Source organism: Thalassophryne amazonica, chromosome 15 (assembly GCF_902500255.1).
Source record: "Thalassophryne amazonica chromosome 15, fThaAma1.1, whole genome shotgun sequence".
In the NCBI taxonomy this organism is placed as follows: Eukaryota; Metazoa; Chordata; class Actinopteri; order Batrachoidiformes; family Batrachoididae; genus Thalassophryne; species Thalassophryne amazonica.
The window spans coordinates 29,740,184-29,884,362 of record NC_047117.1 but is presented as its reverse complement, the minus strand read 5'-3'; the positions used below and the strand labels follow the sequence as shown (position 1 = coordinate 29,884,362).

The 144,179-nt window shown below is 41.0% G+C and overlaps 3 protein-coding genes and 1 long non-coding RNA gene across 4 annotated transcripts in view; 1 reads left to right on the top strand and 3 right to left on the bottom strand.

The window, feature by feature from the left end:
* glb1 (galactosidase, beta 1) overlaps positions 1 to 2,075 on the bottom strand; it is a 19,194-nt gene extending 17,119 nt beyond the window's left edge. The window contains exon 1 of the mRNA XM_034188814.1: positions 1,888 to 2,075. Coding sequence (XP_034044705.1) covers positions 1,888 to 1,935 — 48 coding nt within the window. The 5' untranslated portion in view covers positions 1,936 to 2,075. The remainder of the gene's footprint in view (positions 1 to 1,887) is intronic.
* Positions 2,076 to 13,923: 11,848 nt separating this feature from the next.
* ccdc86 (coiled-coil domain containing 86) lies at positions 13,924 to 21,065 on the top strand. The gene is made up of 4 exons (XM_034188815.1): positions 13,924 to 14,474; positions 18,873 to 19,002; positions 20,509 to 20,583; positions 20,866 to 21,065. Exons 1-4 carry the CDS (start codon positions 14,026 to 14,028, stop codon positions 20,995 to 20,997), a joined length of 786 nt encoding a protein of 261 aa, XP_034044706.1. The 5' UTR covers positions 13,924 to 14,025; the 3' UTR covers positions 20,998 to 21,065.
* A 5,679-nt stretch (positions 21,066 to 26,744) lies between these two features.
* Positions 26,745 to 31,189, bottom strand: LOC117526750. Its single transcript, XR_004565342.1, has 2 exons — positions 29,891 to 31,189; positions 26,745 to 29,355 (listed from the first exon to the last, which is right to left on the bottom strand). It is a non-coding gene; the product is annotated as an uncharacterized LOC117526750 (long non-coding RNA).
* Positions 31,190 to 33,708: 2,519 nt separating this feature from the next.
* rnf24 (ring finger protein 24) lies at positions 33,709 to 132,186 on the bottom strand. Its single transcript, XM_034188819.1, has 6 exons — positions 131,797 to 132,186; positions 82,605 to 82,754; positions 73,422 to 73,464; positions 67,977 to 68,018; positions 46,874 to 46,953; positions 33,709 to 34,233 (listed from the first exon to the last, which is right to left on the bottom strand). Exons 2-6 carry the CDS (start codon positions 82,745 to 82,747, stop codon positions 34,092 to 34,094), a joined length of 450 nt encoding a protein of 149 aa, XP_034044710.1. The 5' UTR covers positions 82,748 to 82,754; positions 131,797 to 132,186; the 3' UTR covers positions 33,709 to 34,091.
* Positions 132,187 to 144,179: the final 11,993 nt, after the last annotated feature.

Genomic DNA, 144,179 nt, shown 5'->3' with positions numbered 1-144,179 from the left:
CACAGTTGTTTGAATGTGATCAGATCACATATTTTATATCATTTAGAAACCTCAAAACAAAGAAAACTAAGCAACATTGCATAAAATCACAAAAGTGACTGTACATCTTTTTACTAATAGGTTATACAGTGTCCTCCAAAACTATTGGCATACTTGGTATTTCACACATCCAGAATGATGGTCCAACTGATCATGATAAATTCCTGATCTTGGTTTGACATTGTGATGTATCTTTCTGCTGCAGAACCTACATATTGATCCAGATTATCCCCAACAAATCCTGAGCCAGAAACCAGATCCGGATCACCTCAAAATTTCAGTGGAGTCTTCCATACCCTAATATCTATCTGTGTTGCAAATCTGGTGAAAATCCATGAAGTAGTTTTGGCATAATCCTTCAAAGCCTATATAAAGTGACCTCTTGATCCAGAATCCAGATAACCTCCAAAATTTAACAGAGTCTTCCATGGGCTAATATCTATCTGTTGTGAAAACTCCATCAGTTTCCTTGAGACAAGTCAGGGAGTGGATACATGAACATTTCCAAGTCACTGAATATGTCTTGGACTTTATTTACCGTACATCAGTTATGAAGAAATACAAACAGTATGGCAGTCTATGGTAAATCTGTGTGAAACAGACAATTCTCTGCTTTTTGGTACTTTTTTGCTTTTTTGTATTTGAAATGGCATAAATAAATTAAAATGCATGAAATACCAAATGTGCCCATACTTTTGGAGGGCACTGTAAAAACAATGGAGGTTTGCAAATGTATTTGTAAATTTACTTTATTTCAATCTAAGTGTTTTAGTATAACCAGAGGGAGTTCACTGATGTGTGATATGCGTTTGTTTGCACTATAAGCTATAAATAAAAAGTTATTGAAATCTCATTAAAATTTATTACATTAAAAATCTTCAAAACTGTATAATCACACATTTTTCTAATCTAAGTGTTGTAGTCCAACTAGTGGGAGCTCACTGATGTGTGATGTGAGTTTGGTGACACTACAAACCATAAATATGAAGTTATTACATTTTAATAAAAGCATTTCCTTTCACCGTGGCAATTTGTTGACGGTCCCTGAGCTCCGGTCTCTCAGCCAGCTGCACGTCAAGATCGACACAAAGAACTAGAGGTTGGCAATACTGGGAATTTTGGTATTGATCCGATACCAAGTAAATACAGGCCCAGTATCGCCGATAGATACGTTTTCATATTTAAGCTTCATAGATCCAAAGGATCCAAAAGACCTAGGATAGAATTTCGCCAAACATTGTACGTGACAACAAAATACTTTATTATCACAATCAACATTTTTGTTAAAAAAAAAAATCACAACACACTTAAAACAAAATCTCCTGACGTAGAGGGCTGACAAACCACAATACAAGGGTGTACTGCTCCGTGTTGTATGACACAGCGCAGCGCTGCTCTTACAAAGAGTAGACTTTGATGAATCTGCGTGCGCAATAGTCAGTGCGTGCGGGAGAGAAAAAAGCTTGAGTGTCGATCTTTTTACACGAGGATTGTTCAATATCAATACCAGCGTTGGTATCGATGTTATCGATATTAGGATCGATCCGCCCACCTCTACAAAGAACGGAAGACGTCTCATTTTGGTGGAAAAGGCGGTTTTAGTCGGTTTGGAAAGAGGTGTTATTTGATTTAAAACAAAGATTCGCTTTGAAGTTATTAATCTTTGAATAGCTTTCCAACTTTATTTATAGTAATAACGTGCGGACGATGTTTGTACGTAAGATTACGTGTGTATCTGCATATAAAACCAGGAAACAATGAATGTCAAAGCAAGACAGCAGGATCCAATCGGTAATTTGGATTTTATTGGCTTTAAAAAATATTTTTAGAGTGAAAAGCTCTACTTACTGAGTATTCACACAGCAGCAGCAGGAGGAGCGTTCTGAGCACAAACATGTCGACTCTTCACCAAACACCTCTCCCCTTTCAAACACACTGTTAAAATTAAAATAACCTATCGTTCCATTCAGCTTTTACTTCTCGCTGACTACTCTGTCTGAGGAGGTCAGGAGACGCGGAAACAAATTCACGTGGCGTCATTCTTGCGTGACCGAAGAGGAGTTTCACCAGACAACCAAACACGCCATTCACTCGCTGACCACCAGAGGGCGCTGCGGTCTACAGGAGACTAGAGTGCCTTAATTGAGAGAGTGGCGTCAACTCAGAACATGGCGCCATTTTGGGTCCGACTGCGCTGAACTACTGAATGAACCTTTTATGTTTTCAACATTTTGTAAATCATTTAACCACATACAGCAACACATCCAGGTACAGAAGCTATCAAAATAAATATAAATACAATTAAGCTATCAAATTTACAAAAATGTATAATTTATGATGATTTATTTAATGAATTTAAAGCCTGATGTATGCTCCTGCAGCTCTGTAACTCCGTGTCATACATGACAGTTTTAAAGTTCTCCGTCACTGGATTAGGCTTTATTCTGGACTAATTTGACCCTCAACAAGCTTTTCTTTCTACAATAATCACCTCCAAATCAAAGGTAAGCTGTACAATTTCCTCTTTTACCGACTTTGTGCTGTAAATGTGTGGACTTTTCTGATCCATTTATTAGCGTGCGTGCTGTAACAACTATTATAATATGGCAGATGGATTAAAAGCAGAAAAGTGTCAAATCATAGCCTTTTGTGTTTAACAGGTGCACGTCAGGCTGCGGGTCCGAGTCTGAACACCATTTGAAAAACTAAACGGCTGGTCTTTTAATCACAGAAATTATTCCTCTCCCACTTTCCACAAATCAGCGAGTGTCAGAGCTGAACTTTAATTTGTACCTCTGCACGTCCAGACTGCTCAGAGTTTTTAATGGAAATACATTGTGATCAGACGGGACATTTGTCCGATGTGAGGGAAAAATCTGTTATCCAAAATCTGTTATGTGCGGTGTTTATTACATGGAAAATAAAACAAAAACTTTGGGACTTTTTTTGTCCGGTGACTGTGAATATCTGGTTTATATGAAGATGGTTTAGTTGAGTTTTACTGTACATGGGACTGAACAATAAATATACCTGGCAAAGCTTTGATGATGATGTCGGCATCCATCCCACATGGCTGACTTTATTTTACCAAATTTTTCTTCTGTTCAGGTCTGAAGGGAATCTGTACATCTTGAAGCCCTTGTTGTGTCTATTTTTGCATCCAAATGCACAACAACCCGGTATTTTCAGCGAATAAATAAATAACATAGCTGGATTTACATGCAGACACATTAAAAGCCAACGCTATCCAGTTGTTAAGCTCTGATGTTATGCATCACATGATAAATCTGTTTCCGGGTCCAAAGACCTGCAACTTTACAATTAAAGTTACATCTATATGATTGTTTTAAGGATCTACAGTTTACGTTTAGTTTGTGCTTACAGTGTGTGCAGACCTCCGTCCCTCCCTTCTTCGCTTCCGCCTCCGTTAACTGCATTCGTCTGTTTCTAAGGTAAGAACACTTAATAAAACTTTTTTCTTTTACTTTATATATTTTATTATGCACAGGTAAAATATACGTCTGTTTGTTAAAAAAAACATATATATATATATATTCATAATTTAGAGTGATTTACAAGGCTGGAACGGATTAAAATTATTTTAGTTATTTTCAATGGGGAAAATTCATTTGAAATATGAGCTGATTACTCATGAGCTTGGTCACTGAACAAATTAAATTCGTAAATCAAGGTTCCACTGTACTACTAAAATGTAATTTTTTTTAATGTTTTTCATCATGTTAATAAGAGGCTGCATCCATGAGACCCTGAAAACTTGCTAAAACAAATATTAGCAATGATCCATGTCTGCTACGTTTAACCTGCTTGGAATTTAATAAACGCAAACCAAATTTCAGACAACTTATATATATTACTCTGGAACATAGAGGACAAACAGTGTTGTAAAGGACAATAAACAGGACGTTAAAGTGTAAACTTCACTTTCCCCCCAAACGACAAGCTCACAGCAACTTCAAAGAGTTTTATGTTGCGATGTTAATGCTGTTGTCCGTGTGCAACCTGATCAGAGCGTCTGACATGACAGCGTGCCTTTTTTGTTTGGACCCGGAAGTTGAAAATCACATGATGCGTTACATCACACTTAACAACCGGATTAGAGAGTGGCGATATGACGAGTCGAAAAAAAAAAAAAAAAAAATCGGTCACGTGACTCATGGTGCCATCTTGGGGCAAAAATCCGGTTGTTAAGTGTGATGTAACGCATCATGTGATTTTCAACTTCCGGGTCCAAACAAAAAAGGCGCGCTGTCATTAACACTGAGAACTGCACTGAGATGCTCTGATCAGGCTGCACTTAAACCGTTGCACACGGACAACAGCATTAACATCGCAACATAAAACTCTTTGTATATTGTTCCGAAAACTCTCCTGGATATATTAACTGGGTTTTTAGATGTTGTTATTGTGTTTGTTTTATGTAAAAATGCCAGACGCTCAGGTTGTTTCTCCGTTATTTTCAATGGAAGTTGCTGTGAGCTTGTCGTTCGGGGGGAAAGTGAAGTTTGCACTTTAACGTCCTGTTTATTGTCCTTTACAACACTGGTTGTCCTCTATGTTCCAGAGTAATATATATAAGTTGTCTGAAATTGGGTTTGCGTGCATTAAATTCCACGCAGGTTAACCGTAGCAGACATGGATCATTGGTAATATTTCTTTTAGCAAGTTTTCAGGGTTTCATGGATGCAGCCTCTTATTAACGCGATGAAAAACATAAAAAAAAAAATTACAATTTAGTAGTACAGTGGAACCCTGATTTACGAGTTTAATTTGTTCCGTGACCAAGCTCATAAGTGAGCAGGGGTGGTGGCCAAGTGGTTAATGCGCTTGGTTTCAGTTCAGAAGGTTCCGGGTTCAAATCCCACCCCTGCCACATTTCTCCATGTAATGTGGAGTTGCGTCAGGAAGGGCATCCGGCGTAAAACTTGTGCCAATTCAACATGCAGATCCACCTTGGATTTGCTGTGGCGACCCCAAGTGCAAACAAGGGAGCAGCTGAAGGGACTTACTTTACCAAGCTCATAAGTCAATCTGCTCATATTTCAAATGAATTTACCCCATTGAAAATAACTAAAATAATTTTAAGCCGTTCCAGACTTGTCTAACATCCCCAAATCACTCTAAATTATGAAAAAGTAATTTTTTATTAACAAACAGACATGTATATTTTACCTGTGCATAATAAAATATATAAAGTAAAAGAAAAAAGTTTTATTAAGTGTTCTTACCTTAGAAACAGACGAATGCAGTTAACGGAGGCAGAAGCGGAGAAGGGAGGGACGGAGGTCTGCACACATTGTAAGCACAAACTAAACTTAAACTGTCGATCCTTAAAAGGATCATACAGACGTAACTTTAACTGGAAACTTGCAGGTCTTTGGACCCGGAAACAGATTTATCACGTGATGCGTAACGTCAGAGCTTAACAACTGGATAAAGACAGTCTACAGGAGACTAGAGTGCCTTAATGGAGAGAGTGGTCTCAACTCAGAACACGGCGCCATTTTGGGTCCAACTGCGCTGAACTACTGAATGGACCTTTTATGTTTTCAACATTTTTTTTTAATCATTTAACCACATACAGCAACACATCCAGGTACAGGTGCTATCAAAATAAATATAAAAATAAATATAAAAATAGTTAAGCTATCAAATTTACAAAAAATTACAATTTATGATGATTTATTTAATGAATTTAAAGCCTGATTTTATGCTTCTGCGGATCTGTAACTCCGTGTCATACAATGACATGCGTGACAGTTTTAAAGTTCTCCATAGTTGGATTATGCTTTATTCTTAACTAATTTGACCCTCAACAAGCTTTTCTTTCTACAATCATCACCTCCAAATCAAAGGTAAGCTGTACAATTTCATCTTTTTCCACTTGGTGTTGTAAAGTTGTGGACTTTTCTGAACCATTTGTAATCAGTGTATGCAATGCAAAAACTATTAAAATATGAAAGAGTGAAAGCAGAAAAGTGTCAATTCACAGCCTTTTGTGTCTGATTTAACAGGTGCACGTCAGGCTGTGGGTCCAAGTCTGAGTATGGTGTGAAAAAAATTAATGGTCTGGCTTTTAATCACCGAAATGACTCCAGTCCCATTTACCTCAAATCAGCGAGTGTCAGTGCTGAACTTTAATTTGTACCTCTGTAACTGTGCACGTCCAGACTGCTAGGGGTTTTTAATGGAAATACATTGTGATCAGACGGGACATTTTATCCGATGTGAGTGATAATCCGTTATAGAAAATCTGTTATACAGTGTTTATTACATGGAAAACAATACAGAAACTTTTAGACTGTTTTTGTCTGTTGACTGCGAATATCCGGTTTATACAATGACGGTTTAGGTGAGTTTTACTGTACATGGGACTGAACAATAAATTTACCTCGCAAAGCTTTGATGATGAAGTTGCTTCCATCCCACATGGCTGACTTTATTTTCCCAAGTTTTTCTTCTGTTCAGATCTGAAGGGAATCTGTACATGCAGTTTGAATGTGAAACAGTTCAAATATGAACTAGCCTCACAATCTACACATTTTATAGCAATTTTCAGTGAAAGTGAAAAAGCCTGTAAAATCCTTTACACCCACCAAAACCTCCGCATGTGTGGGATTTTTTTTTTTTTCAAATATATAAAAAGCACCATATTTCCTTTTAAAATTCACAAATTACGGCTGAGCAAAAAAATTAAAAATCACAATCCCTATTTTTACCTTTCGGTGGGGGTTCATGTGCTCCAGACAGTGGGGTGGACAAGACTCTAATCTGGTCATAAGGGTCTTCACGATTTTGTTAATTTTTGTTTTATATGTATGCATACAGTAGTTCTTTACTTTCGTTTTTGGGTGGGTTGCCATGTCTGCACTTTACAAACCAGTCTGGAAGCAAGCCGGATTGAGCATTTTCATGGACTGAGGTTACGCCTGTACCAGATTTGTATATTCGCTGTCTGCACATGTGCAAAAAACGGGTAGATTGTTGTGCACTGAGTTTACCCTTTCTGTGTGTACAACCCCAATTCCAATGAAGTTGGGATGTTGTGTAAAATGTAAATAAAAACAGAATACAATGATTTGCAAATCCTCTTCAACCTATATTCAATTGAATACACCACAAAGACAACATATTTAATGTTCGAACTGATAAACTTTATTGTTTTTGTGCAAATATTTTCTCATTTTTAAATGGATGCCTGCAACATGTTTTAAAAACGTTGGGACAGTGGTATGTTTACCACTGTGTTACATCACTTTTCCTTCTAACAACACTCAGTAAGCGTTTGGGAACTGAGGACACTGACTGGGTATAAAAGAAGCATCCCCAAAAGTCTCAGCCATTCACAAGCAAAGATGGGATGAGGATCACCACTTTGTGAACAACTGCATGAAAAAACAGTCCAACAGTTTAAGAACAATGTTTCTCAATGTTCAATTACAAGGAATTTAGGGATCCCATCATCTACAGTGCCGTGTTTAGTGGAACAGCAACCTTATTTATTACTACAGCGATGCATCAACTCCTCAACTAAGACTGAACTTGAAGCTAGACTGCCTGATGTCTTCACTTCACATTTGGCAAATACCCAATCATTAAACAGTCTTGTAGATAGTTTAAACTCAGTGCTCAAAACTACACTCGACATGATTGTGCCACCTGTGTTAAAACTGCGCTCCCCCAAATCAGTCACCTTGGTTCAATGATTACCTGCGTGACCTCAAGCATAAGGCAAGAGGTCTAGAATGGAAATGTCGTCGTTCAAAATTAGATTTATTCCACTTTGCGTGGCATGATGCTATCCTAGACTATAAGCATGCATTATTGGCTACAAAGCGGACCTACTACTCTGATTTGATCAACAAAAACAAGCATAACTCAAAGTTCTTGTTCAACACGGTGGCAACACTTATTCATGGACAACCACCTGCAGTTCCGTCTCCTTTTACAGCACAAGATTTCCTGGATTCCTTTGAGAAGAAAATAGAAGACATCAGGTTAAACATATTCCAGCATGCCTCAACCCAGCCACCACACCCTGCTATTGAGGTGGGTGCCATAACTGAGGTATTACCTAGATTTACAGAATTTGATAGTATCTCACTCGGCATGCTGACAAAACTCGTAACGTCAACAAAAAGCACAACCTGCTTATTTGATCCTATACCAACAAAACTGTTTAAGGACCTGTGGTCCACTCTTGGGTCGACTGTTCTGGAAATTATTAATCTTTCTTTAATTTCTGGATCTGTTCCGAAATTTTTTCAAATCTGCAGTGATTAAACCATTACTTAAGAAACCTAATCTTGACCCTAGTGTATTTAAAAACTATTGGCCAATATCAAATCTATCATTTTGCTCTAAAATTCTGGAAAAAGTGGTGTCACGGCAGCTCGTGGACTATCTTACTGAGAATAAGCTCTTTGAGCCAATGCAGTCTGCATTTACAAAATATCACTCCACAGAGACAGCTCTCACTAAAGTGGTGAATGATCTTCTGCTTACAATGGATTCGGACACCACTACGGTTCTGGTGCTGTTAGATCTCAGTGCTGCATTTGATACCATGGATCATCATATTCTACTTGATAGGCTGGAAATGTTGTGTGGGCCGCTGAAGAGGAGGTACTGCTGGCCCACCACCACCAGAGGGCGCCCTGCTTGGAGTGCGGGCTCCAAGCACGAGAGGGCGCCAGACCCAGAAGAAGTGACAGCTGTCACTCATCCTCTGCACCAGCTGTCACTCGTTATCATCACTACCATAAAAGCCGGACTCTGCAACTCCACCTCCCCGCCGAGAAATCGACTACCAGTACCAAGGTACACTTCTCTGCTGTGATTATTGCGAATAATAATCTGATCTGTTTTGCAGCTGTTTTTCCTGTTGGTATTCCTTATCTGGGATTTTTGGCGTTTGGTGTGACTGCGACGGCTTCGCCTCACACTCCAAAACCGATAAGTGGTTGACCAGGAGCTGCACGAGTGTGTGGGATTTGGAGGTGGAGGTGCTCCCTCCCAACTGTGTTTGGACTGTAAATTACTGAGTGTGTGGACTCACACTCATACATCATCTTTCTGTTTTCTGCCAGCAGTACCAGGGTCGACAGCCGAAGACAGAGGCCACCTGGGGACTCGGGACTTGGCGGCTCCGGTGTTCTTCAGACCGTTGGTGGTGGAGGCCGTGTGGGACGCGGCTTCTCTCTCGTCGGGCGTCTTCTATCTTCGAGCCTGCCCACACGTCACCTGGTGTTTATTGACTGTGAGAATTACGACACATTTCGTTGTGTATTATCACAACATTAAATTGTTACCTTTTGGCTTACTCATTGTCCGTTCATTTGCGCCCCCTGTTGTGGGTCCGTGCTACGACACCTTCACAACAGGAAAATCATTTTGGGATTACTGGGAGTGCCCTTGCATGGCTGCATCATACTTGACCAGTCGTTCTCACTGTGTTTTGTACAGTAACACTACTTCTAACCTTAGTGACATGAAATTTGGGGTTTCACAGGGGTCCATCTTAGGCCCCCTGCTTCTCCCCTTGGGCACATATTACGGCGTTTTGGGATTACCTTTCACTGGTATGCTGATGATACTCAGTTATACATGCCGATAACTGCTGGTAATCTTGTTCACATAAAATCCTTAGAAGACTGCCTTGCATCAATGAGAAGTTGGATGTCTAGAAACTTCCTATTTTTAAACTCTGATAAGACTGAAATGATGGTTCTTGGTCCAGTGAGACATCGGCATCAATTTGACCAGTTAACGCTCAGCCTAGGCTCGTGTGTCATTCATCACACTGACAAAATTGTTCACGGACTGGCACTTCCCTACTTAGCTGACCTAATTAAACCTTGCGTACCGGCCCAGGCTTTGCGTTCTCAGGGTGCAGGACTGCTTTGTGTCCCTAGGGTGAATAAGAGGTCTGCAGGTCATAGAGCTTTCTCTTATCGTGCCCCTGTTCTGTGGAATGATCTCCCTGCGTCAATAAAACAGTCAGATTCTGTGGAGACTTTCAAGTCCAGACTTAAGACACACTTAGTTTCTCTTTCGTATGGCTAGCACACTGCCATAGTATGGTACTATGCATTTTACTCTTTTAATTATATTTTATTAGGAAACTGAGTGGGCCGCGGCCTCAACATTATCTAAATTCTGGGTCAGTTGTTAATTGTGTCAGTACCATGGCCCAAGCAGAGCGTCACCCCTTTGAGTCTGGTCTGCTTGAGGTTTCTTCCGCAAATCATCAGAGGGAGTTTTTCCTTACCACTGTCACCTGTGTGCTTGCTCTGGGGGTTGGTAAGGTTAGACCTTACTTGTGTGAAGCGCCTTGAGGCAACTTTGTTGTGATTTGGCGCTATATGATCAGGGGATTACAGTCTGAGGGGGAAATTTAATTTAAAGCATCAGTGGGCACGAACAACATTAAAAGGTTTCTGTATTTCTGTCTGTGGGGTGAGGATGTGGAACAGATTGGGAGTGGGGCTCAAACAATGTCCAAGCATGAACCAGTTCAAACAGCGGTACAAAAATATGTTTTTTTTCTAGGTATAGGGAGGAGGAAGGGTAATGAGGGTTAGGGTGTTTTTGTTTTTTGCTTCGGCTTGTAAATATATAGTATTTTGTATGTAAGTAGGTATGTGTAGGTGTATATTTATGTTTGTGTATATATATGTGTATATATGTGTATGTATGTTGATGTGTGTGTGTATATATATATATGTGTATGTGTGTGTGTATATATATATATGTGTATGTATGTGTGTATATATATATATATATATATATATATATATATATATATATATATATATATATATTGATATCGGTTTAGGTGTGTAGGAATCTGTGTATATGTGGCAAAGGGTATTACTGGTTGTGGGGAAGAAGGGGTAGGGATAAATAAGCTGATGCTTCACCCTACCCTTTTTCGGACATGTTGGGTACACAGTAGGAACTTTTTTGTTGTCTTTACTGATCTATCTTGTAATTGTTGTTGTATCAAATGTTCGAAATAAACAGTTTTCATTCATTCATTCAAAAATAAGAACAACCCCAGGTTTCTTTTCAGCACTGTAGCCAGGCTGACAGAGTCAGAGCTCTATTGAGCCGAGTATTCCTTTAACTTTAACTAGTAATGACTTCATGACTTTCTTTGCTAATAAAATTTTAACTATTAGAGAAAAAATTACTCATAACCATCCCAAAGACGTATCATTATCTTTGGCTGCTTTCAGTGACGCCAGTATTTGGTTAGACTCTTTCTCTCCGATTGTTCTGTCTGAGTTATTTTCATTAGTTACTTCATCCAAACCATCAACATGTCTATTAGACCCCATTCCTACCAGGCTGCTCAAGGAAGCCCTACCATTATTTAATGCTTCGATCTTAAATATGATCAATCTGTCTTTATTAGTTGGCTATGTACCACAGGCTTTTAAGGTGGCAGTAATTAAACCATTACTTAAAAAGCCATCACTTGACCCAGCTATCTTAGCTAATTATAGGCTAATCTCCAACCTTCCTTTTCTCTCAAAAATTCTTGAAAGGGTAGTTGTAAAACAGCTAACTGATCATCTGCAGAGGAATGGTCTATTTGAAGAGTTTCAGTCATGTTTTAGAATTCATCATAGCATCTTGAATGTGCTAAGAATGGCCTTTTTTTTATGTTTTAAGGTCAAACTGAGGATGTTTATTGGCACAGGTGTTGGAGCTTTCACCAGTCAGAATCCATGAAAGGAGCAGCCTTCCTGTGTCAACTAGTACACAGGAAGGCTGTGTACCACCCTTCCTTTTCTTTCAAAAATTCTTGAAAGGGTAGTTGTAAAACAGCTAACTGATCATCTGCAGAGGAATGGTCTATTTGAAGAGTTTCAGTCAGGGTTTAGAATTCATCATAGTACAGAAACAGCATTAGTGAAGGTTACAAATGATCTTCTTATGGCCTCAGACAGTGGACTCATCTCTGTGCTTGTTCTGTTAGACCTCAGTGCTGCTTTTGATACTGTTGACCATAAAATTTTATTACAGAGATTAGAGCATGCCGTAGGTATTAAAGGCACTGCGCTGCAGTGGTTTGAATCATATTTATCTAATAGATTACAATTTGTTCATGTAAATGGGGAATCTTCCTCACAGACTAAGGTTAATTATGGAGTTCCACAAGGTTCTGTGCTAGGACCAATTTTATTCACTTTATACATGCTTCCTTTAGGCAGTATTATTAGACAGCATTGCTTAAATTTTAATTGTTACGCAGATGATACCCAGCTTTATCTATCCATGAAGCCAGAGGACACACACCAATTAGCTAAACTGCAGGATTGTCTTACAGACAAAGACATGGATGACCTCTAATTTCCTGCTTTTAAACTCAGATAAAACTGAAGTTATTGTACTTGGCCCCGCAAATCTTAGAAACATGGTGTCTGACCAGATCCTTACTCTGGATGGCATTACCCTGACCTCTAGTAATACTGTGAGAAATCTTGGAGTCATTTTTGATCAGGATATGTCATTCAATGCGCATATTAAACAAATATGTAGGACTGCTTTTTTGCATTTATGCAGTATCTCTAAAATTAGAAAGGTCTTGTCTCAGAGTGATGCTGAAAAACTAATTCATGCATTTATTTCCTCTAGGCTGGACTATTGTAATTCATTATTATCAGGTTGTCCTAAAAGTTCCCTGAAAAGCCTTCAGTTAATTCAAAATGCTGCAGCTAGAGTACTAACGGGGACTAGAAGGAGAGAGCATATCTCACCCATATTGGCCTCTCTTCATTGGCTTCCTGTTAATTCTAGAATAGAATTTAAAATTATTCTTCTTACTTATAAGGTTTTGAATAATCAGGTCCCATCTTATCTTAGGGACCTCATAGTACCATATCACCCCAATAGAGCGCTTCGCTCTCAGACTGCAGGCTTACTTGTAGTTCCTAGGGTTTGTAAGAGTAGAATGGGAGGCAGAGCCTTCAGCTTTCAGGCTCCTCTCCTGTGGAACCAGCTCCCAATTCAGATCAGGGAGACAGACACCCTCTCTACTTTTAAGATTAGGCTTAAAACTTTCCTTTTTGCTAAAGCTTATAGTTAGGGCTGGATCAGGTGACCCTGAACCATCCCTTAGTTATGCTGCTATAGACTTAGACTGCTGGGGGGTTCCCATGATGGAGTGAGTGTTTCTTTCTCTTTTTGCTCTGTATGCACCACTCTGCATTTAATCATTAGTGACTGATCTCTGCTCCCCTCCACAGCATGTCTTTTTCCTGGTTCTCTCCCTCAGCCCCAACCAGTCCCAGCAGAAGACTGCCCCTCCCTGAGCCTGGTTCTGCTGGATGTTTCTTCCTGTTAAAAGGGAGTTTTTCCTTCCCACTGTCGCCAAGTGCTTGCTTACAGGGGGTCGTTTTGACCGTTGGGGTTTTTCCGTAATTATTGTATGGCCTTGCCTTACAATATAAAGCGCCTTGGGGCAACTGTTTGTTGTGATTTGGCGCTATATAAATAAAATTGATTGATTGATTGATTGATATAAATGAAATAAATTGAAATTGAAGTTGAGGATTTAGTACAACTGTAATGGACTGATGCAGCAGGTGGCAGCAATGCACCAAAAAAAGGATGCCGGCTGCCGGTAAACGCCAAAGAAGACGATTTCAGAGATTGGGTTAACAACCTTCTCAAATCAGTCTATTTTTTCCTCCGGACAGAATTCGCATTTGACGGATAGAGTTGTTATAAGGTTTCGCTCCACCAACTTCTACGTCAGAACATAAAATATTCTGTATATAAAGTATAAGTTCATGTTGACCGGATGGGGCAGCATTACGCTTGTTTAGCGTATAGCCTGCCGGAAATCATTAAGAAGAAGAAGACGGCGACCAGGAAGAAGGCGGAAGTAAGCCTGTCTACACGTGGGTAAAGAATAAGTGTGTTTTGGAATAATACGGTGCTCGTAATTAATTTGACATGTCGAAGAGGCAGGCAGCTGTATTACAGGCCGACCACGTTGACGAGAACTTACAGGATCCACCGGCGGACAGTAGACGGACTCGTAGCGGTCTTAGGTTAGGAGCTCCGGTAGCAGCTCCACGGAGAACAGCAAGCAGGAGGTCAGTGATCAGCCAAGAGGAGTCTGAGGCCAAACATGGCGCTTCTGCTGAGGAACAGTACGGAGCTTCAGAACCTGCTGCAGACACGGAGAAGCCCAATGGCAGCGGAGACTGTCCTCTGTTTGAGCCCGAACCGACACCAGCTCTGTCCGAAATGACACCGGCTCAGCCCAAGACAACCTCTGCTCAGCTTGGTCCCACACCAAACAAAAAACCGCGTCTGGTGTCACTGGGGAAACCAAATCTAATTATTTCTCTCGGCAAACCTAAATCAGGAAGAGTGTGGAAGAACCGCAACAAACAAAGGTAAAGTTTAACTTCAGGGAGCTTTCAGGATGCATAATGCAACGCGCGTTTGGCATAGTTCGCAGTCTGAACGGTCCCCCTGCCTTCAGTGCGCGTGCGTCATTTCGGAGCATCGGCAGCGATGATAATCGTTTGGCTTCTGCTTAAAACTGCACTCCAGTCATCATCTATCTCAGCGACAGATATCTGAAGCTTTTGTGCAACAATCATTTCCGCATAAATTCAGCATTATTTCATAATAAAAGATGGGGGAGCTATCAGAGCGCCACAGCAGCACGCCTGACTCTGACTCTACACCCAAATCTATGAAGGGGAATCTCACCATGTCATTTAGGTCCTTCAGACTTATTTTTTTTTATATTTTTTTTTTTTAGTAAATGCTTTGGTGGAGCATGAGCATGGCTAAAACCTTTCAGCTATTACGTTAGAAAGATTAAAAAGAAAATATTATAAAATCAAACCTTCACTGTGCCTTGTGATAAAATCACTGATAACCGCTCCAAGATGGTGGCCGTATTTCTTGCACCTCAGCAACCAAGGCAGTGTCTACTGCTCTTTATAATTTCTGTGTTCGTTACTGTCGGTTTGTGGCTTTTTACGACAATGTTGTCTGCCGGTTTGTGGCTTTTTCTCCACCGGGGCTGAATTTTTGTGTCATTTCCGGTTTGTGCTTCCTTCTACCGTAGAGCGAGCTTCGCAGCGCTTCACTCGTATTAACCATCAGATGACAAAGTTAAGCCTCTTACATCATTCTAAAGTCAGTTTTAAGCAGAAACTGATGATCGATGAATCGCTGCTGACGCTCCGAATGACGCATTGCGCAGTGAAGGCAGGGGAGGGCTGTTGAGACTGTCTTTTCAAGTACTGGTCTTCTGACCTTAAATTTTATGTTAAAACTATTAACAACAATTAATAGAAGTCAATGAGACCCATTATTTAAGTCAGAAGACCAGTACTTGAAAAGACATAATGGGGAAAATCACTAGAAAACTATAAGACATCAACAAACTCATCATGAATGAACTCAGTGGTGTGTCTATGCACAAGTGGCAACTTATGGTGGAAGTAAGTTTAATTAAGATTTATTTATTATTACAGTGACACTGTACATAATGTACAGTGATATTCTAATAAATGGATAACAAAGTGCAAGCAGTTATTTTCATTGTGGTCCATAAATTGATAAGGAAGTGGCTGTTTGTACGTAGCCGTATTTATAATCCCAAAATCCATTCGCACATAGCACAACCATGTTATTGTTAGGGGCTATTGTTATGGATAGGATTAGTGGTGGTTAACGTAGTTTAGGAATCAATCAATCAACATTTATTTATAAAGTGCTTTACAGCACCGACTGATGTCCAAAGTGCTTAACATTAAAAACACAAATTTACAAAAATAAAACATATAAAATAAAAGTACGTAGCCTTATGGCCTAGTTCAAAAATAATGAAGCCTAACTGCTGATTTGCATTGCATTTGTCATGAACAAGCAATTTTTTTATTTAGCACCATCCAGATTTATCTGCGAGTTGCCTATAGTCTCTTTGACAGGTAAATTTCATGGAAAAATTCCGCACGGTTCCAGAGATATGCACGAAATTTACCCCAAAAATAGCACTTTTTTCATCAGTATTTAGCATTATCATTTAAAGTTGAATGTTAAAGAAATAATCTTGTATTTTGTCAGTTTGTTTGTTTGGGCTTCATATTAACATACAGTAATACATTTTTGTAAAGGTAGAAATGTCATTTCCTAGAAAAAAAACATCATGTTTCTAAAGCAAGGTAAAGCTGTCGCAAGCGTAACACTGAGAATAAGTCGATTTGTGTTAAAACCTTAGCTATATCCCCTAGTTTGCTTCAATAGAATAATTGTATTACTTGTTCAATAATACCAGGAACTAATGGACAGAATTTCTTTGTTTCAGGCTTCTGCAGACTAAAGAAGATACCGCCAACTGTTGTCGCAAACGTTACGCTCTAGCACATTGTAGTATATATGCACTGATAATCTCTAGCAATGACTGAAATGAGACCAATAGAAATATTGAAACTTTGATATATAACCTTACCTAAAATAACATTTTACAAAAAAGACCACTTTTAAATTTTGATGGTTATGTCACACTTTGGCTTCATTATTTTTAACTAGGCCTTATGATCACGTGACTTATATTAATCAATGGCAGAGATGCTACGTACCAACAGAAGTTCAGTATACCAATTCAGCTACGCATGGATAGCTAAGCCAATAGATATGAGCAACACAGCAATAATAATTAAGATAATCATAGACTCTGGAAACATGTGAACAAAAATAAAATTGCAATTGTATATAACACTGCTGTAAAATATCTGAACAAAAAGCCTATAAAGTGAACTTAAAAGGGCGGAACATTAGTGTGATTTGTGGTTTTATGTATATACACAGTCAGTGGCGATCTTTCAGATGGGAAAACTTACAGTTTTAGAGCTTTAATTTCAGTATTTGTTGGCACTACAATAGACACTTTGGCTGTGTATCATTGGATGCTCTGCTCATGTCATATTTTACAAAATATTCCACATCAAAGCCAGCTGTGGTTTACTTATTAAATAGGTAAAAAAAAATATTCATTCATTGAATCTGTGATGCGAGGAAGTGTGCTACGGACTTGAACATTAGGCTTTCAAGATGAACTCATTGCAGATCAAGTGCTAATATTTGTCCAGATTATGTTTAAAGAATTTGTCCTAAAGGTTTGCGGTCATCTTCTACAAGTCTGTCGCGATACGCAAGGGCTAACCTGTTTCTGTTATAATCAAGCTTTATTAATACAGTACATCTGGAAAGGATTAACAGTGCTTCACTTTTTCCACATTTTATGTTATAGCCTTTTTTAAAAAATGGAGTAAATTAATTTTTTCCCTAAAAATTCTACTCACAACACCCCATAATGACGACATGAAATACATTTTTTTTTTTTTTTTGGAAATATATTGAAAATAGTAATAAATAAAAAAAAAACCTAAGAAATCACACGTACGTAAGTATTCACACCCTTTGCTCAGTATTTTTATTGATGCACCTTTGGCAGCAATTACAGCCTCAAGTCTTCTTGACTATGATGATTAACCTTGGCGCACCTATCTTTGGGCAGTTTTGCCCATTCCTCTTTGCAGCACCTCTCAAGCTCTGTCAGGTTGGATGAGGAGTGTCACTGCTCAGCCATTTTCAGATCTCTCCAGAGATGTTCAATTGGATTCAGGTCTGGGCTCTGGCTGGGCCACTCAAGAACGTTCACAGAGTTGTCCTGAAGACACTCCTTTGATATCTTGGCTGTGTGCTTAGAGTCATTGTCCTGCTGAAAAATTAATCGTCACCCCAGTCTGAGGTCAAGAGTGCTCTGGAGCAGGTTTTCATCCAGGATGTCTCTGCACATTGCTGCATTTATCTTTCACTCAATCCTGACTAGTCTCCCAGTTCCTTCTGCTGGAAAACATCCCCACAGCATGATGCTGTCACCACGATTCACTGTAGGGATGGTGCCTGGTTTCCTCCAAACATGACACCTGGCATTTACACACCAAAGTGTTCAGTCTTTGTCTCATCAGACCAGAGATGGTTGTCCTTCTGGAAGGATCTCCTGACAGAGTGACCATCAGGTTCTTGGTCACCTCCCTGACTAAGGACCTTCTTCCCCGATCACTCAGTTTAGACAGGTGGCCAGCTCTAGGAAAGGTCCTGGTGGATCTGAACTCCTTCCATTTACAGATGATGGATGCCACTGTGCTCATTGGGACCTTCAAAGCAACACAAACATTTCTGTACCCTTCCCCAGATTTGTGCCTCAAGAGAGTCCTGCCTCGGAGGTCTACAGACAATTCCTTTGACTTCATGCTTGGTTTGTGCTCTGACATGCACTGTCAACTGTGGAAAAAGTGAAGCACTGTGAATCCTTTCCAGGTGCACTGTATGTAATTACTGTTCTGTGGCAAACTTAATGTAGTGCATTAACGTTTGCAGATCCCTGAAACTTGTTCAAGTGACAGAATGAACATGATGTTGACAGAACTCAGTTCACCTGAAATGTAGTGAAGCGACCTTCAACTGCACACAGAAAACATTAAACTACAAATGTTTGTGTGAAAAAGAGTGCTTGACTGTGAAGATAAATCTATCCTACTCAAGTGAAGGTTCTCTTCATCCCTTTTGTGCTTTTATATGTCTAATGGCTAAAAAAAGAAAAGACACAAAGAGCAATAGGTTTACATTTTCCCTCCTTCCATTGGTTGATATTATATTTTGACTGCAAAACACCCAACAGCACAGAGCTCAGTGTAGGATACTCTCCAGTAACACCCACTGTTAGAACTTGTCATCTGTTTAGAGGGGGTGTGGTTTTTGTCTTGTAGGTTTTCTGCAGTGGTAAGAGATAAGTCGTTGTGCTCTTCATGGGAAAAAAAGATGGCAGCAAAGCGTGAGAAGGAGCTGGTGAAAAAATATGCACTACAGTTAAAAGAGGAGCAAGCCAGAAAGGAAGAGGTAAGAAAATGCTGTATGTGCTGTACATTTGTTGACCATCAGAAATCATTGTTTCCCAAGCAGTGAGCTTCAGTGGTCTTGGATGAAGCCCACCCCGAAGAAATGGTAAATAAATGGTAAATGGACTGCATTTATATAGCGCTTTTCCATCTGCATCAGACAGTCAAAGCGCTTTCAAAATAATGCCTCACATTCACCCTGATGTCAGGGTGCTGCCATACAAGGTACTCACTACACACCGGGAGCAACTAGGGTATTAAGGATCTTGCCCGAGGACCCTTAGTGATTTTCCGGTCAGGCTGGGATTTGAACCGAGGATCTTCTGGTCTCAAGCCCAACACTTAACCACTAGAGCATCACCTTCCCTAGTTCCTTGACTGGCCACTTGAGGCTGGCTGCAAAAATCAGTAGGGTCCATGTTAAAATGTCCAACTTTAGAGCAGAAATAAACATGTTTACAGCCTGACACAAGGCACTGTTTTAGTCTCTATAAGTGGTTTTCCCCTTCATGACAACTGTATGGGTTTATAGATATTTTTTTCCAACTTCTTAGTTCAGGATGTATAAAGTTCAGGGTAATTAGGCGCGTCGGCACCTTGAGTGACAGCTGCTGAGCTGAGCGCTTCTAGCTCTCATAGCTTTGCTTGTTCAGAGGCCACATGATGCAGTTGTTCGCTGTCGTGGAGGGCTGTGTCTGTCCTTTTCAGCATTTTGTGAGACACCTGAATAATATGGATTGTTGTGTGATGAAATTTCCTGACGTATCATTTGAGACATTGATTTAATATTGTATGCTAACAGCATTGACACTTTCAGCAGCTTCATCTATTAGGTCCCGTTAATCCACGATTTTATGTTCACACCAAAGCAAACCATTCTGAGAATCACTGTACAGTCTCCAAAAATACTTAACAGCCAAACTGAAGTTGGCCTGTTAACTTAGCTGGTTCAGACTTGAAGAGAGGGGCCTGTTCTGGCTTCTTTTGTCACACACTGAGTAACCCACGCTACACCTCTTTATCCATTTATGGGATTGATGTGATTTAGACAGACCCTGGTATGGGCTTTGTAACCGGCTGTTCTGGGTCTGTGTAGAAAAGCTATTCACTTCTTTAACGTTTCCCATAATCCTCCTGTGTTTCCCAGAATGCACCACGGTGTCAGCAGAGTTCTGGTGTTTCAAAGACATGTAAACAATGGCTAGCGAGGATGTAGATGGTGTCGATTCAGCGAGTTCATGGGCGATTATGATGACACGTTCTCCCAAATTATCTAGAAGAGGTGTAGGACCTGTGATGAACTTCTGCTGTGCCCAGATGCTGTCTTGTTGTCCATACTTGACGAGGTGCTGAAGCCGACCTCTCGCGTTAAGTCACGGGCTGTGAGATGGCGCAGGATTCACAACTGCGAAATAGAGAATGGGTGTCATCGGGCAGGTTTTGTCTGTTACATGTACAGTCACTAGTGTTTCCGCATTGTTTGTTTATTTCCTGTTTGTTGTTTTAGGAAAAGAAGAAAAGGCGGGAAGACAACTTGAAACGGCGTGCTGAGAATGAACGCAAAGCAGAGATTGTGCAAGTGGTATGTTCTGTTCGCATGCACATTTTGAAAAGTTTTTTCAGTCACTGAGCAGTTCTAGGTTAACTAACTGATAACTAACATTTTTTTCTTTTAACTATTGTAATTCATTCTACACAGTTCTGGTGGAATTTAATTTTTCCATAGAGTTTGGGGTGAAGCAGAGATTGTTGTGTTTAGTTTACATTTTAAGAAAAATTAGTCAAAATGACAGTACCGGTTAGTCTCTATGGTGGGGCATTTATGTAGCTTCCTGTCTGCTTTCTCTTATCATATCTGTCACAGATTCGCAATACAGCGAAGATCAAGAGGATGAAGAAGAAACAACTCAGGAAAATTGAAAAGAGAGATACACTGACTGTGGTGCAGAAGTCTGAGACTCAAAATGTGACAACCAGTGGGAAAAAAAAGTTATGAGGGGGAAGACAAGTGCCCTGATTTCAGCTACATACTGTGAGACAATAAAATTCATGATCAGTACTTTTGTATTTTGTATCCTTTGACATAGTATTGAAGGGTTTGTTTGTTTTTTTTTAAAGGGGTTATTTCACATAAAGTGACCAATAATTGTAAAGCACTGTCACTCATAGTAAAGTAAACTCATGATTCAGTATTGGGCTTAAAGTTTGGTGTATTAAGCACATGCTCATGGTTCCCCAAATGTAATTTATAAGTTACGCCATAGTTACAGAAGGCTGCCCAACATGTGTGTGAAGTGTGCCCCTCACTGTCTGGGAGGGATTCTTGCATTTACTTTGACTTTTATGTCATTGCAGAGTGTGTGAACCCATTATATTTCATGTTTTGGGTGGCCAACTTAATTTAATATACATCCATACTTGCATTTAAGACCTGCAACACATTTCAAAAAAGTTGGGATGCTATTTACCACTTCATAATACTGCCATTTTTTCTCAATCAGTGATGCTTTTCGGGTTTTATTTTGTCCCATTCTTGCCCCCAATATATCTTAAGGTGTGGAAAATCACGGGATTGTCAAAATTGCATCCCCCCTTTCAGAAATTCACATTCCTCTACCCATACCCTATGCTTCTGCTGCCATGCCTTTTGTAATGTGTGCAGAATGTGGTTTTGCATCGTTTTGTTGAAAAATGCATGGGACGTCCCTGAGAAAGATGTCTTGAAGGCAGTATATGTTGTCCCTCGTCCATGTGGTTATATCAGCTATTGATGAATGACTTTTCTTGATGCAGTGATGAGCAAATGTGGTATCAAGGAGAGGGATGCAGAGGGACAGATGGTAGTAGAGTTTGCAAAAAAGATGGAAATGTTCTGTTCAAATTGTACACCCTCTTGCGCAAAGACTGCTAGGATAGGTTCCCCCTGGTATGCCATTATTATATTTGCTATGATTTTCTGTTTCTGGCCATTGAAACATATCTATTTTTAATCAGAATGAGTGCAGTAGTTAACCAAGGATATTGTCAAAATTGTGTACTTTAGGTTAAAAACATGAAACTTGGTGTGATTAACATTTTTCTGATATGGGACACCTGCCAAAGCAATCCCTGGTGACCAAATTTTGAACTTGTATGTTTTGCAAAGCATTCTGCCAAAATCATTTATATCCAAAATCCATTGTTGGCTGATACATTATCAATTCATGTCATGTTAATGTCAGTTCATCCTGTATGTGTGTGTATATTTGCAAGACTTGTAGTTTCAGAAAAACAAGCATTTATTAGCATATTGTAGAAAATGAGGAAACAAGTACTTGCCATTTCAACCTTTAGTCATTGCAGAAAAACTATCTTAAGGTATTAGGATTTAGCTTATAAGTACTGATTTGATACACAAAAGCATATGTAATAGTATAAAAAAACAAAACAAAAAAAAAACTGCACCAGTAAGTTTTCACCATGCTGTATTTATAATATAGAGGGTGAAAAACTACTCTAAAGTGGGGCATTCGGCATGTTAAAAACATTCACTGAATAATCCTGATGGATTACCATATTTACTATAGAATGTACCTTCAAATCTGAGAAATGACATCAGATAAAATGTCTTCAAAATGTCTGTGTCCTAGCTAAAGTGATTATTTAGAAGAGTGACCATGCAAGGAATTATGATGGTGAACTTGACATCTATGATAATATTCGGTTCAGCTTCCATTTATCCATTTGTTTAATATCTGTAATGTCTGTAAATAAAAACAATATTTACAGCCATTTGATATGTTAAACTTTGCCCTAACCAGGTTTAAATATTTAAACAAAGGCATGTCTGTAGTCCTGGTAACAATTTCTGACAGTCCTGTGCATCTTAGACAGGCCTTATAGCAGGGGTGGGCAATTAATTTTTACAATGGGCCACATAGGGAACCTGAATTATGCCAGAGGGCCACACCATCGATAACTCGGCTGTCTCCCATTACAAAGTTTACAAAAAATTACCTATTTAATAGCTTTTATAGGTAATTTTTATTATTGTAATAAGTAAATATTTAAATATACCTAAATAAACCTCTAATGATTTGGAACACACAAGCTTGACATTTTTAATATATGTAATAATAATCACAGACCTCATGAGGGCCGGACAGAGACATGCAAAGGGCCGCATGTGGCCCCTGGGCCACAGTTTGCCCAGGTCTGCCTTATAGTGTTGGCACTGGCCTCTATATGCCTTCTTACAGCCAGTCTGTCAGCTCATAACACATCTTGAACTTGTGAAAGGTTGATCCATACAAGTTTCCATCCAGACCAGTCCCATCTTTTTTTCTCCTCAACCCAGTCTAAAGGACTTGGTAGCTTTGGATCCCAAGGCTTGTGATCTTTTGGAGAACACCTGCTGTCTTGTATCATTGGCTCCTCCTCAGGCCACCTGATTTGTCATAAGAGGACCACAAACTGTTTTATTAGTCCTAAGGTTTTATCCAAAATGTGTGTTGTCAGTCAATTCAAGAAAGGCATCCATGACCTCATTTTCGTGCCAACACCAGCAGAGAATGCAGTAAGACGATACATACCGTAGAACGAATAGTAAGTTCCTTCAGCTGCTCCCCTGTTTTCGCTCAGGGGTGCCACAGCAGATGCAAGGTGGGTCTGCGTGTTGATTTGGCACAAGTTTTACAGTGGATGCAGTTCATGATGCTACTCCACATTACATGGAGAAAAGTGGCAGGAGTGAGATTTAAACTGGGAACCTTCTACACCAAAACAAAGCACAGACACCACTACCCCTGCCTCGTAAAACAAATGTTTAGTATTAAATTGTGTGACAGCTTCGTGGCATTCGTGACTTCTTATTTTGTAACTTTTGATACTACTGAATTAACATAAGTGAAGGCACTATATATTCATATACTGTGGTGAAGATGTGAATGAAAGTGTAACGCCATCTCGCGGTATGGGTTCAGATTGTGACCCACCCAATACTTTCAGGTTAAGATGTCTTTTGGGTCAAGGATGAATGCTGCAAAAACAAAGTTGATAGGACTAATATTTTTAGAGAAATTAGGGATCTTAGGTTTTAAAAAAAACAAAAACTGAACAATGGACTTACAACGCCTGGCAATAATTATGGAATCACCACCCTAGGAGGATGTTCATTCAGTTGTTTAATTTTGTAGAAAAAAAAGCAGATCACAGACATGACACAAAACTAAAGTCATTTCAAATGGCAACTTTCTGGCTTTAAGAAACACTAAGAAATCAAGAAAAAAAAGATTATGGCAGTCAGTAACCGTTACTTTTTTAGACCAAGCAGAGGAAATAAATATGGACTCACTCAATTCTGAGGAATAAATTATGGAATCAACCTGTAAATTTTCATCCCCAAAACTAACACCTGCATCAAATCAGATCTGCTCGTTAGTCTGCATCTAAAAAGGAGTGATCACACCTTGGAGAGCTGTTGCACCAAGTGGACTGACATGAATCATGGCTCCAACATGAGAGATGTCAATTGAAACAAAGGAGAGGATTATCAAACTCTTTAAAGAGGGTAAATCATCACGCAATGTTGCAAAAGATGTTGGTTGTTCACAGTCAGCTGTGTCTAAACTCTGGACCAAATACAAACAACATGGGAAGGTTGTTAAAGGCAAACATACTGGTAGACCAAGGAAGACATTAAAGCGTCAAGACAGAAAACTTAAAGCAATATGTCTCAAGAATCGAAAATGCACAACAAAACAAATGAGGCACGAATGGGAGGAAACTGGAGTCAACGTCTGTGACCGAACTGTAAGAAACCGCCTAAAGGAAATGGGATTTATATACAGAAAAGCTAAACGAAAGCCATCATTAACACCTAAACAGAAAAAAACACAGTTACAATGGGCTAAGGAAAAGCAATCGTGGACTGTGGATGACTGGATGAAAGTCATATTCAGTGATGAATCTCGAATCTGCATTGGGCAAGGTGATGATGCTGGAACTTTTGTTTGGTGCCGTTCCAATGAGATTTATAAAGATGACTGCCTGAAGAGAACATGTAAATTTCCATGGGGCTGCATGTCAGGTAAAGGCACTGGGGAGATGGCTGTCATTACATCATCAATAAATGCACAAGTTTACGTTGATATTTTGGACACTTTTCTTATCCCATCAATTGAAAGGATGTTTGGGGATGATGAAATCATTTTTCAAGATGATAATGCATCTTCCCATAGAGCAAAAACTGTGAAAACATTCCTTGCAAAGAGACATAGGGTCAATGTCATGGCATAGGTCAATGTCAACGAGCAGATCTGATTTGATGCAGGTGTTATTTTTGGGGATGAAAATTTACAGGGTAATTCCATAATTTATTCCTCAGAATTGAGTGAGTCCATATTTCCTCTGCTTGGTCTAAAAAAGTAACCGTTACTGACTGCCACAATCTTTTTCTTGATTTCTTATAGTGTTTCTTAAAGCCAGAAAGTTGCCATTTGAAATGACTTTAGTTTTGTGTCATGTCTGTGATCTGCGTTTTTTCTACAAAATTAAACAACTGAATGAACATCCTCCGAGGCCGGTGATTCCATCATTTTTGCCAGGGGTTGTAGATATCACCATTAATCAGTTCCTGGTAACCAGACAAGCTCTGAACAAAGGAAATATCTCAACCTTCCCAGTTGTAAAACATGACATCAACTAAATGTGCCAAATAATAAACACAATTATTGACAACGCTCATTTTAATTTACTGCAATTTCAGTTGAAATCATTATAGAAACTGCATAATTTATTACCACCCTTGAAAAATGTCAGCTACCTATTTTATAAAGACTATCCAAGCTAGGCCTGTGGATCCCCACAGGCAACGAGTTAGTGTATGCATATACTAATGTGGTTAAAAAAGGGGTGCTTTTTAAATGTCAGAAATGCATGTTTTTTGGTACACAGAGTTTTGATCTATCTATCCATCCATCTATCCATCCATATTCTTCCTCTTTATCCGGAGTCAGGTCGCAGGGGCAGCAGCTCAAGCAAAGCCACCCAGACCTCCCGATCCACACACACCTCCCCCAGCTCCTCCGGGGGAACCCCAAGGCATTCCCAAGCCAGCTGAGAGACGTAGTCCCTCCAGCGTGTCCTGGGTCTTCCCCGGGGCCTCCTCCCAATGGGACGTGCCCGGAACACCTCTCCAGCGAGAGGTGTTCCGGGCACGTCTTATACTTTAGATCAGTTTTGATCTAATGTATAAAAAAAATGATTTTTAGAGTTTTATGGTTCTTGAATTTTAAGATACAAAAGTTTGCTGGAAGGGCAGGATTTCTCCCGACAAGCAATATGTGAAGAATTGTGTTCTCACAAAGGACATGGGTCACATTATGTCAGAAAATCTACACAAGTGCTCACTAATAAAGCAAAGGCAAGTTTCAGTTATTGGTTTAGAGGTTTGTGTTGAAACCTTAATGCAAGATGGAGGTGAAAACTCCAACATGCTGCTTTAACACTGGCACCATTTCTGAGGACTAAGAATTAACGTATGTCACAAATTTGAAGAATGTCTTAACTCGGCAAGAGGCATCATTTTTAAATAGTCAAACACTGGAAGGTGCCTGCTCTGTATTGATGACATGACGACTGTATAACCAAAATGGAATAACATTTTATCAAACACTCCGTTCTTTGTCACACATCTTTTATTCACTTTCAGAATTGATTTTCCCATCAGACATTATCAGTATGTATGAAAAGCAAAAGTCATTCCCCAAAACTGGAAATTTGATTTACATTTCAAGTCAGTCACATGCAATAAACATGAAATTAGCAAAAAAGAAAAACAAATGCATATTATCTTCTTCAAAAGAGCAATATACAAAAATATAACTTACAAATACTGTACAGCAATTTTCTCCAAAAATATTCTGCAGAATTCATAGTTTTACAAACACTGTGAGTGTGCACAAACATCTATGTTAACAAAAAAAGTTGGTAGGGGGACAGGTTGTTGAGGTCAGGGGAATTTGTCTGTACAAAAGGAAGTTTCTGAGTTGGAAGAGCACAACAGTAATCACTGCGGAATAAATAAGACACCAAACAAACAAGAAGAAGGTTTACTTATGAAGGCAGTGACTCAGATTAAAAAGTCTAAATATTCTGGTTGCCAAACCCCATAATAGTCCTGCGTCTACAATGGTTTGTGTTATAATATATTTTATGAGTTTTTTTTGGTTCTCAAACCGTTTTGAACATCTTATGTAACACAGCTTACCATCATATTTTGAAGGGGACAATTCCTTGATATTTGGACACACTTTCCCATTCAGTGAAAATTTTGATTTCAGCAGAGGATTAATAATTGATCCTGTTCTTTAGGCCACAGTTTGTTCCACACATGTTCTGACTTTATCATGTTTATTCAAGTTGTTCAATGTTTTTTTGGCTTTCTTGGCGAGGATGCTCCTTAAAATTCACAACTGTTCATTTACATTGTTCTGTTTTGCACATATTACGGGCACACAGGAAAAGACGAGGAGTTGAAGGTAAACGATCAAGTGTTACAATCAAATACATTTAAACGGCCCAGTGACAGAAAGTGTTCAGGTGTCATTTAATTTGTGAAGGAGCATTTATTGTACTCCTTACGTTAAGTTTACAGTAAATACACAACTATTAACATTATTGTCTACACACATTTAAGAGTTGTGATGTCAGTGACAACTTGCAAAATGTCACTATTTCACATTAAATGTTTTCATTCTTCTTTCTGTGATACATACATTCAACAACAATGCCATTAACAGTAAGTAATTAAAGACTCGGCTACCAAATGTGTTGGACAGTGGCAGAAATGCCAGCCATTGTGAATTTTAGCCAGCAAAGACCATGGGATATTGTAAGAATGAAACTTTTTATTAAACTGTAACATTTGCAGTGAGGTACAAGTTGAATAAAACAGTCAAAGCCTCTTCACAACGAAAGCCAATCCCCCAAGTCACACCCAATGTACTGAAAACAAGCCAAAGCTGCTCTTATTTTCAGCACACAACCACAATCACTTCTGTTCTTGTCTAACAACACAATAAATAATCAGTATAAAGTAAAGAGGTGGTATAATTGCCAACTATTACAACAGCGGCAGTTGTCCCATTGGCCCAGTTTTCGTTCAAATAAGGCTCAGGTGAAATATCTTTCACTCTGAGTTTCTTTGATACAAATGACAATCTACTGGGCACAGCATCATTCTGCACCACTGGAAGAGGAATGGGCCAGGACCACGAGACAGAAGCGCTACACACAGGATGAAAATCCTGCTTTCTGCTGAGCTAACAGTTCAAATGTTCACTTTGCTGAATGCTCTGGCCCCACTGCAAAGGTCATGACTGTGGGGTGTGGGCATACACTGAATAAAGAAAAAAAAAGTCAGTTAAACCCCTGAAATCAGAACAACACTTTTCTTCTGGAAAATACAGTGACAATTTTGACACCATCCAAATTGTTGGCAATGTACAATTAGTGCCCATTTAGCGCTGTTAAGGCACAATCACTAATTTGCTGACTGTCTAAATTTAAAACAAAGGCATGAATTGAGCCAAATTAAGCAATTGTTTTTGTTTAGTGCATCTGTAATTTATTAAATGTTAAATGACATTTAAGCATTAAGCATGTAAATAAACCTTTTACAGGTTCTGAAATTGTAAATGTACATGTGACCTAGACTAAGGCCCTGATTACATGTGAAAATTGCAACACAATTTTTTGTGTGTGCTGTCAAATAAGCAGGTCAGAAGCTTGATGGTGTAACAGCGTGACTTGTTGGTCCCACAGTTGCGGGTTATTATGTAGAGCTAATCTTTGTGCATTTTATATTGAAAGTTAACTACTGCAAGAGGACAGCAGATGGCAGTCAGAGAGTATCTAACCTCCACCAAGACCCAACAAGCCCAACACATTCAGCTAACATGGGATAAGAATCAAGTATGTAGAAAAGCAGGGCTCAGTGTGTTTGGTACAAAACAAAATGACCGAACCGTGTACCATACAGTCAGAAGGAGAGAGGCGGAAGTACCAGAATACTGCACCTAAATTAAAAAAAAAAAAAAAACCAGAGCTGCCCTACATGTATGAATGAAAACACTGCTTCACTGCAACCTGCTGACCACTGGCTCTGCAAGCCAGATCTGCCACGCACCCCCCAAACCGCCCTAGTTGATATGCTAATAAGGGAAATAATGTTGTAGATAAGCTCAGAACTCCTTCACATGGTGCACTAGTCCCCCCCACCACCAAGACAAAAAAAAAAAAAATTACAAAAATGGATCTTTGATAAGTAGAAGATGAATGGCTGAAACGTAAAGGGCCAATGCCTGACTAAATGCTCACTCTTCCATGAATTGTTTCTTCTTTTCTTTTTTGAAAAGGTATGTTGTATTATTCCATATACAACAAAACAGCACTTGGACATTAACAATTTTTTAGTCCAAAAGTAAATTTTAACCTAATCTGCACCACTTAAGAGTACTAAACAACACTTACAATCCAGTCTCAGTGTACCATGGTGTACGCAAAAATGTATGGTTGCCACGCCAGGATGGCAACTAAAGCCACGTAGTGGGGTTAATGAAGGATTACAGGGGGCAAAATTTAAAGGTGCTCATTATTTGTCTGACCATAAAGAATCCAGAAAGGTAGAGTTTGGGCTACCTATGATTCAACGTTATGGCATTAATAGGGTTAAAACTGCAAAATTGTGGCAATGATCACTTTCAGTTTGTACAGGGGTTAAAAGTTAAAGCCGGTCCAATTTTGGTAAAAAAAAAAAGTGGTGCAAATTATTGGTTGAGCTAATAGGATTAATAAATGTGACAGTTTTGACAGCGCTGAATGCTTGTTCTCCAAAGTAATGGCCAAACAAAGTCGACGTCTATTGGATTCTATGACATACTTCAGCCTGCAGCGTTATAACCAAGAATGACAGATTGTTCAAACTTTTAATTTTATTTAACTCATTAACTCATTAACTCATTAACTTATTTAACTCAGCCAATAAACTGCATCACTTTACACTAAAATTGGACCAACTTTGACTTTGACCTTTGTCGCCATTTTTTTCCCCATTTTTAACCCCATACCTCTATAACTTTCAACCATAGTTAGTTTAAACTATATCCTTTTGGAATCTTTATGATCACACAAATAATGTGGAAAATGTTTGACCTCTGTGTAAATATTCATCATTGAACCCTACCTGGCTATAGCTGCCACCCTGGGATGGCCACCATTGTTGTGTAGGCCATGGTACATTGAGGCTGGGTTGTAGTGCAGTTTAGTACCCTTAAGTGGCACTAAAAACCTGCTTGGCTTAGGGAGTAATTTAGTGAAACGTCACAACAGGAACAATTCAACGTTAAAGCGAAAACCAGCTGCAATGTGTGTGCATGGTGGCTGTGTTGCATGTTGATTTTATTTTAAGCGGGTTTGTTAACAGACTACACCTTGCACATCACTTGCATTAAGCCCCGGTCACACGGCACGAACGAAGGACAACAAAGCCCAAACGAAGCAAGAAATCTGGACTTACATTGATTTTCGGAGGCATCATTTAACTGTCGTCCAGCTTTGTTCCTGTAGTTGGCACTTCGTCAGAATTGTCAAATTTGAAAAATGTGAACAAATCCTGATGACAACCTCAATTTGTCCATATCCGGTTTTGCTTTCTGTCTTGACGGTTTCTTGACGGACTTCCCAAATCTGACGTAATGCTCAAACATTGACGATATCTGAAGGGATCAATAACTAAAGCTCTGACAAGTTGCATGTAACATCCTTGTATCGCTGATGACTAATCCACGTGTGGGACGAAAAGCAACGTTGTCGTACAGAAACAATAGTGGTGAGAACATTTTATCAACTACTTTAACTATTTACGCATGTTCCAGCCGTTTGTGGCTGGAACATGTGTGCACACAAGTTGTGAAGACAAACATCTTTCACCTGTTGTCAAGACAACCAGATCCTGCAGGCGTTGCAGACATGAGGACAGGGCTAGCTGCACTCAGACTTATACTCGCTGTCGATCACGACATCGTGAATGTTTTGTTTCAATTTCATTTAAAGCGTTGAGGTCAATGTTCGGTTAATTTTTTTGTTTTGTTCCTTTTTGTGTTCTTAATTTACAGGTTTTTCGGTGATGGGAAAGGTGCAGGATCATTCACCACCTCTTCTCGACGATTTGTGACTTTTTGACTTTTTATCCTTTGTTCAGTTATCGCCGTGCGACCGGGCCCCTACTGGACCTCTCCAGGTAATAGAGCTATTGCCTATTTGTGATAAAAGTGGCACACAGCAAAAACAGACAGAAAAAGACTCCGTAGATAGTCATTTTTGGCACCATACTGGCAACATTAAATATTTAACAGCTTTTCCTGAAGATTCTATGAATGAGGAAGAGGCCACAGACATGAAAAATATGAATACAAATTTTCTTTAAACCATTTTGGTGATAGACAAAGTACTTTTAAGTTTACATATTTTAACATGTTCCACAAGATGTGTGCTTTCAGGAAGGTGCAGTCAGCTGACCACCGGTGAATTCAACTGCATGCGCTGGTTAAACAAACCAAACCACACACACATCTGGAAAATCACTTCCAAAAACCAGTTACATGGCAGAATGACAGTGTGGGTGAAAGCCGTTATAAGACAAATGAAGGCTGAGTAGTGATGCAACAAATGCAGTTAGAACGCTCCCCAGAGTAAATACACGTGTGAACCACAGCAGTTCAGTGCTTCAGATGCCATGCACACAACATCAGCAGTGTGAAACAGGAGTTAATCTCAAGACTGCAACAGTAAGGTTCATGTTAATGTGGCTTCACTAAAATAAAGAAGCAGGAAATCAAAGTGGTTTTTTTTGTTGTTTTTTTTTAATTATCCAATCCCTGGTATTTGTTGTATTAAAAAAATATTCAAAAACAAACCAATTTATCGGTCATGATCACTGATCTGTAAGTAACACTGGATCACTCATTGGCCCACACACGCCGTACAAACCCCTGAAGCAAAAAAGCCCGCCATCTTACCACTCACAACTTATGCAGACCACACACAGAAGGCTTATTAGAACGTCAACAATTTTGAGTAATAACCAAGCTGATTCTCTCATTTCCTTCTTTTTGTTCTACAGTTAATCTAACCTTCATCCCTCCTAATCTATATCTGCCACAATTAGCTGTTTGATTTATTTCCTTTCTTTATTTTATTACATTGATACATTCTTCCCTTCTATTCTCAATTACTCAGATCTCACTGGGACAAATAATTCTAAAAATTATGATTCGTTAATCAAAGTTTATACAAGTTTTGTGTAATCATCAACAAGCTTATCTATCTGTCTATATAATATATGTATATATGTTGGTGCAATAACGTGAACAAATGTAAATAAGAACAAAAGTTGATGGATAACAACAGTCATGATGGAAAATATAGCAATAGTGGATTTTTTAATTGTTGCAGTGAAAGAATAAAACACCACTTAACTGGCTACAGGAGAGTTGGTTTTCCCTTACAATGACTATTTATTACACAAAGCTCTACGAGTTTCAGCCTAATATTAGTAGTAAAGCTCAGAGCAACAAAGCCTAAAACTCCAAAACAATGCACAAGTAGACCAAATAATTGTCTTAAAATAGTTTGTCCAACATAAAACTCAAAGTGTGGCTAAATGCAAGCCACTTATTATTATTATCATCATCATCATCATCATCCATACCTATATGGTGGAATAAGGGATAGAACTCTTCAAATTATTGTTCATTACTTTGCATTTCAATCATACTCATAGGTGAAATGTTCGTCCTCAGCCTTTGAACTGGCGATTTGCGCAGTTTATACCTGCACATGAAAGCATTTTTTAGCAAAATCAAAAGGATTAAAATTATGTGTGGGTGGTTAAAGGTGGGTAGAAAAAAGCTTTCAGCAGAGGTACACGTGAGTGGTAATATGGTAGCCAGTTAGCTTCAAAAATACTGGCCAATGAGCTTCCAGTGTTATATACAGGTCAGTGGCCATGATCTGGCAAGTAAAACACCAGGTTAAGACTGATTTAATTAAATCAGTCAATTAAATAATTTGAAATTTGACCTACTGTGAACACTTTGTCAAACTGCTTTTCCTCCAATGGAGACAGACAAAATCAATCCAAGACGATGGAACCATTCAGCAGCTGTGTCACTTTCTGAACATCTGTGTTTCACCTATAATAGGTAAAACACTGAACATCACTCATAAGTGGAGGCTTTCAACTGAAAATTTTAGTTAAAATATAATCTGCCAACCGGATGAGATTGTACTGACAAGATATTAAATTGTCACATTACAAAAATGACAAACACGTGATAATAAAACGCTGCACTTGTTAGTGTTAAAACCATGTTTTGTCAGATATCGAGTGTCAGTTTTGTTTTGTGCTGAATTTTTTTTTGTATGAGTGCAACTAAAACATAAATCACTGGAAGTTTCCTGACTTTTACTAAGGTGTGGTTTCCCTTTGACACATTTTGTTTAAAAATCTGAAATTGAAATAAGTAATGTGCCTCTACATTGTATGTAAAAATAATAATTGATAAAATATAAAACACGACTTTGCTACACAAGCAATTAAGGTCTGACTTCTCATAAAGTGCTTGTTAATATATATATATTTACACATTGTAGTGTTTTGTAGTTCTTGGCTTTTTTGGGGGGTTTTGTACCCTCTTCTGGTTGTGAACTTATGTTCCCAGAAAAGTGCTTTGGTTGTGGAAAAAATAAATAAATAAATACAATTAGTATTACTGACCACATCTCATCTGAAATGCACATCAACTTTTCTTCATCATCCGCAAAAAGAAAAACATTCTATTATCAGTCAGAATTGATAACAGCAGATCCATTTTGTGATTCAACGCAAGGTAGAAGAGGTGGCGTGAGAGGCAGAAACACTTTTTGTGAGCAGATTAACTCCACTTTGTCCAGTTTGTCCACATATATGTCAAAGAGTACCTGTACAGGTGAGGGGGTGAGTGCTGGGGGTGTGTCCATTAGTGTACGGTAAGAGTGGGACTGATTAAACTACACCAGGTTCTCAATGCCAGGCAGAGGCTGCTGGATGTGCACGGGAGGGTTGATGCCCCCGGCTTGCTGTGCGAGCTGTAAGACAGGCATGTTGCACAGTGGGCACACCTTCCTCACCTCCAACCACTTAATCAGGCACCTGGAGGAAGTAAGAAGATGACAGGTGGGAACACAACGATTAATCTCAACTTAGTGAGACTGTCAAACACATCTAGTCTTTATTTAAAGAAATCAACACACTTTTTCAAAGTTGTGGTGTATGCTCTGCTGGATTTTGTTACTATTCCCATAAATGACCCATTCTTCACTTTACTCTGTAAAAAACAATGTCACAGAATATTGCTTTTGACTATATTTGCATTTCCACCACACTGTGTGTGTCCGCTCCAGACACACACAAAAAATTTCTCTAAGCCAATCCTGATAACATATTTTTCTGGAAAATATTTTACCTCAGAAAATATTACAATAAACAATATTGTCATAGACATCATTTTAAGACCATTATATGCCATGATATAACAATAGTAAGTAAGTCCCTTCGGCTGCTCCCCTGTTTGCACTTGGGGTCGCCACAGCAAATCCAAGGTGGATCTGCATGTTGAATTGGCAGAGGTTTTACGCCGGATGCCCTTCCTAACGCAACTCCACATTAAATGGAGAAATGTGGCAGGGGTGGGATTCGAACCTGGAACCTTCTGCACTGAAACCAAGCGCATTAACCACTTGGCCACCACCCCTAGCGTAAAATGCAAGTACATCTTTTCACCAATGATTTTTTTTTTTAATTTTCAAAAATATTCAACAGTAGAATTGAAATGTGAAAAATAAAATATCCCAAGTCAGCGATTCTTATTTGAAAATGGTGGTTTGGGCTAATGCCACCTCAGTGCCTGAACTAATGGGCAATTTTCTCCATATGATCGGTCCTTCTCAGACACCAATGGGCCTATGCAAAGCAGAATAAAACAAAAGAGTGCCAAGGGCCCTGTGGGTTACCAGCTCAAGTAAAGCCCAAGGCAAACTGGCCATTTTCTGCATTAAAAATAGCCACTATTTCCAAACAAACAAATCTACCCAAACAATTCTGGGAAGGGAACAATGTCAATGATTGTGCTTGTTAAATTAAAAGAAATGTTATCAGACAGTTTTTGAGAAAACTGGGTCCAAATACACAAATTGTCTGTTCTTGGCATAAAATGGCCGCCATTTCCAAACAACGAATCTATAGCTAGAATTTATTTTTTTATTTTTTTTTTTAAACGTGAAATATGTCAATGACCCATTTTACATCTTTGACAACTTAGAAAAAAGAAAATTGCCTTTAAGTGCTGAAAATGGCTATTTTCTGCAAAAAAAATTGCCACCATTTCCAAAAGAACAATGTCAACAACCCATATTACACCCTTGCCAAATTTGAAAAACGTTATCAGACAGTTTTTGAGATAGAGCAATAAATGGACAACAACAAGGACTACGACATGCGACATGACACGACATAGGGTTATAGTGGCCTATCGACCGGTAACCCAACAACAATAATTCAAGATCATAAACCAATTCATATAAAATTTAAATTTTTGTAATTAGTTGATGGCGCTGACTGCCTAAACTCGCATGCAGCAAACTGATCTCAAACAAGGATAGTGATTCAATACAAATGTAAATTAGTATGTTTTCAATTTAGATTCATATTTCAGAAGAAAAAGGTGAGTTAACCAATTAAATGAATTTTTCCAAAAATTCTGGATGAATAATGCAGTCACTTCAGTTCGACTGGCTGCCTCGCTGCTGCATGAACAGGTAGAGCAGACTGAACCAGAGAAGGACAGAAGCAAAATGTTGGTGATTTATGTCAACAAACATGAAAATTCAGTAAGGAAAATCTTCTATTATACATTCCAAATCTAAGATGGAACTCTACTAGTGTATTCTAAGGTACTCCTAAATATATATATAAAAAAAACAGGGAAAAAAGAGGAAGAAAGAAGAAGGGACAGAGAACCAGGGATTGTATTACATGTAAAGGGTGCTATATTGAGGTGAACAAAATTATCATGTTCATCTTTATATATCGAACAGTAAGTTGATATCAGGCCTACCCCGCCTCAACCCTCTCCCATTTTCATAATCATGTATCTTAAGGGTTCACTACATTTTCTTGACATTTACATTTCCTCCCCCTCTAGCTGCCACCTTATCGTGGTGGGGGAGTTTGCGTACCCGGATGATCCTAGGAGCTATGTTGTCAAGGGCTTTGTGCCCCTTGTAGGGTCTCCCAAGGCAAACAGGTCCTAGGTGACGGGTCAGACTAAGGGCAGTTCAGAACGTCCATGACCAGTAAAAAAATCAAGGACCGAGACGTCGCCCGGTATGGCGGAGCCGGGGCCCCACCCTGGAGCCAGGCCTGGGGTTGGGGCTCGCGGCGGCCCGGTCCATGCTCACAGCCCCTGGCTGTTGGGATGTGGAATGTCACCTCGCTGGGGGGGAAGGAGCTTGAGCTTGTGCAGGATGTTGAGAGATATTGATTAGAGATAGTCGGGCTCACCTCCACGCACAGCTTGGGCTCTGGTACCCTACTCCTGGAGAGGGGCTGGACGCTTCATTTTTCTGGCGTTGCCCACGGGGAGAGGCGGAGAGCTGGGGTCGCATTGCTTATTGCTCCCCAGCTCAGTCGCCATGTGTTGGAGTTCACTCCAGTGAACAAGAGGGTCGCGTCCCTACGCCTTCGGGTCAGGGACAGGTCTCTCACCGTTGTCTCGGCCTACGGGCCGAGCGGCAGTGCAGAGTACCTGACCTTCTTGGAGTCCCTGGGAGGGGTACTAGATAGCGCTCTGACTGGGGACTCCATTGTTCTCCTGGGGGATTTCAACGCCCACGTGGGCGGCGACAGTGAGACCTGGAGGGGGGTGATCGGGAAGCACGGCCTCCCCGATCTGAACCCGAGTGGTGTTCAGTTGTTGGACTTCTGTGCTAGTCACAGTTTGTCCATCACGAACACCATGTTCAAGCACAAGGGTGTCCATAAGTGCACGTGGCACCAGGACACCCTGAGCCGGAGGTCGATGATAGACTTTGTAGTCGTATCATCTGACCTTTGGCCACGTGTCTCGGACACTCGAGTGAAGAGAGGGGCAGAGCTGTCGACTGATCACCACCTGGTGGTGAGCTGGATCCGCTGGGAGCGGAGGAAGCCGATCAGACCTGGCGGGCCCAAACGTATCGTGAGGGTCTGCTGGGAACGACTGGCGGAACCCTTTGTCAGCGAGGTCTTCAACTCCCACCTCCGGGAGAGCTTCTCCCAGATCCCGGGGGAGGTTGGAGACGTGGAGTCCGAGTGGACCATGATCTCCACCTCCATTGTCGATGCGTCCGCTCGTAGCTGTGGTCGCAAGGTCTCTGGTGCCTGTCGCGGCGGCAATCCCCGAACCCGGTGGTGGATGCCGGAAGTAAGGGATGGCGTCAAGCTGAAGAAGGAGTCCTACTTATCTTTGTTTGTAGGTGGGACCCCAGAGGCAGCTGACAGGTACCGGCAGGCCAAACGTGCCGCAGCCCGTGCGGTCGCAGAGACAAAAACTTGGGTCTGGGAGGAGTTCGGGGAGGCCATGGAGGAGGACTATCGGTCGTCCTCGAAGAGATTCTGGCAAACCGTCCGACGCCTCAGGAGGCGGAAGCAGCTCTCCACCAGCACTGTTTACGGTGTGGGTGGGGAGCTGTTGACCCTGACCGGGGATGTTGTCGGGCGGTGGAAGGAATACTTCAAGGATCTCCTCAATCCCATCATCACGTCTTCCGAAGAGGAAGCAGAGACTGGGGACTCAGAGGCGGACTCATCCATTACCCAGGCCGAAGTGATCGAGGTGGTTAGAAAGCACCTCGGTGGCAAGGCTCCTGGGGTGGATGAAGTCCGTCCTGAGTACCATAAGTCTCTGGATGTTGTGCGACTGTCTTGGCTGACACGCCTCTGCTGCATCGCGTGGCAATCGGGGACAGTGCCTCTGGATTGGCAGACCGGGGTGGTGGTCCCTCTGTTTAAGAAGGGGGACCGGAGGGTGTGTTCCAACTATAGGGGGATCACACTCCTCAGCCTCCCCGGTAAGGTCTATTCCAGAGTACTGGAGAGGAGAATTTGACCGATGAACCTCGGATTCAGGAGGAGCAGTGTGGTTTTCGTCCTGGTCACGGCACACTGGACCAGCTCTACACACTCCATCGGGTGCTTGAGGGTTCATGGGAGTTCGCCCAACCAGTCCACATGTGTTTTGTGGATCTGGAGAAGGCGATCGACCTTGTCCCTTGGGGCACCCTGTGGGGGGTGCTCCGGGAGTACGGGGTCCGGGATCCTTTGCTAAGGGCTATCCGGTCCCTGTACGGCTGCAGGAGGAGCTTGGTTCGCATTGCCGGTAGTACGTCAAACCTGTTTCCAGTGCACGTTGGCCTCCGCCAGGGCTGCCCTTTGTCACCGGTTCTGTTCATTTTTTTTATAGATAGAATTTCTAGGCGCAACCAGGGTGGAGAGGGGGTGTGGTTTGGGAACCACAGAATCTCGTCTCTGCTGTTTGCGGACGATGTGGTTCTGTTGGCTTCGTCAAATCAGGACCTTCAGCGTGCACTGGGGCGGTTTGCAGCCAAGTGTGAAGCGTCCGGGATGAAAATCAGCACCTCCAAATCCGAGGCCATGGTTCTCGACCGGAAAAAGGTGCTTTGCCCTCTTCAGGTCGGTGGAGTGTCCTTGCCTCAAGTGGAGGAGTTTAAGTATCTCGGGGTCTTGTTCACGAGTGAGGGAGAGATGGAGCGTGAGATCGATAGACGGATCGGTGCAGCATCTGCAGTGATGCGGTCGCTGTATCGGACCGTCGTGGTGAAGAGAGAGCTGAGTAGGGGGGCAAAGCTCTCGATTTACCGATCAATCTACGTTCCGATCCTCACCTATGGTCATGAGATTTGGCTCATGACCGAAAGAACGAGATCACGAGTACAAGTGGACGAGATGAGTTTCCTCCGCAGGGTGGCTGGGCGCTCCCTTAGAGACAGGGTGAGGAGCTCGGTCACTCAGGAGGAGCTCGGGGGTCGAGCCGCTGCTCCTCCACGTCGAAAAGAGTCAGTTGAGGTGGCTCGGGCATCTTTTTCGGATGCCCCCTGGACGCCTCGCTGGAGAGGTGTTCCGGGCATGTCCCACTGGGAGGAGGCCCCAGGGAAGACCCAGGACACGCTGGAGGGACTACATCTCTCGGCTAGCTTGGGAACGCCTTGGGGGTCCCCCGGAGGAGCTGAGGGAGGTCTGGGCGGCTTTGCTTGAGCTGCTGCCCCCGCGACCCGACTCCGGATAAAGCGGAAGAAAATGGATGGATGGATGGACATTTTCTTGACTATACAGTATGTTAGACTACCTATATGTTACAGTTGCATCTGTCCAACAGCGTGTCATGAAAGGGGGAAAAGTTCCATCAGATGCATTTAAGGTACACAAATTCAAAATCCCTTCCCGTTCAGATACATGATTACTATAAAAAAGAAAGGTGATGTCAGTCTTGTTCTCTCTGGAAAGCACATACAAGCGTCTTCTCCTTCAGATTAACAAAGGATAATCAACATGATGGATGAATATGCAGCCATGTTCAAACTGTTGACTGATTACGTGCGGTGTGCGAGTTTTCATTTATTTTTTAATGTAGACTTGCGACTTTAATCTCAGACAATTGAAATTTGCAGAATCTGAGTTTTTCCTTGTATATTTTGTCTTTCCGCACAAATTTGACATTTCTCCCTTCACATTTTTTTTTTAATTTAGAAATTCAGAGAATCATCTTTTCTTAATTTTTCTTTTCATGAAATATTCTAACTTGTGCTTTTTTTTTCTTTTTTTAAACATGCCAAGGCCCTAATATATTGTCATACTCATTTATAGATAATATAAGATAGATATTAATTAGGTGCTAGGTGGCGTGATAGATAATTGGCAAAGCTTCTGGGGAAAACCTGGTCTTGTTAGGAGAGACGGCATCCATCCCACTTTGGATGGAGCAGCTCTCATTTCTAGAAATCTGGCCAATTTTATTAAACCCTCCAAACCGTGACTATCCAGGGTTGGGACCAGGAAGCAGAGTTGCAGTCTTACACACACCTCTGCAGCTTCTCTCCCCCTGCCATCCCCTCATTACCCCATCCCGTAGAGACGGTGCCTGCTCCCAGACCACCAATAACCAACAAAAATCTATTTAAGCATAAAAATTCAAAAAGGAAAAAATAATATAGCACCTTCAACTGCACCACAGACTAAAACAGTTAAATGTGGTCTATTAAACATTAGATCTCTCTCTTCTAAGTCCCTGTTAGTAAATAATATAATAACTGATCAACATATTGATTTATTCTGCCTTACAGAAACCTGGTTACAGCAGGATGAATATGTTAGTTTAAATGAGTCAACACCCCCGAGTCACACTAACTGCCAGAACGCTCGTAGCACGGGCCGAGGCGGAGGATTAGCAGCAATCTTCCACTCCAGCTTATTAATTAATCAAAAACCCAGACAGAGCTTTAATTCATTTGAAAGCTTGTCTCTTAGTCTTGTCCATCCAAATTGGAAGTCCCAAAAAACAGTTTTATTTGTTGTTATCTATCGTCCACCAGGTCGTTACTGTGAGTTTCTCTGTGAATTTTCAGACCTTTTGTCTGACTTAGTGCTTAGCTCAGATAAGATAATTATAGTGGGCGATTTTAACATCCACACAGATGCTGAGAATGACAGCCTCAACACTGCATGTAATCTATTGTTAGACTCGACTGGCTTTGCTCAAAATGTAAATGAGTCCACCCACCACTTTAATCATACATTAGATCTTGTTCTGACTTATGGTATGGAAATTGAAGACTTAACAGTATTCCCTGAAAACCCCCTTCTGTCTGATCATTTCTTAACATTTACATTTACTCTGATGGACTACCCAGCAGTGGGGAATAAGTTTCATTACAGTAGAAGTCTTTCAGAAAGCGCTGTAACTAGGTTTAAGGATATGATTCCTTCTTTATGTTCTCCAATGCCATATACCAACACAGGGCAGAGTAGCTACCTAAACTCTGTGAGTGAGATAGATTATCTCGTCAACAGTTTTATATCCTCATTGAGGACAACTTTGGATGCTGTATCTCCTCTGAAAAAGAGAGCCTTAAATCAGAAGTGCCTGACTCCGTGGTATAACTCACAAACTCGCAGCTTAAAGCAGATAACCCATAAGTTGGAGAGGAAATGGCGTCTCACTAATTTAGAAGATCTTCACTTAGCCTGGAAAAAGAGTCTGTTGCTCTATAAAAAAAGCCCTCCGTAAAGCTAGGACATCTTTCTACTCATCACTAATTGAAGAAAATAAGAACCCCAGGTTTCTTTTCAGCACTGTAGCCAGGCTGACAAAGAGTCAGAGCTCTATTGAGCCGAGTATTCCTTTAACTTTAACTAGTAATGACTTCATGACTTTCTTTGCTAATAAAATTTTAACTATTAGAGAAAAAATTACTCATAACCATCCCAAAGACATATTCTCTTTGGCTGCTTTCAGTGATACCGGTATTTGGTTTGACTCTTTCTCTCCGATTGTTCCGTCTGAGTTATTTTCATTAGTTACTTCCTCCAAACCATCAACATGTCTATTAGACCCCATTCCTACCAGGCTGCTCAAGAAAGCCCTACCATTATTTAATGCTTCGATCTTAAATATGATCAATCTATCTTTATTAGCTGGCTATGTACCACAGGCTTTTAAGGTGGCAGTAATTAAACCATTACTTAAAAAGCCATCACTTGACCCAGCTATCTTAGCTAATTATAGGCCAATCTCCAACCTTCCTTTTCTCTCAAAAATTCTTGAAAGGGTAGTTGTAAAACAGCTAACTGATCATCTGCAGAGGAATGGTCTATTTGAAGAGTTTCAGTCAGGGTTTAGAATTCATCATAGTACAGAAACAGTATTAGTGAAGGTTACAAATGATCTTATGGCCTCAGACAGTGGACTCATCTCTGTGCTTGTTCTGTTAGACCTCAGTGCTGCTTTTGATACTGTTGACCATAAAATTTTATTAGAGATTAGAGCATGCCATAGGTATTAAAGGCACTGCACTGCGGTGGTTTGAATCATATTTATCTAATAGATTACAATTTGTTCATGTAAATGGGGAATCTTCTTCACAGACTAAGGTTAATTATGGAGTTCCACAAGGTTCTGTGCTAGGACCAATTTTATTCACTTTATACATGCTTCCCTTAGGCAGTATTATTAGACAGCATTGCTTAAATTTTCATTGTTACGCAGATGATACTCAGCTTTATCTATCCATGATGCCAGAGGACACACACCAATTACCTAAACTGCAGGATTGTCTTACAGACATAAAGACATGGATGACCTCTAATTTCCTGCTTTTAAACTCAGATAAAACTGAAGTTATTGTACTTGGCCCCACAAATCTTAGAAACATGGTGTCTAACCAGATCCTTACTCTGGATGGCATTACCCTGACCTCTAGTAATACTGTGAGAAATCTTGGAGTCATTTTTGATCAGGATATGTCATTCAATGCGCATATTAAACAAATATGTAGGACTGCTTTTTTGCATTTGCGCAATATCTCTAAAATTAGAAAGGTCTTGTCTCAGAGTGATGCTGAAAAACTAATTCATGCATTTATTTCCTCTAGGCTGGACTATTGTAATTCATTATTATCAGGTTGTCCTAAAAGTTCCCTAAAAAGCCTTCAGTTAATTCAAAATGCTGCAGCTAGAGTACTGACAGGGACTAGAAGGAGAGAGCATATCTCACCCATATTGGCCTCTCTTCATTGGCTTCCTGTTAATTCTAGAATAGAATTTAAAATTCTTCTTCTTACTTATAAGGTTTTGAATAATCAGGTCCCATCTTATCTTAGGGACCTCATAGTACCATATCACCCCAATAGAGCGCTTCGCTCTCAGACTGCAGGCTTACTTGTAGTTCCTAGGGTTTGTAGGAGTGGAATGGGAGGCAGAGCCTTCAGCTTTCAGGCTCCTCTCCCCTGGAACCAGCTCCCAATTCGGATCAGGGAGACAGACACCCTCTCTACTTTTAAGATTAGGCTTAAAACTTTCCTTTTTGCTAAAGCTTATAGTTAGGGCTGGATCAGGTGACCCTGAACCATCCCTTAGTTATGCTGCTATAGACTTAGACTGCTGGGGGGTTCCCATGATGCACTGAGTGTTTCTTTCTCTTTTTGCTCTGTATGCACCACTCTGCATTTAATCATTAGTGACTGATCTCTGCTCCACTCCACAGCATGTCTTTTTCCTGGTTCTCTCCCTCAGCCCCAACCAGTCCCAGCAGAAGACTGCCCCTCCCTGAGCCTGGTTCTGCTGGAGGTTTCTTCCTGTTAAAAGGGAGTTTTTCCTTCCCACTGTCGCCAAGTGCTTGCTCACAGGGGGTCGTTTTGACCGTTGGGGTTTTTCCGTAATTATTGTATGGCTTTGCCTTACAATATAAAGCGCCTTGGGGCAACTGTTTGTTGTGATTTGGCACTATATAAATAAAATTGATTTGATTTATCTCAGACGTGTAAAAAACAAAGGTTTTAAATGATAACTTTGCAAAGTAAAGAGATGAAGCGAACATCAAAACTTGAGTTTTTACATTTGGACTGGTTTTGATGAAAGTATGTAAGTATTTGTATGTGAAGTACCATATTTTGAGAGGACAACAGTAACTGGACAAGCAGCACCAAATGGCGACCGTGTGACAGTTGGATGCCATTTACACTCCCATCCAGTAGACAGCGATGTTCTATGGATTTTGACCCAAAATGCATGGAATTAGTTTGGTTTTTCAATCAAACCATAAGTCAAACCTGCTTTCCTTTTTATTCCTTTTGCCACACATCTGGGGCACTCTATGTTCAATGTAAATGACTTCTTTTCTTTTTTCTTTGTAGCAGCCGGGCAGCCAGGTCCCTTCTGTTGGGTCGGGTTGAGCTCAGCTCCTCACAGCTGCCTGACTGCTGCAAAACATACAACAGACAGGAACTAACATATGATTTTAGGGTTTACAAACATTTTTGACCGTTTGGCTTTTCTTACCATGCCAGCAAAAAACAGTAGCAGACTAAAAGTTAGCGAAACTAAATTTAGCAGAAGCTAATTGGTTTGCTGATGGTTTTTGAAGTTAGCTGAAAAGGTAATATGCTAACAAAAGTTAGCTTTGCTAATTAGCGGTTAGCGGATTAGCGGAACTGTGCCCACCACTGGTTCAAATACACACATCTGTTTCTGACTAATGGCGTGTGTGATATTACCTTACTCCCAGGCAAACATAGCAATTGCCACAAAAAATTAACAATTACAATTTATTTCATTTATATAGTGCGAAATCACAACAAAGTTGCCTCACACAAGTAAGGTCTAACCCTACCAACCCCTAGAGCAAGCACACAGGCGACAGTGGTAAGGAAAACTCTGATGATTTGAGGAAGAAACCTCAAGCCGACCAGACTCAAAGGGGTGATCCTTTGCTTAGGTCATGCTACCCAAACAGAGGATCCTACCCGACAGAATTGACAATACGAATGTACAGGAAATTTTGGGAGTCCATGCTGGTGCAGAGCACAGGAGGCCTGCAGAAGAAGACACCCACTCCCATGTCTGGATGGACACCTCAAACAGAGTGAAAAACAGAACGAGGCAGCAGAAAGACGACAAATACAGTACAATTTGTCAGCATTAAGCAACAAGAAACCTAAAGAAATACTAAGGTAATCGCCAGCCACTAGCCCTAAGCTTCACTAAAACACCTAGACTTTCGTTAAAGTTGAGGCCGCAGCCCGCTCTGTTTCGTAATAAGATGAATTTAAAAGGGTACAAAGCATAGTAACATACTATGCCAGTATGCTAGCCATACGAAAGGGAGAATAAGTGCGTCTTAAGTCTGGACTTGAAAATCTCTACAGAATCAGACTTTTTATTGATGTTTTATTGATGCAGGGAGATCATTCCACAAAACAGGTGCACGATAAGAGAAAGCTCTGTGACCCGCAGACTTTTTATTCACCCTAGGGACACAAAGTAGTCCTGCACCTTGAGAACGCAGAGCCTGGGTCGGTACATAGGGTTTAAGTAGGTCAGCTAAGCAGGGAGGTGCTAGTCCATGAATAATTTCATAGGTTAATAGAACCATAAAATCTGATCTCACAGGGACAGAAAGTCAGTGAAGAGATGCCAAAATGGGTGTAATATGGTCAAGCATTTTTGACCACATTACAACAACAACGAACAAGTTTTTCCTCTCTGTAGTCTGTTTCAGTCCTGTTTACGCAGACAATGTACAGGCGTGCAGTCACAGACAGGAGTCAAAAGGGCCCTGCCCTCCATTGTTACAGCAACAATACACTTTTAAAGACATTTTTAAGACAGCATTTACATTCCACAGCAATAACAATAGTAACAACTAAAACATCGGTCACTTAAGTCCTTTTCACACCAGTCCTGCATACAGTTGCATACACTAATCTAATAACTCAGGAATGCCTGCGTCAGTTGCGCACAGCAGAGGGGAGAGGTTTGGCTCAACAGACTGCCTGGACACATAGATGTAGTTGATACATTAGAAAAAGTCAGAAAACATTATTTCCAGGAGTTAATTTTCTTTATTACTGATTTCTCTTATCTGATTTCTCTTCTGGTTTATCTTTCTTCCTGTGACCGCGGTGCTGCAGTCGGCTACAGCACGCACGTACGCGCAATCCACCCGTGAGTGGATGTGGAGATGTCCTCCGTGAGGACACTGGATGTAGACATGTCCTCTCGCTGTTGATCGGTCTGTGGGCAGGAGTTAATGGTCTTTATTTAACACAATCGTGAGAGAACTTGAGGAGGTGAAAACACCGAGGAGCTGCAGCCAGGCTGTAATGAGCTTTTCTTTTTTTTTTTTTTCTTTTTTTTTTTTAATTGTTCACATGTGCTCTTTGAGCCGTATAGTTTTACTGCATTGTGTACACAATATAAAAAGTTCAACAACAATCCTGTGTGATTTATAGCACGGCAACAATGGAGCACAGCAGGAATCATAAATTGGCATTGGGAAGTGTGGTATTGGGTGGGTGTGGCATACAGTCACGTTAAATAACGTAACGTTGCCTCAACTTGCATGAAAACTACTTCCTTTCTGCATCCAGTGCTCTATGCCAAAAATCTGTAAAAATATTAAACGTATAATTTTTTTGCATCCATTTCGTCTCGCCCTTTGCGTCCCTTGGTGTATTGTGGCGTTAGGCTGAATAAACTCGGTGTTATCATGATACCGCATGACGCAACTCTATGTTGGCCAGGTGTGAAAGAAGCTTTACTCGGAGTGTCCTAGTACTGCTACTACAGTTTAACACCAGGTGGAATTAATGAGACAATAAAGAAACCTGTTTACTTAATTTGTAAAAAATAGTTCATTACAAACATTAAGAAGCACCTTGAGTTGAAGATAAAAATGTGCAATTAAGTTGAGATTACTAGTGAGTTACTACCTATGGACAATCATTCAATTAATCGTGACTGAATATTTTAATCGATTGACGGGCCTGTGTTTTACACAGTTTGTCTGTCACATGCACTCTACTATTGCAATGATTTGTTAAAAACTTGTAAGCATGAGAAGTTGCATCCTTATTTGCCCACGTAAATAAGGATGTATGAAAACAGGCTAAGAAAATCTGCACAGATTCATTTGTCTGATATTTGCGTGTGGCTGTCATGGCAACAAAAACTTTGCACTTACTTCCTATGAAAGGCATGTTTGCATGGACAAATCCCCAGCTCGTCTTTCTGTTTGAACTCCTCCAAGCACACTGCGCATATCTGAAAGAAAGAGGAGCAGAACATGAAATACTATCTGTACAAAAACATAACTTTTAACTGACTGGCTGTTCTACAGCATTTGTTGGACTAATGACTAGCAAAAAAGCACACACATGGAAGAAGACAATAACAGCAGAAAAAAATTAGATGCAGAGTACAAACATGTTAAATAACTCCAAATTAATGTTCACAGCAGACAATTATCTAGTACCTCAGGTTAGGCTTTAGGTTTTTCTATCAATGTAAAAAGAGAAATCAATGTAATGGACGGAAGGATGAAAATCTACAAAAGACATCCAAAAACGTGCTGGCAATGGCATTGGGCTTGTACAACAAAAACATAGATAAGTGGGTGGATAGTTATTCCATCCCAGCCCGCATGAGTAGGCAGCAACTCAAAAACAGTAAACGCTACCATTTTGTACCCCTCTCCAATTTAAAAGGACCATATAATGGGGACAAAGTGATTAAAATCAGGAATGGGATGACAACACTTGGCTATATGTTACGTATCACGGTACATGGGTCCCGATGCAATACTTATCATGATGCTTGAGAAATGCAATTCCACAAGTATTGCAATTGATTTTACAATATATTGTGATTTGTTTGCTTTTTGTAAGATGAGTCCACAGAGAAATGTTATATATACTCAACAAAAATATAAACGCAACACTTTTGGTTTTGCTCCCATTTTGTATGAGATTAACTCAACGATCTAAAACTTTTTCCACATACACAATATCACCATTTCCCTCAAATACTGTGCACAAACCAGTCTAAATCTGTGATAGTGAGCACTTCTCCTTTGCTGAGATAATCCATCCCACCTCACAGGTGTGCCATACCAAGATGCTGATTAGACACCATGATTAGTGCACAGGTGTGCCTTAGACTGCCCACAATAAAAGGCCACTCTGAAAGGTGCAGTTTTGTTTTATTGGGGGGGGATACCAGTCAGTATCTGGTGTGACCACCATTTGCCTCATGCAGTGCAACACATCTCCTTCGCATCATCCGTGAAGAGAACACCTCTCCAACGTGCCAAACGGCAGCAAATGTGAGCATTTGCCCACTCAAATCGGTTACGACAACGAACTGGAGTCGGGTCGAGACCCCGATGAGGACGACGAGCATGCAGATGAGCTTCCCTGAGACAGTTTCTGACAGTTTGTGCAGAAATTCTTTGGTTATGCAAACCGATTGTTTCAGCAGCTGTCCGAGTGGCTGGTCTCAGATGATCTTGGAGGTGAACATGCTGGATGTGGAGGTCCTGGGCTGGTGTGGTTACACGTGGTCTGCGGTTGTGAGGCTGGTTGGATGTACTGCCAAATTCTCTGAAACGCCTTCGGAGACGGCTTATGGTAGAGAAATGAACATTCAATACAGGAGCAACAGTTCTGGTTGACATTCCTGCTGTCAGCATGCCAATTGCACGCTCCTTCAAAGCTTGCGACATCTGTGGCATTGTGCTGTGTGATAAAACTGCACCTTTCAGAGTGGCCTTTTATTGTGGGCAGTCTAAGGCACACCTGTGCACTAATCATGGTGTCTAATCAGCATCTTGATATGGCACACCTGTGAGGTGGGATGGATTATCTCAAGGAGAATTGCTCACTATCACAGATTTAGACTGGTTTGTGAACAATATTTGAGAGAAATGGTGATATTGTATATGTGGAAAAAGTTTTAGGTCTTTGAGTTCATCTCATACAAAATGGGAGCAAAACCAAAAGTGTTGCGTTTATATTTTTGTTGAGTGTATATATATATATATATATATATATATATATATATATATATATATATATATATATATATATATGTATTTCACCCCCTGTCAGGTTTTCCCACCTACAAAGAATGGAGAGGTCTGTAATTTTTATCGTAGGTACACTTCAACTGTGAGAGACAGAATCTAAAAAAAAAAAAAAAAAAAATCCAGTAAATGACATTGTATGATTTTTAAATAAGTAATTTACATTTTATTGCATAAAATAAGTGGGTGATTCTTTAACTACGGGCACTATTGGCCTTGTAAATGTAATTTCCATCACACCATTGCCTTACAATATAAAGCGCCTTGGGGCAACTGTTTGTTGTGATTTGGCGCTATATACATGTGCTCTGATGTCACTGTTTATCTCCATAGAAACTACCCAAACAATCTTTCATACAAACTGTTTAAAGGGACATTACAGTGTTGTGGTGGAAATTACGGCAATAGTGTGGGACAACTACATTTTGTTTAAAACAGATTGTATGACACTGAATACCCCAATTATGTTTTATTTTACTGATATTTTATTCAAAGATATTTTAAAACATTAGAAAAAATGTTTCTTTACCATTCATTTTTATCATTGAAGATCAAAAGTCTGGGTGTGGGACAAGCACAAAACGGCAATATTTGCATATAATGATGCTGAAAAAAGGTGAAAAAGTCATCATAGACGACTAGAAGAAATTTCTTAACACACTTTCATTGTAAAGATATAACTACTAAAAGTGTGAAATTTCCCCTTTTTTCTGTTTTTCATACAATATGATCAAAGGACATAAGTACCCGTAGTCTAAGAATCACCCATATATCACTGGATAGCTCATTGGCCAGTATTTTTGAAGCAAATTGGCTACCATATTACCACTCACGTGTACCTCTGCTGAAAGCTTTTTTCTACCCACCTTTAACCAGCCACACATAATTTTATTCTTTTTGATTTTGCCAAAAAATGCCTTCATGTGCAGGTATAAACTGCGCAAATCGCCAGTTCAAAGGCTGAGGACGAACATTTCACCTATGAGTATGACTGAAATGCAAAGTAATGAACAATAATTTGAAGAGTTCTATCCCTTATTCCACCATATAGGTATGGATGATAATAATAATAATAATAATAAGTGGCTTGCATTTAGCCACACTGAGTTTTATGTTGGACAAACTATTTTAAGACATTCGGTCTACTTGTGCATTGTTTTGGAGCTTTAGGCTTTGTTGCTCTGAGCTTTACTACTAATATTAGGCTGAAGCTCGTAGAGCTGTGTGTAATAAATAGTCATTGTAAGGGAAAACCAACTCTCCTGTAGCCAGTTATGTGGTGTTTTATTCTTTCACTGCAACAATTAAAAAATCCACTATTGCTATATTTTCCATCAACTTTTGTTCTTATTTACATTTGTTCATGATATTGCACCAACATATCTACATATATTATATAGACAGATAGATAAGGTTATTGATGATTACACAAAACTTGTATAAACTTTGATTAATGAATCATAATTTTTAGAATTGAGTATTTGTCCCAGTGAGATCTGAGTAACTGAAAATAGAAGGGAAGAATGTGTCAATGTAATAAAATAAAGAAAGGAAATAAATCAAACAGCTAATCGTGGCAGATATATAGATTAGGAGGGATGAAGGTTAGATTAACTGTAGAACAAAAAGAAGGAAATGAGAGAATCAGCTTGGTTATTACTCGAAATTGTTGACGTTCTAATAAGCCTTCTATGTGTGGTCTGCATACGTTGTGAGTGGTAAGATGGCGGCCTTTTTTGCTTCAGGGGTTTGTACAGCGTGTGTGTGGGCCAATGAGCGATCCACTGTTACATACAGATCAGTGATCACGACCGATAAATTGGTTTATTTTAGAATATTTTTTAGTACAACAAATACCAGGAATTGGATAATAATAAAAAAAAAATTCCTGCTTCTTTATTTTAGTGAAGCCACATTAACGTGAACCTTACTGTTGCAGTCTTGAGATTAACTCCTGTTTCACACATTACAGTGTTGTGGTGGAAATTACGGCAATAGTGTGGGACAACTACATTTTGTTTTAAAAAAAAATCACAACAGTTGTATGACATTGAACACCCCAATTATGTTTTGATTATTTTACTGATATTTTATTCAGAGATATTTTAAAACATTAGAAAAAAAATGTTTCTTTACCATTCATTTTTATCATTAAAGATCAAAAGTCTGGGTGTGGGACAAGCACAAAACGGCAATATTTGCATATAATGATGTTGAAAAAAGGTGAAAAAGTCATCATAGACTACTAGAAAAAATTTCTTAACACACTTTCATTGTAAAGATAACTATAAAAGTGTGAAATTTCCCCTTTTTTCTGTTTTTCATACAATATAATCAAAGGACATAATAAGTGCCCATAGTCTAAGAATCACCCAAGTATTTGAACCCCTAGAAAAACAGAGCTTAACAATTGGTACAAACATTCATTACAGAGGTCAGACGTTTCCTGTAGTTCTTGACCAAGTTTTCACACACTGCAACAGGGATTTTGGTCCACTCCTCCATACAGATCTTCTCCAAATCTTATTTTCCCCACTGTACATACACACACTCCGTATATAATGTTTCACTCACTCTTGGCTTACAGCTTGATGCCGTCCATGTACAAGAGATGGCTAATGGTTACTCCACTCCTGAATCTATATCCGTAGCTGCTCTTTGTAATGAGCTGGGTGAGAGGGTTGAGGCCTACACAAAACAGCAGTGGGGACAGTGCCTCACTTTGGTATATTTCGCACTTGTGCGACTGCCTTGGAGTTGGCCTCCAGTGATGTCTTTCACAGTCCCATTGAGATCCTCATGAAGGTTATCAGTGTACAGTTAGCCTTGTACAGTATAATGCCAAGCATTCTAGCATGTGTGAGGCATTGAGTCATAGCCCTTCCTGTAGTCAATCCAGGCTGAGCTCAGGTTGGTCTGCTTGGTCTTCCATTCCTGGTGTACTGCTCAGTCAACCAGTAGCTTTCCAATGCCATTTTGAGCTGTGTTCACGTCTTGACATGTGCATACTCAACTTGGTTGCTATGATGCCTGATAGGATCTTCCATGTTGTGGAGAGGAAGGTAATAGGGCAGCGGAGTCTCCTTTGCTCTCTGCACGACGTCACTTTGGAACTCATCTGCTCTCTGCCTCTGAAGCGCACAGCTCTACCCACGTTCAGTTAAGTTCCTGCATGTCTGTGAGATCCTGTTCTCATGCTGCTCCTGTTTGTGACTGTGCATGACCAACAACTGTTTCCAAGAACTTGTACCAACAACTGTTTCCAAGAACTTGTACCAACAACTTTATGAGCTCTGATGCAGAACAGCTAAGGACTTTCCAAGTCTTTTCTCAAGTCAAGTCCGGCAATAACTGGAACTGTGTCACAAGATGTGCAGCACCTGACCTCTGAAGATAATTCATGAACTGTCAACAATTCCTGAACAGATAACCTTATTTCCTAGACAGTGGAGCTGCTCACCTGTGTCCTCCTAGTTCCTCACCCTTGGCTATCTGCATCCCACCTGGCCCTGGTTCCAGCTCCATATACTCCAGCTCTTTCTCAGACTCCCAAGTCTGGCCCTGTGTGCTCTGCGGCTCCCGAGCTTCCACCACTATGTGTGGGCCCAATCTCCTTTAACAGTGGAATATCCCGAAAAAATACTGAAACCGACTTCTTCTGAAACTTTTCTGTTCTCTCACGACGTCCTGGATCAATAGAGCCTGAAATGTGGAGGTTTTCAGCTCTAAACAGGCTGACGACGGCGCCTGGGAGCACTATGCCGTCCCGCTCCGTGGGAAGTCCTTGAAGCGACAGTATCACCTCAAAATCTCTCATCAGCCGTTAAAATTTTCACAGAAAACCAGCTTAATTTTTCGAACCGTGTCCACTTCGATGTGCCTCACAGGTTTAGAAAAAATTTTGATCAAACAAAGCGCCAGTCTCTCAGCAACTTCTCAGACAAAGGAATTCCGACGAGGGGCTGGACGACTCCTCCCACAAGGAGTGCTCACAGGCGAATGACGTCACCGACAGGCGTGGAAAAACTCACGCATGCGCATGAGGGTTCAAGCATGTCTGACATAAAAACATATGAATGAAATCCATATAGTTTTTGAAAAAAATAAAAAGGACCTATACTTTATTGACAGACCTCGTACATAGATATCAAGCCATGCAAAGCTCTCACTACACACCGGGAGCAGTTTTGGGCTCTTAAGCCTGGGTCCCACCGAATAATGAAGGATGAATAATGAGCCAGGCAGCATGTTTTCTTTGCTACGAGAGGGTTTCTTCAACTATTGTGGGAGAATAGTGGCTCTGAGAGGCATTATCTTCAGTTAACGAGGCTCCTCTCTGAGCGTGGCGCTAATTTCAAGATGTTCAAAATTTAGCAACAACAGCATGGGGCAGTTTGTGTATGAGGTTTTAGAGGCATGTGCATGGTGCTTACGAGTCTGCTAAAAGCTCATTATCCATGCGCCTGGCAGCTGCGCAGGCCCTGAGAGGCTGTTTTTGGAGTGGCTCCCCTCTTGCGCACACAATTCCACCTTCTCTGTGCACTGGGCGCTGTATATAAATAATTATTCTGTAGTGGATTAATCATTTTCTGCCAAACCTTGGATGCTGAAAACACTTCTAATCGCTTCTGGAATCACAGAGGACTGTCTGGACGCTTTTTTCCTCTCTTTCCTGCTCTATGTGGAATGTATTTTGAACAGCATAAGGTAACTTTTTAATGTTTTTATAGCTTGATAATAGAGCTCCTAGCTGTTAAGGTATGTCTATGGTTGATTTAATATCTTGTTAATGGATCACATGAGCTCCACTGTGTGTGCACACAATGCACTGAGGCACTGACTCATCACGCTCCAAAGGAGCATTTAGGCAGAACGCCAGCTCAAGAAAGAGTGATTTTTCAGTCAATATTGGATGAACATGAAGTTAAAATTTGGATGACTATGTGAAAGTGGATGTGTGTAGCCACGGAAGAAATAACTCCAGTGAAGCCGCTAAAAGCAGCGCAGAGCTGTGCAGCAACACATAACGAGAGCGCACAAAAAAACAATTTGTAGACATAACACAAAGTTAAAAGTTGTATCATGGTGACTTGTAAGCTGCGGAAGAAATATATATATATATATATATATATATATATATATATATATATATATGTGTATATATTTTTTTAAGTGATCCACAGGTGTATATAATTAAGGCAGCTACCTCATTTTGTATGCAGAATGGCACCGTGCGCAAAAGAGCGATTTTTCAGAAATACACGCACAAAGTTAAACGTGGGATCACAGTGTGTGTGTGTGTGTTTAAAGCCACAGAAAAAATATAGCCAGCGACCCACAGAGCCAACAAGAAGCACAAAGGCAGCTGTCCAGGAACCCTTGGTTCGGTTTAGCTGGTGGACAGCAGGCTGGCGCACACTGCACAACCGCAGGACTGTACTGGAGCGTCTATTTTCGGACTGCATTTAAAAAATGTGGCATCTTTAAATGCTGCTGTGAATCTGTGAATTAAAAACCCACACTTTGGACCAAACCCATGCCTAAACGTGCGCCAACATCGCGTTATCATGGCACCATCACGACACTACATGGCTTAGCGTGGCTGATACGAGCCATTCGAGGCTCTAATGACAGGTCAGTCGTGGCTCACTAGATGCTGCTACGGGGCACATGTGGGGTACAGAGAGGCACCTTATTAGCAGATACGTGATAGATGAAAACGTGGGTCATTCTTCGAATAGTCGCTGACACACCCATGCATGGCTCATTATTCATGGCTTATTATTCGGTGGGAAACAGGCTTTAGTGATTTTACGGTAAGATGGGGGTTTGAACTGAGGATCCTCTGGTCTCAACCCTACTGCTTAACCACTACACCATCACCTCCTGTCTTTGATGAATATTTTCCTTGCTCAGAAACCAGATGCCTCAGATGCCAAAATCAGATGACTCCGCATAGCGGTGGCCTGCCCACTCACTGCCAAGTGTATAACCCTAAGGCACAGCTGCACAGCTGATTTGATGCCCCGCCTCAGCACACCACAGGTTCAGCTCAGAAATGCTCCACACAGCTCAATGTTTTTAAAACAAATAAAGACTCTGCCCCATCCTTAATTTCTGCACACTCTGGCAGGTGCTCCTTTAGAGTAAATAAGAAATTATCTGTACTCAATTTGGCCTTGTTTATACCATCAGTTCAAATGGTATTTATTGCAAATCTTATTAAAATCAGATCTCACTGACTGACTGTCCACATTATGTATAGTGAGTGACCAGATCTGATCTGTGTGTCCACATTGACATAATTCAATTCCAGTGGTGGGCACAGTTCCGATAATCCGATAACAGATAATTATCGAAGATAATGTTTTCATTATCGGATTATCTTTTTAGATAACTTTAAAAACCATTATTGGACTTGATTTTAATTCGACCATACGATCGGCGATCAGGAGGTGCTCGTGAGATGTTAAACGCAGCTTGTTACTCCATGTACACTACATGATGCAGGACGTGCGATTAACCTGAAACTTGATCCAAAAAATTCTCGCATGAATGAAAAATCATCTGAAAAAGGGCCAAAACTCGCAGAGTAAAGCCAACATTTATGTGTCAAGACAATATTGAGTGCACATTTTACAACATCATAAAACATGCGTACATCATAAAACTAATAACAAAATAATAAAAATAATAAAATGAGCGCACATTCTCTCCACATGTAAAACATTTTGCGATGACACTTCCAGGGCTCCGTAAACATGCCTGTTTTTACAAATAAAAATGGAATATTTTACAAAAGCACATTTATCTGTAAACACCAACACACAACACGTCACATTAACGTGTTGGTTTACATAATGAATGACTGAACCAATCAGTGTTTAGCAGAGGCACTTTTACTCAGAATCCTTTGTGATCTGTGTTTGTTACAAAACCTCAGAATTAGTGCATTATTCAGCATTAAAAGATATGTAATATTTTAACTTTGTACAAATGACAGAATTGACATTAATGGAGTTACTCTATCAGTATTCACACCAAACCATAAGTCAGCATGCCTTTATCTTCCAAGACCTCCGCCTGACCGGAGCATTGTGATTGGTAGAGAGCTGGCTTTGTGGCTGCTCTCAGGGTGCTTCTGTGTAGCTTCCAGCAGGGGGCAGCATGTTCAAACATAGAAGTGCGGGCTCACTGTTTGGGTCTTTTGTCGCTTTTGATGCTTCCAAAAGCAATTGTGGTGTTAAAACTCAAATTCAGCTTGTTGGTAGTTGCAAATGTACCAAAGACAATACTGGAATTTATCGGTTATCTGTAACTTCCGATACATTTTTGGATGGTTTATTGGTTTATCTTTATCAAAGATAACTTTTCAGTTATCTGATGATCTGTTATCGAAGTTAATTTTTTGGTTATCTGTGCCCACCACTGTTCAATTCATATTGACTGCTCTGGTAATAGGCTACACACAGGAAAAACAGGATAACATTAAACTGTGTGCATTTCTGTCTGCAATGGTTATGTGGAGCACCGGTACAAAATATCTCGTAAATGCAAGGAAGCAACAGAAACAGAGGAGACTGCCGAGTTGTGCCACCATTCTCCATTGTTTGACTGTTTTCTTGGACTTTTTTCTCCACTTATTCCAACGCCACAGGTAAGGCACCTCAAATCAACTTCTGTCTCTCCAGAACTACACCATGGTTGTTCATGTTGCACTGTGAATGATGCAGAAGACACGTTGAAATCCTATTTGAGCGACTAAGATGTTAAGATTGAAACAGATTTGCATAAATGCGATTTGAATCATACATCAAACCCACCTCCATATGTGGTTTGAATCTGCTTGGAAAAATTCTGACTGCCACAGGAAAAAAAAAAAAAAATCAAGCCAGATACAATATGGATGTGCTAAAAATACAATTTTGACTTGTAATGTGAACAAGGCTTTTCATGCCTGGAGAAATCTTCTGCAGTCCGCCATTAAGAATTCTTAGTCTGTTTAAAATTAATGTGATGTAAAGTAATACTCAAATTGGGACTATGGGATCTACAATACATTTTGCCATCTGGTGACAAAATAAATAAATAAATACTATATGTCCACCACCATCTAAATATACTGATTTTTGGACTTTTTAAATTTCGCAATATTGTATAATTTTTTTTCCCCACCCCTAATTCAAATCTGGTGAATTCTGATACAACAAAAAACAACTGTGTTTAGCCTTTGTAATATCCCATAAACGTGTCTGCCACCTGCTGGTTGCGGCACCCGCTTTCACATGAGCAACAGCTTCAGTTAGCAATTACAGCAAGAAACACGATTCCCACTCCACTGTTGAAATATAATACAGAAGAGGTATAACGGGAACTAAACAATTGACAGAATGTGTGAAAGTGGATGATACCAAAATTCTCACCAGTGCTGCAAATTACTCATGACAAACTTGGAAAACTGTTCTGAAAAATATTCAAACATTGATTCAGAAAATGCTGATAAGGAACATCATGTGCTCTTCAACCGCTTACCCAAGATTGGGTCTCGGAGGGCTGGAGCCCAAAACACCAATCATATTTTTAACCATTTCGAACATTTAGACTAAACAATTAATCGATTAATCCACAAATGAATCAACCGATTAACCGATCATAAAAATAATTGTTTGCTACAGTCCTATGAAATGTCAGGATTTAATTTTCAGTCTTTTTCCAAAGCTGTGTGCAAGATTGTTTTCCTGATTTTTTTATTCACTGACTTTTTTTTTTTTTTTTTTGGCACTTAATATTCTTTATATGTTAGGATTTTTAAACAACTGCATAACAAAATATTTGAATGCAAGACTCAAAGTTATTGGTAGAATTTATGTGCATGATTTACTGGTAAATCACCCAAAGGATAATTGTTGACTCATAAAATAACCAACAGAATAATGAAAAATAACAATCATTATATTAAACAAGTTACCTTAATGATGACAACCAATGGATTATTATAATAATATATAATATAATAATAATAATAATTATAAAAATAAGTCAATTGCAGCCCATCTTACTGATACAAATCCTTTTTTAAACAGGATCATTTCAAGTGGACTCTCTGTCCCCATTCCTGCTTTGACAAAGACTGACACGTGCAACAGGCGTGAGGCCAACGGGCCACAACTCGCCAGCGTAAAAGCTAGCGTTAGCTCAAATGACTGACTGTGTCAGACAGACAAAGAGAACAAAAACTTCTAGAATGTCTCCTCCCACTTAATTATGTTTCTGCATTTTGTAAAAAATACAAATAAAATTTGGACAACAGTCTCTCAGCAACACAAATAGACAGACTCAGTGAGTGGGTGTCACAGTCAGCAAAACCTTTCTTAAAGTCACATTTTTCCCCAATTGTGTACTGCTTCTATAGATACACGGACTATTTTATGTATGGTCACTGGACAACTGACTTTGAAAGGGACAGCATGGGGGCTTTTAGCTTTCACTCTTGCAGATTTTTGGAAACCCAGGCTAATCCTCTGTTAAGATATCTGCTTAGATCCTTTTATTGGTGAATAGATCAGTGTTTCTCTTCTGTTCAAACGGTACAGATCTGGCAATCTAAAACAACTTTTCGGCAAAACCTCATCTTCAAATCATGTGAATGTATCCTCAAAGCTTTCATTTCAAGTTGCACACAAAACACCTGAATAAACCAAAACAACATACAATATAACCAGACGAGTGGAACTCGCAGAGAACACGACAATGCTGCTCTTACACAGAATAATGCTCAGGCTTTCAAAAAGACAGACACTGTTCCTTAGACTCTGTTAGATGTATTGTAAACATCATAGCAAGGTTTTTATGTTTAAGGTTCTGATGCAGTCAAATTAATCAATTACAGCAGGTAAAATAAGTACTGAACATGCCACCATTTTTCTCCATAAATATTTTTCTAAAGGTGCCTTTGATGCGACATTTTCACCAGATGTTGGTAACAACGCAAGTAATCTACACATATAAAAAGAAATCAAACCATAGCTGTCCGTAAATTAAGTTAGGTGTAATGAAAAGACACAAGGAAAAAGTATTGAACACTTGAAGAAAGAGAGGTGCAAAGGGGCATAGAAAGCCAAGACACCAGCTGAAATATCCATATTTAGAAAGCAATCCCACCCCTTATCAGTGCAAATTAATATTAGCTGGTTCGGTCCTAACTGATGGCCCACAAAAAGGTGTCTAATGACCAAGGTGTCAGACAAGAAACATCTCATGATGGGTAAAAGCAAAGAGCTCTTTCAAGATCTTCGCAACTTTAATGTTGCAAAACATACTGATGGCATTGGTTACAGAAGGATTTCTAAACTTCCGAATGTTCAAGGTGAGCATTGTTGGGGCCATAATCCGGAAGTGGAAAGAACATCATTTTACTATAAAGTGGCTAGAACCAGGTGCTCTTGACAAGATTTCTGAGAGAAAACTAAAAAGAATTATCAGAAGAGTTGTCCAAGAGCCAAGGACCACTTGTGGAAAGCTTCAGAAAGACTTGGAATCAGCAGGTACAACTAACAAGTAATGTACTCAACCGCCATGACCTACGTGCACACTCCAGTGCAAGACTCCACTGATGAAGACAAAGCATGTTGAAGCTCACTTAAATTTTGCTACACAACATTTAGACAAGCCTTTGAAATGCTGGGAGAATATAGTCTGCAGACCAAAACTGAACTCCTTGGATGCCACAATACACACCATGTTTGGAGATCAAATGGCACTGCACATCACCCCAAAAACACCCTACTAACTGAAGTTTGGAGGTGGTAACATCATGATGTGGGGCTGTTTTTCAGCATACAGCACTGGCAAACTGCATACAACTGAAGGAAGGTTGAATGGAAAAATGTACCAAGACATTCTTGATAAAAAAATCTGCTGCCATCTACCAGGATGATGGATAAGAAATGAGGGTGAACATTTCAGCAAGACAATGATCCCAAACACACAGCCAAAGAAACTATTCACTGGTTTCACCTGACTTTAATCCAAAGAGAAATCTATGGAAAGAGCTAAAGATCAGAGTTCATAGAATAGGTCCACAGAATCTGTAAGATTTGAAGTTGATGTGGAAAGTCATTCCATTTTATTACCCATAAGTTAATTTTCGTACTTATTTGTTTTGGATTTTTTTATACATGTGGATTACATGGGTTGTTACTGACATCTCATGAAAATTTCATGTCCATAGCACCATTATAAGGGCTGCACAGTGGCTTAGTGGTTAACACTGTTGCCTCAAAGCAAGAAGCTGTCGTGACTGATTCCCACCTGTGGCCTTTCTGTGTAGAGTTTGCGTGTTCTCCCCGTGTTTGCATGGGTACCCTCCGGGTGCTCCAACCTCCTCCCACATCCAAAGACATGCAGGTTAGGTGGATTGGAATCATTAAATTGTCTGTAGGTGTGCGTGCTGGCGTGAATGTGTTTGTTTGTCTATGGCCCTGACTGGCGTCCTGTCCGGGGTGTACCCCGCCTCATGCCCTATGACTGCTGGGATAAGCTCCAGCCCCGCCATGACCCTTAAGTGGAGTAAGCGGTTGAAGATGAGCGAGTGAGTACCTTTAGAAATATATTTACATAGAAAAATGCTGACATGTTCAATAGTTATTTTACCTGCTGTATATAAAGAACCATCTCTTAAAACCACAGATGGGGTGGCCAAGTGCTTAATGTGTTTTTTAAAAGAGCAGAAGGGTCCCAGTTCAAGACCACCACTGCCCATTCTCCACATAATGCAGAGTTGTGACAGGAATGGCATTCAGCGTAAAATGTGCCAAATTCCCATTCTGATCTGCTGTGGGGACACTGGCAGGGGGAAGCTGATATCGGAATCTATTAAAACCCTCTCTCGATGTACCCATTTCCAGTTTTTCTTTGCGCCCTCCGTAAAGCTAGGACATCTTTCTACTCATCACTAATTGAAGAAAATAAGAACAACCCCAGGTTTCTTTTCAGCACTGTAGCCAGGCTGACAAAGAGTCAGAGCTCTATTGAGCTCAGTATTCCATTAACTTTAACTAGTAATGACTTCATGACTTTCTTTGCTAACAAAATTTTAACTATTAGAGAAAAAATTACTCATAACCATCCCAAAGACATATCATTCTCTTTGGCTGCTTTCAGTGATGCCGGTATTTGGTTAGACTCTTTCTCTCCGATTGTTCTGTCTGAGTTATTTTCATTAGTTACTTCATCCAAACCATCAACATGTTTATTAGACCCCATTCCTACCAGGCTGCTCAAGGAAGCCCTACCATTATTTAATGCTTCGATCTTAAATATGATCAATCTATCTTTGTTAGTTGGCTATGTACCACAGGCTTTTAAGGTGGCAGTAATTAAACCATTACTTAAAAAGCCATCACTTGACCCAGCTATCTTAGCTAATTATAGGCCAATCTCCAACCTTCCTTTTCTCTCAAAAATTCTTGAAAGGGTAGTTGTAAAACAGCTAACTGATCATCTGCAGAGGAATGGTCTATTTGAAGAGTTTCAGTCAGGTTTTAGAATTCATCATAGTACAGAAACAGCATTAGTGAAGGTTACAAATGATCTTCTTATGGCCTCGGACAGTGGACTCATCTCTGTGCTTGTTCTGTTAGACCTCAGTGCTGCTTTTGATACTGTTGACCATAAAATTTTATTACAGAGATTAGAGCATGCCATAGGTATTAAAGGCACTGCGCTGCGGTGGTTTGAATTATATTTGTCTAATAGATTACAATTTGTTCATGTAAATGGGGAATCTTCTTCACAGACTAAAGTTAATTATGGAGTTCCACAAGGTTCTGTGCTAGGACCAATTTTATTCACTTTATACATGCTTCCCTTAGGCAGTATTATTAGACGGTATTGCTTAAATTTTCATTGTTACGCAGATGATACCCAGCTTTATCTATCCATGAAGCCAGAGGACACACACCAATTAGCTAAACTGCAGGATTGTCTTACAGACATAAAGACATGGATGACCTCTAATTTCCTGCTTTTAAACTCAGATAAAACTGAAGTTATTGTACTTGGCCCCACAAATCTTAGAAACATGGTGTCTAACCAGATCCTTACTCTGGATGGCATTACCCTGACCTCTAGTAATACTGTGAGAAATCTTGGAGTCATTTTGATCAGGATATGTCATTCAAAGCGCATATTAAACAAATATGTAGGACTGCTTTTTTGCATTTACGCAATATCTCTAAAATCAGAAAGGTCTTGTCTCAGAGTGATGCTGAAAAACTAATTCATGCATTTATTTCCTCTAGGCTGGACTATTGTAATTCATTATTATCAGGTTGTCCTAAAAGTTCCCTAAAAAGCCTTCAGTTAATTCAAAATGCTGCAGCTAGAGTACTGACGGGGACTAGAAGGAGAGAGCATATCTCACCCATATTGGCCTCTCTTCATTGGCTTCCTGTTAATTCTAGAATAGAATTTAAAATTCTTCTTCTTACTTATAAGGTTTTGAATAATCAGGTCCCATCTTATCTTAGGGACCTCATAGTACCATATCACCCCAATAGAGCGCTTCACTCTCAGACTGCAGGCTTACTTGTAGTTCCTAGGGTTTGTAAGAGTAGAATGGGAGGCAAAGCCTTCAGCTTTCAGGCTCCTCTCCTGTGGAACCAGCTCCCAATTCAGATCAGGGAGACAGTCACCCTCTCTACTTTTAAGATTAGGCTTAAAACTTTCCTTTTTGCTAAAGCTTATACTTAGGGCTGGATCAGGTGACCCTGAACCATCCCTTAGTTGTGCTGCTATAGACGTAGACTGCTGGGGGGTTCCCATGATGCACTGTTTCTTTCTCTTTTTGCTCTGTATGCACCACTCTGCATTTAATCATTAGTGATCGATCTCTGCTCCCCTCCACAGCATGTCTTTTTCCTGGTTCTCTCCCTCAGCCCCAACCAGTCCCAGCAGAAGACTGCCCCTCCCTGAGCCTGGTTCTGCTGGAGGTTTCTTCCTGTTAAAAGGGAGTTTTTCCTTCCCACTGTAGCCAAGTGCTTGCTCACAGGGGGTCGTTTTGACCGTTGGGGTTTTACATAATTATTGTATGGGCTTGCCTTACAATATAAAGCCCCTTGGGGCAACTGTTTGTTGTGATTTGGCGCTATCTAAAAAAATTGATTGATTGATTTAAAGAAAACTGCTACACAGCACATCTTCGGCAAAAATGGGGTTAATCCCATAACTTTGGCAAAAACAGGGCAAAAATGGGGTTAACTCCATTTTAGCAGAAGACATGTTGTGTAGTAGTATTATGTAAGTAAATAGTTGGAGTCCACATTAAAGATCGACTGGACTGTTAATATTTGACAGGAGGACGGGGAATGCTGTTCATTCTGCAAGAGCAAGTTTCTGGTTTAACCCCCTGTCAGCACTGTGCCCAAATATGCTAACAATTGACCACCTATCTTCTTTCAAAACTGATACTGGCGATCCCAAAAACTGTTGGCCCATGTCATGCTGCCTACAATTTCCAAGAGTCTCACATTGATATCAATGGGCAGAACCAACAAGCACTTGGCGGACAAGAACTTGCTACCAGCATGCCAAAAAATACTATAGAAACGATAGCTATGGATACACAGACTTACTATTCATAAAAAGAAAAACCTCACAACAGCTTGGGTTGACTACAACAAAACATTAGACTCTGTTACCCACAGTGGGATAAAATGCCTTGAAATCCATAAAATCTCACGACGATGACAGCATTCACCAAAAGAGATATATCAAAATGGAAGACAACCACCAAACCTGAACAGCAATAAGGGGACAATATCACCCCGTGGCATCAACATCATCATCAACAGCGATATCTTCCAGGGGGACTTTCAATTCAATTCAATTCAATTTTTTTTTATATATAGCGCCAAATCACAACAAACAGTTGCCCCAAGGCGCTTTATATTGTAAGGCAAGGCCATACAATAATGATGTAAAACCCCAACGGTCAAAACGACCCCCTGTGAGCAAGCACTTGGCTACAGTGGGAAGGAAAAACTCCCTTTTAACAGGAAGAAACCTCCAGCAGAACCAGGCTCAGGGAGGGGCAGTCTTCTGCTGGGACTGGTTGGGGCTGAGGGAGAGAACCAGGAAACTAGAGTAATGCAGAAGAGGAACCAACTTTCCTCTTCTGCATTACTCTAGCACCACTATCTTCAACTACAGGTACAAAATGGCAACATGATCAACCATTTTGTTTTACATGGATGACCTTAAAGCCTATACCAAGATCGACAAATAGACAGGCCTACTCACCACTGTTAAAGGCATCATTGAAAGCATGAATTGAGGTTGGAATACACTGACTAAAAATATAAACACAACACTTTTGTTTTTGCTCCCAGTTTTCATGAGCTGTACTTAAAACATTTTCTATGTAACACAAGACAGAGTTCTCTCAAATACTATTCACAAATCTGTCTATTGTGGCCAACCTAAGGCACATCTGTGCAATAATCATGCTGCCTAATCAGCATCTTGATATCCCACACCTGTGAGGTGGGATGGACTATCTCTGCATTATATCTCAGATTACCTGGGAGAAGAAATCCTCACTAACACAATTTTAACTGAATTATTTTAATTCCAGTTGTAATGGTGGTACTTGGAAAGCCAAATATTTTCTAAGGTGGTACTCACTGTAAAAAGATTGAGAACCACTGTGCTAATGTTAATACACAGTAGGCAGATATGAGTTGCAGACAGTCCAGAAAAATTACTGCCATAACTATGAGCAGAGCTATAATCTTATTTTGCAGTCAAAATACTGTGAAGCCCCTGAAATACTGAACCGAGACCTACAACACTTGGTAAGAAATAAAAGCACAACCTCTCACCTACATGGATAGGAACTAAATCAGTGAAATATAAGCCATTCTGTTACACTGGTGAAACCTTGAGACGCACATGTGCAACGTCTCCAGGGATGAATGAAAGAAGAACGTGAACACTTGATATTGTTGCTCTGAACTGTGTAAAGTCAAATCATCCGGCATGTTATGCAAGATTTGAGTGATGTGACATGCTGAGATAGAAACTTTCAACCACATGATAGCGGCCGCAAGAAAACGGTTGATGGTTTATGCCAACATACAGACAAAAGACAAGACCAGATATACGAGGTCTATTAGAAAAGTATCCGACCTTATTATTTTTTTAAAAAACCATATGGATTTGAATCACGTGTGATTACATCAGCCAAGCTTGAACCCTCATGGGCATGCGAGAGTTTTTTCACGCCTGTTGGTGACGTCATTCGCCTGTGAGCATGCCTTGTGGGAGGAGTGGTCCAGCCCCCTCGTCGGAATTCCTTTGTCTGAGAAGTTGCTGAGAGACTGGCGCTGTGCTTCATCAAAATTTTTTCCAAAAATGTGAGGCACATCCGAGTGGATACCATTCGACAAATTAAGCTGGTTTTCGGTGAAAATTTTAACGGCTGATGAGAGATTTTGGATTGTTTCTATCGCTGTAAGGACTTCCCACGGAGCGGGACGTCGTGCAGCGCTCCGAGGCGACGTCGTCATCCTGTTTCAAGCTGAAAACCTCCAAATTTAAGCCTCTGTTGACCCAGAACGTCGTGAGAGAACAGAGAACTTTCAGAAGAGGTCGGAATCAGCAGTTTATCCGGACATTCCACTGTTAAAGGAGATTTTTTTTAATGAAAGACGTGTGGACGGATTGGCGCGCCGGCTGTGAGCTGACGCGGCGAGCCCGCCACAGGAAAAACACCTCCGTTGGAAGCCTTAAGGACAAGTTGGAACATGCCCTGCTGTTAAACAATTTCTCAGATATTCACTCAACTGAAAGGAGTGCTCACAGGCGAATGACATCACAGACAGGCGTGGAAAAACTCACGCATGCGCACGAAGGTTCAAGCTTGGCTGACGTAAAAACATATGAATCAAATCCATATTGATTTTTTTTTTAATAAAACGGTCAGTTTCTTTTCTAATAGACCTCGTATTCTTTGGCATTTCAAAAGCAAAGTGGACTGACCAAGAAGCACAGGTTGAAGTTCTTGTGAAGCTCAACATCATCTAGTAACATGCACGTCTCATGCAAATGCATTCAGTGGTGCTTCACTCCACACAAGATGTGATCAATGTGTTTTAAAATTCAATTTGCCACATTTGGCAGTGACTGTTTAATTACCTGAAATAGGCAGAGATTATGTCATCACCTCATCAGTGTTTCATAATGTACTAGACGTTTGCGGCCTCAAGCTTTAATATCACAGTAAGTGTGCTACACATTATTTAAATTCAATTTATTTCATTTATATAGCACCAAATCACAACAAAGTTCCCTCAAGGTGTTTCAGACAAGTAAGGTCTAACCTTACCAACCCCCAGAGCAATCACACAGGTGACAGTGGTAAGGAAAAACTCCCTCTGATGATTTGAGGAAGAAACCTCAAGCAGACCAGACTCAAAGGGGTGACCCTCTGCTTGGGCCATGCTACCAACACAATATGAATATACAGGAAATTTTGGGAGTCCATGCTGGTGCACAGGACGGGAGGCTTGCAGATGAAGACCCCCACTCCCACTTCTGGATGGAGCTGCACCTCAAACAGAGAGGAAAAAAAAAACTGAATCAGGCGGCAGAAAGACAACAAATACAGTATAATTTGTCAGCATTAAGCAACAAGACACACAGAAGAAATACGAAGGTGATCGCCGGCCAATCGCCCTAAGCTTCACTAAAAGATCCAGATATTAGATAAGGTTGAGGCCGCGGCCCGCTCCGTTTACTAATGAAATGAATTTAAAATGGTAGAAATCATAATAACATACTATGCTAGAATGCTAGCCATACAAAAGGGAAAATAAGTGCATCTTAAGTCTGGGCTGGAAAGTCTCTACAGAATCTGACTGTTTTATTGATGCAGGCAGATCATTCCACAAAACAAGTGCATGACAAGAAAAAGCGCTGCTACCTGCAGACATTTTATTCACCTTATGGTGCATTTACACATAGGCAGGGCGCGTTCCGAATGTAACGTGACTTAACGCATCTGAATAGGTTTCTTAACAGTGTGTGTTGGTGTGGGATATTTGTGATTCTCGTGGAGCATGTTTTTGTTTGTCAAAAAAAAAAAAAAATCTTCCACGAATGTCACGCACCACCCTCATTTTTCTTCATGTCGTGGAGGTCGCAACTGAGCGTGTTGATCCGTCTTGATTAGTGGTGATCCGTAATAGAGCGTGACAGCGTTCTTCTCTGATGTGCGCACAATTTAACCCTACTGCACCGCATTCAGTTTCATTGCTGCAGTATGCTGAAGAAGGACAGTGACACCAAGTCGGCTAAAAGTTTTATTCCAATGCTCCTCAGCGCGCTCCTGCAGGTGTTCCACCTCCTGCTGTGCCTGATGTTTGAGAAAACGAGTGAGACAAGAGCCGCGTGGAGCCACACATTTGGCTTTCTCAGTCTCCTCCTCCTGTTTGCGCGACTCCATGACACAGAGCCCAACTAAGCATGCAGTCACAAAGGTCTTCTGCTGTGGATTTTGAGGAGCAAACTAGAGCGATCTGAATTGTTCAGCAGCTGATGTATGAATATGGGTGTGTGTGTGTGTGTGTGTGTGTGTGTGTGTGTGTGTGTGTGTGTGTGTGTGTAGACAATTTGCCTCATTCACAACGTGACAGAACGTAAAAATACGCTGTTACACGCAATAGCGCGGAACAGTGCGGATCATTATTCTTGACTGTGCGTAATGGTTCCTGATAATTCTCCAGTAACACGTGCCATTAATCTTAACGCGTGGTAACAGGTTGCAGCTGTTCCTGAGGACACCTGATGCCTCTGCCCCGAATCATCACATTCGTGATCAGCGGCCAAGAATGTATACTTCGTGGCATTTGTGACTTATCATTATGTGTACATGCAGCATTAGGGACACAAAGTAGGGACATTATTTTACCAGTGGATGTAAGTAGTCTATAATGAGTGTTTAACTAATGACCTGAGGTATCAAGTAATGGAGCTTTTGGTAAACCATATGGCTGGGAGGCTTGCTGAAGTATCAAGGCTTCATCTTGCCAACACTACACAGTGTTCTTTGTGATTGCTAAAAAAGCAGTTTAAGCAGCAAACAAAGTTTGGGGGGCACGGCAGATATAGCAGTTAACCTATTAGTCCAAGAGTCAATGCTTACCTCATGCAAATTTAGTTCTTTGACCTTTTCCTTCTGGATGACCTAAAGTACATACAAAATAAGAAAAAGCTCTCAATTAGTCACTGGATTACACAAATACTCTACTCCAATGAATATTACAAAGCACTCCAAAGTTTCCCAATGGGAAAGTGTATCCAAAGTTTGGACTGGCATTGTACCTGCAATGAAAAATTAATTATTCAGGGTGAATCACAATGAGAGAAAATAAACAGTAATATAGTCTGTAATTTTCAATATGCTGTGTGTTTGTATGAATACTGTAATGTTCTTTAACAACCCAGACAATGGCTGATACACATGGACCTTAACAGTTTCTTCTTTAAACATGAAGGTGAAGAAAGACAATGTTTTAATGTATCATCTGTTTAGAGATGTTTTTGAAGTTGGTTCATTTTGTTTATTCCATAAATAACAGCCATGACATTCACCACCTCACTGCTTGCTTTGTGGTTCTGCTCTGCCGGCAAACTGTGCTTCAACTGGCAGTGAAAGCTTGTTTGTTCCCAGTGATCCCTCAGAGTTTATGATGACCGCAATACATTCAGTCATACAGTAGTGTTCAGAATAATAGTAGTGCTAAGTGACTAAAAAAATTAATCCAGGTTTTGAGTATATTTCTTATTGTTACATGGGAAACAAGGTACCAGTAGATTCAGTAGATTCATTTCTCACAAATCCAACAAGACCAAGCATTCATGATATGCACACTCTTAAGGCTATCAAATTGGGCTATTAGTAAAAAAAAAAATGTAGAAAAGGGGGTGTTCACAATAATAGTAGCATCTGCTGTTGACACTACAAACTCAAAACTATTATTTTCAAACTGCTTTTTTAGCAATCACTAAACTAGTATTTAGTTGTATAACCACAGTTTTTCATGATTTCTTCACATCTGCGAGGCATTAATTTTGTTGGTCTGGAATCAAGATTTTGCTTGTTTACTAGTGTGCTTGGGGTCATTGTCTTGTTGAAACACCCATTTCAAGGGCATGTCCTCTTCAGCATAAGGCAACATGACCTCTTCAAGTATTTTGACATATCCAAACTGACCCATGATACCTGGTATGCAATATATAGGCCCAACACCATAGTAGGAGAAACATGCCCATACCATGATGCTTGCACCACCATGCCCTTGGACCCAAAAAGAACAATTTTACTCTCATCAGTCCGCAAAATATTCCTCCATTTCTCTTTAGGCCAGTTGATGTGTTCTTTGGCAAATTGTAACACAACAAAGACTTTGTGGGGGATTCTTGCAAATAAATTAGCTTCACACAGGCGTCTTCTAACTGTCACAGCACTTACAGGTAACTCCAGGCCGTCTTTGATCATCCTGGAGCTGATCAATGGGTGAGCCTTTGCCATTCTGGTTATTCTTCTATCCATTTTGATGGTTGTTTTCCATTTTCTTCCATGTGTCTGTTTTTTTTGTCCATTTTAAAGCACTGGAGATCATTGTAGATGAACAGCCTATCATTTTTTTGCACCTGCGTATAAGTTTTCCCCTCTCCAATCAACTTTTTAATCAAACTACGCTGTTCTTCTGAACAATGTCTTGAACGTCCCAGGCTTTCAAAGAGAAAAGCATGTTCAACAGGTGCTGGCTTCATCCTTACATAGGAGACACCTGATTCACACCTGTTTGTTCCACAAAACTGACGAACTCACTGACTGAATGCCACACTACTATTATTGTGAACACTCCCTTTTCTACTTTTTTTTTTACTAATAGCCCAATTTCATAGCCTTAAGAATGTGCACATCATGAATGCTTGGTCTTGTTGGATTTGTGAGAATCTACTGAATCTAATGGTACCTTGTTTCCCATGTAACAATAAGAAATATACTAAAAACCTGGATTAATCTTTTTAGTCACACAGCACTACTATTATTCTGAACACTACTGTACATTAAGGTTAAACTGTCCTACACAATATGAAACATCTGAACACAGCCAGCATGCAGCATTATCAATGTGCAGACTGCATTCTCTTGCCTCTTGATTATCTTTGAGACCTTGTGCTGTAGACAGATGTTCATCTATGGATTTCCATGGATTTCTGAAAGATGCCAAAAAGTGAACTAATGCAGTTCAATACTGAAGCTCCGAGGGTTAGGTAAGGAGCTGTTCTTCAAAATGTCTGTTCATGAAACAAAACAGAAGGTTAACCTGTAGAACAGTTATCTCTAGTGCAGCGAAAAATATGAATTTTGTTTGTCATTTGTTAAAAAAAAGCCATTTACGAAATTGAAAAGTCTGTTAAGTTGTGATTCAGGTCGATAACCATGTGATATAACCGGGCGCCTTTTGACATTGCATTTTGGCCCCGGTTATTTTGACCCCAAACAAACGAATCTATGCAAACAAATTAGAAAAAAAAATTATCAGACAGTTTTTGAGAAAATTGCCTTTAAGTGCTCAAAATGGCTCATGTTGGCATAAAAATGGCTGCCATTTCCAAATGAACAAATCTACGAATATGAATTTTAGAGGGGAACAATGTTATGCCGTGACTGTGACTCCCCCTCTAGCTGCCACCTTATCGTGGTGGGGGAGTTTGCGTACCCGGATGATCCTAGGAGCTATGTTGTCGGGGGCTTTGTGCTCACTGTAGGGTCTTCCAAGGCAAACAGGTCCTAGGTGATGGGTCAGACTAAGGGCAGTTCAGAACCTCCATGACCAGTAAAAGATCAAGGACCGTGACGTCGCCCGGTATGGCGGACCCGGGGTCCCACCCTGGAGCCAGGCCTGGGGTTGGGGCCTGCGCGCGAGTGCCTGGTGGTCGGGCCTTAGCCCATGGGGCCCGGCCGGGCTCAGCCCAAAAGAGTGACGTGGGCCCGCCCTCCTGCAGGTTCACCACCTGTAGAGGGGGCCATGGGGGTCGGGTGCAGAGAGGATTGGGTGGCGGTCGAGGGCGGGTGGACCGGCGGCCCGGTCCATGCTCACAGCCCCTGGCTGTTGGGACGTGGAATGTCACCTCGCTAGGGGGGAAGGAGCCTGAGCTTGTGCGGGAGGTTGAGAGATACCGACTAGAGATAGTCGGGCTCACCTCCACGCACAGCTTGGGCTCTGGTACCCAACTCCTGGAGAGGGGCTGGACGCTTCATTTTTCTGGCGTCGCCCATGGGGAGAGGCGGAGAGCTGGGGTCGCATTGCTTATTGCTCCCCAGCTCAGTCACCAAGTGTTGGAGTTCACTCCGGTGAACGAGAGGGTCGCGTCCCTACTCCTTCGGGTCGGGGACAGGTCTCTCACCGTTGTCTCGGCCTACGGGCCAAGCGGCAGTGCAGAGTACCTGGAGTCCCTGGGAGGGGTACTAGATAGCGCTCCGACTGGGGACTCCATTGTTCTCCTGGGGGATTTCAACGCCCATGTGGGTGGCGACAGTGAGACCTGGAGGGGGGTGATCGGGAAGTACGGCCTCCCCGATCTGAACCCGAGTGGTGTTCAGTTGTTGACTGTGCTAGTCACAGTTTGTCCATCACGAACACCATGTTCGAGCACAAGGGTGTCCATAAGTGCACGTGGCACCAGGACACCCTGAGCCGGAGGTCGATGATCGACTTTGTAGTCGTATCATCTGACCTTCGGCAACGTGTCTTGGACACTTGGGTGAAGAGAGGGGCAGAGCTGTCGACTGATCACCACCTGGTGGTGAGTTGGATCCGCTGGGAGGGTAGGAAGCCGGTCAGACCTGGCAGGCCCAAACGTATCGTGAGGGTCTGCTGGGAACGACTGGCGGAACCCTCTGTCAGCGAGGTCTTCAACTCCCACCTCTGGGAGAGCTTCTCCCAGATCCCAGGGGAGGTTGCAGACATGGAGTCCGAGTGGACCATGTTCTCCACCTCCATTGTCGATGCGGCTGCTCGTAGCTGTGGTCGCAAGGTCTCTGGTGCCTGTCGCGGCGGCAATCCCTGAGCCCGGTGGTGGACACCGGAAGTAAGGGATGCTGTCAAGCTGAAGAAGGAGTCCTACTTATCTTTGTTGGTAGGTGGGACCCCAGAGGCAGCTGACAGTTACCGGCAGGCCAAGCGTGCCGCAGCCCGTGTGGTCACAGAGGCAAAAACTCAGGTCTGGGAGGAGTTCGGGGAGGCTATGGAGGAGGACTATCGGTCGGCCTCGAAGAGATTCTGGCAAACCGTCCGACGCCTCAGGAGGTGGAAGCAGCTCTCCAACCGCACTGTTTATGGTGCGGGTGGGGAGCTGTTGACCCTGACTGGGGATGTTGTCGGGTGGTGGAAGGAGTACTTCGAGGATCTCCTCAATCCCATCGTCACGTCTTCCGAAGAGGAAGCAGAGACTGGGGACTCAGAGGCGGACTCATCCATTACCCGGGCCGAAGTCACTGAGGTGGTTAGAAAGCTCCTCGGTGGCAAGGCTCCTGGGGTGGATGAAATCCGTCCTACCTTAAGTTTCTGGATGTTGTGGGGCTGTCTTGGCTGACACGCCTCTGCTGCATCGCGTGGCAATCGGGGACAGTGCCTCTGGATTGGCAGACCGGGATGTGGTCCCTCTGTTTAAGAAGGGGGACCGGAGGGTGTGTTCCAACTATAGGGGGATCACACTCCTCAGCCTCCCCGGTAAGGTCTATTCCAGAGTACTGGAGAGGAGAATTCGACCGATAGTCGAACCTCGGATTCAGGAGGAGCAGTGTGGTTTTCATCCTGGTCGCGGCACACTGGTCCAGCTCTTCACGCTCTGGGCGGCTTTGCTTGAGCTGTTGCCCCCGCGACCCGACTCCGGATAAAGCGGAAGAAAATGGATGGAACAATGTTATGCCACTACCAAATTAGAAAAAAGTTATAAGACAGTTGTTGTGATATCGCAATAAACGGATGCCGACGGACCTAAAATGACAAACTGATACAGTGTCTTATATCAAATAAAGCTTTTTGACGTGTGCATGCCCTATTTTTTACACTTTTTAATTGTCTGCAAAATGTGGATTTATTCTTAGGTGGACTGTTGACAATACATAATACATTCTCTGTATTATTTGTATAGCACCTTCACTACAGGTGATACAGTATAAATCAAACTCCTTGTACTCAACAGTTGCATGTCATAAGTGCCATAATATAAACATCAACCCTGGAAAAAAAAACAGAGGCCAATCAGAGATCCACATCCGCTTTTGTCCATTTCATATGGAATGACCTCCCTCTTCGAGTTATGCAACACAGATCTGTGCTAGCTGCAATTAATCTTTTAGTCTACTAATGGTGCACACACAATTACAGGGAATCAAAATTGAAAATAATTAAAAGCAAAAACACACCAGTGATCTGAATTAGTCCACATTAGGCAGACTCATACTTGGGCCAAGTCTGGGTTGGGTGTGTGACCAGGTCTCAGATCATCAAAACTGAGGAAACCCGTAAGAATCTCCATTTGTGTATGTGTGTGTCCGTGGAATGCTTACTTGTTTGTATGCATACAGCTCTTTCTGTGCCTGGTGCCGTAACCTGGAGACATGAAAAAACAAAACAACTTTCTGATTAGCAAGAGTCCATATTACAAACTAAGAACTTATCATCTACACATCCTGTAAATGAAGAGATAAAACAATGCGTGTAGGCACCATTAGTATTATTAATTTTTGTTTTTTACACAATAGCATTGCACAAGGTATAAGAGCAGCACATTCCACTTTTTAAGCTGCCGTGTATATGCACTTTGGTTTGAAAACTAAAACAGGATGATTTCAATAAAGCAAATGCTCTTTGCAACCTTGAGCATCGTGGAAAACTCAACCTCACGCAAATGGTAAATACTTTGGAGCCGTCAAGTTATATGATCCCAAAATGTTGACATGACTTAAAGGAAAATTCACAAAGAGGTGAAGGAAAAGGTAGAAACTTTATTTTCATATGATGGCATCTACAATATAGTTCAATCATTCAAGAAGAACATGTGCACCTTATCATATGATTTTATGGCAAATTTTAATTCAGTGTGTAAAATGTCTGAAATGCAAAAACAGTTTTAATAAAAAAAATCATTCGTTCATTCATTTCCTACTCTATACCCATTTACTCCAATCAAGGGTCAAAGACTGTAATGAACTGGAACGGAAATTGAAAATTATGGTGTTTCTTATTATTATTATTGATTTGTTAGCTGAGTTATCAGTATAATGTGATGCAAATATCTGACTACCCAATTTTTGTACAGTTGCTGTCAGCTCTACTTTTAACACTGCAGTAAATTATGAAGAGTGGTGCAATTTATTGAAATGTGTATCACAAATACAATCGCATTGCAACATATAAGGACGTTCTTCACAATACCCAGCCCTATTTTGAGAAACATTATTTTGGAATTTACACATTTTAGTGAATTAAAAAGAGGCAGGTCCAGCAGGTAGCCCATGACACTGATGACAAATTAAAGAAAAACCTGAATGCCTGGCCCCAACAGTGAGCGAACCTGGTGGCTCTTAAGCTGGTGGAGCAGGTTGTTTACATGGTTTTGGTTTTTGTCTCTGATAACACTCTCTGTATCCTCTGTAACCATCTTTTGGAAATGATGTTCACAGGGAACAAAGCTTGGGCTTGGTTTTTTTTTGTGTGTGTGATTTGCTTGTTTGTTTTTCTGGCTTTCATAGCTGGACCAGCAGTCACTTGACAGCACCTCACTCACGTGTTATAATGCAGAAACTTAAAAAAAATATGTATAAATATATCTAGACTCATCATCAGCTTTTCCTTTCTCAAATTATTTTTTTAAATCCAGATCCTGTAAGTCACAGACCTCAGTTTGAGTTTAGTTGAGGAGCATTCACAAAAGAAAAAGTGACTTCTTGAAACAGGACAGCAGTCATGTGAAATGGTTCAGAAGAGTATTTATATTTTTTAATTCTGTGACTTCTTCCCTCATAGAAAAGGTGTTACTAGTCTAGGAATAGACTGATAATCGGCTGGCCAGATAATTGGGCTGTCCCATTGGTAGGAGTGATCGGACGATTATCGGCCAGTGGGTAATTGGCTAATAATTGGCCTAGCCGACAATCATCTATCCCTAATATCTATCCCTAATTACGACTCCAAATTAGAAAATGTTGGGGCAATATGAAAAATGCAAAAACAAACAAGCCATCAAATAAACAATCCACACCCCCCCCCCCCCCCCCCCAGTAATCCTTCCATTTGACTTCTATTTCACTGAAAACGTATGAACGAAATATACTTCGACTTTTGTGTGGTCACACTAATTACATTTTTAATATGCATCCTTCTGTGCATTGAAGGAATGTGAACCACATTCAAAAAAAAAAAAAAAAAACATAAAGAAAGAAAAGGGAACACCCCCCAACTGTAAATAATTTAGGGCAAGCAAAACAAAACAAAAATTAAATGATTTTATTTCAAACAAGTGATGTCAACAAGTGATTGTAATCATGATTTTATACAAAAGCAGTATCCATGAAAGAATCTTTGATTAGCAAAGACCTCCGGTTTCTAAACAAATGTGTGAGAAAATTACAGAAATGTTTCAAATCCATGTTCTTCCAGTAAGATCTAAATTGATTTGCATATTTCTCCATCTATAGTGCATGTTATTAATAAATTATTCAAGGAAGTGTGTAAAGGGCAAGGCGTGATTTCCAATCCTTCAGCCAGCACTGCATCAAGAACAGTCATTCATCAATAGCCGATATAACCACATGCAAGGAATTCTTGGGGAAAACTTAGCCTTTGTCAAGCAGTACAATACAGGGTTACATTCACAAATGCCACTTCACTTTGCTGCACTTCACAAAAAAGAAGCCTGTTAACCTTGTTCAGAATCAGTCTCTGCTCCTTTGGGCTCGGAGGCATCTGAATTGAACTACAACACAGTGGAAACATGTATTGTGGTCAAACAAATCAACATTCCAGAACTTTTTGCAAGAAATGGATGCCATGTGCTTCAGACCAAAGGAAAAAAAAGACCATCCAGACTGTGATCAGAAACATTAGAGAGTGGTACATGCTTTTGGATCTCCCAATTGGCCTTTTTTTTTTTTTTTTTTTTTTTAAATGTGTTGCAGGCAAATGAGGGTAACAAAACAGAAGTCCAAGTAAACGTAATGATGACTGCAGCCCCCCCCCCAATTTTCCATATCACCCCAACTTTTTTTGGATTTTGCATTGTATTTAATGTTGCTGGTATGATGTCAAAATTGGTTCCTACATATTATTTTTCTGTCCATTTTAGCTGTGTGTTCCTTGCAGCACATGTGAAAAACAGGTGCCAGGTCTATTCTTTAGAGGGTCGCCGCAGCTCAGACACTGAGACGCATCTGTGACACTTCTGTCACGCATGCAGTGTGCAAGGTTTAATCTATTAACACTGGCGTCCAAATGAAAACCAACATGCAATGCAGGACTGATGCTCATGCAACACAGTTTTTCCTTTAATTTGTCAACTGTCTGTATGCAGTAAAGACATTAGTCCCATAATTTTAAACCATATCTGTATTACACAGTTCAAAAACTTTACTTCAAAATATGACTGTAATCCAACTTGTCAAAATTTGTCTTGCCATTTAAAGCAATACTAATCAAGCTAAATATTAAATGATATTATCTGACCTGCATTTCACGTCAAAAGACTAAACTCTCAGCAAACATCAACTTAAGATAACCAAAAATATATTCGATAAGGCAATTAAAAAGTAACACATTGTGGAAAAGCTTGCAAAAAAAAAAACAGGAAAGTATCCACAGATACAGCAAAAACGCAAGGTATTCATTAAGCTACTGTACTTTTTAATGAGTGAAAACAAACATAACTCTGAACAAATAGTGACGGGGAACACTGTTGGGCAAAAAGCGCTTATAGGTAATTATGAGAGCAAAAATATGTTTGAGAGAGGGGAGAAAAAACAAGTAAGACAGAAAGAAGAAATTCAGAGGTTTGTAAGATTTACCTCAGTTACAAGTAACCTTAAGCTCTCGCAGCAGAGTGAGAGAGATCTGTAAAACAAGTAGCACAGTCTAGGAGAGAAACTGACATTTTGAAAGAGATCAGCAGGTATAAATGCAGAGACTCCTAAATCTGTGGGGGCAAGGTCAAAGGTGACCCCATGATGGGATCATGAAAGAGTGGTGTGAATTTGTATACGAGGTCTGTTAGAAAAGTATCCGACCTTTTAATTTTTTTCAAAAACCTGATGGATTTGAATCACGTGTGCTTGCATGAGCCAACCTTGAACATTCGTGCGCATGCGTGATTTTTTTTCACACCTGTCGGTTGCGTCATTTGCTTGTAAGCAGCCTTTGTGTGAGGATGGGTGGAGTCTCTTGTCATTTTTTTCTTTGCAAGGAAATGGCAGAACGACTGGAGCAGCGCGACTGCATCAAATTTTGCCAGAAACTGGGCGACAGCCAGGTGGAAACCATTCGGATTATTCAGATGGCTTTCGGTGACGATCCTATGGGCTTCACACAGATTAAGGAGCGGTACAACCGGTTTAAAGACGGCCGCACAACGGTGGAGAGCGCACTGCTCTCTGGGCGGCCATCAACAGGCTGAAATGACCAGATCATTTCCAAAGTGAACTCTGTGGTGATGTGGGACCGTTGTGTGACTATCCGAGAAATGGTGGAAGAGGTGGACATCAGCACTTTTTCGGCACATTCCACTGTGACAGAAGATTTTGCCATGAAAAGAGTTGCAGCGAAATTCATCGGCACGAAGCTGATGGCGCAGCAAAAGCACCTTCGTGTTGAAGCCTCACAGGACATGTTGTGACATGCCCAGCTCTTCCACCATTCGGAAGATTCAGATGGCTTTCGGTGGGTTTTCAGTCGTGTGACTATCCGAGAAACTGTGGACGAGGTGGGCATGTCACAACATGTCCTGTGAGGCTTCATCGCGGAGGCGCTTTTGCTGCACCATCAGCTTCGCGCCGATGAATTTCGCTGCAACTCTTTTCATGGCAAAATCTTCTGTCACAGTGGAATGTGCCGAAAAAGTGCTGATGTCCACCTCTTCCACCATTTCTGGGATAGTCACACGACGGACCCGCATCACCACAGCGTTCACTTTGGAAATGATCTGGTCATTTCTGCATGTTGATGGCCGACCGGAGCGTGGCTCGCTCTCCACCGTTGTGCGGCCATCTTTAAACCGGTTGTACCGCTCCTTAATCTGTGTAATGCCCATAGCATCGTCACAGAAAGTCGTCTGAATAATCTGAATGGTTTCCACCTGGCTGTCACCCAGTTTCTGGCAAAATTTGATACATTTGCGCTGCTCCAGTCGTTCCGCAATTTCCTTGCAAAGAAAAAACGACAAGAGACTCCACCCATCCTCACACAAAGGCTGCTTACAAGCAAATGACGCAACTGACAGGCGTGAAAGAACTCACGCATGCGCACGAATGTTCAAGGTTGGCTCATGCAAGCACATGTGATTCAAATCCATCAGGTTTTTGAAAAAAATTAAAAGGTCGGATACTTTTCTAACAGACCTCGTATGGTCCATAATTGTAACATTTTACTATAGTATCCTTGCATGATTTAAAAGGGATATAAACCAAGTAAAATTAAAATTTCATTAGTTTTCCATTTTAATTAAAGGCTTTATGTTCATTTGATTTATTTTCTTTTATAACACTTCATCACTCAGAAATGCTTCTGGATGCATACTGCCTGTCACTGGATGTCTTTGTTTAACATATGATGACACTGTATCCATCATATGTGCCCTGGGTTCGAATCCCACTCATGCTACTCATGACAAGCCACTTCATCTGCATCGTGTCAGTCAGCCCAGCTGTAAAAGCTAACTTTTTCGTTAGCAGAATAACTTTTCAGTTAACTATGAAAACCATAAGGGGACCAATTACCTTCCACTAAATTTAGTTCCGCTAACATTTTTTTTCCCCCGGCATAGTGAGTAAAGCGTAATAGTCAAAAACATTTGTAAACCCTAAAATCGAACATTAGTTCCTGTCGTGTGTTTTGCAACAGTCAGGCCACTGTGAGAGGCTCAGCCCTCCCACAGAAGAAGGGGGCGGGGCAGCTGCAGCAAAAAGTGTCATTTACGAGGTCTGTCAATAAAGTATAGGTCCTTTTTATTTTTTTCAAAAACTATATGGATTTCATTCATATGTTTTTACGTCACACATGCTTGAACCCTCGTGCGCATGCGTGAGTTTTTCCACGCCTGTCGGTGACGTCATTCGCCTGGGAGCACTCCTTGTAGGAGGAGTCGTCCAGCCCCTCGTCGGAATTCCTTTGTCTGAGAAGTTGCTGAGAGACTGGCGCTTTGTTTGATCAAAATTTTTTCTAAACCTGTGAGGCACATCGAAGTGGACACGGTTCGAAAAATTAAGCTGGTTTTCGGTGAAAATTTTAACGGCTGATGAGAGATTTTGAGGTGATACTGTTGCTTTAAGGACTTCCCATGGTGCGAGATGTCGTGCAGCACTCCCAGGCGCCGTCGTCAGGCTGTTTCAACCTGAAAACCTCCACATTTCAGGCTCTATTGATCCAGGACGTCGTGAGAGAACAGAGAAGTTTCAGAAGAAGTCGGTTTCAGCATTTTATCCGGGTATTCCACTGTTAAAGGAGATTTTTTTTAATGAAAGACGTGCGGACGGGTCCGCGCGTCGGGACGCAGCCGGCGCGGTGCAGCGGCACAGGAAAAACACCTCCGTGTTGATAACCATTTGTAAAATCCAGGCGGCTTTTGATGGCTTTCAGTGGAGTGAGTATATGAGAAATTGTTTAACAGCTGGACATGTTCCAACTTGTCCTTAAGGCTTCCAACGGAGGTGTTTTCCTGTGGCGGAGTGTCGCAGCGGCTGCGAGCCGACGCTGCAATCCGTCCGCATGTCTTTCATTAAAAAAAAAATCTCCTTTAACAGTGGAATATCCGGATAAAATGCTGAAACCGACTTCTTCTGAAACTTCTCTGTTCTCTCACGACGTCCTGGATCAATAGAGCCTGAAATGTGGAGGTTTTCAGCTTGAAACAGGCTGACGACGGCACCTGGGAGTGCTGCACGACGTCTCGCTCCGTGGGAAGTCATTAAAGCGACAGTATCACCTCAAAATCTCTCATCAGCCGTTAAAATTTTCACCGAAAACCAGCTTAATTTTTCGAACCGTGTCCACTTCGATGTGTCTCACAGGTTTAGAAAAAATTTGATCAAACAAAGCGCCAGTCTCTCAGCAACTTCTCAGACAAAGGAATTCCGACGAGGGGCTGGACGACTCCTCCCACAAGGAGTGCTCACAGGCGAATGACGTCACCGACAGGCGTGGAAAAACTCATGCATGCGCACGGGGGTTCAAGCATGTCTGACGTAAAAACATATGAATGAAATCCATATAGTTTTTGAAAAAATAAAAAGGACCTATACTTTATTGACAGACCTCGTACTTTTAACATACAACAACACAGACAGTGGCACAAGAGATCAAACACAAAGCACTTATCACTAGGGACGGGTATTGACAAGATTTTATCAATATCGATGCCATTATCAATTCTGCTTATCAATCCGATTCCTCATCTATTCCCTTATCAATACCTCTTGTGAATTTTCTGTGTACTAAAAGTAGGCTTTACAGGTTTTCTATGTCAACAACATTTTATTGAGTCTTAAAGTAAGTAAATATGAAATTGGCCACTGGATCCTTGATCTCTGGACATAAACAGCCATAAACAAAATCTGTAGTTTTTGTCAAAAGCATTTCCTTTCAGACATTTTGGCATGAATGTCACTCTATAACTCTGCACTGAGTTCAGCCGGCTGCTGCACGTCAGCGCAGGATGCCTCATTTTTGGGAGGAAAAAACATTTTGATCGACTGCAGTTTATTGTTTGTATTACAAACTTTGGAAAGAGGTGTCATTTGATTCTTCCAACAAGACAGGAGTCCCAGTTAGTACTTTAATCCGCGCAAAAGTGACTCACGATTCACATATTTGAATGGCTTTGAGAGGGGTTAAGAAGCAGATTTTCTGCTTCTGAAAAGCAGCGAAGCAAAGAACCATTGCTTCAAGCTTCAAAGTAGAGCCGCGTGAAGAAGCGGTTGATTACAGACCTACTGCGGGGTCTGCAATCAACGTAGAGAAATGATCATTTTCCCAACAAACACCCTCAAAAACAACGGCCGCTCTGAAGGACCAATAAGGGACTCGTTAAGCAAATATGCTATCGATATCGGTGTATTGAATCATTTCTTAATGATTCTCGAAAAGAACTGGTTCCCGACACCCAACCCTACTTTTCACTCATTGTCACAACATAACTCTTCACCAAACTAACAAAACTCCTTGAACTATAAAGACACAACAGATCTAAAACACTGACAACACTGCTAAACTAACATGTACTACAATAATAATAATAAAAAAACAAACCCCGAACTCCTATAATGCATTGCAGCAGCAATCGGCCGTGTGTCTGCTTTGTATGCACCCAGCGTGTACATGCAAATCTTTACTTTTTAAAGTGAAAAGACAATCATTTATGGAGTTACATTTGTCTCATTAATACCTGCAATGCACAGAGGGTGATCTACAAATAGTCCTTGGTTTGCATGTGTTTTGCGATCCACAAACACAAATTTCTGATTTGTTATCTGTAAAAACAATACACAATTAAGTGTGTATTTGTAAATGTCATTTTTTTCATTTGTTAAAAAAAGGTATATGCAAAACTGAAAATTCTGTTTGTGAAGTGTGATTCAGAACAACAAATAGCGACCAACGATCACACACTGGACGCTATTCACACTCCCATCCAGTAGATGGCAGTGTTCTATGTATTTTGACGGGGTGATGAGAGGAGACTCATTTCCCATAATGCCTTTAGGAATTTAGGTACCACTCCGCAGCAGATTTAAAAAACACAAAACAGTGACTCGACCAAATGTAATATTTTATATTAGTATATTTTTAATGCACATAATGCCTGGCACTTATTTAAGGTAGGCGTTTATTTTTTCAGGCAAAGTTTTGATCCGGCCATTAAATGAGGCAGGCCCCTATTCAACGTCAGGCGTTTAATCAAGGAAATATGTAAGCCTCATTAGTGCTCGAGATAGGTCATTCAACGCCTCCTGACTACAACTACAGTAATCCGTTACATAAATGATAACGGATTTTCTCCGTTTTACAAATGTAGTGGATTTTGCCTGGTTTACACATATAACGTATTTCGAATAATGGGCAAAATTCGCTGGTCCACCTGAATCCATTATATGTGAGCCTTACTGTATAGCTGTTTTTAAATGCATAGCCTGTGATGGCCTTAACAATCAAATTAAATATGGAAAAGATTAAAATCATTTTAGTCCTGAGTCCTTGGGTTATCTTGAGAAAAAAAATGCCAATTACAAACCAACCTCTTCAAACACAGAATGACTTGCACACTTGTTAATTTTAATGTAAACTCACTTTGTAGGACAAGGACATAAAAATGCACTGAAATGGTGATTACATTTTCCTGGATGGGTGGTTAAAATTGAGGACCAGCAAGTTGAAACTATGTTATTACCCCCCAGCTAACTTGGCAAACTGGCCCCACAAAATGAGCAGAATATGTGGATGATGTGGCACAATCTTACACACGAGAGGCAGAGCTAAGTGCTGTGTCTTACCTAATTAAGTAGCAGCAGAATAGGAGGCTGAGGATGAAGACAAAGATAGCTGTTCCAAACACCACAATGTAGATATTAAGAGGAAGGTTCTGGAACCCTATATTTGGCATCCTGAAGCTGTAATGCTGGAAATCGGAGCTCATGGATATTCTGGATTGAGACAGAAAAATGACAAGCAAGAGAGTTGCCATAAGTTTGAAACAGTCCACTGACAAACAAAAGCAAAAGCAAACAAATATCACTAAGTGGCGCATTTTAGCTTTGCTTTTCACACAGAGTGAGAATTTCAAGATTAGGTTTCATTTTCTGTACAAGTTTATGCGTCATGCTTCTATAAACATCTTCACTTGGAGATGCCAAAGGATATTTACAGTGCAGATACATAGCAAAATTTACAAAACTGTTTGGTTCGTGAGAAGATCGCTTGTGGCTTGTATACTCACCATATTTTCTGGAGTACATTACACCTGATAAAAAAAAAAAACCCCTATAGAAGTAGCATCAACATACGTAGGTCACACTGGACTGAAGGTGCACCTTGTTTCAGTATTATTAGCTCTTTAATTTGGGATTATTGTGCACTGTTGTGGTGTAGTTTTTATTAATGGCATTTATTCTATATATTATTGTAATTATTATTAATAATAATAAAATGATTTTTTTTTATGTACAAAAGTCGCACAGGAGTACAAGTCGCAGAACCTCCAAAATGTTTCTTTTTTTTTTTAAAGGACATACTCTGAATACGGAAAATTATATTAACTGTTTTTTTTTTCATCAACTGGAACCTATTCAGGGGGTCAGAGTATTAAATTTGAAACTTTGCAAAATAAGGAACACCCTAGCACCCACTGGCCAGCGCATACCACAACAACCAACTTAACGGCATGTTGCTGCTGAGTATATGAATACGTTTTCACGATGGTGATGCTCTCACCTGCTGCAAAGCAAGCATGCTCCAAAGAGCTGACCAAGCCGTATTACGGCATGTAAAGTCCACCAGTATGAGATGCAAAAGTAGCGCATGGAGCATTAGTTAGCTCCATGACATTGCCTGTTGCGGTATGTGAACAAAGATAATGTTTCAAAATGAGAGAAAAAGAGCAGTTGCAGTGGGGAAACCTCACAGAAAACAGTGCAAGACATTTCAACTTAAAACTTGTGAATCAGTCAGACAAACTGTTATTTTGTTTGTGATTGTTTCACAGTGGTTAAACTGCAAAAACAATTAAACATATACAGGGCAGCTAAAACTTCTTCTGTCTTTCTGTGGCTACACAAGTACATGTGTAGGTCTGCCCAATGTGCCCAAAATTAGCTTTGTAGCAGAAAATAGTGTTATTATACTGGTGCATAATACATTTTGTCTATGCGATGACTTCTGATGCAGTTTGGTAGATCTTGATACACATTCGACTTTAAAAGTAGATCTTGGTTCAAAAAAGGTTGGGCACCCCTGACTCTCATGGCTAATCGATTTCATGGTCATTTTGATTTTATGCAACTGCATAATTGTGCAATGGAATTTGCATTGGTAATTGTAAAACAAACAAACAAAAAAAAAGTAAATGCAGAGATGCAGACATTTGTACTTGTCTACAAAACAATGTTCCATGCACAGATCTGTGCAAATGTGCCAGAAATGATTGGATGCAATACTTTAGATAATGATGACAGTGAAGAAGATTCTGACGGGGACAGCAGCGATGATGAAATGGAATCACCATTTTTTTCTTATTAAATAATAAAATCCATAAATACTGATAAAAGTATTTTTTTAAATGTCAACTGCATGCTTTCTGTGTTGTTATTTTGATTTGGGCCAATGTTTCTTCCTAATGCTCAAAATTCACATTTGTGAAAAAAAAAAAAGCATGTTGATTGGCGTACCATAGGATTTCATCTGCCAAAAAGTTTTGCACCCACCACAGACGTAGGTCATGGTCTCAAAAATCCAAAGGGATATTAATTACACGGCCCGTGGTCTATGATGGTATATAATTGCATAATGAAAAGATGCTTGTTGTGATACTGTGGCCATGTGGTGTGTCTCTCTGAACATGATCCAGCACACAGCTGCTTCAGTTTTGAGGACCCCAGCAACTGGAAACGGCCAAGCGGATGACCACAGTTCAACTGGATGCAGCAGAGATGACAGTTACTTTTAAAAAGTGGAACTGAACTGACAGTCTGTACTGGGGGTGGTTATCCAGGACGTGAAGTAATTCCGTGCTGGGGTGGATGCGACAACATGCAGTATAAGGCACATGCTCCTTGACCTTACCCGAATTGAACTCTGGAAAAAGAGGGACTGTGTAATTCCTCATTGGTTAATACAATATTTTTCTTAAAACATTTGAATTAAAGTTGAAAGTCTACACTGCAAGTACTTTTATTTTTTTACTAGACATGTGATAGTACACAGAAGTCACAGTTTGGTTCATATTTGTGTTTCGACATCACGGTTCAGCACAAGTTTGGTACAGTGGGATTAAAAAAAAGCAACAACAACAAAAAGACAAAAGCAAATGTGTAAGACAAGGTTTCTTTCGTTAACAGTGTTGTGGTTTCATTCACATAAGCGATAAATCGTGCACATCAGCACAGTCGTCGTGCGATTCATGACTGCTGCTATAGGTCATGAAACTCGTTCATGCCCATGTTATATTCAGGGCTGTGAAATGAAAATTGTGAAATCCGAGGAAAATTCGCAGGGAGTGTGGGGGGTGCAGCCCCCCATAAGCCAGGGTCTAGGGACTTGTGGGGCCCCAGAATCCAAATTAAATTTTCATGTACTGAACATTTTCAACATCTCCTGGAAGAACAAATCTCAAAATTAGTGCATATTTAAATGATCCTAGATTCAACCTTTCATTTGAACCGTCAATGATCATGTTGAAATAACACAATATGACGTGGAAGTAGGACCTGGAATGATTTTCCTTTTAATTGTAAACCAAATGATGCATTAACTCAGAACAATTAAATTACATGAAATTCATGAAGACTGAAAAGACTGTTAAAGCATTTCATAAACCACAGCTAAAGTTTGTAGAATATTTTAAAAATCAGGGTAAAATATCAATAACATACCTTATAGTAAAAAGCCACACATTCTTGTGTAAATTCCTGTAAATCCACTCAAAGCCACAATGTCTTTTTCCCATGAAAAAACTCTACATTAATAAAAACTAATGTACATTGTTGTGTAAATTCATGTAGCCTAAATTCATTCAAAGCCACAATGTCTTTTTTTCAATGAAAGAAAGTCTAGATTAATGAAAGAAAAAAAGGCACATAATCTTTTCTGAAATCCTGTTTGAACAGCACAGTGTTTATTTTCAGGAGAGAGAAAAAAAATTCTTACCAGTTCGCTTTTCCCGTTTATCTTTCAGGTGTGTTCATGAAGCCAGCAACAACTCTACGGATTCTTGTCCTTATCACACTTTTTCAAACCCGCTTTCTCGCCATCTTCGCTCTGTCTGATGTCGCTCCATGACACAGACATGCTGCAAAATTCTTCTTTTAAAAACTTGAAGGTTCTAAAAGTGTGCAATGTCCACATGCTACGTTTAGCTAAGCTTTGTACAGGAGCCACAGGGTCACTGCAGCAACCAACCAGTCCTGCTTTACGACAACTGTCGTAACAGCTACGCTTTGTGTGGCATTTATTCTCCTCGAAACGCCGCGGATCCGAGGAAACTGCCTGTAACACACAGATCAGTGTCCGCGGACTTATAAAACTTGCATGAAGTCGTAAAAAAAAAAAAGAAGGCTTTGCGATAAGCATTTTAAAAACTCAGTAACAATCACGATTAAAGAGTACAACACTAACACCCCCCACTCCCCACGATGAAATCCGCAAAATCCCGCAGATCCGCAGAGTTTTCACAGCCCTGGTTATATTTACGGCATCTATGAGAAAGCCACAAATGTTTATTCGATTTCATGAGTGTGACCATGATGGCTTGGAGAGGAAGTGACGTGGTCTTTGTAATCTCAACAGGACAGTTGTGGTGTGGACATGGGACTTTGAAGTAGTTAGCATTGCTCACAGTTCACGGTGTCTATGTTTACTGGCTTACGGACTGCGGTTGCACAAATGAAAAACCCAAAATACGCAAAGGCGACAACAGCAATCAGATGTTTAATGAACTTTGAAATATGTAAGGTTGTGAAGCAGTGTGAAGCAAAGAAGCAACATTGGACAGCAGGACGATATTCTCCATGGCTGATAGGTTCCGTTTAAGAAGTAAAACCAGTAGCATGCGGTTGTGTTGCAAGGTATATATTTAATATTTGTTACTTTGTTACTTTAAACGGTTGTACCAGGCACACACCCAAACAGAAGAAGGAGAAGACAGTTGAGTGAGGCACCAGAATCCCCAAGTCTGCTTATAATATGCAATGTCTGTTTTTTAAAGACACTTGAAAAAAAATTTGCAGTTTTAAACTTTACAATTGCACAGGTCTCCCTTGCAAAATAGATCTTGATTTCAGTGGGAGTAACCTGGTTAAATAAAATTAAAAACAGATTAAATGGTGGTGTGGTTGTTTTGAAGTATTATTTTCTAATTTTTGTTCCTAAAATAGAACTTTTAATTGTATGTATGTAATTCACAATTCCATCAAGACTGAGTTATGACCCTGACAATCCACTTCATCTGTACTGTCTCAGTCAACCCTGGTGTCCCTCATCTGTTTCAAGCGACCGAAGCAAAAACACCAATAGGATTTACATAACTTTTTTTTTTATTACCCTGCACGCTGGTGAAGCAGGATATTGTTTTCACTGGCATGTGTGTGCGTGCATTTGTGGACAAGATAACGCAAAAGTGCTCTGAGAGCACAATATACCCCACTGCTTTGGTATGAGTGCTTGCTACAGTCTGATAACATTTCATTGCATCTGATAACATTTGTTTTGTCAACACACATCGGCTATTAGCACTTCTAACAAAAACTGTGAAATGAGGTCATTTTAGTGGACGGTGGCTCGAAGGTCTGCAGAGTTAACTCATATCATTAAAAAGTTATTTATAATTTAGTAAAGCTTGGTCTCAGCCATCGTATACGACGGCGTCGGCCCCAGATGGTTAAACCCTTAGATCTTCAGCTAATGTATTTACAAAGAGAAACTGCATGAACTACACGTTTTTTTTTTCTAATAACAAATTCATTCAATGAGGAGAAACAAATGCTAAATTGTTGTTTCGTAACTTAATTTTTGTTCAGCCTTTGTGACCCATCTTCATGAAGTTAGATGCAAAAATGTTGAAATTGGCCCTATCCTACAATGATAAAGAATAGTTAAAAAAATTACTGGATCCGGATCGTGTTCCGGATCATTACCAAAATTTAATGACTTCTACGTTAGGCCAACATACACCCCTGGTAAAAATTTCATTGACATCTGTTGAGGATATTTTGAGTAATCCTGCTAAAAACCAACCAACCAACAAACAAACGGACGCGACCGAAAACATAACCTCCTTAGCGGAGGTAAAAAACAATGTAAACATTTAACCCTCTGGGGTCCGAGGGCATTTTTTTGGACAGTTCACTCGGGGACTATTCAAACAAGCCAACTAGTAACATATCACTCCTGAAAATGATCTTTGGCTTTTCACGTGAGGTGAATCTGCCCTACTATTGCATTTTGGAAAACCATGTGACGGTGAACCAATTCCGATTGGACACTCACATTGCGCACATCATCACACAGCTTCTATGAGGAGTACAAAGATGGCCGATGGCTGGCTCGAAAGTCCGCGGAGTTAACTTTTCAGCAAAAAAAAAGGTAAGTTTCTATCTCATGTCATTAAAAAGTTATTTATAATTTAGTGAAGCTTGATCTTAGCCGTTGTATACGACGGCGTTGGCCCCAGAGGGTTAACTGCACAAAAAGTGATCTGCCTTAATCTAATACAAGTCAGTCTGCAGTATGACTTGTGAAAATAATTAAATGAAAGCTGTGACTACAATCACAAATCTAACAACTATCTTATAATGCCAACAGTGATAAAAGCACTGACCCTCAGCAAGAACATAGTGTCTGTCCAATCTGCTATCACAGATAAAGTTTTGTTTTCATTGTGATAGATTTTCTGTAAAATCAGCTGACTGCAGATAGATGGCAAAAACAAGATTCTCCTTCTTTGAAGGTGATCAAGTTTCGCTCTGTCTGATAGGTTCCTTGAAAAGGCACCAGAGTGATGTCACGGTGCCTTTTCAAAAAGAAAAGTCAGATTTTAAATAGGGATGTCCCTATCAGGGTTTTTTTTGTTGTTGTTGCTGCTCCAATCTAAGCCCTTTAATGTTGAGTATCTGCTGATACAGAGTCCACATCCGATACTTGTACTTTCCTATATATTACACTTGTACAGAGCACATTGCAAGCACATTTAAATCTAGGGTTGCGATGACATGTCAATGTAAGTGCGTCAAAGTGCGTTGATTTACATAATGTACCATTGAATAGTTAGAGAATAGACTCTGGTGTGCAAGCAGCTCAAGCAGAGGAAAAAAAGTTATATATTTGCTCACGTCCTTCTAAAGTGTGGGAGCATTTTAAGCAAAGACCAAACAACATGGTGCTCTGCAAACTCTGCAGGTGAGAAATGGCTTGTCACAGCATTACTACCACCATGCTTGACCACTCTATAACGGAAGCATCCCAGTGCAATTCCTCAAGACTGTAGCGGGAGCAAAACATCACCATTTTGTTTAGATTTTATAAAAAAAAAAATAATAAAAAGGCAAAGTTAGCACAAAGGGGTTGAACCGCTAAGGTTGTTGAAACAGCGGCTAACTGCTGTTAATGCTGAGATATTTGAGTTGGTAGAAACAAACATCGCAAAGCAGCAAGAAGAAACGAGTAGATTTAAAGAAGAGAAGAAACTAATCAACGTGCTGGATTCTGTTTTCAACCCTAAAGTTCACTGATCCAGAGCAGGTAATGAAGAGGCTCCTGACTGTTAGCTCCTGTTTGTTTGGCGCCGTTCTGAGTGTGCTAAAAGACTTGCTAAAGCATGTACCGGTCCCTGATGAGGCTGTTCTGACTATAGCTCCAGGAAAATCTGATCTGTGTGGACATCCTTGGTTGAAGAAATCAGTTTTTGTGTGCGACGCCCGGGGTGGTGTTAGCTTCAGAGTTAGCACTCTGCTAGCAGCTATTGCCCAAAAATGGCCTCGGGCAATGAACCTTCAGCCACAGATGACTCCAGTCCCTCTGCTGGTGAGGATTTGACAATAATCGTGAATGACCTGCTGTGTTTCCTGACAAACAAGATAGACTTTGTAGCCCACGACCATCTAGTGAAGACAGTCACAGACTTCTACAGAGGTGAGGAGATTGAAGCCGCAAAAACTGTTCTCTACAACTCAAGGGCTATTCAGGACTCATCCACCGGCAGGCAAAAGAAGAGACAGGGCGACAAGAAAGATATGAACAATGTTGCTGATATCCTGACCATCATGCATAAGTGCAAGAATTTGCCTCACTTCTGCACTTGTGACCTGTCCCACGTGCCCCTCGTCGATGGTAAATTCACTGAATTGTCCTCCATGCTGCAGTTCTCCATGATGAGGAAGGAGTTTGGTGCTATGAGGCAGCAAATCCAAGAGGTGACTGCTAGGTCCATTCCCCAAGAGTTGATGTGTGTCGATGACACCACTGCATGGCCCTCAATACCACAGGCAGGCAAGCAGATGCCGTTCCAGCAGCCGAGCCATGGCCGCCTCCCACAGAACACCAGCGCAGGTGAGCCGCCCTGGATGTCCCAGCCACCTGTTGTCCCCCCTGGCTCCTCGCCGCCAGGCGCCACCTGCTCCTGCTACCTCGAGCGCCCACTGCTCGGCCACCGTGATCGGCACCGATGGCTTCCAGGTCATCGCAAAGAAGCCCGTGATAGGCGCATAAACTTCGTTGTCTCTGAAGGTCTCCAGCACTATGCAAGCGTCTGTGTGCTTGTCCCGAGTGGCCCCCAACACTTCTTGTGACGACATAGTTAAGTATGCTAAGACCACTTTGGATCTTGATGTTACCTGTGAAAAGCTTAAGACTAAATTTTACAACTACGCCTCATTCAAAGCTGATGCAGTGTGCGATGAACCATCACTACTGTATAAAGCTGAGTGCTTGCCCAAGGGTGTAGGGGTGTGAAAATTTTATGTTAAATGATCTTAGATTTCATGATAGATTTACATATTTTATCTTATAACTTATGGTCTTAAAAGTAAGATTCCCCTGTTGGGATCTTTCATACACAACTGTGATATTTTATGACTACAGGACTTAATGTTACTCAAGCAAGAGTGTGATATCTTGAACAATATTCATGAAGACCTTTATAGTATGGGTGTTTCACCTGTCTTGTATTTGTAATGTCTGCATGATCTCGTTGTTTTTGCTCCTTATGTGAAGGCCGTTCAAAAGCTCCCGGATATTTGTTCTGAGTATGGTGTTGCTAATGATATTTTGTACAATAGCTCCAAGTCTCAACTTATATTGTTTAACACCTGCAGATACGGAAGTTATGATGATGTTGTTTTGAATGGAGTTTTTGAAGTTTGTTGATAAGTACAAATACCTTGGTCATATCATTGACAATAAATTGCGTGATGACTTAGAAAAGTAAAGTTGGCCTGCTCGAAGTAATATGCGAGGGAGAAAATTTTATTTCTGTTCAACTTTTTCAAGAACAGATTGTTCAGTTCTTTGTGTGGTAATATTTACTTATGTGTATTGTGGAGAAATTTTAAACTCTCTAGCAGTAATTCGATTAAAGTTGTCTATAATGATGCTTTCAGAATCATTCATAACCTGAGCCGTAGATGTAGTGCTAGTACTATGTTGTATACAAGAACTGCTGTTTGCCAACAAATGGTATTGTCGTTTCACTGCTTAGATACGATTTTTCCACTTACCACAATTTCCGGACTATTGAGCGCACCTGAATATAAGCCACACCCACCAATTTTAAAAAGAAGAAGAAGAAGAAAAAAAAAAACTGTACATATATAGGCCATACTTGTCTATAATCCGCAGGTGTCCACATTGTAACATGACATATTTACACAGAAAGATGGTTTGAACTTTTAATTAAATACATACCGGTAACATACATAAATACATACTGTAAATCTTTTCCCCCAAAGGTGAAACACGCAATTATTGACAAGCATGGCATTGAGTGCACACTGTACAGCCCAGCACATGCACTCATTCAACCACAAAAAGACAGAAAGAAGAAGCGTTTGCTGTTATGTGTCCATGTTTGTTTCACAAATTAACTCCTGCGAATCAAAATAGTATTGTTTGTCTGATTAACAGTTTTGCTGAAGGTGCTACACTCTGTGTCTCAGAACTTTTTCACTTGCTCTGAAACAATGATGCAAGTTAGCAAGAACACAACAAGAGGAGAAAATCTAAGATGGCAAGCACCAAAAACAAACTGCTAATGAGCATAGAGTCCATAAAAGTTAATAATGAAGCCATATAAACCAGTCTTGCTTGTGAAAAGGTATACAATAATATTAAATAATGTTGAGGGCCCCTTCACACATAACACGATTGAAGCCGACTGGTGCATGAAGGAGGAATTGCATGCTATTGGTGAAAAATCGGAGCTGCCTTAAACGCCTTGTACACCTGTCGCTACAACCATTCACGCACACAAAGACAGAGAAAGCAGGTGGCCACATTCAACCTGTCTGTGAAAATTGTCAAAGTGCAACACAAGTGTGGCGCCACCTAGCAACACACATGGGTGCAACTGTGCTGAACCCCCCCCCCCCCCACACACACACACAAATGACATGTGGAGAGTGTCGCCCCCACCCCAACACAAATGGCTTGTGGAGTGTGTTGTCATACATTAAATCAAAACCATAGAACAAAGCAACAGAGAGTGAGCCTTTCTTTTCTGTGACCTGCTGAGGTCCACCGACAGAGGTGGGCGTGTCCCCCTGAGATGTGCAGCTGGGTCAGATATATGTGCTCGCAAGTCACAGCTGGGGAACACCTGTACTGGCTTATAGGATATTAAGATGAATAACTGCAGTGTGAAGCGCGGACGGTGACATGCTGTCCTCGGGTGGAAATCAATTAAAACACATATTGCTTCAGCTGACTGCTGCATTAGCACACCGCAACACTGGTGAATATCGTGCCATGCAAGAAATCACCCCACAGGACTGCCCTGCGAGGCAAGTTTCACTCTGGAATTTCCCCACATTGTAATAATAAAAAAAACAGATCACATTTGCAGCGGATCACTGCGCACTGGACACACCATGCTGGCTGCATGTGTTTACGACACGAGAGCCCGGCTCTTCACGACACGGGAGCCGGCCGGCTCGAGCACATCAGGTAATTCATGTAAAACATGAAAGTGAGAACAGTAATCCACGTCATTTCATTACTTTCTGGTGTATGTCTAGGCGGAGGCTAAATCTGCTCTTTATAGCAGGAATTAAGTATTGTAAATTGTAGTGTTTTATTCATTTTTCTCACCGCTTATGTGTGCGTGACTTTCCACGCGCTTGCACTATGTTCGTGTGCATGAACACGAGCATGCACGAAACCGTTGTCGCGATATTGTGCACGCCTGTCTGACCGTGCGTCCTTCCTGACAGCTGGTGGAATATTTTGTGGTTCTCCATTTTGTTTTGGGTTCGTGGATTTTCTCACGATTTCTGCATCTTTCGTGCTACGTGTGAAGGGGCTCTAAAGTAGTTACAATTTATAGGTGGCTTCACCATGTGGTAGGTGGCGGCTGGAATCTTAGCAACTTGTCGTTTATTTGAGTTTATTTATTTCAATAGTTCTGGAATCATGGTAACTTGGCACCTTCTTACACATCTGTCAGAGAAGGGCTGTTTGACAATCAGGGTGCACAAGCAGATTTTAAAGATAACGTTTGGTTTAATGACAAGGTGGAAATGACCAAAAAAGTTTAGTTTGCCAAACAAGGATAATTACTACTGGTCTATCAGCAGCAGTGGTCATGTGGCTTGTTATCCCATTTGTTTACCGACAGAACTCTAATTATACCCGTTTTTACAAAACTATTTGTGTCATTTCCATGATGTCTAATTTTGATGAGGTGCCAGAACAAAAATTATTTCTTTAGTAGGTAACTACTAAATGGACTAATTTCCATATGAAAGCCTGCTGTATAACAGTCTTAAGCCGAGGTCCCACCGAATAATGAAGGATGAAGAAGGAGCCACACACCCTGTTTTTTTTTTTGTTTCGTGAGCTATCGTGGCAGTATAGTGGCTCAGAGTGGCTCTTAGAGGCATTATTAACAATGTCGGACTCTGTAGTTTTCTCTGGGCCCCTCCCCAATCGGACCGGGAGTGACATGTTTAGCCGCATGTTCTCCTTGAATTGCTGGCTGTCTGAGTGCTGTCCAAAAAATGAGGTGGGCTTCATAGATAATTGGCAAAGCTTCTGGGGAAAACCTGGTCTTGTTAGGAGAGACGGCATCCATCCCACTTTGGATGGAGTAGCTCTCATTTCTAGAAATCTGGCCAATTTTATTAAACGCTCCAAACCGTGACTATCCAGGGTTGGGACCAGGAAGCAGAGTTGTAGTCTTACACACCTCTCTGCAGCTTCTCTCCCCCTGCCATCCCCCCAATACCCTATCCCCGTAGAGACGGTGCCTGCTCCCAGACCACCAACAACCAGTAAAAATCTAGTTAAGCATAAAAATTCAAAAAGAAAAAATAATATAGCACCTTCAACTGCACCACAGACTAAAACAGTTAAATGTGGTCTATTAAACATTAGGTCTCTCTCTTCTAAGTCCCTGTTAGTAAATGATATAATAATTGATCAACATATTGATTTATTCTGCCTTACAGAAACCTGGTTACAGCAGGATGAATATGTTAGTTTAAATGAGTCAACACCTCCGAGTCACACTAACTGTCAGAATGCTCGTAGCACGGGCCGAGGGGGAGGATTAGCAGCAATCGTCCACTCCAGCTTATTAATTAATCAAAAACCCAGACAGAGCTTTAATTCATTTGAAAGCTTGACTCTTAGTCTTGTCCATCCAAATTGGAAGTCCCAAAAACCAGTTTTATTTGTTGTTATCTATCGTCCACCTGGTCGTTACTGTGAGTTTCTCTGTGCCCCAACCCTGGATAGTCACGGTTTGGAGGATTTAAGAAAATTGGCCAGATTTCTAGAAATGAGAGCTGCTCCATCCAAAGTGGGATGGATGCCGTCTCTCCTAACAAGACCAGGTTTTCCCCAGAAGCTTTGCCAATTATCTATGAAGCCCACCTCATTTTTTGGACACCACTCAGACAGTCAGCAATTCAAGGAGATCATGCGGCTAAACATGTCACTCCCGGTCCGATTGGGGAGGGGCCCAGAGAAAACTACACACTCCGACATTGTTTTTGCAAAGTTATACACCGATTCAATTCAAAACAATTCTAGATGAATTGTTTTGGTTTAGATTGAGTCAGATTTATTTTCAGTCAGTTTTAGAGGTAGGGTAGAGGTAGAGGTAGGTTTTCCTGGAGCTGCACTCACTTTGGTTTTGATTAGGTTGGCTTTGTGTTTTTGTTGTTGTTGTTTTACAACACAGATATTGTTTATTCAATCTGGGTTATAGCAATGGGTAGATGGGACTCATTAGCCCTGTTAAGGCGGTCCACCTAGGGGAAGGAAAACCCTGATGTTAAACCCCCAGCCTGGGTTACTACCGCCGTGCCACCGAAGAAGGTTCTTTAGCCAGAGGCTAGGAGAAGGTCACTCTGATGTAAAACCTACAGCCTGGTGGTCGCCACAGCCGTCTCAGCTTGTCTGTGCCACTGTGGAGTGCCACCTTGCCTAAAGAGTGGAATTGGTGTGCGCGAGCTGATCCCCACTTTAAGCAACAAGCGCAGGCGGGAAGGAAAGCCCTGCAGCGATGGGAAGAGGCGAAAACTGCAGGTGCATGATGGCACTGGGAGCTGCAGTCTCGATCCTGCATGCAGGCGGCTCAGGAGCTATGGTCGTTTGATTGCTGACCCGAGACAACAGCATCATCCGGCAGGGCCCTGGGTGACCAAGCAGCCCTGTTTAGGGATAGCCCTGCTTGCTCCACATGCAGACAGACCTAGAAAAGGTGGTCTAAACATGGCTTGTCTCACTAGACCCGGTTGGCTCACCGCTGCCAACGGGCATCACTACACGCGGTGCGAAAAGAAAAACAAAGAACCTGAAAATTGCGTGCTGGAACGTACGCACAATGATGGACTCAGACAATAGCGATCGTCCTCGAAGACGCTCAGCCTTAGTCGCAAAAGAGCTAGCAAGGCTTGACATAGACATTGCTGCACTCAGCGAGGTGTGCTTTGCAGACCAAGGGTCACTCACCGAGGAAGGCACAGGCTACACACTGTTCTGGTCAAGGAAGGCTAAAGAAGATCGTCGACTCTCAGGGGTCGGGTTCATGATTAAGAGCGCCATAGCACATAGGTTACACAGTTTGCCAGTTGGACATTCTAACCGACTCATGTCACTCCGGCTCCCCATCAACAACAAGGATTTTGCCACTATTGTTAGTGTGTATGCCCCAACCATGCAGGCCAACATCGGAGTTAAGGAGGCTTTCTATAGCGATCTGCACAACCTTCTACAGCGAGTCGACACCCAGGACAAGCTCCTCATCATGGGAGATTTCAACGCCAGAGTGGGCCGTGACTCTGATGTATGGAAGGACGTGGTAGGGAAACATGGCATAGGCAACTGTAACGACAATGGCTGCTGGAGTTCCGCTCTGCACATGACTTGACGATCACCAACAGCCTGTTCCAACAGAAAGACAGATTCAAAGCAACCTGGAGACACCCATGCTCCAAACACTGGCACCTTCTGGACTACGTTCTGACGCGACAGCGTGATAGAAGAGACATACTACATACGAGGGTGATGCCTAGCGTGGATTGCTATACGGATCATCGCTTGGTCCATTCCAAGATTGCTTTCACTTTCAAGCCCCCTCCTAAGAAGAAAGGCCCACAGTTTAAGAAGCTACAAATCCACAAGCTGCAAGACATAGACACAAAAAAGGAGTTCCAGGCAAAACTAGAGGAGAGACTGGGTGGAGAAGAAGGCCTGCCTGATGACCCTGAACAACAGTGGATGAGATTAAAGACCATCCTTCAGGAGACGGCAGCAGAAGTAGTGGGCTTCTCAGCCAGGAAAAATAAAAACTGGTTTGATGAGTCTGATGCACAGATCCAGGAACTACTAGAAAAGAAACGTGCATGCCACAAGACTTTTAGCTAAACCTGATGACCACTCTGCCAAGACAGCTTACAGAAATGCCTGCTCCACACTGCAAAGCAAGCTCCGCATACTGCAGAACGACTGGTGGCTAGCTTTTGAGGAGAAGACACAACAACATGCCAATGCCAGAGACAAGCGCTCCTTTTATGAAGCCCTTAAGACCATCCATGGGCCAGCACATCAAGTGCAAGCACCCCTGCACTCCTCAGATGGCTCCACCCTTCTGACGGACAAGGAAACCATTATGCAGCGTTGGTCAGAACACTTTGAAAACCTCTTCAGTGACAAGTGCACTGTGCAAGAGTCATCAATCGAGAAGATTCCCCAGGTGGAGGTGAAATGGGAACTTGATGACCCCCCAACACTTGAAGAGATCCGAAAGGCCACCACGCAGCTGAATCCAGGGAAGTCTCCTGGCATAGATGGCATCCCAGCAGAGGTGTACCAAAATGGAGGTGAGGCAGTCCTCAACAAGCTTCAGATTCTCTTCTCCAGTTGCTGGGAAAAGGGAATGGTTCCACATGACCTTCAGGATGCGGTCATTGTCTCCCTGTACAAGAACAAGGGCGACAAGTCTGACTGTTCTAATTACGGAGGTATCACTCTCCTCTCAATAGCAGGTAAGATTTTGGCTCGAGTGCTGCTCAACAGGCTTACCCCTACCATAGCGCATGAAAATACTCCCGAGAGTCAGTGCAGATTTCGGGCCAACAGGGGAACCACCGACATGATCTTCGTCCTGAGACAGATCCAGCAGAAGTGCAGAGAACAGAAAATGGCCCTTTATGCAGCCCTCATAGACCTAACCAAGGCTTTTGACACGGTCAGTCGTGAGGGTTTGTGGAAGATTCTTGCACGCCTTGGCTGCCCTCCAAAGCTCCTCACCATCATCCACCAGCTGCATGAAGGCCAGATGGGACAAGTTAGGTACAACGGGACTCTGTCCGGCAGCTTCTCCATTTCAAATGGCGTCAAACAAGGTTGCATCCTCGCGCCCACTCTGTTCTTCATCTTCTTCAGCATGATGCTTCGTGAGGCCAAAGAAGACTTGACAGACGGCATATATATCTGCTTCAGAACTGACGGAAGTCTGTTTAACTTGCGGCGCATTCTGTCCCACACTAAGATCACAGGACAGCTAATCATGGAGCTGCTCTTCGCAGATGACTGCGCCCTCATCGCCCATACGGAGCAAGCCTTGCAGCACATTGTCAACTGTTTTGCTGAAGCAGCAAGAGCCTTCGGCCTCACCATCAGCCTGAGAAAGACAGAAGTGCTGTATCAACCGGTCCCCCATACAGCATATACCCCACCCCAAATCAACATCGAGGGTACCAGCCTGAATGCAGTAGAGCACTTCACGTATCTCGGTAGTGTTATCTCAAACGACGCATCTGTTGCCAAGGACCTAGACAGTCGCCTTGCCAAGGCCAGCAGTTCTTTTGCTCGACTCTCCAAGAAAGTCTGGCAGAATCATGCACTGCGACTTTCCACAAAAGTGCAGGTCTACAGAGCCATTGTGGTCCCTACCCTCCTGTATGGAGCTGAAACCTGGGTTCTGTATCGCCAGCAGATTACTGGAACGCTTTCATCAGCATTGTCTCCGAAACATCATCATCATCATCAATTTTATTTATATAGCGCCAAATCACAACAAACAGTTGCCCCAAGGCGCTTTATATTGTAAGGCAAGGCCATACAATAATTACGTAAAAACCCCAACGGTCAAAACGACCCCCTGTGAGCAAGCACTTGGCGACAGTGGGAAGGAAAAACTCCAGCAGAACCAGGCTCAGGGAGGGGCAGTCTTCTGCTGGGACTGGTTGGGGCTGAGGGAGAGAACCAAGAAAAAGACATGTTGTGGAGGGGAGCAGAGATCAATCACTAATGATTAAATGCAGAGTGGTGCATACAGAGCAAAAAGAGAAACAAACACTCAGTGCATCATGGGAACCCCCCAGCAGTCTAAGTCTATAGCAGCATAACTAAGGGATGGTTCAGGGTCACCTGATCCAGCCCTAACTATAAGCTTTAGCAAAAAGGAAAGTTTTAAGCCTAATCTTAAAAGTAGAGAGGGTGTCTGTCTCCCTGATCCGAATTGGGAGCTGGTTCCACAGGAGAGGAGCCTGAAAGCTGAAGGCTCTGCCTCCCATTCTACTCTTACAAACCCTAGGAACTACAAGTAAACCTGCAGTCAAAGAGCGAAGCGCTCTATTGGGGTGATATGGTACTCTGAGGTCCCTAAGATAAGATAGGACCTGATTATTCAAAACCTTATAAGTAAGAAGAAGAATTTTAAATTCTATTCTAGAATTAACAGGAAGCCAATGAAGAGAGGCCAATATGGGTGAGATATGCTCTCTCCTTCTAGTCCCTGTTAGTACTCCAGCTGCAGCATTTTGAATTAACTGAAGGCTTTTCAGGGAACTTTTAGGACAACCTGATAATAATGAATTACAATAGTGCAGCCTAGAGGAAATAAATGCATGAATTAGTTTTTCAGCATCACTCTGAGACAAGACCTTTCTAATTTTAGAGATGTTGCGTAAATGCAAAAAAGCAGTCCTACATATTTGTTTAATATGAGCTTTGAATGACATATCCTGATCAAAAATGACTCCAAGATTTCTCACAGTATTACTAGAGGCCAGGGCAATGCCATCCAGAGTAAGGATCTGGTTAGACACCATGTTTCTAAGATTTGTGGGGCCAAGTACAATAACTTCAGTTTTATCTGAGTTTAAAAGCAGGAAATTAGAGGTCATCCATGTCTTTATGTCTGTAAGACAATCCTGCAGTTTAGCTAATTGGTGTGTGTCCTCTGGCTTCATGGATAGATAAAGCTGGGTATCATCTGCGTAACAATGAAAATTTAAGCAATGCTGTCTAATAATACTGCCTAAGGGAAGCATGTATAAAGTGAATAAAATTGGTCCTAGCACAGAACCTTGTGGAACTCCATAATTAACCTTAGTCTGTGAAGAAGATTCCCCATTTACATGAACAAATTGTAATCTATTAGATAAATATGATTCAAACCACCGCAGCGCAGTGCCTTTAATACCTATGGCATGCTCTAATCTCTGTAATAAAATTTTATGGTCAACAGTATCAAAAGCAGCACTGAGAACAAGCACAGAGATGAGTCCACTGTCTGAGGCCATAAGAAGATCATTTGTAACCTTCACTAATGCCGTTTCTGTACTATGATGAATTCTAAAACCTGACTGAAACTCTTCAAATAGACCATTCCTCTGCAGATGATCAGTTAGCTGTTTTACAACTACCCTTTCAAGAATTTTTGAGAGAAAAACATCTTCGGGATCAAGTGGCAGGACTACGTCTCAAATGAGGACATCCTTACCAGAGCCAAATTGCCCAGCATGGAGTCTATTATACTCAAACAACAGCTTCGTTGGGCAGGTCACGTAGCCAGGATGGATGATACACGCATGCCGAAATTAATTCTCTTTGGCGAGCTCAAGGAAGGGAGACGAAACCAAGGGGCCCCCAAAAAGCGCTATAAGGACAAGCTGAAGAAACAGCTCTCCCTTGCAGGCATTCAGCATCAGTCATGGCAGCATCTAGGTACAGAGAGACTCAGCTGGCGTTCCAGCATCAAATCCGCCAGCCTGAAGTTTGAGGCAGAAAGAAGTGAGGCCTCACGCCAGACGCGTCAAAGACAGAAAGAGCGGGCAGCAGCACAAGCCCAGCCTATTCAAGTGTTCATTTGCCCCAAGTGTAACAGGTCTTGTGCATCCCGCATCGGACTTTTCAGCCACCAGAGGGCTTGTAAAAAATAAACTAAAAAATAAACTAAAAAAAAAAAGCCTTCCCACTATCCTCGCAAGCGAGGAAACTGCCAACAACACATTATATATATATATATATATATATATATATATATATATATATATATATATATATATATATATATATATATACACATACATACACTCAACAAAAATATAAACGCAACACTTTTGCTTTTGCTCCCATTTTGTATGAGATGAACTCAAAGATCTAAAACTTTTTCCACATACACAATATCCCTCAAATATTGTTCACAAACCAGTCTAAATCTGTGATAGTGAGCACTTCTCCTTTGCTGATATAATCCATCCCACCTCACAGGTGTGCCATATCAAGATGCTTATTTGACACCATGATTAGTGCACAGGTGTGCCTTAGACTGTCCACAATAAAAGGCCACTCTGAAAGGTGCAGTTTTGTTTTATTGGGGGGGATACCAGTCAGTATCTGGTGTGACCACCATTTGCCTCATGCAGTGCTACACATCTCCTTCGCACAGAGTTGATCAGGTTGTCAATTGTGGCCTGTGGAATGTTGGTCCACTCCTCTTCAATGGCTGTGCGAAGTTGCAGGTAATTGGCAGGAACTGGTACACGCTGTTGTATACGCCGGTCCAGAGCATCCCAAACATGCTCAGTGGGTGACATGTCCGGTGAGTATGCCAGCCATGCAAGAACTGGGACATTTTCAGCTTCCAAGAATTGTGTACAGATCGTTGCAACATGGGGCCGTGCATTATCCTGCTGCAACATGAGGTGATGTTCTTGGATGTATGGCACAACAATGGGCCTCAGGATCTCGTCACGGTATCTCTGTACATTCAAAATGCCATCAATAAAATGCACCTGTGTTCTTCGTCCATAACAGACACCTGCCCATACCATAACCCCACCACCACCACCACCACCATGGGCCACTCGATCCACAACATTGACCTCAGAAAATCGCTCACCCACGATGTCTGCCATCTGCCCTAAACAGTGTGAACCGGGATTCATCCGTGAAGAGAACACCTCTCCAACATGCCAAACGCCAGCGAATGTGAGCATTTGCCCACTTAAGTCGGTTACAACGACAAACTGGAGTCAGGTCGAGACCCAGATGAGGACGCCGAGCATGCAGATGAGCTTCCCTGAGACGGTTTCTGACAGTTTGTGCAGAGATTCTTTTGTTATGCAAACCGATTGTTTCAGCAGCTGTCCGAGTGGCTGGTCTCAGACGATCTTGGAGGTGAACATGCTGGATGTGGAGGTCCTGCGCTGGTGTGGTTACACGTGGTCTGCGGTTGTGAGGCTGGTTGGATGTACTGCCAAATTCTCTGAAATGCCTTTGGAGACGGCTTATGGTAGAGAAATGAACGTTCAATACACGAGCAACAGCTCTGGTTGACATTCCTGCTGTCAGCATGCCAACTGCACGCTCCCTCAAATCTTGCGACATCTGTGGCATTGTGCTGTGTGATAAAACTGCACCTTTCAGAGTGGCCTTTTATTGTGGACAGTCTAAGGCACACCTGTGCACTAATCATGGTGTCTAATCAGCATCTTGATATGGCACACCTGTGAAGTGGGATGGATTATCTCAGCAAAGGAGAAGTGCTCACTATCACAGATTTAGACTGGTTTGTGAACAATATTTGAGGGAAATGGTGATATTGTGTATCAATCAATCAATCAATCAATTTTTTTTTATATAGCGCCAAATCACAACAAACAGTTGCCCCAAGGCGCTTTATATTGTAAGGCAAGGCCATACAATAATTATGTAAAACCCCAACGGTCAAAACGACCCCCTGTGAGCAAGCACTTGGCTACAGTGGGAAGGAAAAACTCCCTTTTAACAGGAAGAAACCTCCAGCAGAACCAGGCTCAGGGAGGGGCAGTCTTCTGCTGGGACTGGTTGGGGCTGAGGGAGAGAACCAGGAAAAAGACATGCTGTGGAGGGGAGCAGAGATCGATATGTGGAAAAAGTTTTAGATCTTTGAGTTCATCTCATACAAAATGGGAGCAACACACACACAACCCCTGGCAATAATTATGGAATCACCGGCCTCGGAGGATGTTCATTCAGTTGTTTAATTTTGTAGAAAAAAAGCAGATCACAGACATGACACAAAACTAAAGTCATTTCAAATGGCAACTTTCTGGCTTTAAGAAACACTATAAGAAATCAGGAAAAAAAATTGTGGCAGTCAGTAACGGTTACTTTTTTAGACCAAGCAGAGGGAAAAAAAATATGGAATCACTCAATTCTGAGGAATAAATTATGGAATCATGAAAAACAAAAGAACGCTCCAACACATCACTAGTATTTTGTTGCACCACCTCTGGCTTTTATAACAGCTTGCAGTCTCTGAGGACTTAATGAGTAACAAATAGTACTCTTCATCAATCTGGCTCCAACTTTCTCTGATTGCTGTTGCCAGATCAGCTTTGCAGGTTGGAGCCTTGTCATGGACCAGTTTCTTCAACTTCCACCAAAGATTTTCAACTGGATTAAGATCCGGACTATTTGCAGGCCATGACATTGACCCTATGTGTCTTTTTGCAAGGAATGTTTTCACAGTTTTTGCTCTATGGCAAGATGCATTATCATCTTGAAAAATGATTTCATCATCCCCAAACATCCTTTCAATTGATGGGATAAGAAAAGTGTCCAAAATATCAACGTAAACTTGCGCATTTATTGATGATGTAATGACAGCCATCTCCCCAGTGCCTTTACCTGACATGCAGCCCCATATAATCAATGACTGTGGAAATTTACATGTTCTCTTCAGGCAGTCATCTTTATAAATCTCATTGGAACGGCACCAAACAAAAGTTCCAGCATCATCACCTTGCCAAATGCAGATTCGAGATTCATCACTGAATATGACTTTCATCCAGTCATCCACAGTCCACGATTGCTTTTCCTTAGCCCATTGTAACCTTCTTTTTTTCTGTTTAGGTGTTAATGATGGCTTTCATTTAGCTTTTCTGTATGTAAATCCCATTTCCTTTAGGCATTTTTTTACAGTTCGGTCACAGACGTTGACTCCAGTTTCCTCCCATTTGTTCCTCATTTGTTTTGTTGTGCATTTTTGATTTTTAAGACATATTGCTTTAAGTTTTCTGTCTTGACGCTTTGATGTCTTCCTTGGTCTACCAGTATGTTTGCCTTTAACAACCTTCCCATGTTTGTATTTGGTCCAGAGTTTAGACAGAGCTGACTGTGAACAACCACATCTTTTGCAACATTGCGTGATGATTTACCCTCTTTTAAGAGTTTGATAATTCTCTCCTTTGTTTCAATTGACATCTCTCGTGTTGGATCCATGATTCATGTCAGTCCACTCTCCAAGGTGTGATCACTCCTTTTTAGATGCAGACTAATGAGCAGATCTGATTTGATGCAGGTGTTAGTTTTGGGGATGAAAATTTACAGGGTGATTCCATAATTTATTCCTCAGAATTGAGTGATTCCATATTTTTTTCCCTCTGCTTGGTCTAAAAAAGTAACCGTTACTGACTGCCACCATTTTTTTTCCTGATTTCTTATAGTGTTTCTTAAAGCCAGAAAGTTGCCATTTGAAATGGCTTTAGTTTTGTGTCATGTCTGTGATCTGCTTTTTTTCTACAAAATTAAACAACTGAATGAACATCCTCCGAGGCCAGTGATTCCATAATTATTGCCAGGGGTTATGTGTGTGTGTGTGTGTATATATATATATATATACATACACACACACACATATACACACATACATACACACACTGAAAATGATCCACAGGTGTACTTAATAAAACGGCCACCTCATTCTATATGCAGAAAGGCACCGCGCGCAAAAGAGTGCTTTTGCAGAAATAAACGGGCGAACACAAAGTCAAAAGTGGAATCACGTTGTACAAATGACTGTGTTTAAAGCCACGGAAAAAATAAAGCCAGCAAGCCACGGATGGAAAGGAAGCCACTTAGAAAGAGCACAGAGGCGGCTGTCCATGAAAGGACAACAGCAGCGCGCGCGCAAAAGAGCGATTTTGCAGAAATAAACGGACAAACAAAGTTTTGTGTGTTTAAAGCCGCAGAAGAAAAGCCAGAGAGCCACAGAGCCAGCGAGGAGCACAGAGGCGGCTCTCCAGGAACCCGTGGTTCGGGTCTAGGTGGTCTGGTGCATTACAGGTGGACAGCAGCCTGGCGCACAGCGCACAACTGCGGAACTGTGCTGTAGTGTCTATTTTTGGACTGCTTTTTAAAAAAAAAAAAAGAAGGGACATGTTTAAATGCTGCTGTGAATCTGTGAATTGAAAACCCACACTTTGAAGGGACCAGGTGTGGGAGGGCTGGAGGTTTGGACCAAAATCATGCCTAAACGTGCGCCAACATGGCGTTATCATGGCACTACGTGGCTTAGTGTGGCTGATGCGAGCCATTCGAGGCTGTAATGACAGGTCAGTCGTGGCTCACTAGAGGCTGCTATGCGGCACATGCGGGGTACAGAGAGGCACATAGTGGCACCTTCATAGTGGACACGTGATAGATCAAAACCTGGGTCATTCTTCGAATAATCACCCCACACCCATGCGTGGCTCCTTCTACAGCCTTCATTATTCGGTGGGACTGTGAGGCTTTACTCCCAGGCTTTACTCCCATTCAAAAACAAAATGTCTCGTCTGTCAAAAATGTCCTCTTCAGAAATACAGTGCATTTCAAACTCAAGTATCAGTGTTATGTGAATATTTTTTTTATTTAAAAGAGGTAATCACCATCTGTGATATCATAAAAGGATGTGTACCTAATTCACTCAAATGTCTTATTGGGGTGTAACTCTCCGTCTGTCAAAAACTGTCATCTCTGTATCACTATTTGAAAATGCAGAAACACAATAACAGTTGTACACTCTGAGTACATACTTACCACTAACTGTTTTTAGTAGATAGTATATAAAGGTAGATCGCACTAATCTTAGTCTGTACACAACAATTATTTTAGTAAAAAAAATAATAAAATAAAATCCTCCCTGGAAAGGCTGTACTTGTTATTTTCAATCTTGAAATAAATATATATGCAAACATCTGACAGGTCTGAAACTTCGGGCATTTAACTGCCCCAGTCAGCAGTTAGATATGGATGAATAACTTGAACAAAGTAACCACTTTGATTAGTTGGTGCCTGTGACACATACTTACTGCAAAACAGCCCAGAACCATCTTTCTGTAGTGATTGTTTAGGGATTAAGAGAGATTAAACTCACTAAAGTGGTGAATGATTTGCTGCATTCCATGGATGCAGACACCATGTCAGTGTTGCTGTTATTGGATTTGTGAGTAATGCAACATAATATTTCATGGCTTACCACATAAGCAAAGGAACATCTGTAGATGATTCAAAATAGCTTGAATTTTGATTGGAATTCAGAAATTCGATCATATTATCCGAGTGCTGGCTTCTGTCCATTGGCTGCCTGTCTATCTCAGAGCAGTTTCAAGTGCTATTGACTTACAGCATCATGATTTTATTTGGCCATATGTGCCTGCTTGTGCCCTGTGGGGACAGGGAGCTGACAGCAGGTCACAGAGCATTGTTAGCTCATGCACTGATGTTACGCAATAGTTTGCCAAAATGAAGTTTGGCAGCCAGGTTTAATTCAATTTTTAAAACTCAACTTAAGACTTTTCTGTTTTCAGATGTTAATAGGCAATGATTTTTAACAAAATAAAATAATAATAAAGGATTAGCTTAGTTTTTAATGTACTTTTTCAATTAATTTTATGTTTTATTATTAATCACAGCATTTAATATGGTTGCTGTTTTATTGTCTTATCATTGTATTATAGTTTTTTTTTTTAAGTTAAGTAATCCCACTATCGACAAAAGGGGTTATAGTCTTGAATCACAGCATTTCAATAAGAAAATACTGATAACAAAAATATGAAAACAACAACTATGAAAACCACTCTGCAGGAAAGAGGTGACTGGTATGATGGGCAATTGAGAGGTTTTGAGCCCGACCTAGAAAATGGCATGGTTCTTCATCTTTTGAATTCTGAGCAAACATTTCTCAAAAATGTGTGAAATTTTGACTCACTGGATGCAATGATGAGAAATGTTGGTTTCTCAGAATGGAAAAGATGGAGAAACATGCCCTATATTTTCTGGCTCAGGCTCAAAACATCTCATGCGTCCCTCGTAAGAATTTCTGGAGGAAGGTGTGCCCTTTGGATTTTGGGCATTGGCCCTCTCTCTGCAAATAAAGATTCAACATAACAACAAGGGTTACTGTACAAATATCCGGCCTACAGTCGCGAATCCTGATAAAAGGCGATATGCTCACTTGCCCAGGCTGGCAACTTTTAGGGGGTGAACCGGTGTTGCCAACCAAACGGTTCCCCCTAAAAATCGGTCCCCCTGCCATCACTGCGCATGCGTCATTTCGAAGTGTCAGCAGCAATTCATTGATTGTTGCCTTGTTTCTGCAAAACCTGAATGCAGGTCACCTTGCTGCTGCATTCAGTCCCATCTAAAAGATGAGAAGCTGGTCTCAGGAGATCCACAGTCATATATATATCATCAGTTACTTGCAAATTATAAAGCCGAAAAACATATTTTTTCCTTTAATTTACATTCTGTTTAATAGAAAAATTATATTATTTCAAGGTATTAATTTAATGCAGTGCAAAAACGTTTCACCATTATTACAATGCAGATTCCTGTCTTAATGATTCTGACAAATAAAAGTGCTTTAGTGCAGCACAGCCCATGTGCACACACAGGTACATCACAATGAGGTGCACATACATGTTACATTTGGGAGGTGGTAGTGGTAATGGTAACGTGTGTGTGTGTGTGTGTGTGTGAGAGAGAGTGTGTATATGGGTGTGGGTGTGTGGGGGCAGGAGGGCTGCTGTTCAGCAGGGTGTCATACAAGCTAGAACTGCCTCTGCCTCGCTACTATTATCAAACTTTTTGTGTTAACTTTTTTCTTTTTTTCTTATCTCCCAAATTAAATGAAGGACATTCAATGGCAAAAAGTCATTAACCACTCTGGGCCTGGCATCTCCGTAGGTGCTAGCGACATGCTACTAGCGCTGACTGACAACACACTTGGAGAATGCAAAACATCATACACTGTACAGTGGGGTAAAAAAGTATTTAGTCAGCCCCTGATGGTGCAAGTTCTCCAACTTAGAAAGATGACAGAGGTCTGTAATTTTCAACATAGGTACACTTCAACTAAGAGACAAAATGAGAAAAAAGAAAAAAAAAAAATCCATGAAATCGCATTGTAGGATTTTTAAAGAATTTATTTGTAAATTATGGTGGAAAATAATTATTTGGTCACCCACAAAAAAGCAAGATTTCTGGCTCTCAAGTTACAGGTCTGTGAGAGCCAGACAGAAGAGCTTCTTATGTGGTCAGATGAAACCAAAATAGAACTTTTTGGTAAAAACTCAACTAGTCATGTTTAGGGATGGGTATTGATAAGGTTTTATTGATATCGATGCCATTATCGATTCTGCTTATCGATCCGATTCCTTATCGATTCCCTTATCGATACCTCGTGAATTTTGTACTAAAAGTAGGCTTTACAGGTTTTCTATGTATTTCATCGAGTCCTAAAGTAAATAAATATAAAATTAGTCACTGTATCCTTGATCTCTGGACATAAATAAAAATAAACAAAACTGTGTTTCGCTTTGAATTTATTAATTCAGACTGAATTCTATCGTTCTATCTTGACTTGTCAGAGAGCCACGCAACGTTTGGAGCTGTGTGAACAGAACGGAGGATGATTCTCGTTTCTTTCTCGCAACAAGACAGGAGTCCCAGTTAGGTACTTTAATCCGCACAAAAGTGAATCACAACTCATATTCAGGGATGAAAGTGGTGAAAAACAAAAAAGCTGAAACCCAAAATTACCCCCCAACACCACGTGCACGAAAATGTTTGAATTCTAGAAGCTCTGAAATGCAATCTGGGACTATTCCAGACAATAAATTGGAGTGAGTGCTGAATCCATTTAGGTGAGAAAAAAAACTTCCTTATTCAAATTCATTCCAGTAGTATTCTGCTCTTACGAGGATGCAGCAGTTTTCTAGTTTGGCAGATAGTTCTGGAGGAAATCGCTGAAGAAATTAACACACTGAAAATACGGTTTGACCGAAACGAACTGTCATTAAACTTAAATAAGACAGGGATGAAATGGAGGTGTAAGAGTCACTAGGTGTTCACAGGAAACATTTATTTCTGTATGTATTTATTTATTTATGTTAGTTGCTATATACGAGGTCTGTCAATAAAGTAATAGTCCTTTTTATTTTTTTCAAAAACTATATGGATTTCATTCATATGTTTTTACGTCAGACATGCTTGAACCCTCGTGCGCATGCGTGAGTTTTTCCACGCCTGTCGGTGACGTCATTCGCCTGTGAGCACGCATTGGGAAGGAGTGGTCCCGTCCCCTCATCGGATTTTCATTGTCTGGAAATGGCGGAATGGAAAGGACTTTTTCCATCAGAATTTTTTCAGAAGCTGTTAGAGACTGGCACCTGGAAACCATTCGAAAAATTTATCTGGCTTTCGGTGAAAATTTTACGGGCTTCACAGAGAATAAGGTCTGTTACTACATCTTTAAGGACCCCTTTAAGGATGCTCGGCGCGCCGTGCTCCGAGCTGCAACGACGCGGCACAAGCCACCGGACCATTTCTAAACGGATGGCTCTGTGGATACGAGACCGTCGTGTGCTCTTTCTCTGGTTATCACAAGAGCTGGACATCAGCCATTTTCCGGCAGATTTCACTTTTAACAAGAGATTTTGTCATGGAAAGCCGCGCGGAGGCTTCACGCGTAAAGACCGATTCGCTTTGGAAGCGAGACAAAGGAACACCTCCGTTTCAGCCTGTCAGAGGACAAGTTTGGACATGTCCAGCTCTCCACAATTTCACTGATACTTACTGGACTTCTAAGCATTGAAAGCTGAGATAGACATGTCCAAACTTGTCCTCTGACACGCCGAAATGGATGTGTTCCTTTGTCTCGCTTCCAAAGGGAATCCGTCGTGACGCGCGAAGCTTCCGCGTGGCTTTCCATGACAAAATCTCTTGTTAAAAGTGAAATCTGCCGGAAAATGGCTGTAGTCCAGCTCTTGTGATAACCAGAGAAAGAGCACACGATGGTCTCGTATCCACAGAGCCATCCGTTTAGAAATGGTCCGGTGGCTTGTGCCGCGTCATTGCAGCTCGGAGCGTGGCGCGCCGAGCGTCCTTAAAGGGGTCCTTAAAGATGTAGTAACAGACCTTATTCTCTGTGAAGCCCGTAAAATTTTCAACAAAAGCCAGATAAATTTTTCGAATGGTTTCCAGGTGCCAGTCTCTAACAGCTTCTGAAAAAATTCTGATGGAAAAAAAAAAAAAGTCTTTTTCATTCCGCCATTTCCAGACAATGAAAATCCGACGAGGGGACGGGACCACTCCTTCCCAATGCGTGCTCACAGGCGAATGACGTCACCGACAGGCGTGGAAAAATTCACGCATGCGCACGAGGGTTCAAGCATGTCTGACGTAAAAACATATGAATGAAATCCATATAGTTTTTGAAAAAAATAAAAAGGACCGTTGCTTTATTGACAGACCTCGTATTTTCTGTTGTGTTTCTATTCAGGTTCTTTTTGTCTCTTTCTCTAAAATTGTATATAATAATCATTAGATTATTAATATATAAGCAAAAAGAAATTTAAGGAATATTACAATTTGAAAACAAATGCACCCGAACGTGATGACGGCTGCAATTGCTAAATGCTAACTTTTAACACTGAAAATGCCATAGACATGCTAACGCGTTAGCATCGCTCCCATTTTTAAGTTATAAAATACATCTATCAACTGTTTCAGAAGACCATAACAGGTCAGTTTAATATAGAAAAGGTAAATAATACTCACAGATGTATGCTCTTTAGGGTTTTAGCGGGGGAAAATTAAGCGAAAGAAAGAAATAAACGAAGCAATCGACCGAAGCATTGCTTCAATCTGCGAACCACGCTTCGATTGGTTCATGGTTCAAAGCAAAGCTGCGCTGCAGAAAAGTTGATTAAGGACCCGCTGCAGGGTCTGTAATCAATGTAGAGAAATGATCATCTTCCTGACAAACACCCGCCAAAACAACGGCCACTCTGAAGGACCGATAACAGAATCGTTAAGCACAAAGCTTATTGATGTTGGTGGATCGAATCATTTCTTAACGATACCCAAAAGGAACCGGTTCTCGATACCCATCCCTAGTCAAGTTTGGAGGAAGAAGAATGCTGAGTTGCATTCCAAGAACACCATATCTACTGTGAAGCATGGGGGTGGAAACATCATGCTTTGGAGCTGTTTTTCTCCAAAGGGGACAGGACGACTGATCTGTGTTAAGGGAAGAATGAACGGGGCCATGTATCTTGTCAGTGTTCTGACAAGATGTCATTCCTATCGAATATCATTCCTGTCCTCCGTGCAATTGTGTGCACAGTTGCGTGAAGGACGGAACTGGCCATGCATGCGCACACATGCGTAGTATTGTCGAGACGCAGAACTGTCAATTTATGCGAAGAGAGGCACAATTCGACAGAATGCCAGCTGCGCGCTGCTAGCTGTTAGCGGGGTTAGCTGAAAGCGAGAGAAAGTAGCATACTGACAATGACGGCACTGCCGAAATGGGTGAATTTAAGCTACCATACGAAAGTACTGATGTGGATTCTGCAATGACAATTCACGTTTGATGGATTACTCCGCGCCCTGACCACTGTTGGAGCAACGCTGCCTCGCCTCGATGGTAAGGCTTGCCGACCAAATTACCTACAGAAAAATAAACTGTGCAAACAATGGAATTGAATTAGAATGGGAATAAACCCCTTGTGTCTGATGATTTGCAGACGTTCATGCTGTTATAGGGTCGCAAATACCCATTTTATGGCTCCACTAATGCGTCGCCGTAAAACTCCTTTGTAAAGCTCAATTTGCGACTGTATAACCAGCATGAACATCCACAAATAATCAGACACAACAGGGTTATTCCCTAACTGCACTACCTTCAGTTTGGTGAGACGTTCTGTGTAACCCGACATGGAGCTAATGGGGTAGCGCAGTCTCGTTTGAACCCCTGCATGATATTGTGGGATCTGACCACTTCTGAGGACAGCCTGCAACATAAACATGGCATCAGTTCACATGGAAAGATGGTGCATTGTTTTGTTTTCGGCTGCAATCACCGAAGCAGTCACGAAAAATGTATTTTTTCAGTTCCCTGGGGAGAAGGGAAGACAAGGCAAATGGGAGAGGTCATATCGGTAAATTTTAACGAGATTTAATGTGAATAATGAGGAGTTGAAGGTGGACAGAGTAGCTGCGGTTTGTCATCGAACGCCTGTACAACTGCCTTTGAGCTCCAGGTCATAAACAAACCGCAACACGGAGCGAGACGTCGCTCAGCGCTCTCAGCCGCCGTCGTCAGCCTGTTCAAGCTGAAAACCTCCACATTTCAGGCTCTATTGATCCAGGACGTCGTGAGAGAACAGAGAAGTTTCAGAAGAAGTCGGTTTCAGCATTTTATCCGGATATTCCACTGTTAAAGGAGATTTTTTTAATGAAAGACGTGCGGACGGGTCCGCGCATCGGCTCGCAGCCGACGCGATGCTCCGTCACAGGAAAAACACCTCTGTTGAAAGCCTTAAGGACAAGTTGGAACATGTCCTGCTGTTAAACAATTTCTCATATACTCACTCCACTGAAAGCCATCAAACGCCGCCTGGATTTTACAAATGGTTATCAACACGGAGGTGTTTTTCCTGTGCCGCCGCACCGCGTCGGCTGTGTCCCGACACGCGGACCCGTCCGCACGTCTTTCATTAAAAAAATCTCCTTTAACAGTGGAATATCCGGATAAAATGCTGAAACCGACTTCTTCTGAAACTTCTCTGTTCTCTCACGACGTCCTGGATCAATAGAGCCTGAAATGTGGAGGTTTTCAGCTTGAACAGGCTGACAATGGCGGCTGAGAGCGCTGAGCGACGTCTCGCTCCGTGGGAAGTCCTTAAAGCAACAGAATCACCTCAAAATCTCTCATCAGCCGTTAAAAATTTCACTGAAAACCAGCTTAATTTTTCGAACCGTGTCCACTTCGATGTGTCTCACAGGTTTAGAAAAAATTTTGATCAAACAACGCGCCAGTCTCTCAGCAACTTCTCAGACAAAGGAATTCCGACGAGGGGCTGGACGACTCCTCCCACAAGGAGTGCTCACAGGCGAATGACGTCACCGACAGGCGTGGAAAAACTCACGCATGCGCACGAGGGTTCAAGCATGTCTGACGTAAAAACATATGAATGAAATCCATATAGTTTTTGAAAAAAATAAAAAGGACCGTTGCTTTATTGACAGACCTCGTACACTGCACCTTGCGTTGAGAAAATAAGGAAAGCCTTTGTTTTGGCATTCTTTCCCTTCACTGCACTTTTGTAAACACCAAATTTAGTCAAAGTTTAAAAAAAAAAAGGTAAATAAACAAGAGCATTCAGAGATTTCTGATGTCCGGCAATCCGGATAACCTCCAAAATTCAGTGGAGTCTTCCATGTCCTATTATCTATTTGTGGTGCAGATTTGATGAGAATCCATGAAGTAGTTTTGAAGTAATCCTTCAAAGCCTATAGAAAGGGAAATCTTGATCCAGAATCCACATCACCTCCCAAATGTAATGGAGTCTTCCATGGGCTAATCTGTATTCATGGTGAAAATTTAGTGAAATACGAATTTTGGAGGTGATCCAGTTTTGCAGACCGAACAGTCCCCCCCCAGAAAAAATTGGTCTGGCCTGCCTCCACTGCGCATGCGTCATTTGGGACCACAGCAGCTCTTTTGAGACGGACTCTCTTCACCCAAAGCAATCAAAGGAAATAATGGGATTATTAACCATCAGATGACAAAGTAAAACCGCTTAAATCATTCTAAAGTCAGTTTTAAGCAGAAATGAGGCCATTTTAACGAGAAATGAGGTGTTACTCTGTGACGCTTTGAAATGACGGAGGTACAGTGAATGCAGAAGCTAGCAGCTTCTGTAGCTGTGGTGCTCTGATCGCTTCTTCAGTCTTTTATGATGAAATAATGCTGAATATATGTGGAAAGGATTGTTGTACAAAAGCTTCAGATATCTGTCGCTGAGATAGATGATGACTGGAGCGCAGTTTCAAGCAGAAACAAGGTGATAATCGGTGAACCGCGGCTGATGACGCATGCGCAGTGAAGGCAGGGCGGACTGATTTTTAGGGCGGACCGTTCAATCTGCAAAACCAAATCCAAAATACCTCCAAAATTCAGTGGAGTCTTCCATTGCCTAATATGTATCTGTGTTGAAAATTTTGTCAAAATCTTTGCAGTAGTTTTGACTTAACCCTGCTAATAGTAATCCTTCAAAGCATATATAAAGTAAAACTTGGTCCAGAATCTGGATCACCTCCAAAATGTAACGGGTTCTTCCATGGCCTAACATCCATCTGTGGTGAATATGTCGTCAAAATCCATGCAGTAGTTTTGATGTAATCCTGTTAACAGTCAGATAAATAAATAAACGCTGATGATGATGATTACGGACGTAAAAATTGTCCAGTCAGTAGCCTTCTCCCAACTTAGGAAAAAAGTTCTCCAAAATACTTTTGCGTTTGCCCTTTTGTATTTGCTTTCACCTCACTTTTATGATGATCTCTGACAGTAACACAAGCTGACACAAACAAGAGAAACTGACATGCACAGCTGTCCCACAGCGCACCCATCTCCCAATACCCACTCACACTTTTCCCCAAGAAGCATTTTTAACAACTTTAGTGCTGAATGTTACCCTCCTAAACTCCCACTATTCATTCAACACATTGACTTTTGCCTTTGTTTTCTACTCCACGTGCATTTACGCTGTCATTCAGTTTCTGCTTCATGTCAAGGTTTTCAACGTAACCAGGCGACCCATTGGATGACAACTGATGTATTGTTTTGTTCAAAGAAAACTAAAACCACATGCCAAAAAATATTTTTGAACAGCATGGAAACCTAATTACAGCAACCTTGGACCTGAACAGGAGCCTGTCAAAGCTACAGTATCTATTTTAGGGAAGGCGGACCCTTGATCTGCACAGTCCAGGGTCACACTACTATAAATAAAAAACAGTGTCATGTGAGGTTGAGCAAGTTAAATATTTAGCATGAAACCGACCACACAATTCAATACATTCACACCAGTTCCTGGAATTATCTACTAGCAACATGTAGTGAATGAACACACACCAACACAGAGGAAAATGACACACACGCAAACAAGCCTAAATCACTTCTAAATCATTGAATTAAACCATTTTCAACAGCGTGTTACTCATGGATTATATGTATGAAATCTGTATTAATTTGGCCAAGTTCCTTATATTTGAGGTCAGGAGTAACAACTTTAACCAAAGACATAACTAAAAGGACATTCGAGAGCGGCAACCAAGACCACCAGATGATATCCATGCATGTACACGCAGGCCCGTAAGTAGCTGGCCAGTGTTACATGCACACTAAAAATCTGATTGTGATCTGCTGTTATCTGATTATTAAGTGGGCATGTAAACAGCAAAATCCAATATGCTTTATCCGATAACGGCCGTTATCTAATTATGAGAAATCGGATTAACACAGCCGGATTTCTCACCAATGCTCCGATTTCTTCGGTACATGTATAACATTAATCACCAGATTAACGGTATACTTCGCTTTAAATGCACAGTAAGCCATTTCAGATGATCAGCGTGGTCCCTGTTGCTCCTAAAAGGCTTTATTTTACTCTGTGTATCGCATTGGAAGGATGTAGCTTTTGTGCTAAATTGATTAGCGCTTACACAACCTATGAGCATGCTCTAGTCTAGTCTTCTTTTTTATGGGGATGTTACAGCTCCACACACAGGTCTGGCATGGAAGCTTCGAGGCACAGAATTTGCCTCGATCATTTTTGTAATTGAATTATTCGAGTTAGTTGACTAATCGTTTCAGCCCTATTTCTGACCATAAAACATAGCGTTGATGGTGGCAAAATATTCAACCATTTTGCATTTGATGTATTCCTCCTGACCGCATTGCTAGGCAGATGTCAATAATGGCGCTGTCAGCTGAGAGCAAGAGAAACTGGTGGAGCGACAACACCCCCAAAATGGCTGAATTTAATCTATCATGCAAAAGTATTGATGTGGATTCTGATACAGAATTACTCAATGCAGTTGATCAGATGGAGAAATCTGTGGGTTTGGAATTTTCAGTTTGGCACGAAGACGCTTTTGCTACGGTAAGTTTTGCTGACTGATGTAAATATTGCAATTACTGCTGCGATAAATGATAACTAAGGGGAGGTGATGGTCTAGTGGTTAAGGTGTTGGACTTGAGTCCAGAAGATCATGGGTTCAAATCCCCGCCTGAATGGAAAATCACTAAGGCAAGGCCTTTAATCCCCTATTGCTCCCGGTGTGTAGTGAGCGCCTTGTATGGCAGCACCCATGTTTTCAAAACAAAAACATCACAATGAGTATTTTGGAATTGCTGCAATTTGTATACAAAATTTCAACATTTTCAAACCCATAATTAGCACTTACAAACTAAATATAAGGATTATTGTAAATTAAAATTAGGGCTGCACCATTAATCACATCACAGTTATCGCAGTAATGTCAGAACATACCATAATATATTCATGAAAGGTTGTGATTTAAATAAGTAAAATCACCTTCCCACACTGCACTAAATGTGCCGCTGTGGCCTGCACCATTAAAATGCAAACTTTTCTCCTCGCCTCCATCATATACTGTAAACTAGGACTGCTCCTAAAGACCACTTTTCTATCAATCTATTGGCTATTTTTTTTTTCCTTACAGATTAGTGAATTCACGTAGAGTGCAGGGGTGGTGGCCAAGTGGTTAGTGCGCTTGGTTTCAGTGGAGAAAGTTCCCAGTTCAAAGCCCCACCCCTGCCACATTTCTCCATATAATGTGGAGCTGCATCAGTTAGAGCATCAGGGGTAAAACTTGTGCCAAATCAACATGCAGGTCCACCTTGGATATGCTGTGGTGAACCTGAGTGGAAAACAAGGGAGCAGCTGAAGGGACTTACTAGTGAATATAAAGCATGCATTTGTGCTATACTTTGCCGTATCCACAACGCCACAGAACTGCCTTTGGTCTTTGTTGATTAATCTAAGCAACTATCCTCCACAGAAAATATTAATAAATAAAATCTAATTGCAGTATAACGTGCAATACTTCAAAAGTCGCCCAATTCGACCAAAAACTGCAGACCTGGCTGCTCCCATGCCACAATAATAGAGTTTGAATCTTTACTGATTTTGTGGATTACGAGGTCTGTCCATAAAGTATCGTACCTTTTTATTTTTTTATTTTAAACTATATGGATTTGATTCATACGTTTTCACGTCAGACAAGCTTGAACCCTCGTGCGCATGCGTGAATTTTTCCACGCCTGTCGGTGACGTCATTCGCCTGTGAGCACGCCTTGTGGAAGGAGTGGTCCCGCCCCATCGTCAGATTTCATTGTCAGGAAATGGCGGAATGATTTGGGGTTTTTTTCCCATCAGACTTTTTTCAGAAGCTGTTAGAGACTGGCACCTGGAAACCATTCGAAAAATTTATCTGGCTTTCGGTGAAAATTTTACGGGCTTCACAGAGGATAAGGACTATTACTACAGCTTTAAGGATGGCCCACAATGGCGCTCGGCGCGCCGTGCTCCGAGCCGCGACAACAGGCACCAAACACCGGATCATTTCTAAATGGATGGCTGTGTGGAGCTGGGACCATCGTGTGCACTTTCTCTGGTTATCACAAGAGCTGGACATCAACCATTTTCTGGCAGATTTCACTTTTAACAAGAGATTTTGTCGTGGAAAGCTGCACGGAGGCTTTGTGCGTCACGACCGATTCGCTGTTCGAGCGAGACAAAGAACGCCTCCGTTTCGGTGTGCCAGAGGACAAGTTTGGACATGCCCAGCTCTCCACAATTTCACTGATACTTACTGGACTGGTAAGCACTGAAAGCCGAGATAGACATGTCCAAACTTGTCCTCTGACACGCCGAAACGGAGGGGTTCCTTTGTCTCGCTTCCAAAGCGAACCGGTCGTGACGCGCGAAGCCTCTGCGCGGCTTTCCATGACAAAATCTCTTGTTAAAAGTGAAATCTGCCGGAAAATGGCTGATGTCCAGCTCTTGTGATAACCAGAGAAAGAGCATACGACGGTCTCGTATCCACAAAGCCATCCGTTTAGAAATGGTCCGGTGGCTTGTGCCTCGTCGTCGCAGCGTCCTTAAAGGGGTCCTTAAAGCTGTACTAACAGACCTTATTCTCTGTGAAGCCCGTAAAATTTTCACCGAAAGCCAGATAAATTTTTCAAATGGTTTCCAGGTGCCAGTCTCTATCAGCTTCTGAAAAAATTCTGATGGAAAAAAAACCCCAAATCATTCCGCCATTTCCAGACAATGAAAATCCGACGACGGGGCGGGACCACTCCTTCACAGGCGAATGACGTCACCAACAGGCGTGGAAAAACTCACGCATGCGCACGAGGGTTCAAGCTTGTCTGACGTGAAAACATATGAATCAAATCCATATAGTTTAAAAAAAAATAAAAAGGTACGATACTTTATGGACAGACCTCATATTCTGAGATGTTTTTGTCCTTGACTGCCTCTTTCATACCTAGCATGATGAATTACACTATGTAACAAATTTTTATTTTTGTTTGTTCCTGGGTACACAGTGTGTTTTCCTAACCTGTTATGCCTTAAATAAATAGAAAATAGCTGTTATTCCACAGAAACTTTGGCTTCTGTGATCAGGACAATTATATTTTGAAATTTGTCTGTTTTCAAGAATATTCTCGATTCGCCTTCACTACTACTGAGTAGTCTTCTAGAATATTCTTTAACTGCTAGAACTGTCCAGAATTTTCTAGAAGTTTCCAGAAACATAAAAAAAATAAAATCAAAGTTTGTACTGAATGTAGTCATTTTTCCATAGACTTTAGACATAAGCAGTTGAAATATAACACTTAGAAGCCAGGAACAAAAATTGTGTTACACAGTGTTATTTATTAGTTAATCACATCTCAGCTGAGGATGGGGAAAAAAGCTATTTGACAAAAATAGAAAAAGTCTCACATTTTGTAAAGTATTCCGGCGACCAACAGGAGCTACAGAAACCACTGATATAATATTAATAAACGTGAATAGACAATACTTATGCTTTTCCTTTTGTAGCGGACCATCATCCAGAATTGTGCTTGTATATTTCCTGTTGAAGTGTGTCTATGTGATGCCCATGAAAACTTGAACAATGTGCAAACCATGTTTGTGTTTGGAGACAATCTAAAATAATTCTATATTTTTGACATCTTTGGTATTTTGGAACTTTACCCCCTGAGCAAATGAGCACAACTCTGCTGCAGCTGCCATGATTTTCCTTCAACTGAAGCCGAGCCCTCTAATGACTGGAGCCAAAAATGACTCACATCATGTCGCCCACACAGCAATCATGCTGTGGCACTGATTAATAAGTGACGTGAACAGAACACGTCAGTGCTGACGTAATCGATTACTTTAACTAGTCACGGCTACCCTACTATGGAACAGTAGAGAAGCTTGAATCTTCGACTGGACGTTTCGCTTCTAATCGCAGAAGCTTCCTCAGCTAGTCTGAATTCTGTCTTGACTCTTGTAGAGAAGAAAAACAGAAGCCAGCAAAAGCTGGAGTTTTAAACCTAAAGCCCCTTTCACGCCAGGTCTGCTTCGAGTTGCTTCCTGTGGCATCATGATGATGCAGGAATGTCTGCGTCAGGTGCGCGCAGCACGGGGCAGAGAGGAGGTGAGAACGCAGCCTGCAGGTTCTCTGCACAGAGGAATCAGAGTGCACAGTTTGGTAGCAGCCAGACTGTGCACGCTGATTTCCCTTTAAGTTTATATTTGTTCTTGTGCTGAGCTGCAGGTCTGCGCTCTGAGTTCTGTTATAGTTCATCTTTCCTCCTTTGACTGCGCGTGTGCGCGCATGTGTGTGAACAAACCGTCCGTGAGTAAATGTGGAGATGTGGAAGATGATACTTGATGTGGACATGTCCTGTCTCTGGCAATCAGTCTGTGAGCAGGACTTATGTCCTTTTTTAAGTCCTTAACAGAATGATGAGAGAGTTTGAGGGAAGAGCGAGGAACTGCAGCAGCCAGACAGTTTTTTTTTTGTTCTTTCTTTTAATTGTTCACATTTGCGTGCACGAACGAATTGTCCATGAGTGGACTGGAGGTGTCCGGACTTTTTACTGGATGTGGCCATATCCTGTTTCTGGCAATCAGTCTGTGAGCAGGACTTTTATGGACTTTATTTAAACACATTTGTGAGAGCAGAGCAAGGAGCTGCAATCAGCAGCATTTTTTTTTTCTGTGTTCTTTCAGCGTGTAGTTTTACTGCATTATGCACACGTTATAAAAACAATCCTGCATGATTTATACTTATAGGAATCAAATTGGCATCGGGTAACGTTGTATTGTGAGTGTATGGCTTCCAGTCACATTGAGTACCGTCGCATTGCCTTGACTTGCGCTGAAACCAAATAATTTCTGTGTTGAGCACAGGACGCAGGAAAAATTAAACATGTTTCATTTTTGTCATCCGATTCGCGTCATCTTTTGTGCCCCTCGCGCTGTTGTGGCATTGAGCTACCTCGTCTCCACACTGAGTTGGTTCCACGTGGCGTTGTCATGACGCCGCACAATGCAACTGGAAGTGGGCCCGGTGTGAAAGGGGCTTAACCAGACCCCTCCTACCGAGAGATAGACTGCTATTGGCTAGTGACTAACTATTGCTCTAATTAGCACCTATTGTGCTCTAGTTAGCACCCTACTAATGACAGGGCAGCTGTCCCTCCTAACGATGGGACTGACACCTCTCCTGACGACGTGAATGACTCATTACTATGCACAAAAGACTGAAACTACTTTGACCTGAGTACCCCATTGTAAACAGGGGACAACCCATGTCTCAGACCCCCTCCCCGGTTAAGGCTGGGTTTCAGCTGTTTCACAAACAATGCTTCCTTCACTCCCCTCTCAAACCATTTCTTTTCTCTGGCTAAGATTTTAACTTCCCTTGTCCTCAAACGTGTGGTTAGTGTCTTTAACACTCTGGGGTCTGAGGGCATTTTTTGGACAGTTCATTCACCTGGCATAGATGTTTTATTATTGCTGTTAACAGCTCTCCCTGCATCCCACAATCAAGCTTTATGTCTCTTTTTTTTCAGGACAACCTGTGCTTTCAGAATATATATGTTTTTGTTGTGTTTTACAAGTGTAATAAAGGTTTACAATCAAAAATAGGCAAGGAAAAAATAAAGCAAAAATAATTTTCCACACACAATTATTCAAAACACACAGCAAACTATAATAAACAACTGTTTTGACACGTTATAAAAGGTAATTTGAGGTCTTATGTGAAAGACTGTGCAACAATAATGTTCAAACAATAAACACAAATGCACATTTTGAACAATATATACAAAATGGTCTATGCGTTTTGTTGTCCATTGATATGGTAAACAGTGCTTTATGTAGAGAAAGCAACAGAGTTATCCAGTAACATTCACATGCAAACTAGTGGAGCAATCCTGATAGTTACACACTCTTTGTTTGAGCACGTGAGATTGTCAGAGGCTCTCCATGTGCTCCTGCTTTCACTGATAGCTGTGCGTAATGGTGCAGGGCACACTGAGTATGTACTAATAGTATGTACTCATTGGAGCACCCAGGGGGCTATTCGAACCTGCCAACTAGTAAGATATCACTCCTGATAACAATCTTTGGCTTTTCACGTGAGGTAAATCTGCCCTACGATTGGATTTTGGAAAGCCATGTGACATCTGAACCAATTCCGATTGGACACTCACATTGCGCACGTCATCACACAGCTTTTATGAGGAGTACAAAGATGGCCAATGGCTGGCTCGAAAGTCCGCAGAGTTAACCTTTCAGCAAAAAAAAAAAAAAAAAAGTAAGTTTCTATCTCATATCAGTCAAAAGTTATTTATAATTTAGTAAAGCTTGGTCTTAGCCGTCGTGTACGACGGCGTCGACCCCAGAGGGTTAAGGTGGAGATGAACTGCAGACTAAGGTCCACCGGCGCCCTCTCTGCGGTGCTGGTATATCCTTTTGGGCAAAGGCTGCTTAGTCTCACCTATGTAGTGTTTGTTACAGTTTTCCTGACATCTGATAGAATACTCTACATTGCTCTGTTTGTAACTAGGGATCCTGTCCTTAGGGTGAACTAATTTCTGTCTCAAAGTGTTAACAGGTTTAAAGTAAAATGGGATTCTGTGCTGTCTGAAGATCCTCTGTAGTTTTTCCCTTACTCCTGCTAAATAAGGGAGGGACACTCTTCTTCTTGGCTCCCTCTCCTGTCTGTTTGGTCTCTCTGTTCTTTGGGACTTCTGCACTTTAACCAGGGACCATAGTGGGTACCCACACACTGCGAGGGATTTCCGTACATGTTGTTCTTTAGCCCTTCCCTCTGTAGTTCCCTCTGTGCAGATAAACTCCCCCTTGAGAGCACTTCCTCTGCTACTGACGATGGTATAATCATTAGCGAGGATAGTGTGAAAAGACTTCTGGAGAAGGTTAATGTAAGGAAGTCTTATGGTCTAGATGGAATTTGTGGACGTACACTGAGGTATTGTGGTGAGCAACTCAGTAGTGTCCTCCTCTATATCTTTCAGAGGTCACTTAGTTGCGGCCGAGTGCCAGATTTATGGAAATCATCACTTATAATTCCTGTCCCGAAAAAGTAATTTCCTAAACAGTTTAATGACTTTAGACCTGTGGCACTTACATCACTGTGTATGAAGGTCTTTGAGAAAATTATGAAGAATATGATAGTCAAATATGAAAGGGAATATTGATCCACTTCAATTTGCATATCAGGCGGGTAAAGGAGTAGAAGATGCTAAGCTTTTTATTCTCAACTGTCTTTACAGACATTTGGAAAAGCCTCGAGCTCATGCTCGGCTTTTATTTGCTGATTTCTCTTCAGCTTTTAACTTGATGCAGCCTTGCCTTTTAATTAAGAGGTTAAGGTGTGATTTTAAATTGCCTCACCAGATGGTTGAATGGTTGGCGGACTTTTTAACGAATAGGAGAGAGAGTTTTGGTAAATGGACGCGTTTCAGACTCCTTAGTTTTGTCCACAGGCTCACCACAGGGCTGTGTTCTTTCCCCCTTGCTTTTCATCTTATATACAGATGAATGCAGAAGTGTCAGGCAACGCAGCTATTTAGTTAAGTTCTCTGATGATACTGCTTTGCTGTCCCTTCTTCAGGGAGAGGAGTCAGGACATGGGGAGGCCCTTGCTGATTTTGTTTCATGGTGCGATACTAATCACTTGGAGTTAAATGTATCTAAAACGAAGGAGCTTATAATTGATTTTAGACATAACAAAGGGTTTGCTATAGACAGCATTATTCATGGGAAAGCTGTAGAAAAAGTTCCTGCATATAAATATCTGGGCACTTTTTTTGATGAGAAGTTGAGATTCGATGTAAATACGGCAGACATTGTGAAGCGAGGGCAACAGAGAGTGTACCTCCTTCGCAAATTGAAGTCCTTCTCTGTCAGTTCTGTTATTATGGGTCGTTTTTATCAGTCTTTTATTGAAAGTCTTTTATGTTTTTCTTTCATCTGCTGGTTTCCTAGCCTGGCACTGAAAGATAAAAGTAGCTTGCATAGTATCACAAAGACATGTTCAAAGATCACTGGAGTGGAAACCAGAGACCTAGCTAGTTTTTGTGAACAGCAAATGGTGAGGAAGGCAAATTGTATTTTGTCTTCTCCCGGACATGTGCTGGCAGGTGAATTTTCTTTGTTGCCTTCGGGCCGTTGTTATGTTTCACCTGTCTGCAGGACGAATCGGTTGTTAAAATCTTTTATTCCTTCTGCTATCCGTCTTTTAAATTCCTTGTAAGGCGTAGATGTATGTGGATGTAGTATGTTGCACATTTTATGTGGATGTAGTATGTTTTTTTTTGTGATGTGCCGGTAAGCAGGCTGCTGAAATTAATTGCCCCTGGTGGGATGAATAAAGTTGTCTAAGTCTAAAGTCTAAGTCGTGGGCACATGTAGGGCTCTGTGTTGAAGAGTCCTGATCACCCCGAGCTTGTGTTCATGGGGGTGGTTTGAGCCAAAGAGCAGATATTGGTCAGTGTGAGTGGGTTTTCTGTAAACCCCTGTCTGGAGCTGCCTGTTCTCTCCAATCGTAACATCACAGTCCAAGAAGGCTAAATGGTTGTTTCTTGCATCCTCACGTGTGAACTTGATACTGGAGTCCACCGAGTTGATGTGCTCTGTAAAGGCCTCCACTTCCTGTTGCTTGATTTTAACCCATGTGTCATCGACATATCTGAACCAGTGACTGGGAGAGATGTCCCTGAACGACACAAAAGCTCTCTTCTCCACTCAACATGTACAGATTGGCCACAATGGGGGATACTGGAGACCCCATCGCACAACTATGGATGAGCCTGTAGTGATTCCCCCTAAACAGGAAATATGTGGTGTTAAGACAGCTCTCCAAGAGTTGGCAGATGTGGTCTAGTGTAAGTTTGGTCCTTTCAAGTAGAGACGCGTCCCCCAGCAGCCTCTGCCTCACAGCTGTGACGGCCTCAGCAGTGGGGATACAGGTGTCACATCGAATGACACCATAGTTTCATCTGCCTCCAGCTGAAGGTCCTTGATGTTGTTCACAAAATCTTGTGTGTTCTCCACATGGTGGTTGAGTTACCCACTAAAGGAGCCAAAATCCACTTGAGGTGCTTGGCCAAAATGTAAGTGATGGCATCTGTGCTACAAACAATAGGCCTGAGGGCAGCCCATAGATGCATGGAGTGGCGTCCCCAGGGTACAGTCTGTAGTACGCCTGCCTGTCGATGAGTCCCTCTTTCTCCAGGTTTTGGAGGTAGTTCATGATTTTCTTCTGATAGCTGCTTGTGGCGTCTCTCTTCAGACGCTCGTGCATATTGGAGTCACTGAGCAAGTTGTTGACCTTGGTCTCGTAGTCCGATGTGTTCAGCACCACCGTGCATCTGCCTTTATCCGCTGGCAGAATAAGGATGCTTTGGTCCTTCTGTAGTGCTGACAATGCTTTCCGTTCTTCTCCTGTGATGTTGGAAGGAGGAGGCTTAGCACTGTTCAGCACTGCTGTGACTCTTAGCCGGAGGCCCCCAGCTTCTGACTCTGACAGACTGTTATGTTTAATGGCTGATTCTACTGCAGTGATGTACTCTACTGTCGGTATATGTTTTGGGGTCACTGAGAAATTTAGTCCTTTTGCAAGCACATCCTTTTCTCTCTGTGTAAGAACCCTGTCGGAGAGATTCTTTAGCCAATTTTCCCTGTTCTCACTAATTTGTCTGGGTGTATCTTTATAACTACCCCCACTGCTTGTGAAAGAAAGCCTTTTCTGCACTAGAAGGCTGTGAAACTTCCTGATTTTCCGCTCATTACTTTTTAAAATGCTTGGACATTTGAATTTAACTATGAACTTTGTGATCTTATTATGGGCTTCTTCCCACACTAAAGTTTCTAACCTTTTGTGAAGACTATCAAAATCATTTTGGAGGTCTTATATTTTAAAATGAGGCTTTCTAATTCTAAGACCCCAAATCTTCCTAAGGTAATTATGCTGGATCTTTTCTGCTGTGTGACCTGCTTCTAGTGCCTTTTGCTTCGTGCATTTGGGAATAACATTGTTTTGTCTACACCTCAGGTTAAATCTTAAGTGGTTTCTAAAGTTAGCTATCTTTTTAGCCTCCTTTTCTGTCTTACATACAGTGCCAGGGCCTCATCCCCACAGTTGGTCGCAATGTTTCTGTGAAGGCTCTCAGTTGTTCAGGTGGTTTCCATAGTAGAGAAGCTTCAATCTTCGACTGGACTGGGTTGCTTGACGCAAGGACATTTCGCTTCTAATCGCAGAAGCTTCCTCAGCTGAAATTCTTGCTCTGGTAGAAGAGAAGAACCCGGGAGGGGGTCTGAGACACGCTTTGTCCCCTGTTTACAATGGGGTATTCAGGTCAAAGCAGTTTCAGTCTTTTGTTCATGGTAATGAGTCATTCATGTCGTCAAGAGAGGCGTCAGTCCCATCGTTAGGAGGGATAGCTGCCCTGTCATTAGGAGGGTGCTAACTAGAGCACAATAGGTGCTAATTAGTGCAATTGTTAGTCACTAGCCAATAGCAGTCTGCCACTCCGTAGGAGGGGTCTTGTTAGGTTTAAAACTCCAGCTTTTGTTGGCTCTATTTTTCTTCTCTACAAGAGTCAAGAAAGAAGTCAGACTACCAGTGCAAGAATTTTAGCTGAGGAAGCTTCTGCGATTAGAAGCGAAACGTCCTCGCCTCAAGCAACCCAGTCCAGTCAAAGATTCAAGCTTCTCTACTATGGAAACCATCTGGACAACTGAGAGCCTTCACAGAAACATTGTGACCTACTGTGGAATGTATATGTTTGGTTAAGAATGATAAATGTCTCAGTGTGGGTATTATGATTTTTTTTTTTTTTTTTTGCCTTTCCAGACAGAATGAGGGATCATAGCTGCTTTTCCCTGTTCCAGGGCACTGCACGTGAGTGAGACACCTGATGACCACTTTTCTCATATAAAATAGCTATAAAGTCATCTTCATATGAAGACAGCAGTTAGTTTTGATAGAAATCTGATCTAAAAGAACACACACGCTCAGCTTGTTTGCTGCCTGCACTCTGAGCAGACTGACGTCGCTCTGTGTGTGACAGACAAGGCTGCGCTTACTTCCTCCTTTTTATTGGCAGAACATGGGAATAAATACTCATAAACTTAATAAAAGAGCCTTTTCAATGACTGGAAAACATTTCAATTTTTATTCAGTCTTGCACAAAAGGAAATCGATGTGGAAAAACACTCATGGTGGAATTATTTTTTTCAAGTGGATGCACAGTGCATCTACGGACCAAGCCTGAAAAGTCAGGCCTTCAATGACCTGTATGCATGGATCTACAAGAAAGACTTCATCCAGATGTATTGGAAAGTGATATCATAAAAATATATATTTTGTCATGTGCAGAAAATACTAAATGACAGTTATATGAAAGGTTGTACTGTACGGAACAGCTGTTCCTCCCAGAAGGCATCTGTCTGTTTCTGTGTACGACAAAGTGGCTGTATTGTCTTATTTCAAAATGATCAGAAATCCCTCTATTATTTATATAATCCCTTATTTTGTTGTATGTATGTATATATGTGCAATGATGATAAAGTTTCTATTCTATTTCTGGTATAAAAGTGAAGATCAGTGACAGCTAGGAATGGGTGTCTTTTGGCCAGGGCTGGCTTTAACGAAAGCAGCCTAACTGGATTGACTAGATGAATGAATGAAGTAAGGCAGCTTGATATGTAGTATGCAGTCTTTATTTATTGTCATTTTATCCAAATCACTCCAAAAAATTAATATATGGTGACTGACCGCATTTTCACTCAATATGCAAAGTTCCATATTTTATTTTGGACATCTATAACATGCTGATCTACAATTTATTTCATATATTACACTACTTTTATGACCTAAATACTTTGGTAAACATATTTATAGCACCAAAACAGTTAATTCACACAGTAAATGTGTTTTTTTTTCCAGTAAAGATTTGAATAATTGTCAAGAAATGCACATTTTCAGCTTTAGAGCCAAATTCTTTAACATGTTCTTGACAAATATGTATCATATATTCGGAAGGTTGAGATTGTTCTGAACATTTTGATATGCAACACATGAGCATTATACTCAAAAATGGTACCCTGAAAGAGAAATTACTTAAATGATGGTAACAGAAATAGTGACCATTTACAGCACTGTAGATAGTTTCTCCAATCACTGTCACATAAGCCTACAACTCAACCTACAACAGAGCTAATAGCTTCACTCACTAGACTCCTTCTTGCATGGTGTCTTTAGTTCTTGATAACTGCCTCCCCTGGGTGGATTTGCATACACTACTATACTGTTTGTAATAATGACTGCGGTAAATAAAGTTATAGATATATTCATAAAATGTATCCATACCATTAATTATCTAATGGAAACTGGCTGTAAAAGTGATGATTTGTAATAACAATAATTAGTCTGTCACACTACAATGGCAGTAATTCCTAGATGGTTAATGGGATATTTTTTTGAACCTCGAATTAAAGCTAAAAGTCTACACAACAAACACAACTTGTTTAATTTCAACTCCGGAGTCATGGTGTACAGAGGCAAAAATAAATAAATAAATAAACAAAACAACAATACATGTCACTGTCTAATAACTTATGTATGACTGAAAAATAACAAAAACCATCCATGGAAATATTTTCCACAATAATTACAATGCCATTTTCTCATCAAATTGTGTAGCACAAATTGAAGTCGTCACTTCTACAGCTATTTTTCGTTTGACAAGTTAGGGATGGCTACATGTACATTTCCAAGTCACTGAATATAGCTTGAAGTTGTACTTACATCAATCAATACGAAACACAAACAGTAAACAATTCTCAAAAACTGCCCAATAGTTCAAGAAGACAATTGAGGGAAGCCACCAAGTCATCCAGGCAACTCTGAAAGAGCTGTAAGCTTCTATGGCTATGATTGAAGAAATATGGCATTAGGACATAGGGCAACTTTTGTTTTTTGCATCAGCTTTATGGTGAAATGACACATAAAAGGATTTTCTTTAAAAGACATCAAATTGCAGTTACAGATTGCCAGAAGGCACATGTGAGACTCAAGGCTAGATTTCAAGATTTTTTTCATTTATTTAATTTTTAAAAACCTCTAACTGTAGCACTACTGAATCTGAAGATAAGCACCAGCATCAACAAGCCTTAGGGACTATACATGACTTACTTTTAGACTATGGTGGGACACCACAGTTGACAGTTTATTACACTTGAGGGGTGTAATAAAACCACATGGACTATTTAAAAAAAAAAAAAGGAAGGAAAGCAGCATTTAAACAGGCATTAAAGTTGAATTCTGGCTCATTTGCATTAATTGGCTTTGCTCACTCATTTGTCTTAATCCTAAAATACCCCAGTGTGGCCTGAATGTGGTTTGGAACCCAAACCCATTTTAAGTTTTTCTTCCAAATTTTCAGAATGGAATTACACATCATCAGGAAAAACACTAGAAAAACACATCAGGAACTAACACTACCAACACTTTGTGTGTGTGTGTATGTGTGTGGGCGCGTGCATGCACATGCATGTGGCAGCCTCCCAGCCAAGAACTAGGAGCTACTTTGCTTTAGTTCTGAGATCCAACAGGATCTGATGTACACAAAACAGGATGGCTGCCAGAACTCCTCCCAAACTATTTGGTGGACTTCAGTGAAACTTCATACAATGGCAGCACACCACATGTATGAAGGACCACAATTCTCATCTGGCATCTTCAAGAGAGAGGTAATTAGACCTATGGATTGGAATTGGACCTATGTATTGGAATTGGACCTATTTTCAGGGGTGGTGGCCAAATGATTAGTGTGCTTGGTTTCAGTGCGGAAGGTTTCTGGTTCAAACCCCACCCTTGCCACATTTCTCCATATAATGTGGAGTTGCTACAGTAAGGGCATCTGGCATAAAAAATTGTGCCAAATCAACATGCACATCCACCTTGGATCTGCTGCGGCGACTCAGTGAAAAAAACAGAGCAGCCATAGGGACTTATTTATTGCTACTGGATCTATTTGCTACATCACAAAACACCGACATCACAAGCACAACTCCTCTAAATCAGGTTTGTGGATTTAAAAGAAATGTCACACAATGGTAGCACACCATATGAATATGAATATGTATATGAAGAAAAATAACTGGTCCATTGTTCCAAGGACAAACCCTCAGACTTTTTATGCACCAATATTTATCAGTTCCATACATAGTAGACTTGTCTTTTCAGTGCAGAGACTGACTAGTTTGTTCATTCATCACAAAAGATTTACCACCACCAATCTGCAAGACATGCAAAAATAACCAGCATGGCAGAACAGGGGGATCATTTTGTGAGTGTGGACACAGATCTGTCATTCTTAAACTCCTGTCCACTCCACCAGCTGAGGATTGTGTAATCCAACATTGCTGTCACCGGAAACATGCAGGAAAGCTGCATGTTGTGTTCTTTTAAAAGACAGTGAAACTTTTCACAAATATCTACTGTAGTGTGATGTGACCTGGTGATAGAATGTGTTATTACACTGCAAGCGTACACTATTAACTGAACACATGTGGAGATGGTATGTGGCCTACTGTGAACTTCACTGTATACACAACAACCTTAAATCAGTAGTCTAGTGTTAGCCACATCTTCAAGTGGTTTAGCCCAGTGAGACTAAACACTGACAGGAGACGGTGGGAGGTGTGCCTTAGGCTGGCCACAATAAAAGACCACTGTGAAATGTGCAGTTTTGCTTTACTGGGGCATCAGAAAACCAGTCAGTATCAGGTGTGACCACCATTTGCTTCATCAAATGTAAGCATTTTCCCACTCAAGTCGGTTACGACGATTTTAAGTACAGTCAGGTTGAGAGCCCGATGAGGATGATGAGCTTGCAGATGAACTTCCCTAGATGGCTTCTGAGTTTGTGCAGAAATTCTTTGGTTGTGCTTCAGAGTGGCCTTTTATTGTGGCCAGTCAAAGGCACACATGCAGTAATCATGCTGTCTAATCAGCATCTTGATATGCCACACCTATGAGGTTTGATGGATTATCTCAGCAAAGGAGAAGTGCTCAATAACACAGATTTAGCCAGATTTATGAACAATATTTGTGAGAAATAGGTCTTTTGTGTGTATAGAAATTGTTTTAGATTTTTGAGTTCGGCTCATAAAAAATGGGAGCAAATACAAGTTTTGCATTTATATTTTTGTTATATATGTGTGTGTGTGTGTGTGTGTGTGTGTGTGTGTGTGTGTGTGTGTGTGTGTGTGTGTGTGTGTGTGTGTGTGTGTGCAAGAAATGCATTTTATAAGCTTTTTATTAGACAATGCTAAGACTCGAGAATAGTCAGTTTAAATACACATGTCAAATTTACATATTTCATAGCCAGTATAGCTGGCATTGAGGAGCCAAGAAAAATGGAAAGGCTTCTTTGAGTGTAATGGTATGCTTCAGTGTCTCAAACATGGATGTCTGCAATAGTCAATGTAATATTTTCCATAGTTTGAGCATATATAAACTTCACAGTTTAGTGTCAATGTCTATTGTTTGACTATAGTCCAAGTCTGGGTGTCCATGACAACTGCCACAGAAAATTTCAGACCCCTTAGTCCATTACTTGCTGAGATATTCTACCTTGAACATGACTCCAGAAATGACTGCCATAATTTTTGCCTAAAAAACGACAGACCCCATGCACACTAAATTGGCCATATCTCAGAAACTACTTGGCCTACAGGCCTCAAACTTCAGATTTGTTGTTCTGAATAGTCTGGGAATATGTTATTAAAATTTGAAGAAAATCTGAGAAAAAGTGCGTGAGGCCCCTTGACCCTCCAGGAACGTTTGCATTTCAAGAAAGGGGCGGACACTTGTGACCTAAACTCAATTCCCACACTAACAGGTGTATATACCCAAAACTAGTGATTCAAAAGACTAGGCTAGAGGCTGGACTGACAAAACTGTTCTTTTTAGTGCAATATAATTATCCCATATCCCATTTTTATCCCATCGCATCCTCCGAATCCCCCATCCTCCGCCCGGGGTTTAGTCTGTCCCAAGGTAACTGGGCGTGGACTCGCTAGCTAGCATCACTGTCCAAAATTACTAAACGATTATGTAACAGCAAACATTAACACATTCCGTTGCACAGCCGTGTAAACAAAATGACTCGTCTTTCAAACCACTTAGCTGCTTAAAATGTTTCAGTAGCATGTTTTTTTATGACAGCATGTTGCCAGGTTGGCACAGCGTAACCGCTAACTAAGGATCAGGGTTAAAGACCTGGAAACCATCACTCACCAGCGACTCCCGCACAGCTCCAGCGTGTCGTTCTGTCGCTGCCGCCGCCTCCTCACACGCTCTGCCAACGCGATAAACAGCCACAAACTGGCTCAAGCCGCGGAAGAAGTTTGTCCGTGCAGCAAAAACGCCTTATTTTAACGTGACCGTTCCAGTGCTGTGAAGCGAAATCATCACACACACACGCGCGCGCACACACAGTCCCACCTCACAGAGACGACGCTGGTCGCGTGGAACTCTCAGGCTGGATAAACGAGGAGGGAGAAAAAATATCTAAAGTAACAGTTTGGTAGAAAACGACAAGTTAATACGGCAAACGTCGGTTCTGTGTACTCCAGTGAAAAGATTGAGGAGATTTCCCTAAAGTCGCTGTGGATCGTGTGTGTGGGTGACGATGAGCACGTAAACGCAGCAAGTCCCGCCCATTGCTCCCCCTCCCATTAAATTCCTCCCCACATCCTCCCTCCTCCCACTGAGACCGCAGACCGGAGAAGGCAAACGTTCTGTGACGTCACAGTGACGTATGCAAAGCAACAGCGACACGAGAACATTCTGAAAACAAGAGGTGGGCGATACTGGGAATTTTGTATTGATCCGATACCAAGTAAATACAGGGCCGGTACCGCCGATACCGATACCGATACTTTTTCATATTTAAGCTTCATAGAGGATCCAAACGACCGAGGATAGAATTTCGCCAAACAGTGGACGTGACAACAAAATACTTTATCACAATCAACATTTTTGTTTAAAAAAAATCTCACTCAACACACTTAAAATCTCCTGAGGTAGAGGGCTGACAAACCACAATACAAGGGTGCGCTGCTCCGTGCTGTGTGACGCAGCGCTGCTCTTACAGACAAAGAGTAGACTTTGGCGCAGCAGTCAGTGCGTGCGGGACAGAAAAAAAGCTTGAGTGTCAATCTTTTTACATGAGGATTGTTCAATATCAATACCAGCGTTGGTATTGATATTATCGATGCTAGGATAGATCCGCCCACCTCTACTGAAAGCTAGAGGTGGGCAATACCGGGAATTTTGGTATTGATCTGATACCAAGTAAATGCAGGCCCGGTATCACTGATATCGATACCGATACTTTTTCATATTTAAGCTTCATAGATCCAAAGGATCCAAAAGACCTAGGATAGGATTCCACCAAACACAGTACGTGACAACAAAACACTTTATTATCACAATCAACATTTTTGTTTAAAAAAACTCACTCAACACACATAAAACAAAATCTCCTGAGGTAGAGGGCTGACAAACCACAATACAAGGGTGCTCTGCTTCATGTTGTGTGACGCAGCGCTGCTCTTACAGACAAAGAGCAGACTTTGATGAATCTGCGTGCGCAGCAGTCGGTGCGTGCAGGAGAGAAAAAAAGCTTGAGTATCGATCTTTTTACACGAGGATTGTTCAATATCAATACCAGCGTTGGTATCGATATTATCAATATTAGGATCGATCCGCCCACCTCTACTGAAAACAGTGTTTATGAGCAGAGAGGCTGCGTGGCACATGTAGGCGCACACTGCAAAATGTGTAACATTAATTAATAATAATAATAAAAAAAAGTGTCCGAACCACGGCAGACAAAATTGGCGAACAAGTACGTAAAAAAAAAAAAAAAAAACCTTTCATCTTAACAGTTTCCCCCTGCAGATGAGTGGGCGAGTGAGTGAGCTGTGTCACGTACTGAGATTAACCCCGTACCGGATTTGTGTATTCGCTATCTGCGCATGCACAAATAAATAATGAGGATAGCTCATCTAAAATTAATACTAAATTTACCCGTAATAAAATTATAAAGATAAGTGAGGTATTAAGAGTGGCTATAATAAATATTTAAGAAACTTAGTTTGTTATCGCTTAAGCGCATTGTAAACATTAACACGATGGAGTTTGATGCGGAAGAGTTCAGAAAGATATGACTGGAATGTGCTGATTACCATTTACAGTTGCAGATGAAAGACTTGGGTGTTAACTTCGTGTTAAAGTCAAAACAAGAAGAGACACATTCTGTGTGTTGTCGCTCCAACGACAGCGGCATGCTGAGCAGGGTGGTTCATTCTGTACTGAGTTTACCTTTTCTGTGTGAGCACCAACATCAGGTTTACAGGCAGGTTATTTTTCTCTATAAATTGAAACCAGCTCTCAGTACCTTCCATACATAGAAAGGGTCAACTCAGTACAGAACAAACTTTCCGTTTATTTACGCATGCGCAGATAGTGAATACACAAATCTGGTATGGCATCTCAGTACATGACAGTGGGTCAATCAATTCCAATAACTCAAAAATAATAAACCCTATTATCCTGTAACTCACCACATTAAAAGAGCGCATAATGAGGATGAAACCATTAGACAGTGGTTAACTTTGATAAACCAGATCAACTGAAAGAGCAACTTTGTTGACCTTGTAATAGTCCATATGTGTCTGCCACCTGCTGGATAGGTGGTGCAAGTTAAATTAATAGCCACTATGATGCTCGCTACATGGCTAAATATGGAATAATTTTGCAACAGAATGGGGAAGTGAAATCATAATTAAAAGAACGTTTAAAATGTGGATGGGAATAATTCCAAAACTTTTAGCCTGGATACTAAACTAGTGATGACAAACTCAAACATTGTTTTGCAACATTTTAAACTTTTGTACTGCCTGTATTTTGTAACATTGTTCTAGAGCCTATATCTCATGTATGATCATAAGAAGTATACAACAGAATGGGAACATAAAACTGTAATTAAGGAATGAATAGACTGACTTTTCATCAGTACTTTAATTTAGTGATGATAAACTCAAACATTGTTTTGCAACATTTTATACTTTTGTACTGTCTGTATTTTGTAACATTGTTCTAGAGCCTATATCTCATGTATGATCATAAGAAATGTACTGTACAACAAAATGGGAACATAAAATTGGAATTAAGGAATGAATAGGCTGATTTTTCATCAGTACTTTCATTTAGTGATGATAAACTCAAAAAAACTGTTTTGCAATGTTTCAAAACTTTTGGAACAACTGTATTTTGGAATATTGTTCCAGAGTTTGTATCTCATATATGATAAGAAATATACAATAGAACAAGGAAGTAAAACTGGAATTAATGAATGAATAGACTGACTTTTCATCAGTACTTGAATTTAGTGATAAACTCGAACATTGTTTTGCAACATTTTAAACTTTTGTACTGCCTGTATTTTGTAACATTGTTCTAGTGCCTATATCTCATGTATGATCATAAGAAATATACAACAGAATGGGAACATAAACCTGTAATTAAGGAATGAATAGACTGACTTTTCATCAGTACTTTAATTTAGTGATGATAAACTCAAACATTGTTTTGCAACATTTTATACTTTTGTACTGTCTGTATTTTGTAACATTGTCCTAGAGCCTATATCTCATGTATGATCATAAGAAATGTACTGTACAACAAAATGGGAACATAAAATTGGAATTAAGGAATGAATAGACCGATTTTTCATCAGTACTTTAATTTAGTGATGATAAACTCAAAAAACTGTTTTGCAATGTTTCAAAACTTTTGCAACAACTGTTTTTTGGAATATTGTTCCAGAGTTTGTATCTCATATATGATAAGAAATATACAACAGAACAAGGAAGTGAAACTGGAATTAAGAAAAGGATAGAAAGTGCAACAGGGGGAAAAAAAAAAACCCATACAAATCTTTTTGTCAGTGTTACATTTTATTGAAATACTGGATGCAAACTACATTCATGAAAACATGATTATTCATTGTTGCAGGTAATTATCCACTAATGAACAGATAGTAATGAGTGCCAGCTTTCATCTCATGAATGAAATAATCGTACCATTGAATATATATATATATATATATATATATATATATATATATATATATATATATATTATGGCATGCCAAACAGGAAAGTATGAGAATGTTGAATGAAAACCTGAATATATTGAATGAAACTTGAGAATATTGAATGGAAATTTGAATATATTGAATGAAACTTCAATATTCAGGTTTTCATTCAATATTCTCAAGTTTCCATTCAATATATTAAAGTTTCCATTCAATATATATTTAATTTCATTCAATATATTCAAGGTTTCCAATGGTTATATTCTCATATTTTCGTGTTTGGCATGGCATTCCATATATATATATATATATATATATATATATATATATATATATATATATATATATATATATATATATATATATCTCAAAAGTGTATAGTTCATTTGGTTTATATAGCGCCAAATTACATACACTCTTCTTGCTTCTTATGGTGAAACCCAGCATTTGTAATGAGAAAGAAACACATGTTCATACTGCATACAGACACAATGGGATGAATAAGATCATGGATGGTTTGTAAAGGCTAAATACCATTTCCATATTTGTATTATTTGTAAAGATATTCCAAATAGTGAGCTTGATCTGCATCCAGTATAAGTCACTGCCAACGCTCTGAACGCTCTGCCCACACATTCACACTGCCTCAGAAATACTGTTTGAATGCTGCATGCATCCAGGAAGCCACACTTTGGCCACCCAGACTGACACTTCTCTTCCTTTGAAACTACCACCATTCCCCAGTGCACAGAACCATGAGTGCATGTCAATGAGGTGCAAGTGACAGGGATGCATTGTGAGATGGGCACAGAGTAGGAGTGCCATGTGACCCTCCTGAATGGACCCGTGGGTCGGCTGGGGGAAGTATGGCAGGATCCACAAAGGCCCATTGAAGGACTGCAGACATAGGTACAAGACTGGCACTGGTCCTCTTTCCCTTCCATACATAGCAGGAGGAGGCTACTGCTTGGTACTGACTGAATGGAGGGATTATTTTAGAATAATTGGAGAGTAGGTTTATTATCAACATGTTACACTTCCTTCAGTCTGTTGACTGCCATTATGTTCAATTCTTCACACAGTGTCTTGTGTGGCTGCTGGTCCATGAAGCTGAGAATGCATTATTGTATTGTGTACCACAGAACATCCTTATGTGGCACAACACAAGTCATTGAAGTATGAGTCCAAAATTTTAATGTGTTTATTTCTTTATTACACCCTCACTCAACCATATGTGGGTATTGTTGTTGGCCCTGTGTGTCAGCCTGTGTGCGAACAAAGTAACTTGAAGAGTTTTCACCCATTTTGGACCAAACTTGGTAGAATGACCGAGGTTTAGCCAAGGAGAAAGTGATGCGGATTTGAGATGAAAAAAATAAATAAAAGAACAAAAATGTCAAAATTTGGGCCGATGTTTATGTAGACATGATATTTATACTGGCTGTTCTAGGGTAGCGTGATGGCCAAGCAATTCATGTACTTGCCTTCCCAAGCAGAAGATTCTCACTTCAAGACAACCTATACCCATTGGGCATCCAGTGCAAAACGTGCAAAATCAACATGCCAGTCTACACTGGATTTGCTGTGGCGACCACAAGTGAAAAAGGGAGACACTGAAAGGACTTATGCAGTGTTTGTAATGCTGTTCTGAAGAACTGGTATGAGATAACGGTTAAACGCCTTTGTATTGGTTACATGAACTGTGACGTTAAGTGACCATGAAAGATCATACTCAAGGTCATAACTCTTTAACCCAAACAGTTTGGAGCCAAAACATTGGGAGTTCCTCAGGATAAAGTGGTTCAAATTTGGACATAGAATATCAAATGTTAAGGCCATGCAAAACCATATCAGTATTGATACCATACCAGTACTGATCAGTATGTCTGGTATTTATATTTGTTTATTTATATTTATATTTGCACACTGTTTTTCTTTTTTACTTTCATTTTTGATATTCTGTGTGCTTCCTACCCTGTGTGCTTCTATACAATGCTACTGGAACCTTAATTTCGTAGAGGGAGTCTTCCCAAGGGATCAATAAAGTTCTATCTAATCTAATCTAATCTAATCTAATCTAATCTAATCTAATCTAATCTAATCTAATCTAATCTAATCTAATCACATCACATATCCTATCTTTAACTATATCCCATGTTGGGCTACCAATACGTACATACAGACCAGGGTTCAAATCCATGTGTTTCAGGCTGCCTGTCAGTGTCTTTGTATAAGACACTTCATTGTACATATCAGGGGATGATTACTGAGCCAGTGGGCCTCACAGCCTGTCTGACGTACTTCTGCTTGACTTGGTGATGGACTGGCGTGCAATCCTCAAGGAATCATGGACTACCATCCACTTCCCACCATGGTATCTAGGCATAAGCACCAGTTTGATTGGCAGGGGGGCTTGTATGGGGCTTACTTCTTCTTCTTGAATCACAAAAAATATGTATGACTCTGAGTCAAGTGTGAAAGGTTCACTTGTTGCATTCTCTGAGTTCCTCTTCCTCTTCTTTATTTATTTTTACACATTTATCAAGACAGTCTATATTTGCCAACATAATAATAGCAGTTTATGCCTTGCTCATCACTGCAAAGTGAATATAAAGATTACAGAAGGTATGTTGCTGCCATTGATACTATTAATATATAATAATCTATCGTTACATGACCACAAATCTCAAACATTCTCAATACATTTGATACAAATAAGAGTAATTTACATGCAGAGGTGTTTACTTTCAGAAAAAAAGTGCTATTCTTTTGAAATAAAGGAAAATATTTATAGAATTCTCATTAAATTTTGATTTTCAGATTAAAAAAAAATACATGAGGTATAATACACTGATTAAACTACAATAAGCAGCCACAGACTTGGAAAGGGCACGAACAAGTTTAAACCTCAACATTCTTCTTTCAGATCTACATTACATTACATTTTCTTTATGACAGGCCAGAATACGTCACAGACAATAAATAAATAAATAAACAGCACACTGACAAGTACTTCGTGTTTTACTAATGTGTGTTTGCTTCCCTCTAGTGGTAACAAAAGGAAATTGCACGTTTAAGTCACTACAAGCGTTTAGTTCAAGATTGATATTGGATGTTTAATAAATGGGGAAACGTTTTAACAAACATTCATGTCGCCAATAATTTACGTCTGCATATTCTTATATAACATGAATGAATATGTAATCTATTAAAGGACTGAACATTTGCGAGCGTGTACCATACACAGACGACACATAGTCGATGAGCCAGTCATCAATTTTAACCTAATCGGTACCACGTAAGGTGACGAAACGACACTTAAAATCCAGCCTCAGTGTTCCATGGACTACACAAAAATGTATGACAACCATCCCAGGGTGGTATTTATAGCCAGGTAGGGGTCAATGAAGAATAACACAGATGTCAAAATATAAAAATGCTCCAATCATGTTAAAAAACTATACCACATTATTTGTCTGATCATAACAATTCCAAAAAAGTATAGTTTGGACTATCTATGACTGAATGTTCTGGAGTTATGGGGTAAAAACAACAAATACGGTGACAAAGGTCAATTTCAGTTTGTCCAGGGGTCAAAAGTTAACGTTGCTCTAATTTCAGTAAATAAATGTACAAATTATTGGTTGAAATAAAAGGATTAATAAATGAAATAGTTCTGACTGCGATGAATGTTTGGTCTCCAAAGTAAAGGTCAAACAGGTCGATGTACATTGAATTCAGTGACATGTGACATATGTTACCCTGTAACATGATAACTGAGCATGACAGATGGTGTAAACTATTCCTTTTTAGAAACATATTAACCCAAACAATAATTTGCATCATTTTTTTACTGAAATTGGAGCAACGTTAACTTTTGACCCCTGTACAAACTGAAACTGACCTTTGTCACCACTTGTGTTGTTTTACCCCACAACTCCAGAACATTCAATCATAGATAGTCCAAACTATACCTTTTTGGAATTCTTATGATCAGACAAATATTGTGGTGTAAGTTTTAACATGATTGGAGCATTTTTTTACATTTTGACCTCTGTGTAATTCTTCATTGACCCCTACCTGGTTATAAGTACCACCCTGGGATGATTAACATACATTTATGTGTCGGCCATGGTACACTGAGGCTGGATTCTAAGTGTTGTTTCGTCACCTTAAGTGGGACCGAAAACCTGCTTGGCCCATGGATTAACGCTGCTGTCATCCACCAAAATGATGAAGCTGCAGCTGCACAATGCAGACTGTAGAGGGCAGAGTGGTCATGTTTAAGGGCTTAATGTGTAATGAAAAATAATGAAAAGCTGCTAAAGATCCTATGTTTGTAAATAAATATATAAAATGTGTGACCCCTGTAGTTTAAAAGCACATTAAAAACATGGGGGGGGGGGGGGGGGGTGTCCTCTGCAATGTGTAAGAAATTAGGGCCGATAGTGAGGGTGGTCGAGCAGGTTTTTATGAAACTAAAAAGGATGTTATAGTGTCCTTAAAGAACACTCCCCCCCCCCCAAAAAAAACCCACATAGAACCCCAAAATTGTTCAAGATCCCATCTACAATAAGAAGCTGGAGCGGGATCAGTGTGAGAAACAAGGTCTGATAGAGTGTAAGGATTGCAGCTGATTCTGACTGTATTTTACATTTTTAATTACAGGAATTGGTGAGCGATTATGAAATAGTGTAATGTAGTGGAAAATATTATGTTGCACAAAGTAAATGTAATTATTAACATTCATTAACATTCATTCAATTGTATGGGTTAACTTTGGGGTAATTGGTGTCCTCAAAATGTTTCAGTTGGACTAAATTAATTTTTTGCTTAAGATTTAGTCCAAAAGATTTGTTCGTCTTCATCCTTACGATCATCTGAACACAATCGTTTCCAGTAAATGCTGTTTCTTTAATGAAAGAAACAGTAACACCTTAAAAATAGAGATGAGATCTGGTCACTGAAATTATTACATCACCAGACGTCAGCAGTTATCTGATGTTGTGCACTGATCAGGTCAATGGAGAGAAACCAAACAGCTGCTCCACAAATTCACAGTGCAGCAGGATTTACTCGTATTCAGGGGCAATACACAATAATATGCATGCCTTTATTCACCTCTCTCTCTCTCTCTCTCTCTCTCTCTCTCTCTCTCTCTCTCTCACACACACACACACACACACACACACACACACACACACACACACACACACACACACACACACACACACACACACACACACACACACACACACACACACACACACACACACACACAAATGCATACACCGAATGTTCCCAGCTGCCAGGTTAGGTGGCACACGTCACTGCATCCACCACACTATGGAGCTGGCTGGGGCTCTGGGTGGCAACCACCCAGCCAGATAACCAGTCCCAGCAGTCTTGGATTATTTCCTGTTATATTATCAGGCATGCCAGCTGCCAGTGTCTTTTGCACTACAAGTAAACAACTGCTGCCTTCATACATTACTGTAGCTCTGCAAAAGGGATTTGTTCAGTGTTTACAAGACTGACAGACTAAAATGATGAGGGTTGGGGGTGCAGTACTTGAGATACAGTATTTGTATGTGACAGTCTGCGTCGCCTGCTGTGTGCGTGAGACACTTAAAATCACCAAGGTTGTGTTGTTGCAGTGAATGTTTTGTAACAGGAGAAGTCCACATAACTCTCACAGCTCTCCCACTGAGACGTGCGCCACAGTGACCTGTGCCGAGGCGCCGTCTTCCCTGACAAACAGAGTGGAGACTGAATCACAGCGGATACCAGTGACCTCACATGGAGCACAGTACACAGGCATTTTACAGGAAAGATGTAAAAAATTTGCAGAATTATATATGAGTAACAGATGTCATTATTACAGTAACTATTGGAAATCTGCTGTTGAAAAGTTGCTTCCAATGTGGCAGCAATGTTGGTTGTTACTTTGACCAATTGTAGAAAAATGTATTTCAAGACATGCTGAAACACCTCAGCAAATCTGATGTACAGCATGACAGGTGAATGAAAAACAAGCTATTTTCCCAGAAAAAGTAGGTCAAGGCCACCAATCTTAAGCAGACTTCTTCATCCCAACATGCATCACTATAATGAATATCCCACAGTTTGTTCAGAGTCTTTCTCTTTTGGGCTGCTTCTGCTGGGGGTGTTGCCACAGCAGATAATCCATCTCCATCTCACCCTGTCCTCTGTCTCACCAACCACCTGTCCTCCCTCACCACATCTATAAACCTCCTCTTTGGCCTTCCTCTTCTGCTCCTTTCTGGTTGCTCCATCTTCAGCATCCTTAGATATTCTCTAGGTCCCTCCTTTGCGCATGTCCAAACCATCTCAATATGGCCTCTCTGACTTAGTACACTACCTTCACCCAACCGCTTTACCCTTTCTCTTCATTTTGCGCATTCATGTGAATGGCAGTTGTCTTCAATCCGTTGTGACTTTGCCATCCCTCTGATATGTTCATTCCTTATCTTGTCCGTCTTCATCACTCCTAAAGAAAATCACATCTTCAGCTCTGTCACCTCCACCTTAGTTTTTTCTTCTATCTTGTAGACTTTTCCCTTTAATCTTGCAGATACCCTTTTGTTACAAATCATTCCAGCCTTCTTTCTCCACCCTGCCTGCATGCTTTTTTCACCCCTCTACCACAATCTCCATTAATGTGGATAGCTGACACCAAGTATTTACACTCATCTACGTTCAACACATATTCCTTGCAACTTCACTATTCCCCTTACTCCCATACATTTCATACCCCTTCTTTCCAGAGCATATCTCTGCCTCTCTAGGCTAGACTCAAACTGCTCTCTACACTCACTACAGATCACAATGTCACTGCAAACATCATAGTCCATGCAGACTCCTGTCTGATCTAATCTGTGAACCTGTTTGCCACCACTGCAAACAAGAAAGGGCTCAGAGCCAATCCTTGATGTAATCCCAACCCCACCTCAAAGGCATCTGTTATTCCTACTGTGCATCTCTGCCACTCCAGACATCTTCATACTATATTACATCTGTTGTTTTGGCACCATGTCCTAAGCTTTCTCTAAATCCCTAAACACACAATACAAATCATTATGGCCTTCTCTATACTTCTCCATCAGCACACTCAAAGCAAACATTGCATCTGCAGTGATCTTTCTCGTAAATGGTAAATGGACAGCATTTATATAGCACTTTTCCATCTTCATCAGACGCTCAAAGTGCTTTACAATTATGCCTCACATTCACCCCTTCACACATTCACACTCACACACCGATGTCAGGGTGCTGCCATGCATGATGCTCAGTACACACTGGGAGTAACTTGGGGATTAAGGACCTTGCCCAAGGGCCCTTAGTGATTTTCCGGTCAGGCTGGGGTTTGAACCGAGGATCCTCTGGTCTCAAGCCCAACACTTATCCACTAGACTAGGGGTGCCCAAGACTAGTTTGCAGGCTTTTAATGAGCCTTTCATTGGATTCAGGTGTGTTGGAGCAGGGAGACAACTAAGAGTGTCAGGAAGGTAGATCTCGAGGACTGAACTTGGGCACCCCTGCACTAGACCATCACCTCATCATGAAATCATTTTGCAGCTTGCAGACCTCCTTTCTAAGTAGTTTCTAATACCGTGTCCCTTAACTTCCTGTTGTGGCTGTGGCTTTATGTTTCTGTAGATATTACAGCTCTGCACATCACCCTTGTTGTTTAAAGCCTGAACCAGTACACTTGTTCTCCATTCCTCAGGTGTCTTCTCACTTTCCAAGATTTTATTGAACAATCTGGTTAAAAACTACATTGTCATCTCTTCCATGCCTCCACTGGAATGCCATATGGACCAACTGCATTTCCACTCTTCATCCTCCTTGTAGTTGTCCTTACTTCATCCTTATAATCCTTGTCTTCATTCTTCTGTCCAGATGTCACACCCAGTACCTTCCTAGCTTTATCCCTCACCACATCTGCAGTAGTTTTCCAGTTGTATAAAATACCTTTATCTCCATCCAGTGCCTTTCACACCATCCTCCTCTGAACTTCACACAACAGTCTACCTGCTTCAACTTCCACCATCTCATCCTTAGTTGAGCTCTCACTCTGCTTCCTCTTCTTCAACTCCAAAGTTCAATCTGTAAACCATCATCTGATGCTGCCTAGCTACACTCTCATAAATACTTCCTCATCACTCCTGTTCTCTTTGCCAAAATGCCCACAGAAGTTTGCTCCAATCACCACCTCATCAAAGTCACTCCAAAAATCTTCTCCCCCCTTCATCTTACAATCTACCTGTCAGGCATATGCATGCAAGACATTCATCATCACCCCTTCAATTTCCAACAACACACTTATGACATTTTGGAGGCTCAACAAGTGTCTGGCAGGGTGATAAGTCACATTTTGGTGTTTTGCATCATTATGACATTATTCTGTCTTTAGTATTATTCTCCAGGTTATCTGGCCAATTTTCCTTGTTGTTATTATTACCTGGGTGGTTGCCATCCAGGACTCAAAGTG

What these genes read in the sequence shown, in the direction of transcription:
- ccdc86 (XM_034188815.1), top strand. Translation starts at nt 14,026, where the DNA reads ATGTCGAAGAGGCAGGCAGCTGTATTACAGGCCGACCACGTTGACGAG. An exon ending in AAGAACCGCAACAAACAAAG is followed by an intron (nt 14,475 to 18,872) that starts GTAAAGTTTAAC and finishes TTTGTCTTGTAG; the next exon opens with GTTTTCTGCAGTGGTAAGAG. An exon ending in AGCAAGCCAGAAAGGAAGAG is followed by an intron (nt 19,003 to 20,508) that starts GTAAGAAAATGC and finishes TTGTTGTTTTAG; the next exon opens with GAAAAGAAGAAAAGGCGGGA.
- rnf24 (XM_034188819.1), bottom strand. Translation starts at nt 82,747, where the DNA reads ATGAGCTCCGATTTCCAGCATTACAGCTTCAGGATGCCAAATATAGGG. An exon ending in AGCTGTATGCATACAAACAA is followed by an intron (nt 68,019 to 73,421) that starts GTAAGCATTCCA and finishes TATGTACTTTAG; the next exon opens with GTCATCCAGAAGGAAAAGGT. An exon ending in AAACATGCCTTTCATAGGAA is followed by an intron (nt 34,234 to 46,873) that starts GTAAGTGCAAAG and finishes TACTTCCTCCAG; the next exon opens with GTGCCTGATTAAGTGGTTGG.